Source organism: Narcine bancroftii, chromosome 3 (assembly GCF_036971445.1).
Source record: "Narcine bancroftii isolate sNarBan1 chromosome 3, sNarBan1.hap1, whole genome shotgun sequence".
In the NCBI taxonomy this organism is placed as follows: domain Eukaryota; kingdom Metazoa; phylum Chordata; class Chondrichthyes; order Torpediniformes; family Narcinidae; genus Narcine; species Narcine bancroftii.
Window position 1 is genome coordinate 140,225,795 of NC_091471.1, and position 121,896 is coordinate 140,347,690.

General features: G+C 39.7%; 1 protein-coding gene across 1 annotated transcript; it reads left to right on the top strand.

The window, feature by feature from the left end:
* The first annotated feature begins 43,575 nt into the window (after nt 1-43,575).
* LOC138756714 (uncharacterized) lies at nt 43,576-119,290 on the top strand. The gene is made up of 10 exons (XM_069923104.1): nt 43,576-43,736; nt 44,080-44,489; nt 61,799-61,869; nt 91,502-91,564; nt 95,291-95,433; nt 99,173-99,269; nt 112,859-113,011; nt 116,001-116,173; nt 117,909-118,074; nt 119,002-119,290. Exons 1-10 carry the CDS (start codon nt 43,576-43,578, stop codon nt 119,197-119,199), a joined length of 1,635 nt encoding a protein of 544 aa, XP_069779205.1. The 3' UTR covers nt 119,200-119,290.
* Nucleotides 119,291-121,896: the final 2,606 nt, after the last annotated feature.

Here is a 121,896-nt window from a genome sequence, read left to right on the forward strand (position 1 = left end):
GTAAGGTTGATTTCCTTAATTAATGCTTTTCAGGAGCAATCTAACCAACCAATGGTTATATCCCTCGATGCAGAGAAGGCCTTTAATAGAGTAGAATGGAGTTTTAATTTAAAGTTTTGGAGAAATTTAATTTTAGGCCTTTTTTTACTTGTTGGATTAAGGCTTTATATAGAAGCCCTACTGCTAGAGTTGTGACAAATGGACAGATATCTTCATCTTTTACATTAACTAAATTGACTAGCAAGGTTGCCCTTTGTCACCAGCTCTATTTGCATTGATTATTGAACCTTTGGCTCAAATGATTAGAAAAGATAGTAATATTAAAGGTGTTCAGGTGAGATCTGAAGGATTTAAAATAAATTTGTTTGCAGGTGATATTTTGATATATTTAATACAACCTTTGGAATCTTTGAGGAGTCTGCATGATAGACTAGAGCAATATGGTGAAATATCAGGTTATAAAATTAACAGGGAAAAGAGTGAGATTATGCCTTTAGTTGAAATGGACTATTCTTTGTGTAGGCATATTGTGAAATTTAAATGGACGGATCAGATTAAGTATTTAGGAATTAAGATAGTTAGCAATTATAATCATTTATATGAATTGAATTATGTACCTTTACAGTCTAAATTTAAATATGATTTGAATCAGTGGAAAGGTTTACATATAACATTAATAGGATGTGTTAAATGTATGCTATAAAGCTAATGCAGGTCAATGGGACTAGGCAAAACAAAATGGTTCAGCACAGACTAGAGGGGTCAAATGAGCTTGTTTCTGTGCTGTAATTTTCAGTGGTTCTATGGTTCCAAAGAAATACACTCATTGACTAAAATTCTTTTTACACCTTTACAAAACACATAAATAATCCTGGAGAATATTTATTCAAAAATAAGAAGGAAGTTTATATTGTTTTTCCTAATCTCTCCAGCCATTCTAAGTAATTCAATGTTAATGAAGTAGGTTGATGTACATCACTGTTGAAATGTGGCAAAACATAGTTGGGAGTTTCTGCAGTGCAAAGTTCCACAGTGTAATAAATAATCAGCCATTCTGTTTTAATTATTTTGGTTGAGGGATAAATATTCTTCTTAAATGGTAGAATTGAGCCTTCATTCACCACCCCAGCTGGCAGTTTATTCTACACTCCCACCACTCTCTGTGTGAAGAAGCTCCCCTTCATGTTCCTCATAAACTTTTCCCCTTTCATTCTTAACCCATGTCTTCTTTAAACATATTGTTTTCTCTATCCATCAGATGTTACAGTTCTGAAGGAGCATTCCCTCAAAACCACAATGAACTGTCAACCTTGATTCTTGGTTCTAACTTTGGAATGGAATTTGAATCCATAATTAATTTAGAGCATTGTCACTGAGCCAACACTGTCACATTAGATATGATGGATATTCCTAATCTCAATTTATTTTTCTAGCTGATTGAGCACTAATCTAGCCCAAGTCTAGGATTTCTGCAATTATGTAGATAGGCAGAATCATTATCCACCATTTATCAGTTTATTGTTCTAATAACACACAAGGTATCTGGGAACCTTTATTTTGGGAGTACCAGTACATTAACCATAATAGAAAGCCTTCTCATTCCAGTTCACTATCATCCAAGACATAGCATCTTATAAATAGAATCATACAACAGCCCTTGATGCCATCATATTTTCTGCCAGAAGCAATCAGGTTAACATTGGGTTCTGCTAACAAAAGAGAGTCACTTATCAATTTGTGCTGCAAGGCATAGCTGTCCTAATACAGGGAGGATGGTGGGGGAGAAAAATTTCAAATTGATCATTCAATTTGCTGTGTTTTAATTGTCAGTTTACCAAGAACCTGGAGCCACTCAGCGAAGACTGATTTGTGTTTCTATTTGCACAGCGGAAATTATCTGTTACTCAAGGCAGCAAAACCAAGGAACAGATTGGAAGCATCATATGTTGTGGAGGGTCAAGTGAACGAGTTGTCCAGAAACTTAATGAGAGAATGAAAGGAAAGCTTCAGTGAGCATTGATTTAGGATTGAGTGGGTCAACTGAAGAAAATCAAATTAAATATGAATCAGAAAAGATTCAAACCAGAAGTATTAAAAGGTTAATGTTGTCAGAGAGTTACTGAAACAGAGTTCCAACAAAAACAAAGTTGTCTACTAACTGAGCATGTGTGGAGCTTGGATTTTTTTATTATTATTCAATAGTAATTTATAATGGGAGTATTATTCCATTCAATCTGATGATAAATGAATAGTGAGAGTACTACTTTTTTCAATTACCAATTGAATTTAAGCACAAAATATCTTACGACACACATTTGAAATATTATGGCCATGTGACATAATTCTGGAACATTTGTTTGGATACTATATGTTTGATGTAAAACTTTAACTAACCAAATGTTCTGCTCTCTTAAATTGCTGGTAAGTGATAAATTGTATTTTAAAACTTGGTTTATATCCTTCATGAAGACCAATAAATCAATATTGTAAACATATTAGTCAGTGAACATTTTTGTTCCCATCAAATAGCCCCCCACCCCAGAGTACACCCTGTCAGAATTGGACAAATCACACACACTGCAGAGATGAGGTAGTATTCACGTTTCTATTTGCCATATGGTTCTTTGCCTTCATTTCATTCAAAATTTATGTTTTTATTTTGACTTACAATTGCTCTCAATATAAGTAATGTTAACTCCAATTTCTAACTTATTTCCTCTTTTTTATTTCACTTTATTAACATGACTAACAAAGCTAACATTACATTGGTTTGGGGCTGAATAATGTTTGTGATAAGCAAATTTAGATGTCTCACATTATTATTAAGCATTCTTGATGAAGTGCATATTATTAAATGGCTTTATTAAATGGCTTTATTAAATGGATTAAATTCTCTCTAGTTTACAACAATCAAAAATGTTTAGGCTTAATAGGGTAAAGCGGCAAGGTTGCCCATCAAATCCTTTGCTTTTTTATATAGTACTGGAACCATTAGCTGTTGCTCTTTGACAATGTAGAGAATTTAAAGGTATAACTAGATGTAGAATTGAACATAAAGTATCTCTTTATTCCTTTTTCCTTTTTATTTCAAAATCTGAAGTTTCTATACCAAATATGTTAACTTTGTTTGACCAATTTAGCCAGTTTTAGATATTTACAAGTTAGGCATTTTGTTCAGTCAAAGCTTTCTGATTTTCATGGTGGTTTAATATCATACATGTATAATGATTTCTTGGATTTAAGATCAGCCTCAAAGGCTGGGATTAAGAATAATTGGGTATGAGATTTGAATATAACATTTTCAGATAGAGATTGGTACTCTACTCTCAGCTTGATTAATGATTCTTCATTTTGTGCAAGACATTGCTTATTACAATTCAAGGTGGTACACACAACTTGTATGTCCAAACTTAAATTATCACTTTTTTATGCAGATATTGATCCACTATGTGAGAAGCATAACATCTTTGAAGCTTCACTGATCCATATTTTTGGGAGTGGGAGTGTCCTTAGAGAGATTATAGAAAGATATTTTCCAAACTTTATCAAAGATTTTTAAGATTAATTGTCCATTAATTGCTTTGTTTGGTTTTTCATGTGAGATAGATATACTTCTGTCTGCATCTCAGGTGAATGCTTTAGCCTTTACCACGCTGATAGCCAGACAAGCAATTTTATTGAAATGGAAAGATAACTCTTCACCTAACCATACACAGTGGTTAGATGATATAATGTTCTATTTAAGCTTGGATAAACATTAAAGATAGAAAATTTCAATTTATAAAGATGTGGGGCCGATTCATAGAATACTATCATGACTGGAAGAATTAAGAACTTTGAATGTTCTGGAGGTTCTCTGTCTGATTCCTAGAGGTTAGTATCAGATCCACAATTTCCCTTTTTTTATTTACATTGTAACCTTGATTAGAGGGAGGGGGTAGATTAGATTTAGTTTTTATTGTTTTTTTTTCTTTGTTTTCATTTTATTAATTTTTATTTGCCTTAACTTGGAAAATATGGATTTAACATGGTTATTATAGATTAATTTAATTACTTGTTTCTTATGTGAATCAATTTTTTTGTACATATATATGAGATGACTTGTTATGTGTTTTCCCAAATTTTGTATGTAAATTTATAACTCAATAAAATTATTTTTTTAAAAAGAGATCTTCAGGAGGCAGTAATCACAATATGACTGAGTTCATTTTGAAATTTGATAAGGAGAGACTAAAGTCTGATGTGTTACTCCACTGAAATATCAGTGGAGTAAAGGAAATTACAGTTGCATGAGAGAGGAACTGGACAAAGTCGAATGGAAAAACACACTAATGGGGAAGACAACAGATCAGCAAAGGTTGGAGTTTCTTTGAGAAATGAGGAAAGTGCAGGACAGGTACATAACAAAAGTAAAAAAAATTGTGAGAGGAAAAATGAGACAATTGTGGCTGATGGGAGAAGTAGTAATAAGTGGGAAGATAGAGGACTGGGAAACTTTCAAAAACTTGGAAAAGACCACTAAGAACATTATTATGAAGAAAAAGATAAATTATGAAAGGAGGTTAGCAAGTAATAGCAAAGAGGATACTATGAGGTTTTTCAAATATATAAAGATTAAAAGAGTGACCAAAGTAGACATAGGATCAATAAAAAATGATGCTGGAGAAATTGTACTGGGAGATAATGAGAAGGGAGAGGAACAGTATTAATATTTTGGATCAGTCTTCACTGTGGAAGATATTAGTAGCATATGATCTCTCATGGATCTCTCAGAAGAGAAGTGAGTGAAGTCAAGATCACAAGAGAGAAGATACTTGGTCTAAGGTTAGATAAGTCTTCTAGACCAGATGGAATGCACCCTCAGGTTCTAAAGGAGGTGGCTGTGGAGATTGTGCAGGCATTGGTAATGATCTTCCAGAAATCAATGGAGTCTGCCATGGTTTCAGTGGACTGAAGGATTGCAAATGTTACTCCACTGTTTAAGAAGGGAGCGAGGCAACAGAAAGGTTAGGAAGCTCTTGGAGTCAAGATGGAGGTGTATGAAAAGATAGGCCTAAGTCAGCATGGTTTCCTTAAAGGAAAATCCTACCTGATAAACCTATTGCAATTTTTTTTAAGAGATCACAAGTAGGATGGACAGGGGAGTTGCAATGGATGTTGAGTATTTGGACTTTCAAAAGGCATTCAACAAGATGCATCACACAAGGCTACTAAACAAATTGAGAGCTCATAGAATTATGTGAAGGATAGTAGCATGGGTAGAGCAATTGGTTGATTGGCAGGAAACAGAGAGTAGGAATAAAAAGATCCAATTTTGGTTGGCTACTAGAGACCAGTAGTGTTCCGCAGGGGTCAGTGTTAGGGCTGCTTCTTCTTGCATTATGTATAAATGATTTGGATTATGGAATAGATAATTTGTGACTAAATTTTTAGAGGATTCCAAAATTGGTGGTAGGGGAGGTGGTGCTGAGGAGACTGAAAGGCTGCAGAGAGAACAGGCAAAGAGGTGGTAGGTGAAATATAATATTGGAAATAGGCACACTATTATTTAAATGGGGAGAACATTAAAAATTCTGAGCTTTAAAGGTACTTGGAAGTTTTCATGCAGAATACTCTAAAGGTTGACCTCCAGGCTGAATCTATTGTGAAGAAGGCAAATGTTGGCATTCATTTCGGGACAAATAGCATAAGAAAACAAGGATGTAATTTTGACATTCTATAAGGCACAGGGGAGACCTCACTTGGAGGACAATGTATAGTTTTTGGTGCTTTATTTGAGAAAAGACACATTGGAGAGGGTTCAGAGAACATTTAGCAGAATGATATCAGGAATGAAAGGATTTGAGGAACATTTATTGGCTCTTGGTCTGTGTAGTTAGAGTACAGAAAGATGAGGAGTGATCTCATAAAGGCATTTTGAATGCTGAAAGGCCAGATGGAGTAAATGAAGTGAGATTGTTTCCATGCTAGGGGAGTCTAGGACAAGAAGTCACAACTTCATGATAAAAGGGTGTCAATTTGAAAAAGAAATGCAGAAAAAACTTTAGTCAGAGGGTTATGAGTCTGTGGAATGTGTGGCCACAGTTGGCTGTGGAAACAAGGTCATTGGGTGTATTTAAGGCAGATTAACAAGTATTTGATTAATCTGGGCACCAAGGATTATGGGGAGAAGGCCATGGAGGAGGGCGGAGTAGGAAGATGGATCAGCTCATGATTAAAATGGCTCATATATAACTATAAAAGATGGAAATATAATAAAAAAAATTTGCTTAAAATATTAAAGAAATGTGTCATCTTTAATGTTATACTTTTTGGAAATCAAGTCATCTTTTACTCACTTAGATATTCACAGTAACAGAAATTTTGACCAGGGGTACTCAAACTTTTGCATACCACTTCCTTGTGGGTTTTTTTTGTGAAGGAGCTTAGCAAGTAATATCAAAGAGGATACTCAAAGTTTTTTTAAATACATAAAGAGTAAAAGAGTGACCAAAGTAGACATAGCAACAATGGAAAATAATATTGGAGAAATTTTAATGGGAGACAAGGAGATGACAGAGGAACTGATTTGAATATTTTGCATCAGTCTTCACTGTGGAAGACAAGAGTAGCATATCAGACTCTCATGACTCTCTCAGAAGAGAAGTGAGTACAGTCAAGATCACAAGAGAGAACCTACTTGGGAAGAAAAATGGTCTAATGGTAGATAAATCTCCCAGACTGGATGAAATGCATATTCAGGTTTGAAGGAGGCACCGGTAGAGATTGTGGAGGCACTGGTACTGATCACCCAGGAATCAAGGAATTCTGGCATGGACTGGAGGATCGCAAAAGTCATTCTGCTGTTTAAAAAAGGAGTGAGACAGCAGAAAAAAAGTTGTAGACCTATTAGCCTGACAACAGTGGTTGAGAAGATGTTGGTGTCGATTATCAAATATGAGGTTACAGAATACCTGAAGGTGTTCAAAAAAATAGGCCCATCTGCATGGTTTATTTAAAGGAAAATCAGGCTTGACAAACCTATTTTTTTTGTGATCACAAGTAGGATATACAGGAGAGATGCAGTGGATGTTGTGTATATGGACTTTCAAAAGGCCTTCGATAAGGTGCCACACACAAGGCTCTAAACAAGATGAGAGCCCATGGAATTACAAAGATACTAGCATGGGTAGAGCATTGGTTGATTGGCAGGAAACAGAGTAGGAATAAAAGGATCCTATACAGGATGGCTACTGGTTACAAGAGTCTGCAAGGGTCAGTGTTGGGGCCGCTTGTTTTTACATTGTACATAAATGATTTGGATTATGGAGTAGATGGCTTAGTGGCTAAATTTGCAGATGATAGGGAGATGATGCTGAGGATACTGAAAGGCTGCAGTCGGACTTGGATAGATTAGGAGAAAGAGGTGGCAGATGAAATACGATATTGGAAAGTGTACAGTCATGCACTTTGGTAGAATAAATAGACAGACGCACTATTATTTTGATTGGGAGAAAATTCAAAATTCAGAGGTGCAAAGGGACATGGTAGTCCTCATGCAGGATACTCTAAAGGTTAACATCCAGGTTGAGTCGGTGGTGAAGAAGGCGAATGCAATGTTGGCATTCATTTCTTGAAGAATAGCATTTAAGAGCAGGGATGTAACATTGAGATTCTAAGGCACTGGTGAAACCTCACTGAGAGTACTGTGTGTAAAGTTTTGGGCACTTCATTTGAGAAAAGATGTGCTGGGGTTGGAAAAGGTTCAGAGAAGATTTACTAGAATTATACCAGGAATGAAAGAGTTAGATATGAGGAGCAATTGTCAGATCTTGGACTGTACTCATTGGAATACAGAAGGATTTTGAATGCTGAAAGGCCTGGACAGAGTAGACGTGGGAAGGACATTTCCCATAGTAGGGGATTCTAGGACATGAGGGCATAACTTCAGGATAAAAGTGCATCAATTTAAAACAGATACAGAAAAATTTCTTTAGTTGGAGACACGAGTCTGTGGAACGTGTTGCCACAGGTGGGTGTAAAAGTGGGGTCAATAGCTCTATTTAAGACAGAGATTGCCACGTCTACTCTGTCCAGGTCTTTCAACATTCAAAATGCTTCTATAATGATTAGTCAAGGCATCAAGGGTTATGGGGAGAAAGCTGGGGAATGGAGCTGAGTGGGAGGATGGATCAGCTCATGATTAGAATGGCAGAGCAACTCGATCAGCCATTGGGCCTACTTCTGCTCCTATATCTTGTGAAAAATCAAGAGTCAGAATTTTTCTGTTTCTGTCAGCAATATTCCCCTTCAACCAGAGCATTCCACACAAAAAAATATAATAATGTTATTATTATTGAGCCATTGCATTAATTTTTGACGACTTCTTTCAAGAATCTAAGATTATCAGTGTATATAGATACTGCAATTATGTTAATATTCTGGTTTTTCAACAGTCTAAAGTGAATAGCTCTGAGGATTATATACTGAGCCAGTCATAAGACAGCTTTTATGGAAGTTGTAGCTCCTCCTTATTTCTAAAATCAAACTCTTGAAAGGTCTGTAATTTAATTTTATAAAGGAACTATTCATAAACAGAATCACCAGGCCCCTGTTGCAAAACAGGCATGGTATCACAGGCTCTCAAGCAAAACTGGAAAGAATAGGAAATAACAGTGCATCCTCACTTCGAGCATAAGGCTAGTGAAACTGTGGCACACCTTCTTCAATCTCAGGCGCACCCATACTCATGGTCACTGCCACAGGCATCAGATTGGCCTTCCAGAACTGGACCTAAATGACTACCAGCCAATGGCTCTGCATCCACCATCATGAAGTGCTTCGACGGGTTCACCATAGCTCATATTTACTCCCTCATGTATGTACCACTGCAATGTATCCACAGCAGATACTATCTACCTGGCCCTGCACTCAGCCTTGAAACATCTGGTCAAAAAGGGCACTCTGCCTTTAAAAAAATTATACCCAACAAGCTCATCCCCAGACTCCATGACCTTGGCCTTAGCACCCTCTGTCCCTCAGACTGCAATCAGTGAGGATCAATGAGAATATCTCCTCCATGATCATCCTCAACTCTGGGGAGGGTAGACACAAGGTTGTGTACACAGCCTTTTACTATACTCCCTGCATACAGGGATTGAGTAGGTGAACATTGTTGAATTCCAATTATAAATTTGTGGATGATACAGGTACACTATCCTTTATCCAGACATCTAAAATCCAGAAAGCTCCAAAATCTGGCAAGTGGGGAGAGAGATGGCAGCGCGATTCGGGCAAGCAAGGGGGAGAGACCAGCAGTGCGAGTCAGGCAGGTGAGAGACCGGCACTGTGAGTTGGGCTGACAAGAGAATGGCAGCGTGAGTCAGGCGGGTGAGGGGGAGAGACCGGCAGCACGAGTCAGGCAGGCAAGGGGAGAGACTAGCAGTGCAAGTCAGGCTGGTGAGAGACTGGCAGCGCGAGTCAGGCTGGTGAGGGGAGAGACCGGCAGTGAGAGTCGGGTGGGCGAGGGTTGGAGGGAGACCGGGAGTGCGAGTCGGGTGGGCGAGGGTGGGGAGACCGGCAGCAGGAATTGGGCAGGCAAGTGGGGGGGAGACAGCAGCGCGACTAGAAGGGGGTGGGAGTGGATACGGCAGCACAAATCTGGTGGGCTTAAATCTGGCTTTCTGAAATCCGGAAAAATTCAAAATACGGAACACACTGCCTCCCAAGGGTTCCGGATAAAGGATTGTGTATCTGTACCATCGAAGGCAGAATCTCTATCAACCACGAGTCAGTGTATGGAAGGGAATGGTGGCTTGGAGCCAGGTCAACTACCACTCTCTAAATGTTAGCAGGACAAAGGAGCTCTATATTTCTGAAAAAGGGGAAGATCTCACTCTCTAGTCTGCATCAATGGTGCTAATGTGGAGATAGAAGTCAAGCTTTCTCTATGTAAACACCTCCAGTGACTTCACCTGGTCCACCCACATCAACCTAATGGCCAAGATAATTCACCAGTACCTCTACCTTTACAGAAGCTTGAGCAAATTTGCACATCACCTGTGTCCCTTAACAATTTCTACATGTGTGCCATTGAATGCATCGTATCAGGATACATCACTGCATGGTTTTGGAACTGCTCCAACCAAGACCACAGAAAGTGATGAGTTGTGAACACAGATCAGACCATCACATAAACTTTTCTCCCCTCTATTGACTCCATCTGCACTTCCTGCTGTCTTAGAAAAGCATGATTATCCAACTGCACGAAAACCAACAAGGTCGGGTCAGATACAGCAATGAGCTCTCTGAACCCTTCTCCATTAACAATGGCGTGAAGCAAGGCTGTGTTCTCGCACCAACCCTCTTTTCAATCTTCTTCAGCATGATGCTGAACCAAGCCATGAAAGACCCCAACAATGAAGACGCTGTTTACATCCGGTACCGCACGGATGGCAGTCTCTTCAATCTGAGGCGCCTGCAAGCTCACACCAAGACACAAGAGAAACTTGTCCGTGAACTACTCTTTGCAGATGATGCCGCTTTAGTTGCCCATTCAGAGCCAGCTCTTCAGCGCTTGACGTCCTGCTTTGCGGAAACTGCCAAAATGTTTGGCCTGGAAGTCAGCCTGAAGAAAACTGAGGTCCTCCATCAGCCAGCTCCCCACCATGACTACCAGCCCCCCCACATCTCCATCGGGCACACAAAACTCAAAACGGTCAACCAGTTTACCTATCTCGGCTGCACCATTTCATCAGATGCAAGGATCGACAATGAGATAGACAACAGACTCGCCAAGGCAAATAGCGCCTTTGGAAGACTACACAAAAGAGTCTGGAAAAACAACCAACTGAAAAACCTCACAAAGATAAGCGTATACAGAGCCGTTGTCATACCCACACTCCTGTTCGGCTCCGAATCATGGGTCCTCTACCGGCACCACCTACGGCTCCTAGAACGCTTCCACCAGCGTTGTCTCCGCTCCATCCTCAACATCCATTGGAGCGCTCACACCCCTAACGTCGAGGTACTCGAGATGGCAGAGGTCGACAGCATCGAGTCCACGCTGCTGAAGATCCAGCTGCGCTGGATGGGTCACGTCTCCAGAATGGAGGACCATCGCCTTCCCAAGATCGTATTATATGGCGAGCTCTCCACTGGCCACCGTGACAGAGGTGCACCAAAGAAAAGGTACAAGGACTGCCTAAAGAAATCTCTTGGTGCCTGCCACATTGACCACCGCCAGTGGGCTGATAACGCCTCAAACCGTGCATCTTGGCGCCTCACAGTTTGGCGGGCAGCAGCCTCCTTTGAAGAAGACCGCAGAGCCCACCTCACTGACAAAAGGCAAAGGAGGAAAAACCCAACACCCAACCCCAACCAACCAATTTTCCCTTGCAACCGCTGCAATCGTGTCTGCCTGTCCCGCATCGGACTGGTCAGCCACAAACGAGCCTGCAGCTGACGTGGACTTTTTACCCCCTCCATAAATCTTCGTCCGCGAAGCCAAGCCAAAGAGAAAAGCAGCCAACATGTTAAAAGACTCATTCCACCCCAAACACACCATCTCAAAGGGAAGTGAGATCACATACCACCAGATTTAAAGACTATTTCTTTTCTGCTATTATCAGACTCTTGAATGAACTACACAAAAGTCAAATTTCATTTTCTTTGCTCTATATCAATATATTTCTCTACTTTGTCTTATTTTCTGTTCTAAGTATGAGATGACTAGCTGGACTGCTCACAAACCAAACCACATCTTAGTGCACATGACAATAATTGTAAGTTTGAAAACTATAGCATTCATATGCATGAGAAGGTAAGTAATGAATAGAGAATGAATGACTAAGTTATGTTCTGTTTCTTTTAGTTTTTGATTATGATATTTTGATAATTGACCATCTTTACTGCTGTTTAGTACATGATTGTCTTCCACAATGCTTACTGAAAACTTGCAAAGTCCAATGGGGACAATTTCTAAATGAATATTATTTTCTGGTTTGAAGCATTTCTGACTCTATGATATGAGTAAAATCAAAAAAGTGATGCCTCAGGAAATCCTCATCGACCACTTGCTGGTTTAGCATTACTGTGACATGCAGGCAAGGTTAGACTTGATGGCTATAAGAACACATACTACTTTGACAAATCTTTCGGAAGTATATAATTAACAATTAAATACTAAATATACTGATTTTCCAACAGATGTGACTTGCTTGGTTCAATAAAAGTCCTCCCATAAGAAGGAAGATTCATATGCTTAGCCAGCATCATCAATCACCAGGTTATTGTTGCTATAAATCTCCAGAATTTTGAAAGTGCTTATTTTTGAAAGTACACAGCCCTTGGCTATTTTTTTTTCCTGCTGATAATTTTATAACTGAAAGGACATGGGTGCCAAATCTTGTGTTTCAAAGAGAATTTGTTTTGAAGAAAGCTGTTTATGGCAAAGGTTAATTTAAGGAGGTTTCGATAAGCTTTCTGTCTCGATTTTATTAGTTCGCTTTTATTTACATTATCAAGGCACCATTGAAGATTATAAGGATAAATACAATCAACAAAGATTGAAATCCTTGTAGTTCTTGAACTGCTGAGACGTTGAAACTGTCAAGCTAAGGAAGCCATCCAATCAGAGGTGAATAAATTAATAATAGGTGATTTCTGGTTGGGCATTCTGAAGCAACGTGCCAGGAAAAAAAGGTCTATAGGCAATTTTACAAACCCTTTCTCAAGAGATTATCGGGAAATAATAGGGCTTAGTCATTACTAGTCTATGGAAGTTAGTGGACAATTTTTTCCATATTTTTAATGCATTGCTCAGAATTTCCAGGAAAGCACACAACCTGTTTTCCCTACTTATCAATTTCACTATTCAATTGGCAAGATATTCTTTTCTTTCTAGTCACTTCCCCCTGGTCAACTGTAGATGGGGTACATGGGTCCAGCCATTTTAACCATTTGTGGATTTTGTTTTGCCAAAAAATGAAAACAATATATATTTTGTTTCTTTCTAGCACTTCACTGACAAATTTCCTGGTCCATTCTCACATAGATGTAAACCATGGGACTAAAATATTTCAAGGTTCTTCCAGGATATAAGCATGGCCAGCACTCCATCAGCACTGTACTGGAAAGTCAGCATGGATTTTTAAGCTGATCTCCGAAGTGGAAAGATTGAGAAACAACATAGTAATGAGGAAAATTTAAAGAGAACAAGGAGGATAATGCAACAATCATATGGAGCTACAACTATCTCCTTGAGATGGATGAGATGCGCCAGTCATCTCATTTTGACTTGCTGGTAAGTACTGTTTCCATTCTGCCTGGTCAAGGTCTGGTGAGATGCAACATCATCACATGGGTGAACCAGAACAAGCTTCAACGTTAGCTAAAAAAAATTGAGAGCCAGCAAAACCACATCCCTAGCTCTGCAAAATCCATTAATACCAATTCAACAATTTTGGAAAACATAAAATTACTTACAAAAATTGAAAAATAATACTAAGCCACAAGAAAAGCTTAAAACATATTTAACAATTAAAGATATTAAATCTATCCTTAATCAATTTTTAAAATATGAATAATTTTATATTTACAATTCTCCTTGTCCTTTGCTGTCCAATCAGCAATCAGGTAGGAATTTTAAAACAAGGACTGGCAAGGCAGATGCCTCTTCCACTAGATATTCCACACTGGAGCTGTCCTTCAGTCATGATGGGCTCTGAAAAAGTACTTCCACCAATTGCCTCCAATAACTAATTTGACATCATATCACTGGAGATGGCCACTGTAGAAGGGGTGCAGGAAATGTGATTATCAGTGTGCTGCATCTTACCCAATCAATTTATTTACCGGTAGACAGGTACTCTTTAGATTATGAATGAAGAATCATCATTTCAATAACTCAAGAACTGAGGATTGGACAAGGATGACTCTTTTGAGTGACACTTGAGGAGGACATGACTGTCTAGTTAAGATCTTCTCCACTGCTTAAAGCATGTGCGTTTGCAAAGCTGCACATGGCCACATTTTTCAACAGTGATGCAAATAACACAGACAGCAAATTATATAAAGGGTTTCATTGGTGTACAACTGATTGAACCCTTCAGATAAAGTTATATTCTTCTTTGGCTTGGCTTCGCGGACGAAGATTTATGGAGGGGTAATGTCCACGTCAGCTGCAGGCTCGTTTGTGGCTGACAAGTCCGATGCGGGACAGGCAGCCACGGTTGCAGCGGTTGCAAGGGAAAATTGGTTGGTTGGGGTTGGGTGTTGGGTTTTTCCTCCTTTGTCTTTTGTCAGTGAGGTGGGCTCTGCGGTCTTCTTCAAAGGAGGTTGCTGCCCGCCGAACTGTGAGGCGCCAAGATGCACAGTTTAAGGTGATATCATCCCACTGGCGGTGGTCAATGTGGCAGGCACCAAGAGATTTCTTTAGGCAGTCCTTGTACCTCTTCTTTGGTGCACCTCTGTCTCAGTGGCCAGTGGAGAGTTCGCCATATAACACGATCTTGGGAAGGCGATGGTCCTCCATTCTGGAGACGTGACCCACCCAGCGCAGTTTGATCTTCAGCAGCGTGGATTCGATGCTGTCGGCCTCTGCCATCTCGAGTACTTCGATGTTGGAGATGAAGTCGCTCCAATGAATGTTGAGGATGGAGCGGAGACAATGCTGGTGGAAGCGTTCTAGGAGCCGTACGTGATGCCGGTAGAGGACCCATGATTCGGAGCCGAACAGGAGTGTGGGTATGACAACGGCTCTGTATACGCTAATCTTTGTGAGGTTTTTCAGTTGGTTGATTTTCCAGACTCTTTTGTGTAGTCTTCCAAAGACGCTATTTGCCTTGGCGAGTCTGTTGTCTATCTCGTTGTCGATCCTTGCATCCGATGAAATGGTGCAGCCGAGATATGTAAATTGGTTGACCGTTTTTAGTTTTGTGTGCCCAATGGAGATGTGGGGGGGCTGGTAGTCATGGTGGGGAGCTGGCTGATGGAGGACCTCCGTTTTCTTCAGGCTGACTTCCAGGCCAAACATTTTGGCAGTTTCCGCAAAACAGGACATCAAGCGCTGAAGAGCTGGCTCTGAATGGGCAACTAAAGCGGCATCGTCTGCAAAGAGTAGTTCACGGACAAGTTGCTCTTGTGTCTTGGTGTGAGCTTGCAGGCGCCTCAGATTGAAGAGACTGCCATCCGTGCGGTACCGAATGTAAACAGCGTCTTCATTGTTGAGGTCTTTCATGTCTTGTTTCAGCATCATGTTGAAGAAGATTGAAAAGAGGGTTAGTGCAAGAACGCAGCCTTGCTTCACGCCATTGTTAATGGAGAAGGGTTCAGAGAGCTCATTGCTGTATCTGACCCGACCTTGTTGGTTTTCGTGCAGTTGGATAACCATGTTGAGGAACTTTGGGGGGCATCCGAGGCGCTCTAGTATTTGCCAAAGCCCTTTCCTATTCACGGTGTTGAAGGCTTTGGTGAGGTCAACAAAGGTGATGTAGAGTCCTTTGTTTTGTTCTCTGCACTTTTCTTGGAGCTGTCTGAGGGCAAAGACCATGTCAGTAGTTCCTCTGTTTGCGTGAAAGCCGCACTGTGAATCTGGGAGAACATTTCTGGCGACACTAGGTATTATTCTATTTAGGAGAATCCTAGCGAAGATTTTGTTTGCAATGGAGAGCAGCGTGATTCCCCTGTAGTTTGAGCAGTCTGATTTCTCGCCTTTGTTTTTGTACAGGGTGATGATGATGGCATCACGAAGGTCCTGAGGCAGCTTTCCTTGGTCCCAGCAGAGCTTGAAAAATTTGTGCAGTTTGGCATGCAGAGCATAATGCATAAACCAACGCACTATGTCACAGAATGGTGTCCATCGATATATACACTTTCAAACCATTTTTTTACATCACGTTTGTCTTCCTGCAATTAAAGAAAATGATTCCTTTGAAACCCTATTACAGAGGACAATATTCTGAAAAACAGGACTTAAATGTATACTACAATAGAGTTGATGTCAATATACGTTCTAAAGGTAATATCACTCTCAATTTGAAAAAAACATTCTGATAGGTTACGCTATTATTATTTTATTTTTTTATATAGTAATGTTGTAAGATGGTTATAATATATATTTGCTCTATTATGCTGCTACAAAACAATGAATTTCATGACTTGTTCATGACAATAAATCCTGATAGCATGGTAGAATGGTCACAAAAATGGGGTATGCTGTTTCATCCTTCCAAATGCGAAACTATGTCTATCACTAGGAAGAGAAACCAGGCAAAACATCATACAAAATCCTGGGTGTCACCCTTGAGGAAACCAAACAGACCAAATACCTTGGCATCAAAATCCAGAACAACCTGCATTGGAATGATCAGATGCATCATACAAAGGTGAACACAGCTGGAGTCCTAAATTTTCTGAGACACAACTTCCATCATTGTTCAACCTCTGTCGAGGGGAAGTTGTACCTCACCCTCATCAGTAGTTCCATGGGACCCATACATAAACAAAAGCACTACTACCATCAAACGAGTCCAGAGCCAGGCAGCCTGATTTATAACTAATACATAAGGAAGAGAAGTGAGTGTTACAAAGCTCTAGGATTCATTAAAGTGGTGCTCTCTCCAAGACAATTGAGAAGCACACTGCCTGACCTGTTTTTATAAAATGCTAAACTGCAAGCTCAATATAGACAAACAATTCTACACCAAACACAAGTCTTCTAGAAGCAGATGAGGGCATGCAACCCAATTTGTAGTGCCATCTTCCAAGACAGATGTATACAGCAATTCATTCTCCCCCCGCACAATTAAAGCATGGAATAATCTTCACCCTACCACACTCACACATCCAGACCCAATTAAATTTAAGACAGTTCTTCTTCAAAAATCTCCTCCTTAAGCACACCCTCCCCCACCTCCAGTTTAAATTCCATTCTAAATAGGAAGGAAACTAAGACAAGTGTGACTGTACCTGTAAAAATGCAGTGGACGCACATGGGTGGAAAACAGTTTTATTGGTCAACAAAAGATACTACACCAAAAGGAAACTAAGGAGAAAGAGTACTTCAAGAAGCAAAGTTTTGGGAAGATCTAAACCAGGTATTAAATAAAATCACAAAAAGCAACATACCAAAAAATCCAGAGATCTTTCTTCTAAGTAATATAAGAAGTAAAGAACTTGGACTCGATTTGGATGGAGCACAAAAAAGATTTATTATGATAGCCTTAGCTGTTGCAAAAAAATGTATTATGTCAACCTGGAAATTAGAAGATAGCCTGAGAATACAGCAATGGTACATAGAAATGAATAAATGTATTCCATTGGAAAAAATAACATATAATTTAAGAAATAACATCACAGTATTCAAACAAATTTGGGAACTGTACATGGAACATAACAGAGAAGTCCTACCGCGGACCTCCACCGCCTAAAATGACAGAAGGAGAAGAAGACGAAGTGAACTGACCCAGTTGTGTAAAAGTAGAAGACACAAATTTCTTGTTTATTTTCATTGTGTGATGACATCGTTTAATGGGTTTAATGTATCATATAGGTTGAACGTTGAGTGGGTGGGGAGGAGGGGGTGAAGGAGGGAGGGAAGGGAGGGGGGAAAAAGGGGAGAAAATGACTGTGTATATTCAAGAGGGAAATGTTTGTGTGTATTTTGGTTAGTATGGTTCATAGTGTGAAAAAATTTTTAAAAATTTTTAAAAAGAAGCAAGACGTATTCCCAAAAATTAACAATCCAATATATAAATAAATTAAATACTTGTTTACATTATTTTTAAATTATTTCATTTTTACTTACATATTCAGCATAATACTATACACAAACAACATATAGAGGCTACATAAGCTACCCAAAATAATGCAGTTAAAGATAAGCATCTAAAATTGAAGGTTTATCTCTAATTGTTATGTTGCTTAGTCCCAAGGAATTCAGACTGAATACCTTCTATAATACCACAAAATTGGTGTAAAATTTTCATTCTCCTGTATCCTTATACGTGTATATGAAATCATTGCATAAAAGTTTACATCTCAGTACTTTGCAGGTCATTGCAAACATACAAACTTTTGCATTTGGCAGAAGATCAAATGGGAGATCATCAGTGCTGTGAAATGTTACATCTTGATGCTTTGTCCTTGAATATGACCCCAGGTAACTCTTCTACTTTCTCTTGCTGTAGGCTTTATCTATTTTTACATAATTCCAATAGTTGACTATTAAAACTCGGCAAATGATGGAAATCTGAAATAAAACAGCAAATGCTTGAAATATTCAATCAGCTGTGCAACGAGAAATGGAGTTAACATTTCAGGAGTAAGACTATGTTGCTTGTAAAGAAGGAAAGACACAGAAAAGAGAGAAAGAAGAGTTCCACAACTCTGAGAAGAGACAATGAGTTAGAATAGGAAAATATGATTGAAGTTGAAATAGAGATATGAAGTAAAGCATGTTGTTTTATACCTTTATTAGAAAGGGAAGTGGAAGGGTATTTGCCTTTTAACTGTTGAAAAATTGGCAAAGATAAGAAAAGTGCCAACAGACCAACAGCACAAGAAATGAGAAAATAATTGCCTGTTAACAGACAAGCTAAATGAATGTCACTGAGGAGAGAGAATTGTTAGAATAGTTTCTAACATGTTCAGTCAGAATCCTTATTCAGATCTTCAATTACACTGAATAAAAACTCATATGGTTTGATTCTGTTAACAGGAACCTCACAGTTCGACTGAAATTACACGTTTAAACAATCAGATGCTGAGTGACATGATGAATATAGAAAATATTCTATTAAGGAAACAATCACATTTCAGGCTCCATCTGTTGACTAATTACACAGACTCTCACATGCTTTTCATTCCATGGCATTAACTTCAATGAGGATTTTTTTTATAATTAAACCAACATGAGAGACATCTAAATTCAATGTCTTGTCTATTATTTTAAAAGTCTGAGTAAATATAATTGAGAACAAAGTATAACTAGCTAAGAAGTGTTATGATGCAAATCTCAACCTAACCAGAGAATTCTAAAACAAATCAATAAGGCAATTCCATTGTTCCTGTGGAAAATCCCACATAAATATATGCTCCCTGAATGGATGAAATTACATATGTTTTCAATCAAAAGTTTAATTTTAAGAATGAAAGGTGATAAATCATCTTCCTAGTCTTAACCATGTCCATGCAGTGACCCATCATGTTTTACATACATTCAAAAAAAATCTTAATTCTCATGTCTCCATGCTAAAAATAAATGAAGTTCTATTCTTGTCCCGTAATAGCAATCAATCTCACTATTCTCCTACTAAAAATTCTGCCTTGTTGATTTTCTCTTTTGGCAGCTTCATTTACATGTGTTTGTAATGACATACCAATGGGGGAACAGTATTGATGTGCAATTCCATTATATATGAATCAAGGTGCCAAACTGTTATGAGAGCATCCTATTTTAACTAAATGATATGTTTTTAAATACACAATAGCTCAAAATCTTCTTTTGATTCTAAACAGCAGCATCAGCGATAAAAATACACTTATGTCAAGTAGAACATAGTTTGGATGCTGAACAAGGTTTATACTGCAAATAATTGATTCCATCTTTAAAAGAATACCTCCTTGGATGTTTTACACCTACCTATAAATGTGGCCTCTTTAAGTAAGATTGTTCATTTTGCATCATTTAGAAACAGCTTTATGTTATGAGCCTATGCTCATTATTACAAAATAAAAGCTGCCCACATATTGAAGCCATGAAGACAAAATTTCATTGCAGTTCATATGAGCTGAGTTAGTGTCCTAGTATATAATCTTATCCACCCTTAATTACTTTTAAAGGTAAATGTTAACTGATTTTTTTAATATTAATATTAACAACCTGGCATTTAATCAACAACTTCAATACAACTGTTATTTAAATAGATAAATATCAATTGCTTTTATATCACATCCCTCCATTCAATTCCATTTGAAATAAATTAATTAATTAAATGGAAATTTACATGTAATATTTTAACAGACTGAATAATATTATATGATAGCCTAGAAATCTAGATGCATTACATTTAGTAGCCCTGCATCAATTTTTTATAGATTGAAACATTATTGTGACCACTTTGGGTCATTTTGACCAGGCATTTCCAGCTATAAATCAGGTTGCAAGCACAACTTAATTCCTTGCCTCCTTTACAGCTCCTGTTCACTATTTAGATCATTGTAGGGGAAATAAGGTATCCAGACCTATTTCAAACATCTTGAATCATAAAAACCTAAACATAATGTAGGTAAGTAGCTGCAATTTCTAACATTGGCAGTGGATAATGGTCAATTTACTAAAATCTTTAGGATATGAACTTGTACATCGTGACACAGTTCTCATAGATATTTCTGTAATTGAACTGATCCATGCAGAGGTGTTGTTACCTCATTACAATACCCTGTATCACACTTTGTGTTTTCTTCAGGTTAAAGTCATAAACACTTAAAAGGTGTGCATTTTGCATTGGATCTACTGTTTTCATCAACCCTGATTCAGTACTCTCCAGATTTAATAATAAATCTGCATTAAATGCTCATTTGTTACTGGCTTATGGACATTTAATGCATACACTGTCACTCTCATTAATGCTACATCATAGAGCATTGATTCATAAAGAACTCTTGGTCTAAATTCAATGTCTTGTCTATTATTTTAAAGGTCTGAATAAATATAATTGAGAACAAAGTATAACCAGCTAGGAAGTGTTATGATGCAAATCTTTAATAAAAGGGCATCAACTTGGGTTATGCAGGGTGCACTTCTCTGGCAGGAACCCTCCCATCATCACTGCTGCACATCACTCTGCCTTAAATCTGATGCCAAAAATCCCTGCCCTCCATTTACACTCACACCTTGAAGGTCTGTGTTCTAGAACCAGCCATACGTCCAACCAAGTTGTTCTAGATTAGTTACAACACTGGCACTGATCTGACAATGTACAAAATGTTCACGAAGACAGACAAATCCATTCTTGTAATTACAGCCCAATAATCTGTTCTCAAATATCAGTAAAATAGTGGAACAGATTATCATCACCAACCAGCTCACAAATGCTAATTAGAATTTTACCAGAACTACACAACTCTATACCTCATTACAGCCTTGGCCAAACATAGACTAAAGGACTAATTCAAGAGCTGTTATGAGTGTGACTGGTGGACTTAACATAAAGAAAGATGGCTATGATTGTCAGAGGTCAACCATCCCAACCCCAGGACTTAACTGCATGTGTTCCACAGGGCAGTTCAAATTTCCACAAATCTTCAGCTATTCACTAATGGTCATCCTATGTCAGAAGTGGAGATGTTCACTGAATCAGAATCAGGATTTACTGTCATGAACAAGTCATGGAATTCAGTGTTTTACAGCAGCGTCAAAGTGTATTATAACCATCTTATGACATTACAATAAAAAATAAAATAATAATAATAGAGCACAAAAAGTAAGGCAGTGTCCTTGGCTCATTGATTGTTCATGAATCTGATGGCAGCAGGAAAGAAGCCGTCCTTGTGCCGCTAAATGCCATTCTTTAGACTCCTGTGCCTTTTCCCCAATGGTAGCAGAATAAGAGAGCATGGCCTGGGTGGTGGGGGTCTTTGAGGATAGAGGCTGCTGTTTTAAGACACTGCCTCATGAAGATGTCCTCAATGGAGTGAAATCTGGTGCCTGGGATGTTGCAGGCTGAGTTAACAACTCTCTGGTGTTTAGTTTTGTCCTGAGAGTTGGCACCTCCGTACCAGGCAGTGATGCAATCAGCCAGAATGCTCTCCACGGTACACCCAAAGAAGTTTATAAGAGTCTTCGGTGACATACTGAACCACCTCAGACACCTCACAAAGTATAGCCACTGTCGAGCCTTCTTTGTGATTGCATTAATGTGGAGGCTTCAGGACAGATCCTCAGAGATGTTGACACTTAGCAATTTGAAGTTCTTGATGAGAACTGGGTCATGTATCCTTGACTTCCTCCTGAAATTCACAATCATCTCCTTGGTTTTGCTGACATTGAGTGCAAGGTGTTGTCGTTACACCATTCAATGAGCTGATCTATTTCCCTCCTATACGCTTCATCATTGCCATTTGTGATTCTGCCGACAACTGTGGTTCCATTAGCAAACTTGAAGATAGCATTGGAATTCTGCCTGGCCACAGAGTCATGGGTGTATAACAAGTAGAGCAAGTATGCATCTTTGGGGTGTGCCTGAAGAAAACCCTTCTGGAACCAACTCATAAGCTTTCAATCTTCTTCTTTCTTTCTTTGGCTTGGCTTCACGGACAAAGATTTATGGAGGGGTATGTCCACGTCTGCTGCAGGCTCGTTGGTGACTGACAAGTCCGATGCGGGACAGGCAGGCACAGTTGCAGCGGTTGCAAGGGAAAATTGGTGGGTTGGGGTTGGGTGTTGGGTTTTTCCTCCTTTGTCTTTTGTCAGTGAGGTGGGCTCTGCGGTCTTCTTCAAAGGAGGTTGCTGCCCGCCGAACTGTGAGGCGCCAAGATGCACGGTTGGAGGCGATATCAGCCCACTGGCGGTGGTCAATGTGGCAGGCACCAAGAGATTTCTTTAAGCAGTCCTTGTACCTCTTCTTTGGTGCACCTCTGTCTCGGTGGCCAGTGGAGAGCTCACCATAGAACACGATCTTAGGATTTCAATACTGCTTGTTTAACAGTATCATAATTTGCCACTTGCTGTGCAGTCAAGCTAGAGTATGCAATTTGTGCTTTACCCTTCAATACACTTTGGAGCATTAAAGACCATTTTTCTTTTGGCCACTTTGAGCTCTCAGTAACCTTTTCAAAAAGCTGAAAATATTTCCTCTGTTTTTCAGCTTCCTCTGCCTAATATTTATTCTGTTTCTCAGCCTCTTCTCTTTTCTTTTCAGCTTCTTCTCTTTGCCTTTCAGCCTGGTCTGCCTCATATTGTTGTCTCTGCAACTCAAAATTATGTTTCTCTCTTTCCTCTTGCACAATCAATTTTTTCAATTCCAATTGCAACTTACCAGATCTATCCTCTGGAAAATCTTCTAAGTCCTTCTGAACAAATTTACCCTCACCTATATAATATTCCACTATAATCCTATGAATTTGTGTTTTTCTCTCCAATGTTTAACTTCAATCAGTTTTAATGACTTAGAATAACCATCAGTTCCTCTTTTCTCATGTTCTGCAGGTGATGGTTGGAACAAAAATGTATCAACATCCATTGCTGCTGTTTTTCCAGGCACCAGCTTGCAAAAATAACTTGCAAAAATTCCAGACACAATAGCTTGCAAAAAAAAAAACCCAATTAACTAATAAATCAATGTTCAAATCCTAAACAATGATCCCCCCTAAAATGTTACGGAGTCCAGAGGACCCCAAAAACCCGCAGCAAGAGATATGCACTATAACAGAGGGTTACTTAAACAAAAGTAGCTTTTACTTATAATTGAACAAGAAAACAGAATTAAACTTTAACGTATTACTTAACCTACCTAACCTACTTAATCCCCCCTCTAATACTAAGCGCAGGTGTGTATAATGTATATTTAAAATTAGAAAAGTTATTTGGATCACAGTCCAATCTCACTGGTTGCAGGCAATTCTTGTACTGTGCACAGAAGTTAGCATTAACAAAGTTCATCAGGCTTTGGTGCTTAACAGGCAAATGGTTACCACTCAGGAGGGTTCTTGCTGGTTTTCAGAGAGAGATTCCTTTACCAGGACATCCGCAACTGATTCCTTCTCAATCAGTCTTGCTGATGAAACTTGCCCCCTTCAGGGTTCTCCAGATGATCCTCTTTCTTTCAGGTCACCTTTCAGATTGCCAGTCTTCTCCTTTGACCAGGCAGCCTTCCAAAGTTTGCCGGCTTGTCCCTCTGGAACTGATTTCTGTGACTCCTTCTCTCTCTGTTCCACACCCTCCCTCTCTGAGAGCAAAACTGTTCTGTGGGCTTGCCTGCAAAGATCACATGTTCTCCCAGCCAAGCTGCTGAATGTTGCTACTTTATTGTTCTTCTGCAAAAAACATTCTGCAAAATTCTGTGATTTAAAATGCGTGTGTGCAAGCTACTCTAACAATTCCTCCCAAACCACCTCTAGCTACTCTGTCACAATCTGCTATGGAGCGCTTGTGATGATAGGCAAATTGCAGTGGGTCCCAATCTTTGTATTGGTACATGTTAATTCTGGCCATGACCAACCTCTCAAAGCATTTCATCACAGTAGAAGTTAGTGCTCCTGGGCAGTGGTCATTGAGGCACCCCATGCAACTCTTCTTGGGTACCGGGATGATTGATGCCCTTTTGAAGCTGGTGGGAACCTCTGACTGCCACAATGAGAGGTTAAAAATGTCTGTGAATACTCTGGCTAGTTGCTTGGCGCAGAATTTCAGTACCCTGTCAGGTATGCCATCAGAGCCTGTTGCCTCTTGAATTATGTTCTGACGTCACCCTCAGAGACAGATATCACAGGGTCCTCAGCCTTTTCATGGATTCTAGTAGGTACTGTTTGGTTCTTCTAAAACCGGGCATAGAAGGTGTTCAGCTCATTGGGTAGTGAAGCATCACAGCCATCTGTAGTGTTCACTATAGCTGTAATGGACTGCGCTCCCTGCGATAGCTGGCGTGCATCTGTCTCTGTTTCTAGTTTTCTCTGTAAATGCCACTTTGCTTCATGCCAGGACATTGTAAAGATTTCTATCCCTGGCTTTAAACACCCTTGTTCTCGCCCTCAGCAAAATGCAGATTCTCTGATTCATCCAGGTCTTCTGGTTGGGGAATACCCGGTATTTGCGCTTGGGCACACACTCATCCATGCAGGCCTTGATAAAGTCGGTGTCATGTTGTATATTCAACAAAGTCTATGGATGAGTTCTTGAATATGTTCCAGTCCACTGATTCAAAGCACTCCTGCAGACTGCCATCTTCACCAACAGTGCTGCGGTCTTCAGTCTCTGTATGCTGGGAGTAGAAGTACAGCCAGTTAATCAGACTTGCTGAAGTGCAGTCATGGTATGGCTTGGTATGCATTTTTCATGGCAGTGTGGCTGTGGTCAAGTGTATTGGGGTGACATGTTGATTATAGTTTGTCAGAGACTTCTTCAGGTTGGCCTAATTTAAGTCTCCCACAATGATCAGGAAGGCATGAGGATGTGCTGTCTCATGGCTGTTTACCACAGTGCTCAGTCCCTCCAGTGCCAGCCTGACGTTAGCCTGGGGCGGAATGTACACTAAGACCAGGATGATGATGGTGAACTCCCTTGGCAGGTAGAATGGGCGACACTTGATCACCAGATGTTATGGATAATCTAATGTGCCTCTGTCCATTTCTTCCTCAATCATATGGTTTGTTCTTCACCAAATATACTATAGAGGGTGCTAGATCCTTACAAGTAGAAATCGTATACATGGTCATATTTTAACTTCAATGAATAGAAACTGTATAAATTCTACCACCACTGCTGAGAGTTCAGTTGATAAATGAAATTGAACTGCATTTACCAGTTTGATTCCATAATTGATCCTTACCCAATGCTAATATACCCATTCTTTGGAAGTTTACATGGTGATATGGTCAATCCTACAGACTTCAAAATTGAGGTATTCTGCAGAAAATCAAACTTGACTACTTTTATTGTGTCTTTCTTTCAAACAGCTGCCTCTGGAACTTTCAACAACAAACTGTTATAACACAGAGTGGAATGTTACGTGGAGTAATAGAGAGAATCAGTAGAAAAATAGGCTTTTCAGCCCTTTGAGTCTACAAAAATCGACCAGCAACCAATTTGCGCTAGTCCTCCATTAATCCTGCTTTTATTCTACTCACATTCCCATCAACTCTTCCCCAGTTTCTAGCATTTGTTCACACATGAGGGACAATTTATAGTTACCAATTAAACTATCAATCTTTATGCATTTGCAATGTGGGAGGAAACCACAGGGAGAATGTGCAAACTCCCCACAGACAAAACCCAAGGGCAGAATTGAACCTAAACGTAGTATCTCATTGGCGAAGACGTCACCGCAACTCGGGAGACCAAAATCCTGGTGGGGAGGTTTAATATAGCTATTAGGGAGTGTTTAAACTAATTTGGCAGGTATATGTGAATCTGGGCTGTAAAAGGGGTATCAGCAGTAAAGTGAAATGAATGTTCAGCAAGGATGACAGGCAGGCAATGAGACAAAATAATAGCTGGAGAGATGACAAAGACATGGTACATTCAAAAATTGGTCTTAAGGTATTATACTTCAATGCACACAGCTGCAGATTGGAGGGTACGATGTTGTGGCCATTACTGAGTCGTAGCTAAAGGAGGATGTCATTGAGAGCTGAACATCCAAGGATGCACAGTGTATTGCAAGAATAGGCAGGTAGGTAGAGGGGGTGGTGTGGCTCCGCTCATAAGCAACATTATTGCATGATCGTTGGAACAATTAATTGGAAAGAAGGGACATAGGATCAGAAGTGGTACAGTCCTTATGGGTTGAGTTAAGGAATGGGAAAGGTTAAAGAACAGAAATGGCAGTTATATACAAGCCACCAAACAGCACCTGGGAGGCGGATTTCAAAATACATCTGGAAATAGATAAAGCATATCAGATGGACAGCATTGTGATAACATGAAAGTAGATTGGGAAAGTCAGATTGGTACGGGATCTCAAGAGAGAGAGAGTTTATAGATGCCTACAGGATGGCTTTTTGGAGCAGCTTTTTGATGAGCTCACCAGGGGATCCACTGTTCTGGATTGGGTGCTGTGTATTAAATCAGAGGTGATTAGAGATCTTAAGGTAAAGGAACCCTTAGGAGGCAGTGATCATAATATGATTGAGTTCACTTTGAAATTTGAAAAGGAGTCTGATGTGTCAGTATTTCAGTGGAGTAGAGGAAACTACAGTCGCACGAGAGAGGAACTGGCCAAAGTTGATTGGTAAAAAACACTAATGGGGAAGACAGCAGATAAGCACTGGCTGGGGTTTCTGGGAGAAATGAGGAGAGCGCAGGACAGGAACATACCAAAAAGAAAGGAATTGTGAATGGAAAACTGAGACAATTGTGGCTGTCGAGGGAAGTTAAAGCCAAAGTAGGGATTGTGCAGGTATTGGTAATGATCTTCCAGGAATCAAGGGATTTTGGCATGGTTCTGGTGGAGTGGAGGATTACCAATGTCACTCCACTATTTAAGAAGGGAGCGAGGCAGCAGAAAGGAAATTATAGACCTACATGTGCCTAACCTTTTATCTGGAATTACAAAAACTGGCACTTTTTCGGTAGATGACATCTATTCATCAAAAATGGAGTTCAGCACCAAACATGACCCAATGCGACCCTTGCTCGACTCCCATGTATCCCGTTGCATTCTGCTACTTTATAAGCACCTCCGAATCGCTATATACTGACGTCCATCCAGCGTCATGGCACTTTCAGTCAGCCAGGTGGTGGTTCAATGGCTGTCATCACTACTGATAATCCTCCACACAGCTGAAACTGCTGGGGTGGAGATGGCATCACAACTCAGGTGGGCGGACGTAAAGGGACGGAAATCAAAATGATTCTGAAATCTGGAAGATTCCGAACAACGGCAAGTGTCTGGTCCTGACGATCTTGGATAAAAGGTTAGGCACCTGTATTAGCCTGACACCAATGGTTGGGAAACTCTAGGAGTCGATTTTCAAGGATGAGGTTACTGAATACATGGATGTGTATGAAAAGATAGGCCCAAGTCAGCATAGTTTCTTTTTTTCAATATTTTATTTTTAATTTTCCATAGATTCATACAATCTTTAAACTTTTATTCACATCAAATATATTAAATATCTGCAAAATTCCCCCCCCACACAAATAAAAAAATATTACTTCACATACTGTCAAAGCTCTCAGTTTTCATAATTCTTTTTACAGCAATATCACATTTCACATACATCAAAGGGTCAAATTTATTATTGGACCCCTACATGATCAAATTACGGATACCATATCTTAATGAATGTGTTATATTTATTCTTTAAATTGTAGGTAATTTTCTCCATGAGTGTTCAACTTCATTACTCCAAGGCCCGTCGAGCAATAAGAAGGGAGAAGTTGGATTTCCAGGTGATTGCTATACACTACTTAGCCACAGCCAAAGTTACTTTAACAAAGCGAATTTGAAATTTAGTCAGCTTGTAGCTCACGTCCATAAGATTTCCCAGAAGGTACTGCTCTGGGTCACATGGGAAAGGCACACCTGTTACTCTTGTTAGCAATATCATGCCTGAATGGTCTTACCTTTACACACAACCAGGTAGAATGTGAAAAGGTTCCAATTTCAATGGAACATCTGAAGCACATTTTGGATATTTCATATTTTGATTTATGCAGTTTTTGTGGCGAGATATCATTGATATAAAAAACTGTATTGAGTCAGTTCATGTCTCGCTTCTGCCCGGACCGGGGCCTCCACCTGCCTCACTCTACCGAGGCCGGGGCCGCCACCTCCTCCTCGCTTTTGCCCGGATCGGGGACGCCGCCGCCTACCCTCTGCCCGGACCGGGGCCAGGGCCACCACTGCTTTTCCCTCATTGATGTCATACTAGCCAAACATCAATCAGACCAACACTACTCTGGTATTATAACACCCAGGTCTGACTCCCACCTCTCTCTCAATCTTTGTAGGCCCAGCTTAGTACTTTAGTCTTTGAGAACAAAATACATCCTAGTTATAAATTTGGGTATATTTCCCAGCCTAAGCATCCCTTCCATCTCATTACTTGAAGGCAGGGCCATTGTGGGTCCCCATCTTTCTCGCAAGAAGGAACTTAATTGAAGAAAGTAGTGAAAGGTTCCATTTGATCAGTCATATTTCTTAGTTGTTCAAAGGACATAAGTAGCTCTTCCTCGTAACAACCTTCTGTATGCCTAATTCCTTTTTCAAACCAAATTTTTAGAATTTTATTAACCAAATTCATGGGCAATAATTCATCCTGTCACAGTGCTATTTTTGGTGACTTTTTTTCCAATACATTCATTAATCTCATGCCAAAGTTTAATCATATGTATCCATTTTTTGTTATTAATTTGACATTCCATTTGTAAATAAATCTTTTGCTGCCTCCCTATTTGGATCCATGAGGGAGAGCTCTCCTCTTCAAAAAAATGATGAAAGGAAAGTCAGCATAGTTTCTTAAAGGAAAATCTTAACTGATAAACCTATTGTAATTTTTTTAAGAGATCTCAAGTAGGATAGAGAGGGGAGATGCTGTGTATTGGGACTTCCAAAAGGCCTTCGACAAGGTGCTACACATAAGACTGCTAAACAAGATAAGAGCCCATAGATTTACAGGAAGGATACTAGCATGGGTAGAGCATTGGCTGATTGGCAAGAAACAGAGAGTAGGAATAACAGGATCCTATTTTAGTTGGCCTCCAGTTACCAGTGGTATTCCACAGGGATCAGTGGTAGGGCCAATACTTCTTCCGTTGTATATAAATGAATCCCTTAATTATGGAATATATGGCTTTGTGGCTAAATCAAAATAGGTGGTAGGGCAGGTAAGGCTGAGAATATGAAAAATTGCAGAGAGAATTGGATAGATTAGGAGAATGGGCAAAGTGGTGGCAGATAAGTACAATGTATTGTCATATACTTTGGTAGAAGAAATGGACAGACACACTATTACTTAGATGGGGAGAAATTCAAAATTCTGACATGCAAAGGGATCTGGGAGTCCTCGTGCAGGATGCCCTAAGGTTAACTTCCAGGCTGAGTCGGTGGTGAAGAAAGCATTCATAGCTAGACGAGCATATAACAGCATGGATGTAATGTTGAGACTCTATAAAGCACTAGTGAGACTTCACTATGTGTGGTTTTGGTTGTCTTATTTGAGAAAATATGTACTGGCAATGGAGAGAGTTCAGAGAAGATTTCCTCAAAAGATACCAGGAAAGAAAGGGTTAGCATATGAGGAACTATTTTCGGCTCATAGGCGCATTTCAAATGCTGAAAGGCCTGGACAGAGTAAATGTGGCAAGGATGTTTCCCATAGTAGAGGAGTCAAGGACAAGAGGGCATAACTTCAGGATAAAATGGCATCAATTTAAAACAGAGACATGGAAATTTTTCTTTAATCAGAGGGTTGTGAGTCTGAGGAACTTGTTGTCACAGGCAGTAGTGAAATTGAGGTTGTTGGATGTAATTAAGGCAGAAATTGACAGGTATTTGCTCAGTCAAGGGTTATAGAGAGAAAGCCTGGAATGGGGCTGAGTGGGAGGATGGGTCAGCTCATGATTAGAATAGTGGAGTAGACTCAGTGGGCTAAAGGGCTTACTTTTCCTCCTACATCTTATGATCTCCCTAGCTTTCCACTCAGCCCTGAAGCACCTGAAGAAGAACATAACCATATAACCATATAACCATTTACGGAGCGGAAACAGGGCATGTTGGCCTTTCGAGTCCGCACCGGTTCACTGATTTTGTGCGCCCTCTTCAGGCATTGGTCCCGGTAGATCTTCATTCAATAATGATGGATGAATTCAATGCAGGTGGAATCAGTCGTAGAAATGTTTGTGAAACATGCAGTTCAATACTTCATAGCTACTCTTCAAAAATTGAATATTCTGGTCCTTCCCCCATTTCACCTGCCACCTGGCCCCCCAACCCTGACATACCTCTAGAAGTCTGCATCCTCTTACACCTATCATTCATTTTAAGAATCTATGCCACAATCCTATTTAATGCCTTAAACACCATAATTCTAAGAGAGTAGCTGCAAGAGAACAAACTCTCTCATCTTACATCATCAGCCACCTCAAAACATATCACAATCCCTAACCAGCCCCCAACATACACACATCTACACACAGACACATATACTGTAGGTACAGTAATGATATTAAAGTGATCTTTAACCATCTGCAGGATTTTTAGTGATTGAGTTAGAACTGCTAATGGGGGATAATTATTTGTGTAAGGAAATAATTGCTCATCTTATTAGCTTTTCTGGGCTTTCACAATGAAGTGGCTATATGAGAAGGGGTCATGAAAAATAGAGAAATCTCCCAGAAGGAACAAGTGATGAAGAAGAACTCTAACAAGGAAGGCACATCCAGTAAGAGTGATGAAGGAGCAGGATTTTTATATGTCCACCTATCTGAGAAGCAACAAGTTTTCTTAAAAAAATCTTTATTTAAAACTTTTAAAAATAATATGAAAACATTACATAAAAAAAATTACAATAAACAAATCAACAAACAACCTTCCCTCCCTCTCCCTCAGCTAGCCCCCGCAAGGGGAGCCAAAAAAAACATATTTAAAATAATGCAAATTTAAAAATAATACATTTTAAGATATTTCTAAACCCATATATTTCAAATAAGGTGTCCACATTTTAACAAAAAAAAATTATCCTGTAAATTATATGTTATATTTTCCATATAAATACAAGATCACAATTTATTATGCCAACGAACTATATTAATCTCTACATTATCTTTCCAAGTAATTGCTACACATTTCCCTGCCACTGATAATGCTAAATGAACAAAAGCTATCTGAAACTTATCCAACCCCAAACCAGTCAAAGAAACCATATAACCCAACAAAAAAAATCTCTGGGTCTAATTGTAATTTAATTTTAAATAATTTCTCCAAAATTACCCTAATTTTTTCCAAAAATAACTGTACCTTATTACAAGACCAAACTACATGAAGAAAAATTCCAGTATTCAACCCACATCTAAAGTACAAATCTGAATTACTAAATCCATATTTTTTCAATTTCTCAGGAGTCAAATATAACTGATGCAAAAAATTATAATTAACCATATCATACCTTACATTGGTCAATTTAGTTACTCCTTCATGACACATAACCTCCCAATCCACCTGAGGTATGTCATAAGTTAAATCACTTTCCCATTTATTTCTAGATTTCTCCAAATTCAGTTTATCCATGCTCTCTTGTAACAACCTATACTTATCTGAGATAAAGCCCCTTCTTGGTATAGAGGAAATCAAAGACTCAAACTTCTCGTTGACTCAGCTAATCTCCTATCAAATTATCCCTTATCAAAGCTCTAAGCTGATAATACACAAACAAAGAATTTACTGGTATTCCAAATTTCTCCCTCAATTGATTAAAAGAAAGGAACTGTCCCTCTTCAAAACAATCCTGAATCACTTTCACACCCTCAGAATGCCATACCTTTAAACACCTATTAAACATTGAAAAAGAAATAAGCTGATTTTGATATAACAGAGTTTGATTTGATAATTTACTCTTCGTACCTATAACAGCATTTCTATTAATCCATATCTTTAATAAATGCTTTAATACTGGCATATCATATCCCTGCAATAAATGCAAATACCATTTATATATAAACTGATGAACATCAGGTTCAAAAATACAAGCCAGTTCCACCTTAGCCCAACTAGGAGGCTGATTAGTATCCATCATTCTACTAACAAACTTTAACTGTGCAGCCTCATAATAATTTTGAAAATGAGGCAGCTAAAATCCTCCTAACGCATACTTCCACGTTAACTTCTATAAAGCTACTCGAGCTAATTTTCCCTTCCATTAAAATTTCCTCACCGCCCTATTCAAATCTTGAAAAAAGATTGACTGAAATAAATACTGAATACGGGGGAAAATATTCATTTTAAAACAATTTACTCAACCTATTAATGTTAATGAAAGATCCTTCCATTTAATCAAATCCATTTTAATCTTTTTTGAAAAGATACATAATTTAATTTATATAAAGATTGATAATTCGCATTCACAATTACTCCTAAATATTTAATTTTGTCAGACCATCTTAATTTTATAATGTGTTTACATGTTTCATACTTCCCTTCCAAAACTGGCAATATTTCACTCTTATCCCAATTCACCTTGTACCCAGATAGCACCCCAAATTGAACTAAACATTCTTGTAAATATTTCAAAGATTGTTCTGGATAAGTCAAATAAATCAATACATCATCAGCAAATAAATTACTCTTATATTCGTCATTTGCAATTCTTATCTATTTTATATTATCATTCTGTCGAATTGCCTGAGCTAATGGTTCAATGACCAATGCAAACAGGCTGGTGACAATGGACAACCTTGACATGTTGATTCCATTAATTTAAATGGCAAAGAAGTTTGGCCATTCGCCACCATCCTAGCAATCGGATTTTTATATAATGCTTTAACTCAACCAGTAAAAAGAGGGCCGAAGTTTAACTTCTCCAACACCTTAAATAAAAAATTCCACTCAAACAGATCAAATATTTTTTCCGCATCAAGCACAACCACCATTGGTTGGTTGGGATGTTGTCTCGATGCATTATTAACGTTATCAATCTAAGAATATTATCAGACGCGCATCTATTCTTAATGAAACCTGCTTAATCCATATGCACTAACTGAGGTAAATGTTTAGCAAGTCTATTTGCCAATACCTTAGCTATTATTTTATAATCCACATTTAATAAAGAAATTGGTTGATACGAGACTACATTCAATGGATCTCTATCTTTCTTTGGAATCACAGTAATTATCACACTTGAACAAGATTCTGGTAATGACTGTTCATCTGTAATTTGCTGAAGCACATCCATAAATATAGAAGACAAATCCTCATAAAACACCTTATAAAATTCTACTGAAAATCCATCATCACCTGGCGACTTTCCATTTGGCATCTCCTGTATAGCTTCTTTAATCTCAAAATCTGTAAACAGAGCTTCTAGTTCCTTTACTTCTTCTTTCCCTAAAACCAGTAAATGCAACTTATATAAAAAGGATTCAATGGAACCAACATCCTGATTTCCCTCAGATGTATATAATTTCTGGTAAAATGAATAAAATTGGTCATTAATTTCCTGAGGTTGCTAAGTAACTATTGAATTATTAAAAGCATTAATAGTTCTCGACACCTGTTCCATTTTTAATTGCCAAGCTAATACCTTATGAACCCTCTCATCTAACTCATAATAACATTGTTTAAATCTTTGAATTAAACGCTCATACTGATATGTTTGTAAAGTATTATAATGTAATTTCAACTTAGCTAATACTGCTTTCTTATCTTCTGTAACCTTCTTCTGAAATTCTTTTTCCAACTCAGTAATTAGCTTCTCCAAAGCTAGACTTTCCACCAAATACTACTTTTTTAATTTTGTAGAAGAACTAATAATTTGATCATGTAAATATGCTTTCAAAGCGTCCCACAAAATAAAATTACTACATACTAAATTAGTATTTTCAGCAAAAAACAAAGCAATCTGTTACTTAACAAAAGTAATAAACTCCGGCTTCTTCAATAACATTACATTAAATCACCACCGATATAAGTTGATTGCATAACCTCTGAACCAACAGAAGATATAAACAGCATAGAATTATCAGATGTAACCCTACTCTTATATTCAGCCTGCACAACTCTAGCTTGTAAATGTGCCGAAATCAAAAACAAATTTATTCTAGCAAATGAATCATACCTGGATGAATAAAAAGAAAAGTCCTTTTCTGTTGGATTTATTCTCCTCCAAATTTCAAACAAGTTAAAATCATTCATTAAAGATCCCATTTGTACCACCATCTTTGATTTCCTTATACTTTTTGGAGATTTATCCAATAATGGATCCAAAACACAATTTAAATCCCCTCCAATTAAAATATTTTGATTAGCCTGATTTAATGTTAGAAAAGCCTCAGACATAAATTGATCATCATCCACATTAACCATAAAACCATATAACAGTTTATGGCATGGAAACAGGCCATCTCAACCCTATAAGTCCACGCTGGTTCATTCAAACAACTTCACTAGCTCCCCCCACTTATTCTCTGCCCATAACCCTCTAACCCCCTCTTATCCATTTATATATCCAGCCTCATCTTAAATGAAAGAATTGACTCTACCTCAACTATTTCCTCTGGAAGATTATTCCATTCAGCCACCACTCTCTAATGTTTCTCCTAAAATTTTTCCACCTTACCCTTAACTTGTGTCCTCTTGTTTCAACCTCCCCTGCTCTCAGGGGAAAGACTCTACTTGCATCTAGTCTATCTATTCCCTTCATAATTTTAAACACCTCTATTAAATCCCCTCTCAACCATCTAAGTTCCAAAAAATAAAGTCCTAATCTCTTCAAGCTTTCTCTGTACTCTAGATATTTTAAGCCAGGCAACATCCTTGTAAATCTTCTCTGCACCCTCTCCAACTTATCTATATCCTTCCTATAATTTCGAGACCAGAAATGAACACAATACTCCAAACCTAGCCTCACCAGCGCCTTAAACAGTTGCAGCACCACTTTCCAGCTCCTATACTCTATACTATGATTTATGAAGGATAACAACAAATGTCTTCTTAACCACCCTGTCAACATGGGAATCCACCTTCAAGGAATGCTGCACCAAACTCCAAGATCTCTTTGTTCTTGTGCATTCCCCAATGACCTCCCCTTTACAACATATGTCCTATTTTGATTATTTTTACTGAAATGAAGCACCTCACACTTCTCTACATTAAATTCCATCTGCCAGCTTTCAGCCCAACTCTCCAGACAAACCAAATCCCTCTGTAATCCCTGAAAATCTTCCTCGCTATCCACCACTTCGCCTATTTTCATATCGTCTGCGTATTTACTTACCTAGTTAACCAACCCATCATCCAAATCATTAATATAAATTATGAACAACAGGGGACGTAGCACTGATCCTTGAGGTACTCCACTCATCACAGGCTTCCATCCTGACAAACAGTTGTCCACCATAACCCTCTGCTGTCTCTCCTCCAGCCACCTTTGGACCCATCTTACTATTAATCCCTAGTGACTGAACCTTCCTTATTAACCTTTCATGTAGAAACTTATCAAAAACTTTGCTAAAATCCAGATAGACTACATCAACTGCCCTACCTTTATCCACCTTCCTTGTCACTTCTTCAAAAAACTGGATCAATAATGCTTCAGTAAGGCAATGAGCTGGACTCGCCCACACTCCTTGCCATTTCACAACTGGCAATCTACACAGGATCTTGCTCTGCCAATACATCACCCTTTATCTGCACCAATGACGTCATCTGAGCTTACTGGAGTAGAGCTGTCACACTGTGGGACTGGCATCTTTTTCTGCCCTACCTCCAGACTCACACCTTGCATCCACAGAATGTAAAGTGGCAGTATGTGAGACTGCAGCTCTCACCTTCAGATCAAGCTAATCTCACACTCAATTTCCATCTGCTTTCTCAGTAGAAAATGCTAGCCATGTTAAAGAAAGAGGAGAATAGGCAGGCTCCTGCAACTAGGAAACTTGAGCAGATGATGGAACAAGCATAACGTGGAAGATTTGATGAGTCAATATGTACATTTTCCATCATTTTCCAATGAAGATGTTAGTTTGTGTCTATAGACACTATGGTGGCTTCCCCAATAATGGCCAGCCCTCTCTCACCAAAAGTGCTGGAGAAACTCAACAGGTCACACAGCAGTCACAGGAAGTAAAAGGCAATCGACCTTTCAGCCTGAGCCCTTCGACATTCCTCACAATGGGCTCAGGCCTGAAACATCAATTATCTACTTTCGATGGATGCTAGATAACTTGCTGAGTTACTCCATCATTTTTGTGTACTGTTCTAGATCCCAACATCTGCAGATTTTCTTGTTTACTCTCTTATCAAAGCCACTGAATGAAAGGCTTATCCCTTCTACAAGTCTGTTATCACTTGCACCAACAATATCACAGTTTTCATGCGAGGAGTGAAAAGTATATTTGTAGAATTTTCACTTGATTAAATTCAATGCCATCATCAAACAAATCTTCTCCCTCTGAATATTGAAGGAGAAGAGAAGAATCGTTTGCTCCTCAAGATCCAAGATTCAATTTATTATCATGTAATAAAAAGTGCAAATTACACAAAATCTGTTTCTGTCTGCCATAAGGCAGACAAATTCGTCATCAGCAGAAACTGCCTGAAGTATCTCTAACAGTCAAAGAATAAGAAGCAAAGGAGTGTCACCTCAGGGTCACTATGTGTCCATGGATTCACCTTCAGTGCTCCCACAGCCTCTGCAGCCACACAGACTGCAGCCCAAGCTGCAGGTCCGAACCTCCGACAAGATGAGGAACTTTTCAGCACCCTCAGCACCTTCTCACATCCCAGTTCCGATACCTGGCACCCCTGCAACCAGTCGAACCAGTCTCCAGCTGTCTGCAGCCTGGTGTGCATCCTTTGCCTCGCCTCGAGTCACCAAAAGCCTACTGCCTATGTTCTTCAGCATCAGAGCCCCTCACTGGTCTGCCACTGTGGATCATCTCCTCTGCTTGTCCTTCTCAAAAGGGGTGGTCTTCTCATTTTTTTTTGTGCGCTGCATCAGTCTTCTATTTCCCAGGAGTCTGTAACCCCTTGTGGCTGTTGCTGATCATAGATGTTGCCACCTTGGGTGCACACCCCACAGTTGCAATATTTTTACAGGCTGTTTAAAGCCTGTACGGAGCCGTTGGTAGTCAGACTGGGTGGTTGGACTCCCCTGAAGCACTATGACAGTTTTTATGCTACTTTCCCCCTGCACTGTCAAACCTTTTGCTGCACATAATGAGGTGTATGCATTTGAGAAGGAAACATGATTTGATGAATGCTTCCCTTCAGTCACCAGCATAGCAATGAGTTCCAGCCACCTTGTTTTATTTTTCATTTTCTCACTCACATCGACCTCTCTGTCCTTGACTGCCTAAATTGCTATAACGTTTTTTGTATATTTCACAGAGCAATAACACATCTTTTAATTTAGCATTTCACTGCTTCCAGATTGAGTGTTACATCTAACAACTTTAGATCATAACACTGCTCCCTTTTTTGGGACATCGAGTGATGTCATTAATATTTACAGATCTTTCAAAGTCACCTTTTGCCTCTTTACCCATTCTTTTTATGCCACTTTTCCCCTATACTGCCAAACCTTTTACAACTTAATTATGCCTATCATCTTTTGTTTCTCCCTTCTCTTTCATTTCCCTTCCTTCTCTTTACTTCCATCTTTGCAATTCCTTATAAATTATTATATAGTAAACCTCTCCCAGCTCAGATTTAAATTCAGACTTAAAGTATCACTTCCATTTTTGCCACATGATCTGCAAATTTCTGTAACTCTCGATAAAACATGCATATTTCTGTTCTTAAGTCTAAAGAAAATTATATAGATTTATATGATAATAGCTTACAAACTGGCCCTCCTTCCAATTGTTCCTATTTATATTTTACTCAAGCAATTGTCCTAATTTAATATGCTTGCTCTTTTTATATATCCTTTAATTCGTGTTTCCATCAACCATTATCAAACAGTTTCTGAAACATTGAACATTGTTGATGCTTTCATTGCTGATTCCAACTATCCATTCCAACATCTCCTGCACTCCATTCCAATATTTTTAAATGTTTATATTGTTCCAAATGCTGTACCACACTAACTGGAAAGTATTTCTGTTTACTCCGTTCATTCCTTTACAATTTTAAAATGCCATGAACAAGAAAAATCTAAATCTCTAATAAGCAATAAGCCATACAGCTCCTCAAGTCTTCTCTATCAGGAAAGTTACTAGGAAGATTGATGCAAGAAATGCTGTGGATGTTGTCTGTATGGTCTTTAGTAAGGCTTTTGACAAGGTCCCACATGGGAGGATAGTCAGGAAGGTTCATAAGCTCAGATTTGATGGTAAGGAAGTAAACAGGATATGGTAAACCACTGTTATGCTATGATTGGCTGCTGCCGGCTGGACACGCCTCCCAAGCCCGATCCTACCCAATGCCCTTTGCATGTTCCCAATTTTTCTCTGCCTTGATCAGTCAATGAGGTTGACGGCTGTTCCAGTCTATAGTAAATAAAAGCTGATCGGTTTCACAACTTTAGTCTTTTGTGATTATTGATGATGTATCACTGGATTTGACATTAGCTATATTGGAGAAGCCAGAGACTGGAGGCCTGTGACTAGTGGTGTTTGCCTCAGGGATCTGTGCTGGAACCATTGTTGTTTCTCATTTATATCTATGATCTGGATGATAATGTGGTAAATTAGATCAGCAAGTTTGAAAATGACACAAAGATTGGAGGCATTGTGGTCAGAAAGGAAGGCTTTTAAAGCTTGCAGAAGAAAAGATACATAACTTCCTGAAGGTGGCATCACGAATTAATAGGGTTGTAAAGAGATCTTTTGGTAAATTGGACTTCGTAAATCAAAGTATTGAGTATAGGAGTTGAAATCTGATGGTAAAGTTGTATAATACATTGTTGAGGCCAAATTTGAAGTATTGTGTGCAGTTTTGGTCACCTAACTACAGGAAAGATACCAATAAGAATGAAAGAATGCAGAGATCATTTCCTAGGATGCTGCTGGGACTTCAGGAACTGTGTTACAGGGGAAGATTAAACAGGTTAAGGCTTTATTACCTGGAGGGTAGAAGAATAAGGGGAGTATTGATAGAGGTAAACAAAATTATGAGGGGTTTAGACAGTAAATGCCACTTGGCTTTTTCCACTGAGGTGAGGTGAGATACAAACCAGAGGACATGGGTTAAGGGTGAAATGGAAAAGGTTTAGGGGAACTTCTTCAGATAGAGTGTAGTAGGAGTGTAGAATAAGCTGCCAGCTGAAGTGGTGAATATGGGCTCAATTCTAACATTTAAGAAAAATTTGGACAGGTACTTGGTTGGGAGGGTTATGCAGGGTTATGGACAGGGTATAGGTCAGTTGGATTAGGTAGAATAATAGTTTGGCATAGACTAGAAGGGGCAAAGGGCCTGTTTTCTGTGCTGAAATGTTTTATGGTTTTACCATTCAATTAGAATATGATTAATCTTATATCACATCCTTCCTATAATGAGATGACCAGAATATTCTAAGTGTGGTCTTACCAGAGATTTGTAGAGTTGCAACATGACCTATCCCTGAATTCAATCCCCCTATAAATGAAGCCCAGCTTCCCATAAGCCTTCTTAACCATCCTATCAGCGACCCTGAGGGATGTATGGATTTAAACCACAAAGTCTCTCTGTTCATCCACACTCTTAAGTAACTGACCATTAACCCTGTACTCAGTTTTTCTGGTTAGTCCTTCCAAACTGCATCATCTCACACTTAGCCAGATTGAACTCCATCTGCCACTTTTCTGCCCAACTCTGTATCCTGTCTATATCCTCTTGTAACCTTCGACAACCTTCAGCTCCATCCACAACTCCTCCAACCTTTGTGTCATCCACAAACTTACTAATCCATCTTTCTGCCTCTTAATCCAACTCATTTATAAAAATTGCAAAGAGCAGGGGTCCCAGAACAGATCCTTGTGGCACTCCTCTTGTCACCAACCAGACAGAATACTTTCCTTCCACTACTACTCCCTGCATTCTTTCTGCAAGCTATTTTTTTCCTGCAAGCCAAACCACATATGCAAGGTTCCACTGATCCCATGTCTCCTGACTTTCTGGATGAGTCTTTCATGGGGGACTTTGTCAAATGCCTTGCTAAAATCCATATAGACCACATCTACTGCCCTACCCTAATCAATTTCTTTTGTTGCCTCCTCAAAAAAAAACTCAATTAGGCTTGTGAGGCACAACTTTCCCTTCACAAAGCCATGCTGGCTATCCTTGAGTAGACTGTACTTCCCAAATGTTATCCTTAAGAATCCTCTCCATTAGTTTGCACACCACTGATATAAGACTCACTGGTCTATAATTCCCAGGATTCTCTCTTTTACCTTTTTTAAACAAGGGGACTGCATTCTCCAGTCCTCCAGCATCTTCTCTGTAGCCAAAGAAGATTCAAAGATCATAGCTACTGCCTCAGCTATCTCTTCTCTCACTTCACACAGCAGCCTGAGGTATATCGCATCCGGCCCCGGGGACTTATCAATCTTAATGTTTTCAAGAAGATCCAAAACTTCTGCTTCCTTTAATCTCCACATTGTCTTTTCTATTTTGACCTCACCCTGTTCAAGGTCCTTCTCTCTTGTGATTACTGAAGCAAACCTCTTCCACCTCCAGACACATTTTGCCTCCTTTATCCTTTAGTGGCCCCACCTTCATTCTCGTCATCCTCCTGTTCTTAACATACACATAGAACATCTTGGGGTTCTCCTTAATTCTACATGCCAAGACCTTCTCATACCCCGCTTTGAGCTCTCCTAAGTTCCTTCTTAAGTTCCTTCCTGGCTACTATGTATTTCTCATGTTTCCTTGTTCCTATATCTAACACATACTTCTTTCTCTTGACTAGTTGCCTTACTTGTTTCATCAGCCGTGGTTCCCCTTTCCTATCATATTTTCCATGTACCAGTGAGACAAACCTAACCTGAACCCAGCACAAGTGGTCCTACACTTCCTCCATGTTACTTCTTTGCTTTTACCCTGTTCTTGCCTCATCCTTTCATAATTAGTCCTTCCCCAGTTAACCACTATCCCAGTTTGACTATTTATATCCTTTTCCATGGCTATGTTGAAGCTAACGGAGTTGTGGTCCCTCTCATCAAAATGCTCCCCCACTGAGAGGTCCCCCACCTAACCAGGTTAATTCCCCAGAACCAGATTTGGTAAGGCCTCTCCTCTAGTCAGCCAGTCCACATACCGTGTCAAGCATCCTTCTTGAACATGCTTGACAAATTAACCCCCATTGAACCCTTTTGCAGTCAGTAGGTGCCAATCAATATTAGGGAAGTTGAAATTATCCATAACTACAACCCTGTATTTCCTGCACCATTCCAAAATCTACCTACTTATCTGCTCCTTGCTGACCCAAGGGCTATTTGGGAGCCTATAGATTACTCCCAGCACAGTGATAGCTCCCTTCCCATTTCTGACTTCCATCCACACCAACTCAGTGAATACTCCCTCTGCAGCATCCTCCTTTTCTATATCCCTGACCAGTAGTGCTACTCACACCCTGCCTTTCTACCTCCCATCCTATTCCTTTTAAAATACCTAAATCCTGGTAGCCGCATCACCAATCCTGCCCTTCCTCCATCCAAGACTCTGTAATGCTCTAAATTCATCCCCTTTATTCCTAATACTCCTAGCATTGAAATAGACACATTTCAACCCCTCTAACTGGCTACATTTATGTTTTGTCCCCTTACCTGTCCTTCCTCACCAACTCAGAACATATACGATCTACCCTAATCTCTGCACTTACATTCTGATTCCCACTCTCCTGCCAAACTAGTTTAAACCCTCCCCAATAGCTCTAGCAAACCTGCCCGCCAGTATATTAGTCCCTTTCCAGTTCAGGTGTGGTCTGTCCTTTTTGTATAGGTCAATCCTTCCCCTGAAGAGATCCCAATGATCCAGAAATCTGAACTCCTGCCTCCTGCATCACCTCTTCAGCCACACATTCATCTGCTACAAATTCCTGTTCCTACCCTTTCTGGTGATAGGCAATCAAATGTTTTGTCTTACTTAGTTTACTGAGCTGACAAAGAATTGTTGGAGGAACTCAACAGGTTAAGCAGCATCCATGGATGGAAATGATCAGTCAACAAATCATCAAAGGGTATGGGCCCTTTATCAAAATATCTATCAAACTGGATAATATATGTGCAGAAAATCTTGTTAATTTGAATGGCTTGATAAAGGATCCAAACCAGAAAAATTTAAAAATAGAGCATTACAGCATAGTACAGACCTTTCAGCACATGATGTTGTGTCGACCTATGTCAACCTCCTCTCCACAACAATCCAATCCTGCCCCACCTCACACCCTTATCTTCCTTACTGCGCCACCACAAACCTTTCAGAACTAACCCCAGAACCAGCTCCAGTCACATTTTACCTTTCCCTCAAGTCATGCTGTACTGGCTTTATGATTCTTCTGTTATATGTCAGTGTCCACCAATCAATCTAAATTCATCCCCTCTATTCCTAATACTCCTAGCATTGAAATAGACACATTTCAACCCCTCTAACTGGCTACATTTATGTTTTGTCCCCCTTACCTGTCCTTCCCCACCAACTCAGAACACATACGATCATGCTTTTGTCCTTCTACCCAAATCTCTGCCCTTACATTCTAAATGGACTTCAGAATCAGACAATAAGCAGGCTAAATGAACGTTATCTCCTGTCAGCACTGGGTATAATGATATTAATTATATACACACACGCACAGAGAGAGAGAGATTTAGACAATATATGCAAAAAAATGTCCTTATGACTTCAAATTTCTTTTGTTGATGAAACCAAGTATCATTCTATAAAAAAAAATTCAGGCTGAAGAGTTGGGACCAATCCACTGCCGTTTGTGGAGTTGCCAGTCACCGGGAGAGGGCGGTTCTGGTGACCCTTCCCTGCTCCCACTAGTGAGATGAAAAGGTGCAATATTCCACTTCAGAACTCTCCAGGAGTCATGTTAACACGGTCAGCACATTGTTTTCATGGATCTAAATCAGGATTCCGGGGATGCAATGGTTTCGGGCCGCTTGCACCTACTTCTGAAGGGGACTGCCCCAGTGGGAACATTGGTCAGGCACATGGAGGTGGGCAGTGACGGCAAATGGAGGCGGGGTCGGCCTGAGTCGTCAGGAGGTGCACACCTAGGCCAAGTTCAGTACCCGACATGGGGATAGCTCCTCGTCCTTCCTCTCCCTCCGGCCTCGGAGCTCAGCATCAAGAGTCGCGAAGAACACGGAGCGACGGCAAAGCACAACTTGCAGACGGTGCTCAAAACCTGGAACCTGGACACAGCTGGCAACACACTGCTCCTACTCTGGTAACGGGGTGAGTCCACCTGCTCATTGCGTTGCTTTCAAATAAAGCTTGTTCCCTTTTCCTCATTTACACTTTTCCTTCTTCAGTTCGGTTTTTTAATTTATCTTAATTATTGTTCTCGCCTGCAAGGGCTTCCAGACCACGACCTTCATGAAAGTATAATGTGATCATAGCGAGGTGCACTCGAGTTTGGAGAAAAGTCGCGTATGCAGAAAGTTTATTAATAAATAAACCAGGTCAATCTGCAGTTTCAATGACTTAAATGCCTGGAGTTAAAACTATTTTCCTTCTATTATAAAAGTTGCATTTATTAACATTAAAATTATTGAAGACATTTTTGTTTTATTTATAGAAATTTGACAGAACTGCAGAAATTAGTTGAGTTAGAAGAAATGCAAGTTCGAAGTGAGTACGACGAGAAAGGGCACACTCTTGTCCACTGGGCCGCTCTCACAAGATCCATATCTCTCTTAGAGAGTTATTTGGTAGACTTGGGGCTTCCTGTGAATCTCCCCAGCCGCTCTGAACCGGTGCAGCGACCTATTCATTGGGCAGCGGTCAAAGGACACGTCACTATCATAGACCTATTGCTACAAGCTGGCGTTTCGCTGGATGAGAGGGATCAGAGAGGATGCACCCCGCTGATATTAGCTTCGCAGTACGGACACATTGCCCTCTGTTGCTACCTGATAGGGAAGGGAGCCAGTCTCCAAGCCTGTGACCGCCAAGGAGACAATGCATTACACTGGGCGGCATCTCAAGGTGAGGTATAACAGTTTTTGTCTGCGATACACACGGCTATAGTATGTGGTTTTTCCTTGTGTAAACCTCTCCTTGTACTCTGGGAAAATATGGTTACCAATCCTAGTGAAGTTTGATTAATAGTTAAATTGATTTATTAATAATTTTCAAGACAGCCTTAAGAGGAATGTTATGTCAATCGGGGAGCATTACAATTAATCATCAGAAGGACTGAATTACATTTTTTACTCATGGATAATCAATAGACAGTCATTTATCTTGGTATGTTCTTTTATCTGCATGTAAATGTCGATGTGTTCCTTTATAGTTCTTAATTTAAAAGTATGACCTGGATTTGATGAGATGTGAATGTATTGTTTGAGATGTTTGTTCCACATTGAGTGGCTTATAAAGGATAGCCAACATGTTTATGCCTCAATTATGCACTTTTTAATAACTTAATAACATGTAATTGGGGGCAAGGAGCATTTTATTCACAGTTGCATGGACTGGATTCATAGTCAGACAGTGAGGCAACAGCCCCTTTGGCCCAATTTGCCCACGCCAATGAAAATATTCCACCCACACTAGTCTCCCTTACCTACATAGAGAGGCCCATATCTCTCTAAACCCATCCTATCCATGTATCCATTCAATTTTTTTCTTAAGCATCCCAGTAGTACCTGCCCCAACCACCCCTGGCAGCCCATTCCACCACTCACCAACCTTTGTGGGTTTTATTTTAAAAGTCTTGGGTTCCTATTAGATCACTTGCCCCCACCTCACCTTTACCTTAAACTTATGGCTTCTCATTGTTGATTTTCCCCTATTCTGAGCAAAAGACTCTCTTCATTTATCCAATCTATTCCTCTCATGAAATTGTATTACCTCTGAAATCACACCTTATCCTCCTGCACTCCAAGGAAGAAAACCTTGCCTGCTCAGCTTCTCCCTATCGCTCAGGCCCCCCCTGAGTCCTGGCAACATCTTCAGAAATCTTCTCACCAGCTTGACAATATCTTTCCTATAGCACAGTGACCAAAGAGTTGATTTTTGGGTTGTAATTTTTTTTTAACAAACTTTCAGAGCTGACTTGCCAGGTCATGGGTGGAATGTCAGACAAATGGGAAAACAAGTGGTTTTCCTTCTGCACATAAAATGGAATAATGAAAATTAAGGGCAGAAAGTATATCTGGTGAAAGAAGAAATAAAAACCATATGATTTTTTTTTTAAAAAACAGAGCAAGATTGATGGAATGGGGGATTTTCTCTTTGGAGTGACTAAGGAGACTCAATAGAAATACATAATATTATGAGAGTCATCAATAGGGTTATCAGCCAGTCCAGTAGCCAGTACCAGAGCACACCTGTTTAAGGTGAGTGGAGGAAAGTTTAGGGGTGATGTCACAGATAAGTTTTTTTTTTAACACAGTCCTGGGTGCCAGAAATGCATTGGTGGTGGAGGCAGGTTCAAAAGGAACATGTAAAAGACTCTTGGATAGGTGCATGAATGTAAGAAAAAATTGAGGGTTATGTTAGGGAAGGATTGAATTGCTGTGGAGTAGGTTTATATAAGTCAGCACAACGTTGTTGGCTGAAAAACATATTCCATTCTGTAATGTTCTGTGTTCACTTCTACTTGAAACCTCAAGATCCAAAGCCATGCTAGGGTTCAGTCTTAAATTTGTTTACAAATTATTTCCTGCTGCTTCCTCTCAGAGCAGGGCGACATCATTAGACAACTTGTATGGACATTATAGTTGCCAGGACTGGAATACTGTAGACCTCTGCAATCAATGCTTATATATAAACTGAGAAACCTATATGTACCATAAGACTATCAGTCCACATTGAAAAGTGGCAGCTCACCTGGAAATTTAATAACAATATTAAAGTGATTGATCAGAGTCAACACAAATTAATTAAAGAGAAAATATTTCTGACAGATCTATTGGAATTCCTTTGAGATGTATCTAGTAGAGTAGAAGAGGGGAACTAATGAACATGGTGTGTTTGGATTTCAATAGGCTTTTGACAAGAACCATATAAGAGGTTGGTTATAGAGCACATGGAATTGGGGTAATGTTCAAACATGGCTTATTTAATAGATAGAAAGCAGAGTGGTAATTAACTTTTTCTTGGGTTGGCAGGCTGTGACTAGTGCAGTACTGCAGAGATCTGCTATTGGGCCCCAACTGTTCACAATCTATATATCATCAATTTGGTTGAGAGAACCAAATGTAATATTTTTAAGTTTGCTGATGACATAAAACCAAGTTTAAATCCAAGAGGTGATGAGCATATAAAGAAGCTTGTTGGTGAGTGGGCAACTACAGAGCTCAAGTGGAATGCAAAACAAAATTGAAATTGTCCACTTGTGTAGAAAAAAGCAATGATGCTGAGTATGTTTTAACATCTCACCTTTTAATATTCCAAGAGATTGGGCATCCTTGTTCACTGGTTACTAAAAGTTAACATCTGAGTCCTTCAGCCAGTAAGAAGGCCAAATGGTATGTTGGACTTCCTTGTGTAAGGATTTCAGTACAAGAGTAAAACGTCATTACTACCATCATGTGGTGAAACACAAACACTGTGGATGCTGGAATCTTGAGCAAACCCTCAGATGCTGGAAGAATTCAATAGCTAATAGGCAGTGTCCTTGGGTAGAAATGGTCAGTCAACATTTTGGGACAAGGCCTTTATCAAACCTGAATTTAGAAGTGGGTGATATTACGTATATGAAGGGGGATTGAAACTGGGGAGATGCAAAGTGATTATATGGTATTGGAAAGAAGATGGTGAGGTAGAGAAATAGGGAGAGGGAAAGACTGGGGCAGGGGTGGGGGGAAAGGAATTGGAGGAAAATTAAGAATAGCAGTAGCTAAAGAAGAGGTAAAAGCAGTGGATCAGATAGAGGTTGGGGGTTATTGGAAATTAGAAACATCGATATTCATGCTGTTTGGTTTAAGAATGTCCTTAAATTTATGTTTGACCTCACATTAACAATAGATTAGGCCAAGGACATCCATAGCAGTGTGGGAACAGTGAAAGGACTTAAAATGGTTGGCTGTGGGAAGGTTAAGCTTAGACCCACAACTGTAAGAGTTTGGCAAAGCAGTCACCCAATTGGTGTTTGATCTATCTCACTTATATTTAAAGGAGACCACAATGAATGCAATAGATTAGGTTGGATGATGTGCAAATAAAGTTCTGCCTCATCTGGTAGATCTATTTGTGGTCCTGGCTGGAAGTGAAGGGGAGATGTAGGGACAAGTTTTGTCCTTTCTGCAGTTAAAATGCAAAGTGTCTGAAGAGGCAGTGGGGAGAGATGAGTGGTCCAGAGAGACTTGGAGAGACAGATCCTTGTGACGGGAAGAGGAATAGGAAGAGGCAGTGGGATAAGAAATGAAGAAAATACAGCATAGATTTTTAGAAGCATGAGAATTTACAAAATTGTATTATATAAAATTCTTAGAGGGCTCAAAAGAGCAAGTGTAGGGAAGATGTTTTTCACCAGGCCTTAAAATTAAATCACTCTTAAAATTAGGTATGAATCCATTCAAAAGAAGAGAAAGAAATATACTTGGCATTGTCTAAGATAAAGGTATGTGGAGGCTCTAATTATTGATTCCATTCAAAGCTGAGATTGATTTCTGAATATTAAATTACTCTAGGGATATGGCAGGAAAATTTTGCTTGAGATATTGATCTTGCTGATTGGCAGACCAAACTCTAGAAGTTAAAATGCCATCTCCAGCTTCTATTATTTATGTTGGATGATAAAAGTCAAACAAAATTTACAAAAACAAGTGTTTCTATTTTCTTGAGGTTTAGTAAAATGTATTGAATGTTTCAGAAGTGTTCTTGTTTGATTGGTAAGCATCTTATTATTTTGTAACCATATAACCATATACAGCACAGAACAGGCCAGTTTGGCCCGACTTGTCCATGCCAGAACAAATCCCCACACTCCTAGTCCCACTGACCAGCACCTGGTCCATACCCCTTGTGATAGTACAGATCTATCACCAATGTATATAGTGTATATAGTTACAGTATCTAGACTGTGCTTACAGCGATTGGCTGAGAGCTTAGCCACACCTACTGTTTGGGCCTTAAAGGGTTGTGTCCCTAGCTAGGTCGGATCATTCCGGACTGGTCGGCCACCTGTGAAGAGCTCCTGTCTTTTGCTAATAAAAGCCTTGGTTTGGATCAACAAGTCTTTGATTCTTTCGACAAGCTCTACACCCCTCCAATCCTCTCCCCTCCAGTCTTCCCTCAAATGTAAATAACGTCCTTGCTTTAACCACTTCTGCCGTAAGCTTATTCCACATCCCAACCACCTTTTGCGTGAAGAAATTTCCCCTCGTGTTCCCCTTATAATTTTCCCCCTGCATTCTCAAACCATGGCCTCTGGTTTGAATATCCCCCACTCTTTCTTGAAAAAGCCTATCCACGTTGACTCTCTCTGTCCCTTTTAAAATCTTGAACACCTCCATCAAATCCCCCCTCAATCTTCTATGCTCCAGATCTGCTCAACCTTTCTCTGTAACTCAAACCCTGACATCCTGTCAACATTCTCGTGAACCTTCTCTGCACTCTCTCTATTTTGTTTGTATCCTTCCTATAATTCTGTGACCCAAAACTGAACACGGTATTCCAAACTTTGGCCTCACCAATGCTTTGTACAATTTCATCATGACATCCCAACTCTTGAATTCAATACTCCGATTTATGAAGGCCAACATTCCAAATGCCTTCTTCACCACTCTATCTACCTGAGTATCAACTTTGAGGGTATTATTTACCATAACTCCTAAATCCCTTTGTGGCTCTGCACTCCTCAATTGTCTACCATTCAATGTATATGACCTATTTAGATTTGCCTTTCCAAAATGCAACACTTCACACTTATCCGTATTAAATTCCATCAGCCATTTCTCAGCCCACTCCTCTAGCTTTCCTATATCTCTTTTTAAGCTACGGTAATCTTCCTCACTGCCCACAATACCACCAATCTTTGTATCATCTGCAAACTTACTTATCCAATTCTCCACCCCTACATCCAGATCGTTAATATATATAAACAAATAATAGTGGACCCAGGACCGATCCCTGAGCAACTCCACTAGTCACCGGCCTCCAATTTTAATTTGGCCTCTGCTGTAAATATTTCAGATCAAAACATTTTGTGCACGTGAATTACTTAGTTATCACCCAGACCACAGTTCTGGAGCAGGGTTTGGGAAGAAAATTAGTTAAGTGACTATGTTTGGTAAATAGTATGTTAGTCTGAACCTTTTTGCACTCATACTATTTAATTATCATAGACTGTAATCCTGGAGCAAGACTTGGGGAAGGGAATTATTTCAGTGACTGTCTTTTGAAATTGTCTTTTTATTAAAAAAAACTTGACCTTGTAAATAAGATTGTCATGTAGAACATATCAAATGTTGGCCTGATCCAATTTTGCATCATATACAAATATCCAGTAGACAGCCAGTCTGAGGTTGGAAGTTGCAAAATGGGGAGGTTACTTCAGAGTTTATGCATACGTTTAATGGGACAACTGATCTATATAGTATGGTGTCTATCATTCAGTAATTGGAAAGATTATGGCAATTCACTCTCACATTAAATGATAGTGAAACTTTTTTGGGCAGAGAAAAGTAAATTTCCAGTATTTGCACATAAATTATAATAGAAAATGTTGGAAACACTCCAGATCAAACAACATTTGACAGACAGCAAACAGAAAATAGGAATAAGTAGGTCTTTTCAAAGATGTTGAGCAATATCTAGTAGGGTATGACAAGGATCATTTCTTGGGGCCTCAGCAGTTCATGGAATGTATGGTTTGGATGTGGAAACAAAATTTCAAATGTCAAAGATTCCCAATGACAACAAACTGGTCCGGTCTGAATTGTGAAGAGAGTGCAGAAACTTCAAGATAACTTGGACTGAGTGAGTAGGCAGAAACGGCGGATATCCTATAATGTGGAGAAGTGAGACGATAGCACTTGAACAGAGTGGTGATGCATTAAGTAAATTGTGTTCGATTGGAGAATGTGGATGTGTTTGGTGTTCTTCTACACTTTTCACTGAAGGAAGCATGAAATAAAAAACAAATGACATGTTGACCTTGCAAGAATTTTTGAGTACAGGAGCAAAGCTATCTTGCCACAACTTTGCACAACCTTGGTGAGATCATCCTTAGAGTGTTGTGCAGTTTAACCTGTTGACCTAGGAAAGGATATATTTGCCATAGAAAGAGTGCATCAAGATTCACCAGGCAGATTCCTGGTATTGGCTGCCACGTGAAGAAATTAGGTCAACCAGGTTTGTATTCAGAGGTAAAACACAGAATTCTGTTGACACTGTGGTTAAGTGAAAAAAACACACAATTGCTGGAGAAACTCAGCAGGTCAAACAGTGCCTTTATTTAAGTGGGAAAAAAAACACACAAATGCTAGAATTTAAGTAAAATAACCTTGATGAAGGGCTCAAGCCCAAAATGCTGCACTTGTTGCCTTATCCAAGTCTTCACCCTATTTCAATACTATTGAAGCCATATAATCTTAGTTTATTAGTAACCTTGTAATCATAAATATTGAATGTAATAATTTTTTTTTAATTGAGGTATTACACTTCAGCCCAGATCAGTTGTTTTATAAATTCAAAGCTCATGAATAATCATGTCCAACCTGAAAATAATATGATAGTGAATGAAGCTGAAAATATTTGACCGTGCTTTTATGTTCCAAGGCATTGATATTTAACAGTGCTATTTATTTCCCTGTTTTCTCAAACAATGCACGAGATCCACATGTTCATGTTTAAGATGATGTGAATTGGTTTCCAGTAACTTTCTCCCTCAGTCGTTCGTTATTTGTACTTGCATAGCAAGTTATTTAATAACCAGAATTTGCATCCGATCAAGAAAAAGTATGTTACTGAAATGATGTGATGTGATGCAAAATGAGTCATCTGAGGACCTACACTTCTTGGAATGTTCCTTCCAACAATATAAAATTAATTCAAAATAAATTAAAGTGACATAGGTTATACATTGCCCAACTTTTCCTGTGCACTACCTTTTCCTTTATTACTGTAATCTACTGCACATTAGTGCAATTTTTAGTTCCATATCTATTTCATGCGCATTAAAATAACTCATAATGCGATCCATAAGAATCACTATGGCCATCAAAATGTGCCTACAGTTTTTTCCTCTTCTAAAGCATTTGAGACCCAAAGAAAGAACTGCTGCACTTGTAGCATCCTGTGACTGGGCCCTAACATTATAATATGGGATGAAAGAAAAGAAATGCTTATCACATTTATCTGAAATTTTAATGAAGGTATGATCCGATGTCAAGTATAAATATATCTTGGATGAAGAAAAAATATTGAGTGGAACTCCAACAAAGCCACCTAGTATTAAACAGGAAGAGACATAATAACAATGATTATTTTATAACCTTTAAGCAGCCTGCCTTAGAAACAAGACAGATTACAGACAGGACACTGCCGATAGTGGAATCCGAAGCTGAAGAAAATCTGCTGGGGGAACTCAACGGGACAAGCAGTGGGAGATTAGAATGGTCGACATTTCAAGCTGAACCTCATTATTGAGACTATCTCAATAAAATCTCGAAACTTCACCCATTCTTCTTCTCCCATTGATGCCACCTGATCTGCTCAGTTCTTCCATGAGATTTTGTTTAGCTTTGGTAGCAATACTGCCTGGCTTCCTGTGTACTGAGTATTTTTAGGAAAGCTCAAGCCTACAAAGTACAGTACAGGATCTTGTCCAGTATATTTAACTACTTTTACTAGTCTGCATTTACCAGAAACATAACTTCCTGTGCTGGCCTCAAATCATCAATTTGGACACCTGATACCTCCAAATATAATTTGCAGATGTGTCTGCTGCCTCTGAGGCTTAATCGAATATATTATGGCCTTGACATCATAGCTTACAAAGAAATATGTACAGTTATTTCTTTGGGATTTGTGAAGGGACACCAGTTCCGGATGCAATTTCATCTGATTAATTTGACCTTTGCTGTGGTTTGCACCCTCTCCACATGAATCTGAACATATTGGAGAATACTTAAATTGCTGCAGAAATTGCCACCTGGCACCCAGTAACAGTAACATGGTACAGGGACTTTCAAGAAATGTTTGCAAGTGAACCTGGTAATAGATGAGAACAAATTTCTTCCTTATTTTCAGAAAGCTATGTAGGATTGGGGTCACACATCATGCTGACTTTATGATAGATCACTATTCCTTCATCTTTGCTGGGTAAGAATCCTTCAATATTCTCCCATCTCAATATGATAGAAACTCAGCTGGTCTGGTCACATAAATTACGGAGCTGCAAAAACAATTCCGAGATGGTGTATCCTGCAATAAGTGGCTGCTCTCTTGTCACCCTAAGGCCTTCCATTATCTACCATTCTGGAATGTGATGAAATGCAGACTGTTCCTGGGTTATGTAAGAGTTCCATTTCCTGAGAAAGCCAATTTCTCTGTCAGAAAAGGCTCTTTTCCATAGTAACTTATTTTGCATTGCTCTACATATAGTTGCAATATTTCTTTGATTTCATACATTGAATAGAACAGTACAGCACAATACATGCCTTTCAGCCCACAATATTGTGCTGACCTATGTAAACCCTACATAGAACCTTTTTTCTTGCATCCATGTGCTTTTGAATGTCCCTTTTGTACCAGCGTTCACCACCACTCCGACAATGCATTCCAGGCACCCACCTTGCTATGGGGGACATAAATTTGCCTCTGACATCTCCCTTAAACATTCCTTGACACACCTTAAACAGAGGTCATCTGGTATTTGTTATTGTCACTGTGGGGGAAAAAGGCAGTCACCCTACCTGAACCCCTTGTAATCTTAATTACAAATTATGATACCTCTTGTACTTCATTACTCCAAAACAAAAATCCCTAGCTCTGTCAACCTTGCTTCATGTGTTCTCCAATCCAGGTAATATTCTGGTAAATCTCTTTTGCCACTCTCCAAAGTATCTGTATTCTTCCTCTAATGAGGTGACTAGAATAATCACCGTAACATTACCCATGGTTAAACTACAGAATATACATTTAATCTAGTCATTAATGACTACAGTAAAACCTCATTAGAACACGGTAGTTGGGGTCCAAGATTTCATACCGCGTTACAGCCAAGTCGCGGAACAGATGCATAAATGTCAGAGTGCCCCACACCCCATTGCATTCTAACGAGGTTTCAGTGTATAATTAAATATTCTTGTTAGTTGCTTGAAAATTGCTTTAAAATATATGAGAGAGTTTATGTAAAGTCTGATTTCTGTAAGTCATATTATTTGTAACCTAGGAAGCCCTGTACTCCACTATCCTGGATGAGTTCAGCAGAATAACTTTCAAGAAGGTCCACACCATACAGAAAAATGTACCTACTTGATTTGTATCTCATCATGCATCTGAAACCTTCATTTCCCCACCATCAGTACATTGTATCTGCAGTGTATACCATCTGCAAAATGCATTTCAATTACTTGCCCACACTCCTTCCAAACCTGCAGTCTCTACTGGCAATAAAAGCAAAGACTGTATCCATATCGGACCACCACAATTTTCAGTTTCCTCTCCAAGTCATCCATTATCAAACATATCCCCAAACTCTCTACCTCATCGTACCATGGGAGTATTTTAATCAGTGATTCAGGAAATGGATCTCTCCCAACACTAGGACAGTGAACAGTGGGCAATAAATGTAAAGCTTACCTGCAGTAACCAGATCTCAAAAATTAATCAAAATAAATTAATTTAAAAACTGACTAAAAGAGCTTCTATGGATGCATAAAAGGAAAAGACCAGGAAGGACAAATGTGGAACATCCCTTACAAGCAGAGACCAGAGAATTTCAAATGACAATAGCTTATCCATCGCAGTCAACTTTTGTTGGGAATACAATATTTAGGAAAATATTGAAATCGATGAGGGGGACGTGCTGGATGATGGCACCATCATTTACATAAGTTTTTACAGGACAGCACAGTTGACATAGCGATTAGTGCAACACCTTTGCAGTGCCAGCAATCAGAATTTGTGTTCTAATCCTGCGCTGTCTGAAAGGAGTTTGTACTGTGAAAGAATAAGTTTAACGAATATGCTTAACAAAGGGTTAATGAATTAGGTGAGAAAATACAGTAGCTGCCTTGTAACATGGTGGGAATGTAATTGCCTTCTAACATGCCTTTCCCTTTGCTGTTTTCTTTCTTTCTTTCTTTGGCTTGGCTTCGCGGACGAAGATTTATGGAGGGGTAATGTCCACGTAAGCTGCAGGCTCGTTTGTGGCTGACAAGTCCGATGTGGGACAGGCAGACACGGTTGCAGCGGTTGCAAGGGAAAATTGGTTGGTTGGGTGTTGGGTGTTGGGTTTTTCCTCCTTTGTCTTTTGTCAGTGAGGTGGGCTCTGTGGTCTTCTTCAAAGGAGGTTGCCTCCTGCCGAACTGTGAGGTGCCAAGATGCACGGTTTGAGGCGATATCAGCCCACTGGTGGTGGTCAATGGGGCAGACACCAAGAGATTTCTTTAGGCAGTCCTTGTACCTCTTTGGTGCACCTCTGTCTCGGTGGCCAGTGGAGAGCTCACCATAGAACATGATCGTGGGAAGGCGATGGTCCTCCATTCTGGAGACATGACCTTGACATTTCCCAGAGGTCTGTAGACCCCACAGGGAACATTTTGTGTAAAAACAAGAATCAGCAGCTGTGTGAAACTTGTAGGGTCTCTCGCAGACCCTTGCCCAAAGGTGTAAAGTGGCATGAAAGCACTGTATGCTTTGAGTCTCAGTGTAGAGAGCGAGTTGCTGAACTTTCTTTGTAGCCCTGACTCCCACTAGTGTTCTTAAAGAAACTGTGGTACACTTGATTGGTTCTGCTGTTCATTTTGTTACAGCATGGGTTGACTTTCACAGTATGTTCTCCTTGTGTCTGCATGGATTTTCCCTGGGGGACTCTGGTTTCTTCCCACTGTTCGAAAGGTACTGGGGGTGTAGGTTAATTCAGTGTGAATGGGTGGCACAGACTTGTGGGATGAAATGGCTGCTACCGTGCAATATGTCTAATTTTTTTAAGAATTCTAAATGTGGATTAGTAGCATTTTAATGCAGAACAAGTGGAAACTAGAAGTACTGTGTAAGAGGGTGTTAAAAATTGGACTAACTTATAAAAAAGCAAGAGATGCCAAATGCTGTAATCTGAAGCAAAATCCTGCTGGAGGAGCTCATCAGGTCAGGCCACACTAAGGATCCAGGGATGTTGATCAATGTTTTAGGTCAAGACCCTGCATCAGTTTATCTTTTGCTGTAATAAAGCCAGGTCAGGCTAAGCTGGAGATGACTGAGTGGAAACCCAGTTAACTGTCATCGATGAATAATGGATGGCTTTGATAACTCTTGTCACATTTTCTTGAGAATCTGATGGAGTTAGCTAACAAAAAGAACAAGGACACCCAGAGGTCTAAAAAGAAGAATCCATTGGTGTAACTTGCCTTCAAACTCCGTTCAAGGAAATAAAACACAAATAACTAATAATGGCATACATGGCAACATCTATAATTAGACAGACTTGAAGTCCTCAAGGTCACAAGCTTAGATAAAGTAATAGCTTCAATTCATCTGCTGGGTTTATTGACTCAGAGGCCCAGAGAATTTCCAAACATGGCAATTCTGAGGAAAAGTTTACAATTGGGAGATGTTGGAAATACAGGACAGACAGTATTTGTAAAGTTAACATTTCAGGTTGATGATCGTTCATCAGCTCAAAGTTGCAATTTCACTCCTCCATAAAATGTAGGCAAGTGAGATTAGCCCACATTGCCAATTTGGTCAGCATGATCTAGTTTTGGCTGAAAGGTAAAAAAGAAAGTATTTTTTTCCTTCCACAATCAAGAGCAAGGTTGTCTTCAAATCTTAATAATTTTTTCAATACTTTTTTTTTGCCAACACTTATTTAATATTTTCTGCATCTTTTTGTTCCAATGCCACCCATGTTCATCTTAGATTCTGATCCTGTCTGTCAGTGAATCAGTTACTGCCTTCAGCTCTTTCATAGAAATCCAGCTTCCTCCTTGTGCTCCAAAAACTAAACACTTCCCAGCTCTTTCCACCCATATGTGCTCATTTTTCTCTGACCCAGTCTGTTTTTAAAAACTCTTTATTTCAGTTTGAAATTCTGATAAACAGTTTTGATTTAAAATGTGAAATTTGTTTCACCCGCCTCAAGTGCTGACTAATGTGTAAAAATTATTTATATTTCCCTTGGTTTCAGATTTCCCAAAATTATGATATTTTGATTGAAGATTGTGAGTATTTTTCAATTTTTGTTCTGTTTTCTTGTGCACTATAGTACAGAAATATTCATGGAATCTTTCCTCTTCCAAATTAAATAATTGAAATATAATAGGTGCCAGTAAAGGGCACCTTGACTGCAATGCGCCGTTGTCTTACAGGGAATGCTTGCTCAGACATTGATACCATCCCTACATGTCCTCAGTGCTTGCACAAAATGAGCAACTGTGTGAAAGTTGTTACATTGAATACCCTGCATTTGGTGTAAAATGGTCTTCACACCTAACTACCACCAAGTGTACAGACTTAATGTAATAATAATGTGACCCAAACTAATAGTTCCCTGAGGTAAATGTTAGCAGTAAAATTTTACTTGGGGTGTTTTTGGTTAATTTTTTTATTAATATTCCAATCTCTGTAAACACATTCATAACATGTAGCCTTGTATGTAGAAATTTAATTGGATTTTTCTGTTGACTATAATAGAGAATTGTAAAGTAAAAAACACCATCAACAAATATAAAAATGACTATTTTCTGCATCATGTATATTGAATCTTCCATGTACCTACTCTGCATGTGCTGAGCACCAAGTGGTGCCGCCAGTCTCATTTGATTACTCTGTTACCTCCTATCATGTTGGTCTGCACACCTGAATAAACAGAAGCATTGAGGGCTGTAAAATCAGAGCTCAACAGATGAATGCTGGCTCGCTCATGACAGACACCATTATTGTCACCTTTGTTGTATTGTTGGGGTCAGCTGAGCTCTGATTCATTTGAGGGGTTCTATTTTTTTTGAGGAATTTTTTTGGAAGATCCTCTTCCAAACTGCTACATGTGCTCCCATGTCCACATCCGCATTCTTTCAATCACCTTAACCCATATAATTAAATTCAGTGGTACTTGCAGTGGAGTATCATCCATTTAGTAGTTCCTACCACTTTGTCACATAATGAAGCTTAATTCATGTGGTCCCATGCATACAACTTTCAAAGCTACACAGAATTAATATGTGCAACCTTGCACAAGTCAATAAACTGTTCCAGTATCAAGTATGAAGTCTTGGTCTGCCTGTGGTGATGTACATCATTCTGCAAAAGCCCCCAAAGTAACTAATGCAGGCTTGCCCCACAGCATCAGATTTGTATATTTTTCCCAAGAAAGTTAATATCTGAACCTTGGTGTCTTATCAAGAAGATGTCTTTGTGCCAGAGATAATCAACCTCCTTATCCTCTCAGCTTTCTATGCACATTGACCGTTGGCAGTCCCATCTTTGTCCAGATTCACATTCATGCCAAGAATCAGTCCTTGGTTCCTGTTTTTTTTTCTCCCATATGCACCAACATTCAAAAGCATGATCTTAAACACAAGCTATCTTTAATTCACCTCAACTCTTTTTGACCATCTCCAATATTTCTAAATTCCCATTGTTCTTGTGTAATCTCCATTTTTCCCATTGTCACAGACCTTGTGTCGATCTGTTTCCTAGCCATTTATTCCAGCCCTCTGAGACAATTGAATTAAACCAAACCAGAACTGTTTATAACTTTGACGTCATATTTGACATGAGGATATGCTGCTGACCATGGATTTGCACCACAGCCAGTATCACACAATTTTCCCATTGCCTCAGCTCATCTGCAGCTGGATATTTTATCCTTGCAATTATTACTCACAGACTTGATGATTCTAGGGCTTTTCTCATTTATTCTATTAAATAATACTATCTAAAACTCTAGAATTTTACTTAATCAAAATATGGCTCTATTGTTTGATTTTTGGAAGTAAGCAATGTTCTAACTTTAAAATTCCCTTATTTTCAAATCTTTCTATAATTACAGCCTTTCTATTTTTCTAAACAACTTCAGCCTCACTTCTCCCTGAGATATCTTCATTATTCCAATTCTGGTGTATTGATTCTTCTTTTTCTTCTTTGGCTTGGCTTCGCGGACGAAGATTTATGGAGGGGGTAAAAGTCCACGTCAGCTGCAGGCTCGTTTGTGGCTGACAAGTCCGATGCGGGACAGGCAGACACGGTTGCAGTGGTTGCAGGGGAAAATTAGTTGGTTGGGGTTGGGTGTTGGGTTTTTCCTCCTTTGTCTTTTGTCAGTGAGGTGGGCAAACATAACTATACTGCAATTAGTGGCAATGCTTCAATTGCCAAAGCCAAAAGCTTTAAAACATATTTCATTCTTCCTTTATGATGTTAATCAAAATCAATCATTTGACATTGCTTTTGGCTGTTTGTCAAAAGATTTATTTTTGTACCTCAGAAATAATTTTCATTTTGTAACACACCTGTATGTGCTGTGAGACTTGCTGCTCATTTACCTACTGGATTATGTTGATTATCTTAAATCTATCTCTTGCCTTCTGACTATCTATTCTCCACCTCTTAAATCTTTTCAAGCCAATGTTTCAGTCTTTAGGAACAAAGATAGGCTGATATTTAATTGTACCAGTTCCGAAGAAGAACATGGTAACTTTCCTAAATGACATTGGACCAGTGGCTCTCTGAATCTGGTGTTAAAGCATATCAGCTCCTGTCTGAGCGGCAACATGGATCCATTCCACTTTGCCTACTGCAGCAACAGGTCGGCGGCCGATGCCATCTCACTAACTCTTCACAAAACCCTGGAACACCTGAACAGCAAAGATACATACATTAAGAGGCTCTTTATTGACTACAGTTCAATAGTCAATACCATCATCCCCTTAAAACTAATCAGCAAGCTCCAAGACCTGGCCTCAATGACCAATTGTGCAATAGGATCCTGCACTTTCTCGCCTTCAAATCACAATCAGCGTGGATTGGTGAGAACATCTCCTCCACAATCTTCATCTCCACCAGAGCACCCACAGGGATGCATTCTTAGCTCCCTGCTCCACATACTTTACACCTACAACTGTGAGGCTCAGTACAACTACAACACCATGATGATAACACCTTATTGTGGATGTTAGGAGGGGAAAACCAGAGGTATACAATCCAGTGATCATTGGGGGATTAATCAGGGGTGGAGAGAGTGAGCAAATTTAAATTCCTGGAGATCATCTTGGAGAGCCTGACCTGGACCCATCATATTAATGCCATCGTGAAGAAAGTATGTAAGCAGCTCTACTTCGTCAGGAGTTTGTGGCGGTTCAGTATGACATCAGAGACCTTAGCAAGTCTCTACAGTTGTGGGCTGGAAAGTGTGCTGCCTAGCTGCATCATGGCCTGGTACAGGAGTGATAATAGCTCTGAGTGGAAAGCCCTTTAGAGGTAGTGAATACAGCCCAATACATCGCAGGCAAAACACTTCCCACCATTGATAAAATTAACATGGAGTGCTGCCATAGGAGAGCAGCAGCACTCCTCAAGGATCCACACCACCCAGGTTATTCTCTATTTTTGTAACTGCCATCAAGAAAGAGGTCTAGGTGCCATAAGGCTCATACCACCAGCTTCAGGAACAGTTGCAATCCCTCTAGCAATAGACTCAATCAGAGATTCATTTAAGGATTCTTACTTTGCACATTATTATTGAATATTTATTTTCTGAATTGCACAGTAAGTCTGTTTGCACTTTGTTTACATTTCTCTTATGTATATCTTTTTTTTCTTCTTGAGTACAGTTCTTTGCACTACCTAGAAGTAGAAATTTTGCCTGGCATGCATGAGAAAAAAATCTTGGGGTTGTATATAATGTCATGAATGTACTCTGACAATAAATCTAAACTTTGAAAATAATTAATTGGCTTTTTAATTCACATTCCATACTGTGACAGAGTATATAGATATGTTTTTGGGGAGATAAATTGTGAAAGGTTTGTTAGAGTAGGTTACACACAAACATTTTAAAGCAGATTTTATTTGAAATACTGGAGCTCTGCTAATGCTAGACATATCGGGGCCTCACAGCTTTTGAAAGAGCTTTGAAGAGTGCTCAAGAGACTTCACTAATGGATTATTGTTTACAAAAGGTAACAGATGAAAGAGCTTGATGGATCCACATATTGTCTGGAGGAGAGCTTGCTGTTGTAAGAGGGTCATGTGGTTTTGCAAGCAGAGTGAGTAAAGCAGGCTTTTCATTCTGTCTCAGAGAGTGAGAGAGAGACACACACAGAGATGACTTGTTCAGTGTTGCAGACAGCAGCTGGGACTGGAACAGGACAAGCTGGCAAGTTGTTGGACAGCCCGTATGGACTGGTCGAAGCTCTTGTGGTTCATGCAAGAGGAGAGGACTGGCTGTCTAATGTTTCACATGGAATAAGTGAAACAAAAAGGAACTCTGTGGTGACCTGAAAGAAAGAGGTTATCATCGGGAGAACTCTGAAGGGGCAAGTTTCATCAGCAAGACACTGGAGTGGCTGATTAAAAAGGAATCAGTTGCGGATTTCATCGTACAACAAATCTCTATCTGAAAACCAACAAGAACGTTCCTGAGCGGTAACAGTTTACCTTTTGAGCACCAAAGCCTGGTGAACTTAATAAATGTTAAATTCTTTGCACAATATAAGAAATGTCTGCAACCAGTGAACTTGGAGGAATGAGAAGTGAGATTGGACTGTGAACCAAAGAACTGTTCTGAACTGACACATACATTACATACACATGTGCTTAGAATTAGAAGGGGGTTAAGTAAGTCAATAGAGTTAAGTTAAAGTGTGATTCTATTTTCATGTTTAACGATAATTAAAAGCAACTTTTGTTTAAGAAACCTTTTGTCTTGGTGAATATCTATTGCTGAGTTTTGGGGTCCTTTGGGCTCGTAACAGTACTATGGTGATTGCTAATGTAAAAACAAATATTTTACCATCTTAATGCTTCAAAGCACAGTGCAAGAATTGATATGGTTCCAGACAAAATCAATATCCAGTCATGCATTCTGAAATGAAACATCAGATGGAAATATGCAATAATAAATTGCTTGAAACATTTTTAACTTTTCTTCATTGACCCCTTTTGTTTTCTTCTTTGCTTAGGACACAGTGAGTTAACTCGCCTACTGGTATATTCTGGCTTTAATCCCAGGCAACAGGATGACTTTAATCAGGTAAGAACTGGTTAATCTTCCACGACCTTCCCTCCCCTAAATTTACTCCTTTCCTCTTCTGAAATTGCCTGGAAGCTGCAGAAATCCAAATTAATTTTACCCATCTCTGTCCCACAGTGTTCATGCCAATTCCAACATTTAAAGAATAGTCTTATCAATTAAAAAGGATAGCTACATATCATGGTTCTGTACTTAATAATTCTTTAGGATAGGGTTTCTCAACCAGGGGTGCGAGATAACATTTCAATTTTTTAAAATAAATCCATACTCCTTCAATTTGGATAATATGTCAGATGATGAAGAGCTGAAGGAAGATCTTATTGAACTGTGCACAAATCGTGTTCTTGAAATGCAGTTTGAAAGCAAAAGTTTGGAACAATACTTGTGTTCGGCAATAGACGTGTTTTCAAGACTTTGTGAAAAAGCACTAACTGTGCTCAACCCATTGGCGACGACAAACTTATGTGAGTCTGGATGTAGTTTCCTTTTGTCAATCAAGACAAAATCTAGAAATCGCTTGGGTGCACAGGCAGACATGCTGATTGCCATCAGCAACAAAGTGCCACGTTTTGAAAAACTCAAGCAATAAACAGGAACAAAAGAGTCATTAAATTTAAATTGGCTTATGAATATTTGAACATTAATTCTTTAATTTTTTTAAAGAAATTTCATGCATGGATGAAAATTTATTTTTTTTGTAGGGTTTATGCAACTTTTAATTTGTTGTAATATTTTTTCTTTTCCATATGTTTCATTTTTGTTTCTATATTATTAAAAATTGATTATACAAATTTGTTTTGGTCACCTTCACCTTTATTCTTAAATAAATTATTACTTTAAGGGGTGCGAGAACATACTAAAAATTTTTAGGGGTGCGGGGCATTAAAAAAGGTTGGGAACCACTGCTTTAGGAGGAAGACAGTTTTTAGCAGAAACTTGAATGCTTGAGTAATAAAATAAACACTGGATACTTATGAAAGATCATCTGAAATGTAAACAATTTTTTTCTTTCTACAGACTCTGCTTGAGCTACTGAATATTAGCACCATATTCATTTCAGGTTTAAAGCAATGCAGAATCTTGATTTTTAACACAAATAAACAATTCCTGGCATAGTAAAAATTCACATGTCTAGTGTAGGGGTAGGTGACTGTAAAATAGAGCTAAGAGTTTTGTCAACTAAATCTTAACATATTCAATGCAAAATATTACTGCTAACTAATTTTATTGAATTTATAGATTAATTTTGAGCATTAACACTATTCCTTTGAGTCAAAAGGTGGTGGGTTCAAGTGCCACTCCAAAGACATTATTACATCATTTAGGCAAACATTTCAGTGTAATGGTGCAGAAGTGATAGAATACTGGCATCAATTTTTCAATGCAGAAATCCTATTAGTTGACCTCCAAGAATGAAGTTTAGATATAATATGGCATCCTATGCATATGCCTCCATTGATATTGGAAGTTGTGGCCATCATGATACTGCGAAAGGAACTGGTATACCTGATCATGTTGATAATAAGGATATAATGAAGGCTGCTTTGCATGGCAATCAATGTACAAAGCTGATTTAATGCCATTAACCTTCAACAATGCAGCTAACACCAAGTACCAATTGGCATTCATCATCTAACATTTTGTAGCAGGAAGAACAACCCTGATCCATGTGGTTTAAATCACTTACAATGTGGTTGTTTCTGATTTACAAGATAATGCTTGATTTAGAATGCCATTTTTTTTTAAATTTCTGGACTTTTGGGCAGTTTGTGAGGTCTATAGAATTCAATAGCAACAGATTGTGTGACTTCACATTAAGCAGGGTCAATGTCCTCTATAATGTTTGGAACAACGACACTTTTGTTCCCTTATTTGCTCCTGTGCTCCACAGTTTTAAATTTGTAATCAACAATTCACGTGTTTAAAGTGCACATTCCAGGTTTTATTTCAAGATTGTGTGTATACTTTTTGGTTTGACCCTGTAGAAATTACAGTACTTTTTATACATAGTTCCCCCATTTCAGGACACCATAAAGTTAGACATTTGGCTTCACAGATGTTTGTGATTACTCGAGTATGTTTAATTATGGGGGGGTGTGGCCATACGAAGGACCTAGACAGATGTGTTTTGGTTGAGCTCTTTGTGAATAGATGGTAAAAACTTGAAAATAAAGATTTTCTTCATCAAAAATAGATAAAGATAGCACAAAGAAGCCAAGGCAACCAAGAACAAAGACTGAAGAAGCACCTATTCAACCAGGAAGTTTGGGTGAAAGTCCAAAAGGGAGTAGTGCAAAAATGGCAATAAATCTGGCAGAACTAGCTAAAAATGGGGAGTCAGGTATCTGATTCATAAGTGTTGAAACGATGATGAGAGATATGATGAATAAAGTGGCCAAAATAAGAGGTCATTGAAGACCTAATGGAAGGAATGGGCCAAGCAGAGGTTGAATTCACAAAAACGCATGAAAAACTTGAGGCTTGGAAAAAAAAAGCCAAAGAAAATTGTTTGGATAAACGAGTAATGCTTGACAAAATTTATCATATGGAAAATGACTGAGTTTTGCAATTACTGAATTATCAGACTGGAGGAAGAGACCTGGTGAAATATTTTCAAAACTTGATCCCACAAGTGTTGGGAGAAGACAAATTTGGAGAAAAACTGCATATTGAGAAAGTTCACCGAACACTTGGACCAAGAAGAACGGGCAACCAGAGATCAAAGTCAATTATGGTGAGACTTTTAAGTTATCGAGAATGGGAGATAATTCTGGTTGCAGCATACGATTACTCTAAACAGAATAATGGCCTGCCCGAGGTTGATCATGAAAAGGTAGTATTTTTTTCATGACTTTAGCCTGACCTTAAACAAAAAAGTATTTGAAGATGTGAAAAGACAATTGCGTGCTTAAAAACTTGAAATATTCAATGATATACCCCATGATTTTGAGGGTCAAAGTAGCAGAAGGGAACTGGAGATTTTTCAAGACCAAGAACAAGGTGGAAAATTTTCTGCGAAGTTTGTTTTAAAAAAAACTGATTTGGGTTGCCAAGGGAAAGATTGTGAAAAATATTTATAATGGAACTTAGTAAAAGTTTTTTTTTTAATTTTTGCTAAATCGTCTTGTATTTATTGTTTAAAAGTATGTATAGAAATGTTCAAGGAAAACTCAGTAAAAGGAAAAAAAAAGTCTGGGAAAAGTGGTAGAAGGGGGAGAGTGGTGCCTGAAAAGGAATTACAAAAAAAAATGGTGTGAAAGGGAGGGGTTCTTCTTCCTCAAGAGATTTCATGGGCAGTTTTCATGGATTATCAGAGCTCTACATGTATATCATCATCGAGGCAGGGACATTGTGTGTGTTTTTCTTAAACGGGAAGGATCTCTTTACTATTTAAAGAGTCAGAGATTTTATTATTAAAAATATTGTTTTAAAGAAGAATATGAATAGAACATTGAAATTTATTAGTTTTAATGTTAATGGAGATAATTGAAAACAGATCTTGGTATACCTTAAAAAAAATTTAAAGGCAGATATAGTATTTTTACAAGAGACGCATCTTACCAAATTGGAACATGCAAAATTAAAAAGATGGATGGGGCAAGTAATATCATCTTCATTTGGATCAAAACCAAGAGGTATAGCAATTTTAAATAATAAAAATATACCATTAATAATAAAAGAGACTTTAACTGATCAAGCTGAAAGATTTGTAATGACACACTGCAAAATTATGGACATTTATGAACATTTACATCCCAAACTATAATGATGAAGTCTTTATGAAGGATGTCTTTTTAAAAACTGCAGGGGGACGATAAGATATATTGATTAGAGGAGATTTCAATTTTTGTTTAGATCCAATATTGGACAAACAACAAGGAAAAAATCTTCAAAAATGACACTATATTTTATGAAAGATTTAAATTTAATTGATATACGGAGGCAGCTTAACCCCTGAGAAAGAGACTATTTGTTCTTCTCAGTGATACATGATTCACATACAAGGATTGACCTATTTCTAATGTCTGCTCAGTTATAGAGTGGTAAAGACAGAGTATTGTGTAATAATTTTATCAGACTGCTTGCTGTTAACATTAACTATTACAATCATGGAAAAGCAAGAAAGTATGCATAGATAGCATATTAATGCTACTTCACTAAAGAAGGATTTTTTGTGAATTTATTAAAAGACAGATAGAAATATTTTGTGAAAACAATCTCCCTTCTACTGACAAAGTAGTTTTCTAATAAGGGATACACTTAAACCTTGAGGGGACAAATTATTTATTTTACTAAAAATCTTGAGAATATGCAAGGGAATTGGGTTTGGAGAAGGATATAACAAAATTGGAAAAGGAATATATTGGGAACACAAGAAAAATATAGAATATTGAAGAATAAAAAGTGACAATATAATACACTACAGACATATAGAATGGAAAAAAAATAATATTTAAAACTAAACAGAAATATTATGAACTAGGAGAAAACACGCAGGTAAAAGCAGAGGAGTCGTCCAGAATGATAAATGCAATAGAAACAGAAGCTGATACTATAACATGCAATCAAAAATAAATAAATAATATGTTTTGATTATACTTTATGAATCTATATATAAATCAGAATTAGTAGGAGATGAAAATGAAATGGAAGAATTTTTAACAAAGATTGAACTTCCTATATTAGAAAAGAGAAAATTATGACTAAGATGCACCTTTTACAAGGGAAGAAATAGAGAAAACTTTAGGTATCTTTGGCTTGGCTTCGCGGATGAAGATTTATGGAGGGGGTAAAAAGTCCACGTCAGCTGCAGGCTCGTTTGTGGCTGACAAGTCCGATGCGGGACAGGCAGACACGATTGCAGCGGTTGCAAGGGAAAATTGGTTGGTTGGGGTTGGGTGTTGGGTTTTTCCTCCTTTTGTCAGTGAGGTGGGCTCTGCGGTCTTCTTCAAAGGAGGTTGCTGCCCGCCAAACTGTGAGGCGCCAAGATGCACGGTTTGAGGCGTTATCAGCCCACTGGCGGTGGTCAATGTGGCAGGCACCAAGAGATTTCTTTAGGCAGTCCTTGTACCTTTTCTTTGGTGCACCTCTGTCACGGTGGCCAGTGGAGAGCTCGCCATATAATACGATCTTGGGAAGGCGATGGTCCTCCATTCTGGAGACGTGACCCATCCAGCGCAGCTGGATCTTCAGCAGCGTGGACTCGATGCTGTCGACCTCTGCCATCTCAAGTACTTCGACGTTAGGGGTGTAAGCGCTCCAATGGATGTTGAGGATGGAGCGGAGACAACGCTGGTGGAAGCGTTCTAGGAGCCGTAGGTGGTGCTGGTAGAGGACCCATGATTCGGAGCCGAACAGGAGTGTGGGTATGACAACGGCTCTGTATACGCTTATCTTTGTGAGGTTTTTCAGTTGGTTGTTTTTCCAGACTCTTTTGTGTAGTCTTCCAAAGGCGCTATTTGCCTTGGCGAGTCTGTTGTCTATCTCATTGTCGATCCTTGCATCTGATGAAATGGTGCAGCCGAGATAGGTAAACTGGTTGACCGTTTTGAGTTTTGTGTGCCCGATGGAGATGTGGGGGGGCTGGTAGTCATGGTGGGGAGCTGGCTGATGGAGGACCTCAGTTTTCTTCAGGCTGACTTCCAGGCCAAACATTTTGGCAGTTTCCGCAAAGCAGGACGTCAAGCGCTGAAGAGCTGGCTCTGAATGGGCAACTAAAGCAGCATCATCCGCAAAGAGTAGTTCACGGACAAGTTTCTCTTGTGTCTTGGTGTGAGCTTGCAGGCGCCTCAGATTGAAGAGACTGCCATCCGTGCGGTACCGGATGTAAACAGCGTCTTCATTGTTGGGGTCTTTCATGGCTTGGTTCAGCATCATGCTGAAGAAGATTGAAAAGAGGGTTGGTGCGAGAACACAGCCTTGCTTCACGCCATTGTTAATGGAGAAGGGTTCAGAGAGCTCATTGCTGTATCTGACCCGACCTTGTTGGTTTTCGTGCAGTTGGATAATCATGTTGAGGAACTTTGGGGGACATCCGATGCGCTCTAGTATTTGCCAAAGCCCTTTCCTGCTCACGGTGTCGAAGGCTTTGGTGAGGTCAACAAAGGTGATGTAGAGTCCTTTGTTTTGTTCTCTGCACTTTTCTTGGAGCTGTCTGAGGGCAAAGACCATGTCAGTGGTTCCTCTGTTTGCGCGAAAGCCGCACTGTGATTCTGGGAGAATATTCTCGGCGACACTAGGTATTATTCTATTTAGTAGAATCCTAGCGAAGATTTTGCCTGCAATGGAGAGCAACGTGATTCCCCTGTAGTTTGAGCAGTCTGATTTCTCGCCTTTGTTTTTGTACAGGGTGATGATGGTGGCATCACGAAGATCCTGAGGCAGTTTACCTTGGTCCCAACAAAGCTTGAAAAACTCATGCAGTTTGGCATGCAGAGTTTTGCCGCCAGCCTCCCAGACTTCTGGGGGGATTCCATCCATACCTGCTGCTTTGCCACTTTTCAGTTGTTCGATTGCCTTATATGTCTCATCCAGGGTGGGAACCTCATCCAGCTCTAGCCTTAGGGGCTGTTGAGGGAGCTGGAGCAGGGCGGAATCTTGGACTGAGCGGTTGGCACTGAAAAGAGATTGGAAGTGTTCTGACCATCGGTTGAGGATGGAGATCTTGTCGCTGAGGAGGACTTTGCCGTCTGAGCTGCGCAGCGGGCTTTGGACTTGGGGTGAGGGGCCGTACACAGCCTTTAGAGCCTCGTAGAAACCCCTGAAGTCGCCAATGTCCGCGCTGAGCTGTGTTCGTTTGGCGAGGCTAGTCCACCACTCATTTTGGATCTAGTCACTAGGGGAAATGGATACCCTCCTGAGTTCCTCAGGCAATTTAGTGACTTGTTGATGACTCTGTTGATGGATGTGAAACCCTCCCAGAAACTTTTTCAACTGCTGTTATTACAGTGCTACCAAAGAAAGGTAGAGACCCATTAAAAACCTCATCATGCAGACCAATATCACTTCTGAATGCAGACTATAAAAATCTAGCAAAGGCATTAGCTAATAGATTGGGTGAGTATTTACTAAAATTAATATATACACATCAGGTAGAATTTGTTAAAGGAAGACATTCATCAAATAGTCTAAGTAGATCATTCAATATATTACATATAGCAAAATCAAGGTTGAATCCAAACATAACTTTCTTTTGATGCAGAAAAGGCATTTGACCAACTAGAATGATCTTTCTTATATGAAACGTTACAAAAATTTGGTGTAGGTAGAAATTTCATAAATTGGATAAAAACTATCATAAGCTGCAAGCTAAAATTATAACTAATAACCAAATTGTCATCTATTTTACCCTTAAGTAGATTGAGTAGACAGGGGTATCCCCATTACGAGCATTATTCATACTAGCTATTGAACCTTTGCAGAGATTGTAAGAAGAGTTCCAGATATTAAAAGCTTACATTGGACAGGAAAAACATGGAATTAGTTTATTTTCTGATGATGTGTCTAATCCAGCTGAATCACTGAGAAGATTACAAATATTGGCAAAATATGGATGGATATCAGAATATAAAATAAATATGGATAAAAGTGAGATAATGCCATTGCAGAATTTTGATTATGAAAGATACCATAAAGGCAGTAGATTTAAATGGAGGAAGTATGGAATTAAATATTTAGGAATAATGATAGATAATAATTTACAGAATTTGTATAAGCTCAATTATATTCCTCTACTATAAAAAAAATAGAAAATGATCTACAGAAATGGAAAGCTCTGCTGATTACATTAATAGGAAGGGTAAATTGTATAAACATGAAGGTAATGCCAAGACTATAGTATCTTTTTCAATTGTTGCCTATTGCACTAACTAAAAATTTCTTTAAATCATTACATAATTGTATAAGACTATTCCTATGGAATAACCAAGTACCAAGAATTGCACTGGAAATTTTAATGTGGGTCTATAAACTGGGAGTGTTTAGACTTGTGGATTTTAAGAAGAATTATCTGTCAGCACAAGTAAGATTTTTATTGCCTTTGAAGAAAATGGTCCCACTTTGTGGATTCAAATGGGATTGAATTTAATAAAAGAGGAGATAATGAAGGACTTTATTTATAAGTGGAATATAAGTTAATAACAAAAAAATGGATAATCCTTTATTAATACACGATTCGAATATGGCAAGTAAATTAATGGGGGGGGGGAATGGAAGACACCATTATGTAAAAATGTACTACTGTCAATGAATCTGGGTAACAAAATGTTGAATTCATGGTATTACAAAGGAATAAGATATGTTGATGATTTTCATATGGAAGAATCTCTTGTGTAATTTGAACAATTGAGAAATAAGTATTGAGTAGCTAATGGGACATTCTTTTGCTTACTTCAGTTAAGATTGTTCTTAAGAGAAAGATGGAGACCAAACCTGGCCCCACCTGAAGTTAGTGAGGTGGTACAAACAATTTGGCTGGCAAATACACCTAAAGGTATATCTAGGATGTACTTTGCTCTCCAAAATGAAAGTGCAAAGCCAGGTTTACAGAGATCGAGAAAGATGGAAGTCAGAATTAGGAGTTGCAATAATGGAAAAATGTGAGTCTGATTGGTATTTAGATACCATGACATCAATTATAAATGCAAGATAGAGATTAGTATGTAGCGTGAGTACTACACAGTGTGGAGTAAGAATCACACACACACACACACACACACACACACACACACACACACACACACACACACACACACACACACACACACACACACACACACACCTGAGTCAAAAATTGATTTATTGCTCTGCCAGCTGTGTTTATATTCACTCTCTCCCTCTGACGACAGGAGTGATGTCTTTACAGCACTGGCCTCTGACTGGCTGGTATCCCTGCCGTTGCCCGCTGTTTCCCAACATGCAAGAGGTCATGCGGGACAATGGCTGTTGGTCCCTGTGGGACCCTCTCAATCACCACGTTCGCCGGCCATTTTGTGAACTGTGTTGTGACTTGGTTCACGGGCTGCTCCACGTCTCCCCCCCACCACCCCTCCCCCCAGAACCAGCAATCAGAGTGTCCATTTACGCTCTGGGCGGCTGACCTCTGTGTCGTGGGGGCTGAGTCTTAACTGGCTGGCTAATGATAACGTGGACCAGTTTCAGGTGGTTGAGGGTGAAGGTTTCCTCTTTACTGGCAATGCCCAATACACCCGTCGACTCATTATGCCTGACAACTCTGCACAGCCCCTCATATGGCAATTGAAAGGATGCCTGGTACGCTCCCCTCCACACAAATACATTGACAGGTGTGCAAGTCCCTGGGGATGAAAGATTTGGGCTCACCCAGTCTTTCCCTCAACTGTTTCTCTGTGACCGTGGGGGCTTCTGATCCTTGGTAGTGGGCACAAGGATCCTGTCCAGTGTGGTAGCCTCATTGAGGCTTTGATAATTACCACACGGCCACCACCCTTCTGCTGCCTTCAGGACTATGTGCAGGGAGGAGGCCCAGGGGCTGTTTGACAGCCACACTATCCTCAACTCCTCCATTTTCTTAAATTCTCTGTGTTGAGGGCAGGATTTTCAGGGGGAAGGTGGTGCACCCTGGCAAGGAGCAGGGGGGCCCCTCTGTGAGTATGTGGTGCCTTACCCCATGCTTTGGTTCCATGGAGGAGAATTGTGGTGGCACAATTGCAGGGAACTCAGCCAGGATGTGTGTGTGTAGATGTCATCAGACAGCGTGATGGAGTCAAGGTGGGGTGCCAGTAGTTTGGCTTCCCTCTGGGGCATCGTTTGGAAAGTTCTGGTGTACACCAAACACCACCCTTTTAAGTCTACCATCAGGGAAATCTGCACCACTGCCACAACAATGAAGTCCACTTAAATCAGTGGCCAGCAAATCGTGTGTGGGTGCTGTAAATTTGTATAAAGGTGCTGTTCGCTGCCCTCAGTACTGGGCCTGGCGTGGCCTTCTGGGTGTTGTAGGGGCCATGGGGGGTGGGGGGTGGGGAAGGATACTTATTTCGGCACCAGTGTTCACGAGGAACCAGCTTCCCAACAGAGAATCCCAGATGTGGAGGAGACTGTCACATTGGCCATGGCATTTCCCAGAAACTCACAGACTGGGCAGCATCGACGGGCCCCCGCACAACATTGTGGATGTTAATAGCCATATGGCTGGGTAGGGGGTCTACTTGCCTCTCCATCTGCTATGATCTTGTTGCCGGCTAGGGTAAGGGCTTGGCGATCTGTTTCACCGAGACACTGTTTTCTTCGCTCTCCAGAGCATGTCCACTCAGGCTGCTACTCAAGAGTCAAATATCCTCAGGCAGCAACTCCAGGAAAATCTGCTCATAGAGTAGACAAGGCTTGCACCCCTCAGCGAGTGGAAGCATTTTGCTTGTGAGGGCGGATGGGGCCCTGTCCCCCAAATAGTTCATGTGCAGCAAATGGGCAGAACGCACTTTAAGAGCACCGTATTTGATTTGCTCCGAAGGCTGCCATAGGAAATTGACAACCCCTCACTGCCGTGTCCTGGTTGAGCGAGCTCACTACCTAGAAGTAGAGGGTATCGTTGGCAGCGATCTGTCGAAGGTGGAACTGGGCTTCGGCCTGTTCGAACCTCAAGTGTAGCTGTGATGGCCAGAACGTTGGCAGCTTTAGCGAGACCGTTTGGAGCTCTGGTTGGTCTGTCATCTTTGGGTCCAAATGCTGGTTGGAGCTGTCGGGGTCACCAATGTAGTGTGCGTGCTATGCGAAGAGTGAAGTACGAATGACACACACACAGTGGAGTCAAGGTCGAAGACTGATTTATTGCTCTGCCAGCTCTGTTTATATTCACTCCCTGCCTCTGATGACGGGAGTGACATAATTTGCTGGCCGGTGTTCCCACCGTTGCCCGCTGTTTTCTGTTGTGCGGGAGGTCACAGGGGATGACGGCAATTGGTCCCTGTGGGGCCCTCGCGATTGCTGTTTGCTGACCATTTTATGAGCCGGGTTGCGAATCTGTTAATGGGCTGCTACAATTGATTATAATTTTCTACAGCAATTGTACCTCTCACCACAGAAATTTTTTACATAAATAAAAATTGGAAATATCGGAGATGTGTTTTTGATGTGGAATAGAAATAAGAAAGTTTGTACATGCAATGTGGTCATGTGTGAAGGTGAGACCTTTCTGGCAGGATATTACTGAAATACTAACAATGGTAACAGGGGTGGCCTTTGTGGATGACCCAGAGCTTTATCTTTTAGGCAATTTTATTGAAATAAAGTAATAAACTAAGTTCCAAATTTCATTTGTTAAAATAGCTTTAGCTGTGCTAAAAAATGTGTTGCAATTACTTGGAAATCTTGTATCCCTATGGGAGAAAAAAATCACATATTATCTAAAAAAAACATTTGTACTTATAATAATATGGCAACCATATTTGGACAATATAGGGGCTCAAATATAAAAAGATGCTACTATTATGAAAATTTGTGACCTCCCCAATGAAGATTTTCTTTTTTAAATGCAATTGTAAGCCCTGATGGTATACTGGGAAGGGGGAAGGAGGGAAGGGTTTGTTGTGTTTTGTGAAGAAAAATAAAGTTATATGCAGATATATTTATATTTTTGAAAAAGGAAAATTTTATGTATATGGAAGAAAAATATTCCAAAAAAAAGTATGTTTAATTGCTTAATTGGTGGAGCTAGAAGTGAGCAAAGCTTTCTTTAAAGGTTTTAATCACCTTTGGAGTATGTAGTTGCTACTTTTCAACACAAGGAGCAAAGTTGTCTCAATGGAAGTCAAATAAGCATTATGAGGCTGAAAAACAAGAATAAAACGGTAACAGACTTAGGATTACCAAAATCAACTGTTTGGAACATCATTAAGATGAAAAAATGTACTGGTAAGATCACTAATCACAAAGGAACTCTTATTTCAAGTAAGATCTCCAATGCGATGACCGAAGAATTCTCATCATAATTTTTTTTTAAACTCAAAATGACTCTGACAGATCAGAAACACTCTTCGGGAGGCAAGTGTGGATGTGTCAATGACTACTGTCTGTAGAAGACTTCATGATCAGAAATACAGAGTCTACACTGCAAGATGCAAACCACTAGTTGGCCACAGAAACAGGATGGCCAGATTACAGTTTGTCAAGGAGTATTTAAAAGAGCCTGCAGAATTGTGGACAAATGAGACCAAGATTAACTTGTATTAGAGTAATGGCAAGAAAAAAGTGTGGAGGCATAAAGGAACTACCCAAGATCCAAAGCATACCACCTCATCTGTGAAATATGGTGGTGGGGGTGTTATGGCCTGAGCATGTATTGCTGCCACAGGCACTTGTGCACTTATCTTCATATATAATGTAACTGCTGATGGCAGTAGCAAAATTAATTCTGAGGTGCATCTTATCTGCTCATGTTTGAGCAAATGCCTCCAAACTCATTGAACAGCACTTCATCCTACAGCAAGACAATGATCCCAAACATACTGTTAAAGCAACAAAGCTATAAACTGGAAAATACTTGAATGGCCAAGTCAGTCACCTAATCTAAATTCAATTAAGTATGTCTCCTGTCTGCTGAAGAGAAAACAAGTCCTCAAAACAAGTAGGAGATGAAGATGGCTGCAGTAGAAACCTGACAGAACATCACCAGAGAAGGAACTCAGCACTTGGTGATGTCTATGAATCATAGACTTCAAGCAGTCATTTCATGCAAGGTATATGCAACAAAGTACTAAATATGACTACTTTAACATGCATACCATTCCTACATCCAAATATTATGGTGCCCTGAAATAAGGAGACTATGTATAAAAAGTGTTGTATTTTTTACATGGTCAAATCAAAATGTATACAAATAACCTTGAATGAAATCTGGAATGTACAGTTTAATCGTATGCATTGTTGGACTGCAACTTAAAACTGGAGCATAGGGGCAAATAAACAAAAAGATTATTGAGGGCACTGTATAATTCACTTGTTTAGAGATGTGTATGTTATGCCCATTGGAATAAAGGATGATGGGTGGGATGAAGAAAGAGCATGAAGGGCAAGGCAACTTGCTGGTAGATGAAGGAGAGGGAGAAGGTCCCAACAAGTGGTCTTCCAAGGAGCATTTCTCCTGTACACACCTCAGTGAATATCAAGGCACAGAGACTCCACTCCAAACACAAAGCTATTCCTCTCTGTGTGAGAGTCCAGGTAGGAAGCACCATTGAGCCACTCAGTTGAAGAAGATATCACAACTGCCTTGGATCTGCCTCCCAGCCAGCATCAGGTCAGCACACAGGATATCAAACCCTGACCTCCCTCGTGCTGGGTTACCCACCACAGCTCCAAACAAACTGCTGAGCTGTAGCCTCCTTACCTCAAGATTTATCCCACTTAAAATGAAAAGGAGAAAATCCCCTCCCCCAAGTCCATTCGCATAAAAAGAGGGAATAGGAAAGAGTGGAGGCTCAAACTGGCAGTACCATTTAATGTTGAAACTAAGAAGTTCTAACAGGCCACTTAAAAATGGGCAACAGCCGCATTTGGTCCGCAGGCTATAGTTTGGCCACCCCCTCCTTTAACCTATGGGCTCTAGTTCTCAAATCATCCACCTCAGGAAGAGCTGTGAGCACTCTCTTTATTCCTGGAGCACAGGAATAATCAGCCCTATACAGGCTCTTTAGCCTCAGTTGTTCTGACGTAGTAACCTATTCTTAACAACTGCTTGGAATTTCCCCAATGCCTCCCCTCCATTTTCTCAGTTTCATGTATTTATCTCAGAATCTTAAAAGATCCTATTGTACCTTCCACCATTGCCAGCAGTGCATTCCATGCATCCAACCCTTTCTGTGAAAAACTTTCCTCTTAAATCTTCCTTGTACTCACTTCCAAGCACCTTTCAAACTATGCTCTATCGTTTTAGACCTAGCCTAGAAAAAGTTTCTGGCCATCTACATGAATTGCTTCTCATGATTTTATTTATCTCATTAAGTTCAACCCTGCTCCAGGGAATAAAGATCTATCCCATCCAATATCTTCTGTATATAATTCAAACCCTCCAGCAACACCCTGTGAATCTCCCCTGCATCTCTTCCAACTTATTGTCATTCTTTATAAAGCTGGGCAATCAGAACACAAAATACTCCAAGTATGATCTTACACAGTCTGTACAATTATATCATGAGGTGCCAAATTTTGTATTGGATATGTTCCCCAATGAAGGCAAGCTTGCCAAATGCCTTCTTCATTTTTCCATAACATGGCCACTTTCAGGAAAGTATGCATCTCTTCTAGGTCTCACTTCTGCAATGCTCACCAGAGCCCTATTATTTCCAGTGAAAGTTGTACCCTGGTTTGACTAACCAAAGTACAACACAACATGCATGTCAGAGTTAAATTTCTTTTGCCACTCTTTTGGCCTACATTTCCAACTGATCAAGATCCTGTGTATTCTTAGTTATTCTTCTCATTGTCCACTTCAACTTTAGTGCCATCTGCAGATTTTCCAACCATGTTATTTGCATTGCATTACAAACCATTAACAAATAACAGTGGACGCTAATCACCTAAAGATGCTCTAAGATCAAGAACTAACTGTTCAATGACGGTGGTTCAATTCCAGAAGACAAAAGTGACTTCAGAATTATGCTTTGTTGGCAAGTGTGGGGGAAAAACCCCAGTGTCTTTACAACATTGGGAATTTCTGAAGGCGATGTATTGTTTAATTAATACATTATCAGAAACAGAACTGTGGTAGAAGAACAAGATTCTTCCTCATTGACACAGAAATGTAGTTTACCTCCCAAATATAATTAAAGGGAGAATAAAACCTTAGCTTTTACTCCTTCCTGGAATCCAGATTTAGATGACATCAGAGTAGTCACACAGCAATTGGCTGGATCTCATCAGCCCAGTGGTCTAAGAAATGGTGTTTGATTATACAGTTAGATATACTTTCTGCTTGGCTGCTCTTATTTACCGGTGCTACAACTGATATAGCATCATGGGCATCACAGTTGGGTTATCCAAAAATGGAACACCTATCTTAGAAGAACTGGGTGTCAGTGAACTTTCAAATGTAACTTAGTAGTTCAATTCCAGGCTCAGCAGTGATGTCCTTTTTGTCAGAAACCCTGTCACCATTTCTTGTCAAGGCTTGGATCTGAAAATATAGCTGAGGTATTAGGAAGCAAGAACATATCTGACACAGGAAAGAAGATGCCCCCTCATTTAATAGGATTTAGTGTTGGCCAAAGCTTTCTCTCCAAGCTGTCATTAATGATTGCCCATCTTCTGTTAGTTTCTTTGCAACTTATTCTGAGCCTCATCAATATTGTAAATAACACATATAATGCACAAAGAATTGATGAAAATAATGTTGTACAGATTAATCAAGGGCCACATCTATATTGTGACTTCTTGGGTCAAGTCCTAGAGAGCAAAAAATGCCTTTGGAAGAATTCAATATCTTGCGGAGTTCATTCAAGAACAGAAAAACCTGAAAGGAGAAATTGTTTAGAGAAAAAAAAGCAGAAATTTAAGATGCAGGATGCATAGATAAATATACTCATTTAATAAGGAAGATTTCATTTTACAATAGCAAAAGGAAAATAATATAGGATTTAAACAGACATTTTTATATCTGATTTAAATGACCTTAGGCTTTGAAGCAAACATTTTAATGATAAGATTTCTGTTTTAAAAAAAGTTTTGAAATGAGATGAACTGTAATCTACACCAGCCTATCAACCTTTTTTTAGATATGGACCCCTCTAGGACTCTGCTCAAAATCTATAGACACCTTTCCTCATGAAGCAGCCAGGCTTTGGTTTCTTCCGTACTTCTCTCCTACTGACTACAAAAAGTATTTATGTTGCGTAAGGTGAAAAGATAGCAAGGCTTTTACATACAGTAGACGTGCTGTGGCCCCCACTGGGGAAGTAGGTACCCGTTGAAAATAGCTGAACTACACCATTAGAGTTCCTCACAGATCAGTTCGCAATCAATGTTCAAAGCTTGTACATCCTCAACAATAGTAAGCTTAAGGCTGTTTTGTTTTTTTTTAATTGTCAAAGAGTCTTTATAAACTTAACAAGTTTCTTCCTCATAATCTGTGGTGAAGGATGTGACACTGTACAAATGCTTTGTAATGAAAATAAAATGGCTTAATTAACCCATCAAACATTTAATTAAACATTTGCTGAAATCTGCAACACATATTGAGTAGAAAATTATTCATGAAACAGTTTGTTATTATTGTAAAATGTTATGAAAACTGATTTATCAGTATCTTGCTTCGTGAGTTATTTGAATGCTATTAAGCTTTAAAAATTTGCTGGCTAGTGGCATATATGGTCCTGGATAGAAAAATGTGGTAATGACAGGCCCTGTCTTTCAGCTATACTAATTTAAGACCAACAAACATTATGCCCTTTGTCCCACCTTACTCTGCAGATGAATTTAGACTGCCTAGCCTGCTTGTGGTTTTTTGGTTGATCAGGCCAAGAATTGCTTTCATAATTCTATTTCCATTCACACATGCCACTGAGGAGATTGAATTACAGGCTTTGATGTATAATGATCCAGATCATGCTGGTGGCTAACTGGCAGTTCCAAGGATAATCAGGGTAATCAAGAATTCCATAGAGTTCAGATGTCAGTGCTTTGAACCTCTGCTCCAGCCTCACTGAGTTCTGGGGTGATTCTTGTCATCCCAACATTGAAGGAATGAATGCACTTTGTAACTAGCCTCTCAAACCTCAACTTTGCAGTGATTGTGTGAAGAGAAGGAGGCCAAATCAGCCATCTCAACGGGAGCCATACGGCTCCTCTGCAGGTCACAGCACATATAAGGAGGGTGGGGGAGAAAAAAAACAACTAAACGTGTCTGCTTCACAGGGAAATGGGCCCATAAACTTTGAGCAGACTCCTAAGGAGGCCATAACCAAAAAGGTTGTGAATGGCTCATCGAAGTTGCTTTTAATATTTTAATAAGAGACATTTTAAAACAGTTGAAAAAGCTTTTAACAATATGAGCAACAACTGATGGGGGTGGGGTTAGGAGTGGGTTCTGGTGGTGCTGTCCAGAGATCACAGCAGGATGAGCTACCTGCAAGTAGCTCTCCAGCTTGTGTGGTTTCCAAATTCACATGGAAAGTCATCTAGAGCATGTGGACAGAAGAATTTATTGCTGTTCTTGGTGGCCACCACTACATATACCTCCCTCTTCCACCATCGTGTCAGACATTTTGGCAACATCAAACGTCATCGAGATTGAGGCCATATTGGAAAAGCAGGGATAGAAAGCCATCTACTGGCAAAAGGTTTCTCCACCAACTCACGGGCCCCAAAGACTGAAGTTGTTGAAGGAAAGGATAGCCTTCAGTGCTGGAAGCATGCACTTGCCAAGTTGTTCACACAATTGGTGCTCAGCTATGCTATAACAAGACCTGGTTGAACAAGACTTGTTTCAGAATGTGTTGCTGGACACTGGATAATCCAAAAGTCACTTGGTTGCCTTGTCCACGTTCTTGTGTGGTGAAACACTCCCTCAAATATCCTGCAAATTGAAGGGTCAATTGTGCTGTACATATTTTTCAATTCACTGGATGGTGAAGGATGAGTCCATGTATTTGCCAGCATTACCAGATTCCCTGTGATCAGACTACTATAGACTGTACACTTGTGAGGTATCAGGCTCCCATTCAGAACCCAGAGCTTTTTATAAATCATGAGCGCATCCTCTCTCTCAATATTCAGGGCATGAGAAGAAATTTTCCATGATCAATGTCATGTATCCAAGGAGCTCTCAAGTCTCTTTCATTCTAAAATAATCATAGATCCTAATCATTTTTCAGGCCCACACACTGCTCATGCGGACAGATATTAGGAAGTAAGTGCAATTCTCTTTATATGGGACACCTGACTGATATGTTCTATAGCCACTGCAGCTGAGTGCCACAATAATCAACTGCATTGGGAGCTTTGTCTAAACTATTGTTGCCACACCAAAATAAGTATTTGCTATGTACAATGTGGTAATAATACAACCAGCACACTGGCTGCACTCCTACCAGCCAACTGCAGGGGGCAACCACTGTATCTACAGATAGGCAACCTGGAAGGCTGGCCCCACTAGCCCGTATTTGGTACTCAGTATTTGCCGGCCGATTTGGTACTCAGTCGAGCACGTTGAGCCAGGAAGGTACAGAGACCTTGTGTGTGTACGTTTAAGCTAATTAAAGCCTGTTGTACTGTCTACAAACTTTGTGTCTGAATTCTTTGCACAGCAGTGCTCACAATTTATCAGCTTAAAATTAAAGGAATATGGAGAAGTTCCTCACCATCAAGAGGCTAGATATCGACGCTCAGCATACTTTGAAATCTGGAAGCATGGGATTGAGGCGATCATCCACAAGTAGGCTGAGGTCATCAATACAAACCAGAGGAAACTCACGGTATTATGCACTAGGCTGGGCCAGCGATCCAAGACTGCACGGAGTTTGAACCAACAATGACCATCCCAGAGGACCCCAAAACCCAGAAGCAATAGAAATTCACTGTTGCTTTTAATTACCTTTAAACATGAAAACAGGATCAAACTTTAACTTAACCCCCCCCCCCTCACCCTGTAATTCTAAGACCACGTGTATGTAATGTCTGTATCAATTCAGAAAAGTTATTTGATTCACAGTCCAATCTCACTTCTTACTCCTCCAAGTTCACTGGTATCAGGCAATTCTTATATTGTGCACAGAATTTAACATTTATGAATTTCACCAGGCTTTGGTGCATGAGAGATAAATGGTTACCTCTCAGGAAGGTACTTGTCTCTTTTCATTGGACACAAACTGATTCCTTCCAATCAGCCACTTCAGTGTCTAGCCGAAGACATTTGCCCCATCAGGGTTTTTCAGATGAAAACTTCTTTCTTTCAGGTCACCACAGAGTTTATTTTTGTTTCCCTTATTTCAAGTAAAACATTATGCAGCCAGCCATCTCCTCTTGTATGGACCACAAGGGCTCTGACCAGACTGAACTAAGAACTCACAACCTGTCTTCAAAATGGGGTTTTCCACAAGCTTGACAGCTTGTCCTGTTCCAGTCCCAGCTGCTGCTGCTGAACTGTAGAATTGAATTCTCTCTCTCACTCAGAGAAAACCCTCATAGAACAGCACTCTGCACTGACACAGACCACGGAACCAAGCTTAATCTTCGAGTCCATTCATATGTTGCTTTCCAAAACAATAATCCTTTGCTCTACAGCACACATGTCAAACTCTGGCCCGCAAGATCATATTAAATATATATTAGAGTTGGCCCGCTGGCCGCCGCGCCAGTATAGCGCATGCACACTAAAGGTGAAAATGAAGACGCCGGAGGTGTGGAGGGATCTCAGAGTCCCGAATCCCGGGGATCGGAGCGCCGCACTCAGCCCGCCCGGCTCCCGGACACACAGACGCGGCTAGAGTTGGGGACCATCCTCGCTGGGTCTGTGCTTCAGCGGCGACGCCGGACCGAACGTCTCGTTGGCGATGCCTTCCCCCTCACTCCGTGCGTGGCAGACCCTGCCTCCCGCTCCTTTTGTTGGAGACGAGCCCGGCGCCGTGAGATCACAGTTTAATCCCTCTCCAACCATGGGAGGGGAGTGGGAGCAACGTGGTCTTCTCAGCCAATTCCTCCACCGCCCCGGACGCCGGAGTTTCAACGGGGGGTTCGGGTGCCTTCGTCAGGTGACCGACCTGTTGGTCCAAGACAAGGGGAGAGCGTACAAACTCCACACAGACAGCACCTGAACTCGGGTGAACGTGGAGCTGCGACCCCACATTCCACATCAGGACTGTGTGTAAGATTGGGAGCAGTGAGACGGAAGCTTATTTTGTTCCTGTGATTTGTCTTTCTTGGGGTGGGGGGGGGGGTCCTTCTCTGACCACTTGCATAACAATTAACCTAATCAGATGTGGAGTTACCACAATTCAACAGTTCTCAACCTTTTTCTTTCCACTCGCGTCCCTGTGCCATTGGTGCTCTGTGATTAGTAAGGGATTGCTTAAGGTGGTCTGTGGGTGGAAAGAAAAAGTTTGAAGACCACTGCTTTAATCATCCCTCATTGACTCGTCATGTGCACGGTTTCAGAACGCTAAAGGAAATGGGCCAATGACAATAACAATGAAAGAGTTTATCCAAAACTATTATTAAACATTTATTTTAATAAGAAAAAGTTTAACATTACATATGTTGAAAGAAGAGAAAACATGCAGATGTTGTTGAAAATTTTCAATAAATATTTAGTTCGGCCCTTGACTTAGTCCAAGTTTTTAATTTTGGCCCTCCGTGAATTTGAGTTTGACACCCCTGCTCTACAGCATGTCCAATTAATACCTACTTGTGAAGTCTTTATAGGCATTCTTCAAAGTTTTTTCAAAGGCACTCGAAGCCCAGACTGTCTGGCTTGAGCTGAGTTCTGGCATTTTAAATGAGATCTGTTTTGAAGTGTTTGTATCTGTGTGTGACCTAACTAAAATCCCCACAATTTATCTTCCAAAAACACATCTATACATAATATAAAATATAATCTGTCACACTGGCCACCAACAAACATGATGCTCAACATCAGGGTACAGCAGACGCTTACCTGGGGGCACTGCGAGAACTGGCATGCCTGTGCACGATCGAGGCATGGGTGACTGCTGGGGAAGTGGAGCGACTCCTCTGAGATATATCCGTGTGAGGGCTGCGATCAAGAATGACCCGACAGAGGTTGCTGGAGGAGAATAATGCGTCCCTCGCAAGTATTATGGAGGTGGTCCGCTCCCTGGAGGCTGTAGCACATCATGTAGAGGCTTTCAACGCTCATCTCCCCCATCCTCTGTCCTGGCCAATGCTGACAACTGCAGTCGCTGAGGGGCCCCATGTAGAAGACATGATCACCACTGCTGACGCAGTCCACCACTGTAAGTATTGTGGGGTCTGGTGTGGGTCAGACAGGCGCTCCCGGAAGAACTGCCCCGCAAGGAACTCGCATTGCTCCTGATTAGGCAAAAAGGTCCACTTTGCTAAAGTGTGCCTCTCCAAACCCGCCAGGAGAGCTGCAGTCCTCCGCCATCAACCGAGAACTCCCCTTGACCAGTTCTGCCGGGTCCCGTTTGGGGACATAAATGGAGTGTCCGTGTTCCAGCAGGAAATTAGACCAGTACAACCTAAAAGCCACCTTCCTGTACCTGGATAATGTCACCATCTGTGGCCACAACCAGCAGGACCAGGATGCCAATTTGGAGATATTCCTCTGAACGGCAGAGGCGCTAAACCTCACATATAACAGAAAGAAGTGCATGTTCAGCTCCACCTGCCTCGCCATCCTGGGATGCATCATGGAACATGGTGTCATTGGTCCCGAACCCGAACTCATGCATCCCCTGATGGAACTGCACTCCCCCACATGCTCAAGGCCCTCTGCAGGTGCCTAGGGCTCTTCTCTTAATATTCCCAGTGGGTCCCCCAGTTCTCAGATAAGGTCCGCCCACTGTCTCAAGCCACCAACTTTTCCCTTCCCACCGAGGTGCAAGCAACCTTCACCCGCATCACACAGGACATTACCAATGCCATGATGCATGCCGTGGACAAGCACACCCCATTCCAGGTGGAGTGTGATGTCTCTGAAGTTGTCCTTGCTGCCACCCTCAACCAAGGGGAAAGACCCGTAGCTTTTTTCTCCAGGACCCTCCACGGCTCAGAGCTCGGGCCCTCCACCATTGAAATGGAGGCCCAAGTGATAGTTGAAGTAGTCCGCCACTGGTGCCACTACCTAATAGGCAGGAGAGTCATCCTCCTCACAAACCAGCGTGCAGAGGCATTCATGTTCAGCACCACCCACAGAGGCAAAATCAAAAATGACAAGATCTTGAGCTGAAAAGACGAGCTGGCCACATTCAGCTACGATATCCAGTATAGGCCAGGGAAGCTCAATAACCCACCCCTGATGTGCTGTCCTGGACTTGCGCCAGTGCACAGTATGAACAATTTCAGGCACTGCATGACACCCTTTGTCACCCAGGCATCACACACCTGTACCACTTCATAAAGTCCTGGAACCTCCCCTTCACCGTCAAGAAGTCTGGACCACGACTGAGTCGTGCAGGGTCTGTGCAGAGTGCAAACCTCGCTTTTTCTGCCTAGCACAGGCCCACGTAATAAAGGCCACTCTGCCCTTTGAGCAACTCAGCATCGACTTTAAGGGACCACACCTTCCACAACTATCTATGTCCTTTCGGTGATAGATGAATACTCCAGTTTTCCCTTTGCCATTCCTTGCCCTGACACCTCCTCCGATTCCGTTATCAAGGTGCTTGCACAGATCTTCACCATGTTCAGATACCCAGCCTTCATCCACAGTAACTGGGGGTCCAGCTTCATGAATGAGGAACTGCATCAGTATCTGGCAGTGCAAGGCATTGCATCTATCACACTACTAGCTACAACCCGAGGTGCAACAGGCAGGTTGAATGTGAGAACAGTGTGAACTGGAAGGCAGGCCTCCTGGCCCTGAGGTCGAAAGGATGGTCCACCAACTATTTGCGAGGCCCTCCCTGAGGTGCTTCACACCATACAGTCACTCTTGTGCACAGCTACCAATCAGACCCCTCACGAACACCTTTTCTCCTTTCCTAGGAGCTCCATGTTGGTTCCCACACTGATCCCAGAGCCCCACTCTCTCTGCACAACCCATGTTGATCCCCATACTGATCCCACTGCCCCATGCTCTCCCCACAGCCCTTTATCAGTCACCACCCTGATCCCATTGCCCTGCTCTCTCCCAACAGCCCCATATCAATCCCCACACTGATCCCACTGCCCTGTGTCAGTTCCCACACTGATCTCACTGCCTTGCTCTCCCCCATAGTCCCATGTCGGTCTCCACACCCATCAGTCCCACACTGATCCCACTGCTCCACTCTCTCTCCACAGCCCCGTGTCGGTCCCTACACTGATCCCTATTTACAAATAAAAAGTTTTCAGGTACATTACAGTATCCCATATACTGTATATGGAATACAGTAGAGTAAAAAGTGTTAACCATTAATTCTTTGTGCATGAGTTGGCTTATTTTATTATTATCACTGGGGTGCAATGCGCCACTTCTAATCATCCAATGCACCACTTATGGCACATGCGCCATTGGTTGGCCATCCCTGCTCTAACCCATGGCATAAACATTTTTTTTCTAAACATCCACCACCACTGGGAGAGCAGAGGTTAGAAACCTTTATGTGCTTTTCCTATCTTCTGTCCAATACCTGATCATCTCTTCCCTGCTTGTTTCCCCCTTGATGTACTTAAGTAAAGGGTCTCAATCCAAAATGTGACTGACCATTTCTACCCATGAATGCCTGACCCACTGAGTTCATGCAGCACCCCACTGTATACTTCATCTTGCCTAATTTGTGCCCATGGTCAGGACTTAAAAAGACTTCCAATAAAAAGCCCAGAATAAAAGATATAAAAGAATGGTTCCATCACTTACCATAATTTCTCCATGGTTTCCTCTGAGATGGGCCATTAAATTAGTTAGAATTGATTGACATCAGCCTGGGGACTTTGCACCTGTTGTGATTATATCAACTTCAATACATTCACAACAAACAGTTCCTCCCATTAAGTATCCTTGTATATCTCAATAATTTATGATATCATCAGCTGACTCCATAGAAGTTTGGCCAGAATCAATTTCAAGAGTAAAGTGTCCGCCAATAAATGTGTAATAACTTTACTGTCAATTCTCTGTTAAAATTAATGCCTGGGTGAAGTGCAATGGACAAATGCTGATCTTGTTAATTTTAACTATGTATCAATATCTGCATGGAATCATTTAATTCCAATGGCAAAATTATAAGGCTTATTGAAAGGCTGCCCTTCATTCTCATTCTCTGCTGGCTGCAGAAAGATATGTGTTCCAAAGCTCTTAAAGGAATATAAAGCAGGATCCTTCAATTATGTAGATAATCGATCGATAGATTTGCAAACATGGAAGCTAAACTATGAATGTCAATTAATTTTCTGAGGAGAGTAACGTAATTTTAAAGTCACTCCAGTCGTACTTCAACAATTAACTATGTCCAGTAAAAGTCTAGTCCAAAGATAGGTGTCTCTACAAATGAAAAGCTAGACAATATAGCATAAATTTTCTTTCTATGAATAGAATGGGAAAGTCAACTTTCAAGTATCAGATGCTTATTTTGTAATGGAGCTCAGGTTGCTTTAACATGATGGATTGAAATCTCAATCCAAACAATCCATTAACATCCCAGGAGAAAATCTCAGAGGCTGATGCCATGGGTCAGGGTCAGTGTACTTACACCATTTTCTTCTGTAAGGAAATGCCCTCAAGCAGTAAGAGGCAATATGCCCATCAATCTGCCCCAGAGACATTGGCCCCAGAGCCACCTTCAAAGTTGAGAAACTTTGAAGTAAAGAGAGAGAAGGGTTGATGCTATAAAGAAAACGATCAGAGAAGTGCAAACCCCCAAGTCCTGCAGGAAATGTGGCAAACAACACCCCTTTGATAACCGAATCAAATGCCCTGCATTTGGTTCTGTATGTAGAGCCTGTAGTAAAGCAAACCCACTGGGCAAAGATGTGCAAGTCTGGTATGAAGAAAACAGTAATACCAGTGAAGAAAAAAGACAAGAATATCCACCACATAAAAGGAAACAACAATGAGGACTCCGACACCCAGACTGGACATAGAATCCATACACCTTCACGAGAAGTCGGGTGAGCTGAAAGAAGGAAGCAAGTTGCACACAAGGATCCAAATACAGGGGACAATCCAGAACAAGCCTATGATATTTAACCTAAAGGTGAAACTGGATACTGGATCACAAAGCAAAGACCTTCCATTCAGACTCTACCACCAGATGTTCCTAGAGAAAATAATAAAATGGTATCCAAAAGATGGTGCATTGGAAACAGCAAATGTCACATTAACGGCCTATGGTGTACCCAGGATCGAGCAGCTAGGGAGAGCTAAGATCAATGGCTTTCATGGTAGACGCAGATGGACCAGAAATTCTAGGTCTGGATTGCTGCCGGGAGTTGCAATTGATCTCTTTCAATTATGGGATCCAGATATCCAAAAGGATCAACAGAGACACTCCATTAGAGAACTGACCTCCAGTCACAAACAAGGCAGGCTCATGAGCAAATAACTGTAACGCCTTGATGAATCAGTTGGATTCTTTGGAGACTTTGAATATCACATCACCAGAGATGCAAACTGCAAACCAGTCATCCTTGCTCCAAGGAAAGTACCACTAGAGCTTAAGAAGAAGCTGGAGAAAGAACTAACGGACATGGAAGGGATACAAGTCATAGCCCAAGTGACTGAGCCGACTGACTGGGTAAATTCCATAGTGGTCAAAGAAAAACCAAATGGCCGCTTGAGAATATGTCTGGACCCTTAATCAAGCAATAAAATGCCATCACTACCCAACACTGACACTAGAAGACATCACAGTGGAACTAACAGGATCCAAAATCTTTACCTAGCTAGATGCTAAGAATGGATACTGGAATGTAAAACAAGATGAGGAATCAACATTACTAACAACTTTCACTCCTCCATTTAGTCGTTAAAAGTTCCTGTGACTACCTTTCAGCCTAAAGGTGAGCCAGGACGTGTTCCAACAGAAGATCGATGAGACCTACAGAGGATGTAAATGTGCTGTTGGCATTGCGGACGACATCCAGGTTTTTGGCAGAGATGGAAAAACTCATGACAGAACAAGAGGAGATGGAATTAAACTTAATGCAGACAAATGCATTATAAAGAGAAGGAATGGTGTAAACTGCTGATGGGGTAAAGCCAAGCCCAGAGAAGGTTGAATTACCAAGATGGAGGACCCAAAGGATAAAAAGGAACTCAGAAGTTTCCTTGAGTTGATCCATTACATGAGTTCCTTCATACCACATATGTTAGACTGCACAGCAAACATCAGAGAGTTGCTGAAGGAAGATGTGGAATTTCAATGGTCACCATCACATCAGAGAAGTTTTGATCAGCTCAAAGAAATAATATGCAGAGAAATGGAGTTGAGATACAATGATAGAAAAAAAGCCCTCATCCTACAAGTAGATGCATCTAACAGAGGCCTTGGTGCAGCATTTGTACAAGAAGGAAAACCAATAGCTTTTTCCTTAAATGCACTAAGAGTGAAGACCAGATATGCCAACATTGAGAGAGAGCTGTTGCCGGTCACATATGGATGCAAAAAGTTTCACAAGTTTCTGTATGGAAGAAAGTTTATAGCCCACTGGAACACATCCAGAGAAAGAACCTAAACAGGCACCAGCTAATTCTATGACTACAATGCTATGACTTCAACTTAAAACACTATGACTTCGACTTAAAGTAGATGCCAGGCAAAGAGGTGGTGCTTGCTGATACCTTATCATGACTTTTCCCGAATTAAGAATATGAAATGGAAGACATGGGGATCAAGATAGATCATCTCATCAGTGTGACCAGTAATAAATTAAGACAGATCAGAGAAGAAACCAGTAAGGTTGTGTTGCAAATGCATTCTCAACAAGTAATACAAGGATGGCCAGAGAGAATAAAGCAGATACAGCCTTCAATACGTTAAATCAGAGACAAAATATCATTGGAGAATAGTGTTCTGCTGGTTGGATCAAGATGAAACAATGTAGAAAGAGATTATCCAGAAAATACATGAAGGTCACATGGAAATGGAGAAATGCAAACTCAGAGCGAAATCAGCGTGTACTGGACTGGTATATACAGGTACACAATCCTTTATCCGGAAGCCTTAGGGAACAGTGTGTCCTGAATTTCGGATTTTTCCAGATTTCAGAAAGCCAAATTTAAGCCTACCCAAATTGTGCTGCCACATCCACCCCCACCCCTCCAGTTGCGCTGCCATCTCCCCCACCCCTCACCCGCCCGACTCGCACTGCCAATCTTCCCCCACACCTGCCCAACTCACGCTGCCGGTCTCCCCACCCCCCCCCCCCCTCTCCTGCCCGACTAGCACTTCCGGTCTCCCCACCTTGCCTGCCCGACTCACGCTGCCGGTCTTCTCCCCCCCCCCCCCCCTTCGCCTGCCTGATTCACGCTGCTGGTCTCTCGCCCGCCCGACTCGCACTGCCGGTCTCCCCCTCTCACCCACCTGACTAGCACTGCCGGTCTCCCTCTTGCCCACACGACTCGCACTGCCATTCTCCCCCTCTCACCCACCTGACTTGCACTACCGGTCTCCCCCTCTTGCCCCCCCCCACTCACCTGACTCGTGCTGCCAGTCTCTCAACCTCGCCCGCCCGACTAGCGCTGCCGTCTTTCTCCCCATTTTCCGGATTTTGGAGCTTTCCGGATTTTAGGTGTCCAGATAAGGGATTGTGTATCTGTACAAAGTCATTAAAAATATGGTGGCTACATATCAGATATGCCAAAAGTACAGAAACACACAACAAAAAGAGGAAATGTTTCCACAGAAGTACCTGCCAGGTCATGGCACACAGTAGGAGCAGACTTGTTCACTGAGAATCAAGAGTGGTATTTAATAGCAGCCTGTTACTACTCTAAGTTTTTATTCGTCAAAAGGGTGAAAGACCTGAGAGCGTCAACTGTCACCTCAGAAATGAGAGCGCTCCTTGCTGAACAAGGAATACCCAAGCAAGTAAATGTGACAATGGATCACAGTTCATGTCACAAGAGTTCAGAAAGCTGGCTGCAGAGTATGGGTTTGTTATCATTACATCATCCCCATACTACCCCAAAGGTCACTGAAAGACAAGTGCAACCTGTGAAACGCACACTAGTTAAGTGTCGCGAAACAAAAGAAGACCCATACTTAGCTCTTCTATCATTATGAGCAATACCTTAAAAGGCTGACATGAAGTCCCTGACAGAACTTCTAAATGGCAGGAGATATAAAACAACTCTATCAAGCAAAATACATCCTCCAGAAGACCAGGAGGAAACCAGAAGAAGACTGGCTGACACACAAGAAGGACGCCAACATTATAACAAACAGGCACAAATATTGCCATATTCAAGAGCCGATGTTAAAAACATGGACCCCAGCAAAGAAGCTGAGACACCAAGATCATACATTGTTAAGACAGACTCTCGCAATCACCTGAGGAGGAACAGAATTCACATCCGGCCAAAACAAGATGTGATGAAGCAGTAACCTTTAATACTAACAAAGCCTACAACACCAATATCAAGTGAAGTGACCACAACCACTAATGCCGAAACATCAACACAGTCATTGTCAGGTGAAGCACAACAAGAGCCATCACCTACACGTGGACCAGCATCACAGAGCTCAACGGTCGCAGCCAAATCCACCAGATGGCGAAGCAACATACTGCCGCCAGTGCAATATCGATAAGGTTGTTTAAATAAACTAGTGTACAAGTTCAGTTACTTAAGTTGCACTGGAAAGAAAGTGAAAAAGAACACTACATTTTTATTTATTTTGAGAAGGAGGAATGTTATATAGTCAGGATAATGTGAACTATATTGTAACAGCATGAGAATACACCTTCCTCACGGTAGTAACTGTAGTACACCACTGTGGGGTATATGTATATGAGTGTGTGTGCAGTTTTTTCTGAGATGGTGGAAGGCATCAGCAAGTAAAATTGTCTTCTGTTATTTGAATCTCGTATCTCTAAGTTATTTAAGAAGCCTCCCAAGTAACTCAGAGTCATAACAATGACTTCTTGTCTGGGAAAGAACCTGTTGATGTGTTCAGGCTGGAGCGGGTATAGACTGGAAAGGCTGGCTTTAATGCTGCCAACTATCCAAGTTTCACTCCTTGGAAAACAACCTGAGAAGTTAACTCAGTTGAAGATCTGATGCTGACCACTCTGGTGCTGACCATTGCATGTTGCACCAAGACTCATTAAATCTAATTTAATGGCTGGAGCATACAAGATATTTTCAATTACCTTTCATCCTAAGATGAGACAAGAAATGGCTGACTCTTTGAATCAGTTTCTTTTAGTTAAGGTAAAGGAGACATTTTCTGTATGCAAAACATTGAGAGATAGTGCAGGCTATTGATAACTTATTTTTGTAGGGTGGATGTAAAAGAGTCAAGCTAGTGAGCACACTAATATTTTAGAAGTAATATCCCACTCATGACGTCACAAATTAACACAACTTCTCTCCTCCAAGCTGGTCTGATAAAGTTTGAAGTTCTGGTTGTAACCCACTGCTAAACAGATTACATATTATATTAAGATGCCCAATTATATGGCCCACCAAAAGTCTCTGTTAATCTGTCATTGATTGTTACTTTCAATATAGTTTAACTAGATGCTAAATCTGGTGGTCTGGATTGTGAAGTTCAATATTATTTTACATTTCATAGTATTTCCTGACATGGGATGAATGTAAATAGTTTCCCAAGACAAACCTAGTTTTAGCTTTTTATACTTTATCTTTCTGAAATTCATTCTGGCAAAGGTTCTTTTCAACCAAGCATCTCTAGATTGTATTATTTCATTAAAATTCAAAGGATTGGTTTTAAAAAATATGTTGGATATGGTTTGTTTCAAGAAATGCAAATTATTTTACCTTAATCATCAGATAAATTAAACTTTTGCTTGTTTTTCCTAGACACCATTGCATTTAGCTGTTCTTAGTGGCAATCTCCTCACTGTCCAGCTGCTGTGTGAACAGGTAAATTGAAGGACTTAAAAAATTTCCACCTTGAAGCTCATTTGATCCATGGTCATTCAACAATATAGAGATGTTAAGGTCATGTGTGGTGAAAAGATGCTCAGTAACTTAACAGTATATGCCAGAAAAAGATAATAATTTCTCAGACTAGAGAATATTATGCCAAAGTAAATGCTTCAATCATACTTCTTCTTTTAATGTTGAAACTTGTGTTAGATTGCTCATTATTTATTACTGTATATTTATATATCTGCATTTGCACAGTCAGTGTATTTACAGTTTTTTCTTTCTTTGAGTACAGTTTAATACTGGGTAATTAGAAATTCTGCCTGGAAACTCAGAGTTGAATGTGATGCCATGTATGTACCCCTGACAATAAATATGAACTTTGTACTTTGAAGAATTCATGGAATCGTGAAGTCCAGGCACAGGCATGTGTGAGATTATATCATCATCCAACCAAGGGACCACAGGGATATCCATAACACCACGCTAAGACTTTCTTGTTTAATAACTGCTGGGCAAAACCCCTTCTATTATTTCCATCAAATTGGCCTCAAAACATCAGCATCAACAGAAATGTTACCTCAAAAAATATCTAAGCCTTCAAAGGCCCTGCTTGAACGTTAACCATAACCATATAACCGTTTACAGCACGGAAACAGGCCATGTCGGCCCTTCAAGTCCGTACCTGTTCACTTGAACAACTCCACTAGCTCCTCCGCAAACTCCTGAGGAAGTAGAGGCTTTCTTCATGATGCCATTGGTGTGTTGGTTCCAGGAAAGATCTTCCAAGATGAAAAAGGATTTATGACAGAATCAACTTTCCAAGCATTTAAACTTAGCTGCACCATTCATTGATGAAGGATATGCTGAAGTCTTGTTTCCTTGCCTTGGGGAAATGCTCAGGTTAAGGAATGGTTCATTTAAAACTGGTGTAAGTAATTGCTTTATTCCCTGTTGGAGAAGCTATGGTGTTACCAATCTGAAATAATTGCACTTACTCATGTATTAAGCTTGATTTTCTTCTCAGACAGTACCTCACAAACACCTATTATCTTCCAGCCAATTTGAGCCACTGAGTGTCCACAGTGTATGGACTCCAGCATAGTTCGCACCTTCAAAGATTATTGGCCTCTTTATCCAAAAGAATCAGTTACTAGTTTAATGGGAATAATCAGGAGATTCAGAAAGTAATTGACTACAATCTGACATGCTCAAGGGAAAAATAAATAGCTCCATAGTCACCCAAAGGTCATGACCTAAAGGAAAGATGGTGGTTGAAATGAGTGCAGGAATCTGAGCACTCCCAGACAGCAATAGCTCCCGGTCAAAGGCACTGTATTTAAGTTCAGGTGGCCGGAGAGCTTACGAAAAAAAGGCCAGGGGCTGCCATTGCCCCTCCATCAGTTGTTTGAGGACCCCTCCAACCACTATGCCGGAGGCGTCCACTGTGAAGTCGGTCAGCACCTCTGGCCTGGGTGAATCAAAAGGATGGCGTTGGCCAGAGCATCCTTCACCTTCTGGAATGCCTACGAGGTCTCCCTGTCCCAGGCAATGTCTTTATTTTTACCCGTCATGAGTGCAAAAAGGGGATGCATGATCCGAGCTGCTGCTGGTATGAATCAATGGTAGAAGTTAATCATACTGGTGAACTTCTGCAGCCCCTTCTTAGTGCAAGGTTTTGTGAACCACTGAACAGCCTCCACCTTCTCGGACAGTGGTTTCACCCCGTACCTGTTGATCTGATGCCACAGGAAGTCACGTATCCTGCCCCATCTGACACTTGGCAGGATTAATGGTCAGCCGAATCCCTGCAGACGGGTGAATAGTTGTGCTCTGAATGATATAAGGATATCATCCAAGTCAATGAACGCGAATGTGAGATCCTGGCCCACCACGTCCATCAGCCACTGAAAAGTCTGAGCAGCATTGCCCAAAGGGCATCTTCATGAATTTGAACAGGCCGGGGGGTGATTATGGCAGTTTTAGTTATGTCCTTGGGGTGCACTGGGATTGAATGATAACTCTTGATTAAATCGACCTTTATAAACATCTGTGGCCCTTGTAAGTTTGTGGTAAAGTTTTGGATATGAGGCATTGGTTATCTGTCCAGTGTGGTGGCATCATTGAGGTGTCGGTAATCAACACACGGCCTCCATCCTCCTGCTGCCTTCGGAATCATGTGCAGGGGGAGGCCCAGGTGCTGTCCGACTGCCACACTATCCTCAACTCCTCCATTTTCTTAAATTCCTCTTTGGCGAGGGCAAGTTTATCGGTGGGGAGGCAGCGCACCCTGGTGTGGAGTGGAGGGCCCTTCTGAGGATGTGGTGCCTTACCTCATGCTTTGGTTCCGTGGAGGAGAATTGTGGCACTACTATTGCGGAGAACTCTGCCAGGATGCACGTGTAGATGTTGTCGGACAGCGTGACAGAGTTAAGGTGGTGGGCCGGTAGTTTGGCTTCCCCCAGGGACATTGTTTGAAAAGTTCTGGCATGCACCAAATGCCGCCCTTTCAAGTCTACCAGCAGGCAGTGGGCACATAGGAAATCGGCTCCCAGGAGCGGTTGCACCACTGCCGTGACAGTAAAGGTCCACTTAAATCAGTGGCCAGCAAATTGTAGGGGGATGGTGTAGGTGCCGTAAGTTTGGATATCAGTGCTGTTCACTGCCTTCAGTGCTGGGCCTGGCTTGGCTTTCCAGGTGTCATAAGTCATGGGGGGAAGGGCACTTATTTCGCTATCGGTGTCCATGAGAAATCGCCTTCCTGACCAAATGTTGGCCAACCACTGTGGAAACACAGGGTGGGCAGCATCAATGGACTCCTGCACCTCATCATTGTTGGTAATAACAATATGTCTGGGTAGGAGGGTCCACTTGCCTTTCCATGTGCTGTGGCCTGTTGCCAGCTGGGTTTGTGGCTTGGCGATCTGTTCTACCAAAGCGCCATTTTCTTTCTTTGCTCTCCAGAGCATGTCTGTTTGGGTTGCGACTTTCTTCGAGTTGCAGAGGTCCTCATCAGCAAGCAAGGATCATAAATCCTTAGGCAACTGCTCCAGGAAAATCTGCTCAAAGAGTAGGCAAGGCTTATGCTCCTTGGCAAGTGCAAGCATCTCGCTCATGAAGGCAGATGGACCCGTCTCCCAAACTGTTCAAGTGCAGCAGACGGGTGGTATGCTTGTGCCATGAAAGTGCAAGTTAGTGGCTCTTTCAGGGCACTGTATTTGCCTTGCTCCAGAGGCTGTGTAGGAATGAACGACCCTTGCTGCCATGTCCTGGTCGAGAAGTAGGGGGTGTTGGTGGCGGCAATCTATCGAAGGTGGAACTGCAACACCCAAAACATTGGCAGCTTGAATGAGACCGAATGGAGAGCTGCTTGGTCCGTCATTTTCCGGTCCAACTTCCAGTTGGATCTGTCAGGGTCACCAATGTAGCATGCGCTCTATGTGAAGTGTGGAGTAAGAATGACTTTTTTATTGTTCTGTCAACTCTGTTTATATTCACTCCATTTGGGAAGTCGTCATGTGGGATGGCGGCCATTGGTCCCTGTGGGGCCCTCACGATCGCTGCACTTGCCGCCCATTTTGTGAGCCGGGTCGCAACTCAGTTCATGGGCTGCTATAAACTAATCAAAAAATAGATATTTTTTAAAAATTTTCAAAGTACTGTGTTTGTACTGTACCATCAATACCAATCCCTTTCACTTACTTTATTTTCATGTTGCAGAATTGTCTGGATTTAGAAACTAAGGATAAAAATGGGAACACACCTCTGAAACTTGCAAGGGATCGTCACTGTAAAGATATCATTGCATACTTAGAAAATACCATCAATCTCTCAAGAAGGCGGATTCTGAAATTTGATTGGAGGTAAAGAAATTCAGTCATTTAATTTACATTCTAATAAAATATAACACGTTATTACAGAAATGCAGGCCCAAAAATAATAGAAAGTTTTATAGTTGAGTTCTAAAGCTAAATTATAATTGCACATGGACCAATACCATCCAAGTTGTGCTTCAAGAGTGGAAAGATGTTTGTCTGCATTTTTCAATAGTTTGTGTGTATATGAAGATGGCAATATCAGTAAATGTCTTGAGAATCACTGTCAGGTTAGATGATTTTTGATCATTTACGATTTCCTGATGTAGGATATTTAGATCCATCATCTCTTGATGCAGAATGCAGGTAAACAATTTGGGGTGTGAAAATGCATGTTCATTAAATAATGGAACTTGGGGGAGTGGATGCTTAGCTTGCTTTTTAGAATCCTATGCCCAATTTTGCTGCTTTGCAGATCTCACTGCCTGCAGCAGTCATGTGTCCTTTCTATATCCCTGTATTTGTATGCTGTCAGAACTGTGGTAGATGCTGCTGTAACCTTATTAGTCAGAGTAAAGCTAGGAAAGCAGAGTCAGGCTAATGTTTTATTAAAATGAGTCAAAGATAGAAGATAAACCTAACAAGGAGTTATTGATCCAAAGGATAGTTGGAGTACAAAATGTACTGATAAATCCAAAGGTGTTTCTTATTCATCCAAATAGTTCTGAGTTACTCATTTGATAATTCTATTCTACTTACTTTAAATATTTGTAACATACTGTACTCTTTTTATCTTCTTCTCTTTGGCTTGGCTTCGCGGACGAAGATTTATGGAGGGGTAATGTCCACGTCAGCTGCAGGCTCGTTTGTGGCTGACAAGTCCGATGCAGGACAGGCAGACACAGTTGCAGCGGTTGCAGGGGAAAATTGGTTGGTTGGGGTTGGGTGTTGGGTTTTTCCTCCTTTGTCTTTTGTCAGTGAGGTCGGCTCTGCGGTCTTCTTCAAAGGAGGTTGCAGCCCGCCGAACTGTGAGGCGCCAAGATTCACGGTTTGAGGCGATATCAGCCCACTGGCGGTGGTCAATGTGGCAGGCACCAAGAGATTTCTTTTTATAATGATTTGTTTACACACAAACTTTCAGGAATGGGGGAAGGAATATCTGAAACCTGAAAATTACACTTTCAAGAAGGATCTTCAGTAAAAGTAATTGGACAATTGAGAACAAATGTTCAAATGAATCCAACTCAGATTTCAAAACTCGAAACTGATAATAGCAGCATTCAGCTATGGACAGCAGAAGTAGAGGTGAGGATGGAGGGAACAGTTAGAAGAAGTCCTCATGAAATTTGGTGAATTATATTTCAGAGACCCAGTTGTGATATTTTCATTAGTCAAATTACCAAGAGTGTACGTGGAAGGAGTGAAAAGTGAACATTGAGTTTATGAACCTTGCTTTGTAAACAAGAACAAAGCAAAAGGAATGATACTTTTTCCACATGGTTCAATGTCTGAGTGAGCACCATTCATTGACTTTTGGTTACTAGAGAAGATGGTACATCATGATTTGGTGATAACATTTTGCACTTTCTCTCACATGTGGTTTTCTTTGGAAATCCTATGTTTCTGTCAGAACTTTAGCTGGAAATCAGTGAACTTCCTTTTTTTATTCATTTATTATCTTATTTCCCATAAAACCCTTTGAGAAGTAGTACAGTCCTCCTGTGTTGTGTGGGAAGTTCCAGAATGGGGAGGGACTTTGAAGTACTGGAGTTCCAGTGGATCTGCTGGATTTCTGGATGGTAAAAATTTGCTGGTTGCAGATTGGGGAAGTGCTGTCATTCACTACAATGTACTTTGTGAAAGGTAATCATTGCAGCCACAATACCATGGTTTAGTAATGAATGCTTCAGATAATAGATGAGGTGCCAATTAAGCAACTTCTTTGTCCTGGAAGGAGTTTGCAGCAAACAGTAAACCCATGATATATTTGATTTTAAAAATACAAAGGGCCGTTTTTGTTTATAATCACACCTAAGATACTAGGCATGTTCAAAACAACATACAGTCTTAAAAATTAAGTATCAACAGTATTGTTTATCATTACTAACACTTAATTCTATCTAATGTTAACTAAGAGAACCAATCTAGTCTTGCTATCTCCTTGTTACAGAGGCTACCAATAATGCTCAATGATGGATGGCATATGGTGATTTTCAAATATGAACCCTTTGACTGCTGTAGAAACTGCTCAGTTTCTTCTTCAGCATGTAGATAATCAATTTCAAATTCATTTGCAGAATTATGCATTTTTTAAACTGTTTTGCAAACCATGGAATCTCTATTGGCAATAACTTCAAATAACCTTGTGTCATATGGAGTTATTTGTTTGTCCGTATGTTTATTATTTGCAAGAATTGTAGATCCAGGCTATAATTGCATAAATTTGACATTTAGGTGTTTTTATTTAATGGCATTATTCTTTACCTTGTCACACTAATGTAAATTTTGATCATCTATTTCAGGGAGAGGGGATTCTTGTGTATGCACTGGTTGTGCAAAAGCAATTTATAGTTTTTTGCACAACTGATGCATATTACTTTTGTTAGCTGAGAAATTGTTCTATATTTCTATTAATCCTATTTTTTTTTTAAACAAAATTCCCTTAGCATGAGCAATGGAGATGATCTTCTGTAACATTTACATGAATCTTCACTAGAGATCCTTTACTACCATGATTTGATATTGGAAAATGTGAAACCTAAATATTTTACCAAATAGCTGAAGTAATTGCTGGTAAACAATGATCTATAGTTTCTAGATCTGCCAAATTAACATTTATATTAACCCATGATATATTTGTTCTTCTATGTTTGACATCATTGTTGCTTGTTTACTTTGTGTTCAACCGAGTCATCCATTCCCTTGAACCAAACCTTCCCCCTTAACAATTGTTTAGTTTTCAAAATTTTGTAATGACCGTCACAAGAATAACCTTACTATTTATTTCCTGACACAAGCTATGACAAAGTTGAATTAATGAGTTTATCAGGAATTTTGTGCAAATTTTAGTATAATCTCACAAGAATGTGAAATTTCTGTGGCCTGTTTCAATTTTTGAAATACTGTTAAACACAGAAATAAAATAACATTGCGTTTCATTGCAACTTCACTTTCACTAAGCATCAACTACACAAATAACAAATTCAATTGTTTCACTACCAATCCTTCTCAGATAGAGAGATCAGTTCTAGCTATTGTATGTGTGTTCTTTTCATTATGACCAGCTGATGCTCTGACATATCATTCTTGAGCTAAGGTAGCAAAACAACAAATAATCAAGCAACACAACCTCCTGGAGAAACTCAGCAGGTTGAGCAGCATCAGTAAGAGAGAAAAGAATCCTTCGTCAAGACCACAATATTGATCATTCTTTTTTCTCCTACTGATGCTCAATCCACTGAGTTCTTCCAGCAGATCCTGTATCTGCCTTTAGAATTTAAAACATATAGATTCCACATTTTGATTGTATTATATGAACCATCATAATGATCTAGATTGACTCTAGCAGTAATAAGGACTGTGCTGAACAAAAAAATTAAAGATAAATTTCATCAACCTTGTTTATTCTGTGTTGGGATCATTCTTTTCAGAAATAAAATAAAGATATAAGCTTTGTTATCTTTATTTTCTAGAGTTCTTGAACTCAATCCTGCAGTCAAAATTAGCCTCAACATTCTTCCAACATTCAGTGCCAGAGATCTCATCCATATTTTCTACTTATTTACAGTGCATTAGTCTTTGGCCCACCAGGAAAATCAAAAGGACCAATTCTTTTCTTTTATGGTTGTCTGCTGTTGTGGGGTTACCCTACCTATTTAACACAGGTCAGTATATTCAGATATGCTAAAATATTCAGCAATTTGTCCAAGATATTTCAAGAAATTGTACTATGGTTATGGCAAACTGATGTAAGGGTATATTACAAATGAACTCAGAAAAAGCTGCCTATAAAATATTAACAATTAGGAATGTATATTTCTTCCATTCTGATATTGAATTTGGCTACATCTATGGCATGTAACTAATGTGCAAGCAATTTGATCAACTGATCATATTGAAACTTTACCATACACCAGGGGTGGCCAAACCGTGGCTCGCAAGCCACATGCGGCTCTTTGACCTTTAATATGCGGCTCGTGGAAAATTTGAATATTCTATAAATTTCAACCCCCCCCCCAACTCGCCCGCCTGACTCATGCTGCCTGTCTCTCGCCTGCCCAACTCACACTCCCGGTCTCTCCCCCTCATGACTCGCGCTGCCGGTCTTTCCCCCTCACATGCCCGACTCACGCTGCTGGTCTCTTGCCCACCCAACTCGTGCTGCCAGTCTCTCTCCCTCGCTCGCCTGACTCACGCTACCTGTCTCCCTCCCCCCTCACCCGCCCAACTCATGCTGCTGGTCTCTCCCCCTCGCCCACCATATTTGCGCTGCTCGTCTCTCCCCCGCCCGATTTGCGCTGCAGGTCTCTCACCCACCCAGCTCACGCTGCCGGTCTCTTGCCCACCCAGCTCGCGCTGCTGGTCTCCCTCACCCGCCTGACTCGCGCTGCCGGTCTCTCGCCTGCCCGACTCATGCTGCCGGTTTCTTGCCCGCCCAACTCATGCTGCTGGTCTCTCACCTGCCTGACTCACATCTTTAATAGCCTGATTTTGTAGCATTGTATTTTAGTCATAAAAAATATAATTATAATAAGACTAATTTTGTAAAGTGGAAATATTACTGAATTTAATATGTAACAATAAAAAACGTATGTGTGAATTTTGTTCATGTCCTGCGGCTCTCAAGCATCTGAGCTTTATCGTTTGTGGCTCTTACATTAAGCAAGTTTGGCCACTCCTGCCATAGACAGTAGAACTCGAGGTAGAAAGCAAGGATTATGGCTTAAATTTGAGCCATTTTTCTTATTGTAGAAAAGGGCATTTACATCAGTTGAAAAAGCTGAAGTATCATAAACAAATTTCTTACTATTTTAAAATGTTGCATTTAAAATTCCATTTTGAGAAATGAAATGCCGTACTTGTAAAATTAGCTTTTCAGAGCTAGAAGTAACAATGATTGAGAATCCCACTTAAAACCATTATCCCTGATAAAATCAGTTTTCATTAGTCTTTGCCAAACAATAATGCATAAAAAAACCTATTCACAGAAATGAGTGATTCTATGGTGACTATATTTGCAATAACTGTAATACACATTGTAATTGAACAGTGTCACTGACAGTATTTCCTTATTTAATTTAACATGCGCAGATACCACTCATTGCTATAGTTTCATATGATAACTAGTTCCAGTTTCACAGTCACTACAAACAAAAAAAATTCAGGCATATGTATTGCTTATAACTATGATGAATAGATAATTTCCTATTCCATTATCTCCCATATTTTAAAATGGATATATAAATAGCTGCTCTGGTGTGATCATCAATGACTATTGGTAAAAAAACAAAGTGCTGGAGAAGCTCAGCAGGTCAAACAAAGATAGCAAAGGTAAAGATACATAACCAACATTTTGGGCTTGAGCCATTCATCAAAGTATGACAAAATCCTGGCAAGCGTCCAAACAAGAGTAGAGGGTGGCAGAGGCAGGAGATGATAGGTAGAGAAAGGAGGGAGGGGACTGCAGCAATGATGGAGAGGAGGGATGGCTGGGTGGGTGAAAGAAATGGACAGATAGGAAAGGGGGAGGTGTGACGGATTATGTTATATTTTATATTGTACATAGATATGTTTTAAAAGGAGATAAATTGTGGCAGATTTTTTTTAGTGTAGGTTACACACAGATACAAACACTTCAAAACCGATCTCATTTAAAATGCCAGAGCTCTGCTCAAGCCAGACAGTCAAGGCTCTGGGTGCCTTTGCAAAAACTTTGAAGAATCCCTATAAGGACTTCACAAGTAGGTGTTAATTAGACATGCTGTGGAGTAATTGATTATTGGTTTGGAAAGCAACAGATGAATGATCTCAGAAGATTAGGTACGGAGCCACAGTCGATCTGAGTGCAGTTGGCTGTTTTAAGAGGGTCATGTGGTTTTCTCTGAGAGAGAGAGAGAATTGAGTTCTACAGTTCAGCAGCAGCAGCTGGGACTGGGACAGGATAAGCTTGTGGAAAAACCCCATTTTGCAGATGGGGTTGTGCCTGGTCAAAGTCCTTGTTCATGCAAGAGGAGAGGACTGAAATAAGGGAAGTTTCTTCAGCAAGACATTGACGTGGCTGACTAAAAGGGATCAGTTTGTGACCAAGAACAACTCTCTCTCTGAAAACCGACAAGTACTTCCCTGAGTGGTAACCATTTATCTTTCAAGCACCAAAGTGTGGTGAACTTCATAAATGTTAAATTCTGTGCACAGTATAAGAATTGCCTGCAACCAGTGAACTTGGAGGAATGAGAAGTGAGATTGGACTGTAAATTAAAGAACTTTTTTTAAACTTAAACACATATTACATACATGTGCGCTTAGAATTAGAAGGGTGTTAAGTTAGGTTGGTTAAGTTAATAGTAATAAGTTAGAGTTTTATCCTACTTTCATGTTTAAAGATCATTAAAAACAACTTTTGTTTAAGTAACCATTTTTCTTGGTAAATATCTGTTGCTGCTGGGTTTTGGGGTCCTCTGGGCTCGTAACAATTACCAAATTTTAAAAGTATTATAAGGCAGCTCAATTGAGATTTTTGTCTTCTTGATATCAAAGGGAAGAAAAAGTATCTTGGGTAGATATTGAGATGAATAATATAGGTGAAGAAAATCCAGATCGAATATTGTATAAATGGAACTATGAAATTTTTAAAGATAGAAAAGAAATACCAATTTTAAAACATATGTTTCGAATATGGAGCGGGACACATGTGGAAAGAGGTATAAGGAATTATCAGTTGGCTCAATTGACTTTAAAACAAAATCAACTTCTTCCGTTTACAATGAATAATTCTTTATTTGACAATTGGTATGAAAAAGGTATACAGAAAATACGTGATGGTTTCAGAGGTTCATTTTTTATGACATTTGATCAATTAAAGGAGAAATATGGGATATTACAAAATACAATATTTGCATATTATCAATTACGATTATATTTGAAGGAAAAAATAGGAATGAATTTGAAACTTCCAGAGTATAGTCAATTTGAATATGTTGTAACAGATATCCTTATTATTCGAAGATTTATAACTACTATGTATAATAAATTACAAGAAATAAAGGAAAAGAAAGATTTGTATAAAACTAAACTGAAGTGGGAACAGGATTTAAATATACAAATTCAAGAAGAAATATGGATGAAACTGTGTAGCGATAGTGTAACTAATACAATCAATGGTAGATATCAAATGGTTCAATATAATTTTTTACATCAAATGTATTAAACACCCTATAAGTTGAATAAATTTTTTAATTTTTCTGCTCAATGTTTTAGATGTAAAAAAGAGGTTGTTTTTTTGCATTCAGTATGGATGTGTGAAAAGGTGAAAGATTTTTGGAAAGAATTATTTATCTTAGAGAAAATATTAAAAGAGAAGTTTAAACTAGATCCAAGAATTATTTTTGTTGGGTAATATATATGATGAAGATATTAAGTTAGAATTAGATAAATATGAAAATAGATTTTTGAGTCTGGCAATAGCAAGAAAATGTGGAAATGTGGAAATTGGAAAATAATGTTAAATTAGAAGAATGGTTTAAAATATTGTCTCCCATTAGAAAAAAATTACTTATAATATGAGAGTTTATTATGATAAATTTTGTCAAATATGGGAGCCTTTATATGAGATTTATGAATATAGACTAATCCAGACCTTCTAATCCAATCGTCCCCCTCCTCCCGAAAATATGGTACTTTCATCAAGAAATATATTATGGTATTATTAATGAGGTTATAATTATTATGATGAATATGTTCTTTTCTTTTTAATCTATCTTTTTTTCTATTTTTAGGGGTTAGGGATGGTGTAAGAACTTTTCTGAACTTACACACATGTTACATACACGTCCTCTTCGAATTAGAAGGGGGTTAAGTTTGGTTAAGTTAAGTTAATTGTAATAAGTTAAAGTTAGATCCTGTTTTCATGTTTAAAGACAATTAAAAGCAACTTTTGTTAAGTACCCATTTGTCTTGGTGAATTTCTATTGCTGCTGGGTTTTGGGATCCTCTGGGCCTATAACAGAGGGGAAAGTGAAAGTGGGCAGGTTTAGTTGAAAGCAGTAAAGTCAAAATTAATGCCCTCAGGATAGAGAGTGCCCAGACTTAAAATAAGCTGTTCCTCCAATTTGCGGGTGGTCTTGGTGGGATAGTACATAAAGCCATGGACAGACATGTGAGTCTGGGACTGTGACATTTGACAGATGTGACTCACAATTGAAATGGTTGGCTTCTGGGAGGTCACTGTGGTTGCGAATGGAGAGGAGGTGCTGAGCGAATCCGAATCCACCTCCCAATCTGTGACTGGACTGCACTGCACCAGAAAAAAGCATCATGTTATGTTTTACATGATGCATTAAGAAATAAATAATAACAGGTAATGATCAAATTAGCTGCTTAATTCTGTTGCTTGAATAAAGCAGGTGGCCTGCATAAATTAAAATGTGCAACCTTTCTTTTAGATACCCATTTTGCTTCATATAAACAGCATTGTAAACTGCTATAAGGCTATTTTAATAGCTTTAGTCATGTCTTAATTTCCACTTATAATTACATAGTTAAAGACACATAATATTTGGTAATTTTTTTAATCATTCCTGAAGTGTAAAATGTGCTTATACCATTGATCTCCCTTTCAAATACTTACTACAGCTATGTTTTAATTGCTGCTAATACATACCTATGTAACCAAAAATTTGAAAAAAATGTGGATAATAAATCTAATTAGAATGTGCATTGGCCTTGAAAATAAACACTGCTCCAAAACTTTGAAAGATGAAAATTCTTGTACAAAATTCCAAAATCAATTTGTTGTATCACTTCTAATTTAACTGCTATCCGAGCAAAAGCCTTCAGATCCCTCTGATATATAGTGGATACAATTATAATGTGATGGTTTAGGTCCAAAAAAAATCAGATCGCGAAAAAAGCGGTGTCATACTAAATCAGGGTCACGAGAAGCAGTGTTTTCAAAAAAAAAACACCTGCAATACCTGTATTTGCAATCATATTTTTTATTTCTTACAATCACCATTTTATTTCTTAAAGAAGCGATCGAGTGTTCATTGTCTGAATGCAGCAGGTCGCTGGCGGCTGCGAGCAAAATCAAAATGTTTCTAAGCTAGAGGATATTTATGTGGCCCACATCCCGGGTCTCCAGCCAACATAGGCTAGCCTCAAGGTGCTCAATGGCTTCAGATTCTTTCAGGAGGCTCCTCATTTTCATCCTCCTGTGGTTCTAGTAACACTACGGACAATCTCGATATCTGTCAGATGCTCATATGTCAGGCATTCGTCATCGGTAGAGTACCACTGATGAAAATTTTCTTTGCTAATTTGAAACAGCCTCTGCGCTTCACCCACCTCTTCACCTCTGAAGCCGTAGAATTCTTGCTCATCTTCATCTTTGTTTTCCTTGGTGGATTTTCGTGATAAAAAGGCTGGACCCAGTGTTTTCCAAACACGAGAGCTGACTGCTGTCCAGCCCTTCCCACCTAAGTGGCAAACTTCTTTAACGTTCGTGCTTTTCAAATAGTATTCCAGCATTGTTGATTCATCTACAATTTTATGAATTAATTCACACCTGTAATTCTGCTTGAACACAGAGATGATCCTCTGGATCTAGGGGCAGGGTCTTAGATGCAGTGTTCTTTGGGAGGTAAGCAACTCAGAGCTTTCCATTGCGGCTTAATAGGTTGGCATCTGGTGGGTGGATGGGACAGTTGTCAAGCAAAAGAAGAGCTTTGGGTTCTAGCTTTTGCTTATGCAAATGAGCGCAAGAAGCAGGGATAAATGTTATGTAAAACCAATCCTTTGGAAAGGCAGGGATTGATCAGAGACATCCAACATCGGTTTGTGAGGGTAAAGTCGTGTTTAACAAATCTCGTTGAATTTTTTGAAGAGGTGGCCAGAAAAGTTGATGAAGGTAGAGCAGTTGATGTGGTCTAATTGGATTTTAGTAAGGCTTTCAATAAGGTTTTACATGAAAGGTTAGTGAGGAAGGTTCAGTCTCTAGGGATTAATATAGAGATAGTCAGGTGGGTTCAATGGTGGCTGGATGATAGGCATCAGAGAATCTTGGTGAACAACTGTCTGTCAGGATGGAGGCCGGTGATGAGCGGTGTGCCTCAGGGTTCAGTGTTGGGTCCTTGGTTGTTCGTCATTTATATTAATGATTTGGATGACGGGGTGGTAAATTAGGTGAGTAAATATGTGGATGATACAAAGATAGGGGGAGTTGTGGATAGTGAGGAGAGTTTTTATGGACTACAGAAAGATTTGGACTGTTTGGAAAGGTGGGCTAAAAAGGTGGCAGATGGAGTTTAATGTAGATTTTGGGAGGAATAACCAAAATAGGATGTGTGCCGTTAAGGGGAGGGCACTGAGGAATGCAGAAGAACAGAGGGATCTTGGAATAACAGTTCAGCATTCCTTGAAGGTGGATTCCCATGTAGATAGGGTGGTGAAGAAGCCTTTTGGTATGCTGGCCTTATAAATCAAGGCATAAAATATAGGAGCTGGGGGGTGATGTTGAAACTATTTACGGCATTGGTGAGGCTAAGTTTGGATTATTATGTGCATTTCTGGTCTTGAAATTAGAGGAAGGATATACATAAGGTTGAGAGAATGCAAAGAAGGTTTACGAAAATGTTGCCTGGATTGCAACATGTTGTCTGGGATCATCCTGTAGCAGAGACAGTTGTACACCTGTTCTTCAATGTAGCCAAGAGAGTTTTTAGTTCTGCCAGATATTCTCTGGCAGGGGCACTGTCGGCTGAGCAAATTTCTCCAAATACTAACACTTGAGAAATCCTGTGACAGCATTTAAACCGGTCTAGCCATCCATTGCTAGCTTTGAACTGTGAGGTTTCTCCATTGATTAGCTGGTCAAACTTCTCAGCTTGAGCTTTGAGAATAGCCCCAGAAATTGGAAGGCATTCAGAGCGTGCTTGAATGAACCACTCATACAGGGAGTCATCAAGGCTGACATATTTGGCTGTCTTCATGAGTTTTGCTTTTAGTCCCGCCTCTTCATCACTTTCCAAAGCGACACACATAACTTCTTGAGATTTCCAGCCACAAAGTGTTGATTCAGTTATGCCAAGGTCACGTGCAACATGGGTTTGACTTTTATTCTTGATTGGGTTAAGTGCATGAAGCTTATCTTTCACTGAAAAAGATTTTAATCTTCTAACAGTGCATTCCATTTTGATCTGAAAACAATTTCAATTCCAGAAAGAGGATCGCATTATATCTAGGTTCACGTTAAATCGTAGTTCCACTGTAATTTTTTTTATCCTTGCTGTCTTCAAAATTGTATTTTCTTTTGCAAATGGCAAGGTCAGGAAAGTTTAAGAATGATGTAGTCTTTAGGGAATGGTAACTAAAGATCACTTTTCATTAAACTAAAAGTGAATTTGTAGATTTGTCTGCATTTTCCTATGGAAAAAAATGTTGAGTTCATCGGGAAAGCTCTTTTCCAATTATTGAGGTGAACTGCAGCAAGTTCAGAGCCACAGTTCTAAATGCCGGCAATGTCCAACAAGTTGTATTCAAACAAACTCCAAAACAAATCTTTCACATCTTACAATCAGCAGTCAGTGATAATCAATTTCAAGATCAAATATTTTGACGTGAAACTTTTGCTTTCCCACAAGATCACTGGAAACTGCTTTCTTTTTGGAGTACGAGTCAGATCCATTTGATAATTTTGTGAAACAGCCTTGCATGAGTTTTTTGTTCCATTTTCAAACCTTGAACTGTCCTCACACAATTGTTCAAAATATTGCAGTAACAGCACTGTTCTATTCAGGTCAATGTCACATTGCCATTGCAGCCAATTGTTCATTTTAAATCACTGAATAATGATGTTCCAAAATTGTCCCATGAAGTCAGTTTCCAATTATTTAATCTTGATTGATAATGGCACACCTTCAGAATGATTACCATGCTGCTGGTTCAAATGTTTGGGCAGCTTTTTTGACGGGCTTGCTGAATTTTATTATGATGTTGATTGTAAAACTTTTGTGGAAGGGGGCAGAAGGTTTGGTGTAGCAGTTAGCATAACCCCTTTACAGCGCTAGTGATCGGGACCAGGCCTTGAATCCCACACTGTTTGTAAGGAGTTTGTACTGTTACAGGCCCAGAGGACCCCAAAACCCAGCAGCAATATAAATTCACCAAAAAAAATGGTTACTTAAACAAAAATTACTTTTAATTTTCTTTAAACATAAAAACAAGATCAAACTTTAACTTAACCAAACATAAAAACAAGATCAAACTTTAACTTGACCCCCTTCTAATTCTAAACACAAGTGTATGTAATGTGAATAAGTTCAGAAAAGTTCCTTGATTCACAGTCCAATCTCACTTCTCACTCCTCCAAATTCACCGGTATCAGGCAATTCTTATACTGTGCAAAGAATTTAACATTTATGAATTTTCACCAAGCTCTGGTGCTTAAAGGTAATCAGTTACCGCTCAGGAAGGTTCTTGTTGGTTTCAGAGAGAGATTTGTTGATCATTGGACACGTACAAACTGATTCCCTCCAATCAGCCACTTCAACGTCTTGCCGAAGAAGCTTGCATCATTATGGTTTTTCAAATGATGACCTCTTCTTCGTCACCACTGAGTTCCTCTTATTTCCCTTATTTCAGGTGTGTTTTCAACAGGCTGAACTCAGAACTCACAACCGGTCTTCAAAATCGGGTTTAAACAACCTGCCAGCTTGTTGTTGGAGCCTCTAAAAGCCACTGCAGAAACTGAATTCTCTCTCTCTCTCCAAAGAATCACATTTTTCTCTCTCTCTGCTTGCAAAACCACATGAAATCCCCAAGGCTCCAGACCTAATCTTCTGAGCCTGTTCATCTCTTGCTTTCAAAACAATAATTCATTACTCCACAGCATCAGTCCAATGAACACCTACTTGTGAAGTCTCTAAAGACATTCTTCACAGTTTTTACAAAAGCACTCGGCGCCTGGACTGTCTGGCTTGAGCAAAGCTCTGGCATTTTAAATGAGATCTGTTTTGTGAAGTGTTTTGTGTGTTAAGTGGCCTACACTAAATCCCTACCGTATAATGATATAACAGTTTATGGCATGGAAACAGGCCATCTTGGCCCTAAAATCCATGCCAGTTTACTCAAACCACTCCGTTAGCTCCCCCCACCTATTCTCCGCCCATAACCCTCTACCCCTCTCTTATCCATGTATATATCCAGCCTCCTCTTAAATGAAAGAATTGACTCTGCCTCAACTATTTCCTCCGGAAGATTATTCCATTCAGCCACCACTCTCTGAGTGAAGAAGCATTCTTTAATGTTTCTCCTAAAATGTTGCCCCCTTACCCTCAACTTGTGTCCTCTTGTTTCAACCTCCCCTACTTGCATCTACTTGCATCTAGTCTATCTATTCCCTTCATAATTTTAAACACCTCTATCAAATCCCCTCTCAACTGTCTACGTTCAAAGGAATAAAGTCCTAACCTCTTCAGTCTTTCTCTGTACTCTAGGTATTTTAAGCCAGGCAACATCCTTTTAAATCTTCTCTGCACCCTTTCCACCTTATCTATATCCTTCCTATAATTTCGAGACCAGAACTGAACACAATACTTCAAACTTGGCCTCACCAATGCCTTAAACAGTCGCAACATCACTTCCCAGCTCCTATGCTCTATGCTATGATTTATGAAGGCCAGCATACCAAATGTCTTCTTAATCACTCTGTCAACATGAGAATCCACCTTCAAGGAATGATGCACCATAACTCCAAGATCTCTTTGTACTTGTGCATTCCCCAATGTCCTCCCCTTTACTACATATGTCCTATTTCAATTATTTCTACTGAAATGAAGCACCTCACACTTCTCTACATTAAATTCCATCTGCCAGCTTTCAGCCCAACTCTCCAGACAAACCAAATCCCTCTGTAATCCCTGAAAACCTTCCTCACTATCCACCACTCCCCCTATTTTCGTATCGTCTGCGTATTTACTTACCCAGTTAACCACCCATCATCCAAATCATTAATATAAATTATGAACAACAGGGGACCTAGCACCGATCCTTGAGGTACTCCGCTCGACACAGGCTTCCATCCTGACAGACAGTTATCCACCATGACCCTTTTGAAATTGATTATTACTTTCATGTCTCTCCCCCATCCACCTCAGGACCCATCTTACTATTTCTCTATTAATCCCTAGTGACTGAAACTTCCTTACTAACCTTTCATGTGGAACCTTTTCAAACACTTTGCTAAAATCCAGATAGACTACATCAACTGCCCTACCTTCATCCACCCTTCTTGTCACTTCTTCGAAAAACTCAACAAGGTTTGTCAAACATGACTTTCCCCTTCACAAACCCATGCTGGGTGCTTCTGATCAATCCCTGCTTATCTAGATATTCATACACACCATCTCTAAGAATACCTTCCATTAAATACCTACCGCCAAAGTCAAGCGTACAGGCTTATAATTACTTGGCCGACACCTCGTGCCTTTTTTTAAACAACAGAACTACATTAGCAACCTTCCAATCCCGCGCCACCACACCCTTCTCCAGTGATCGTTGAAAAATCACTGACAGTGCCTCCTCTATTTGCTCTCTGACCTCCCTTAACGTCCTGGGGAAAATCCCATCAGGAGCAAGAGACTTATCCACTTTTACTGACCGTAGAAGCTTCAAAACCCTCTCTTTACTAATCCCTATCTTTTCCATAACTAAGCCATTTGCCTCTCTTATCTCACATAGTCCAAAGTCCTTTTCCTTCGTGAACACAGATGAGAAAAAGTCGGTTAATATATCTCCCATCTGATACAGTTCACCGCTCTCATTTTCCAGTGGTCCTATTCTATTCTTAACCCTCCTTTTACGATTCACGTATCTGTAAAAACCCTTTGGATTTACTTTTACTTTATCAGCTATTGACACCTCATACCTTTTTGCCTTTCTAATTTCCTTCAGGTTTTTTCTGCAATCTATGTAATAATCATACAGCTTATCCATTTTTTGCTCCTTAAATTTATTAAATCCCCCCCTCTTATCCTGAACCAACTTCCTTATTTTTCCAGAAAACCACAGTTCCCTTAAACTTTTGGCCTTGCCTTTCGATCTGACTGGCACGTAAAGATCCTGTACTCTCAATATCTCCTCTTTAAATATCCTCCAAATCTCCTCTACATCCTTACCAGAAAAAAGATCAACCTATATAATTTTTTGTAAATCCCTTCTCATTTCTTCAAATCTAGCCTTCCCCCACTCCAAGACCTTCAACCTCGTACCTGACCTATCCCTTTCCATATTTAAGATGAAGCTAATGGACCCATGATCAATGGATCCAAAGTTCTCACCAATGCACACTTCCATCACCTGCCCTATTCCATTCCCTAACAATAAATCTAACACTGCCTCCCCTCTGGTAGGCACTTCAACATACTGCTGTAAAAAGCAATCCTGCACACATTGTACAAAGACTAAACCATCCTGCCCTCTCATTGATTGTGTTTCCCAATCAATGTTATGAAAATTGAAATTCCCAACTATCACAACCCTATTTCTATTACACATCTCAGTTATTTCCCTGCACATTTGATCATCCAGTTCCCTATCCTCTTTTGGCGGCCTACAATATACCCCTATATTTGTAGCCTCACCTTTATTTTTTAGTTCAACCCATAGAGCCTTGCGTGATGAGTCCTCCAGTCTATCTTGCCTCAGCACTGCCGTAATATCTTCCCTGACAAGCAACACCACACATTCCCCTCGTACCCGCCAATTCTGTCACGTCTAAAGGCAAAATCCTGAAATATTTAGCTGCCAGTCACAACCTTCCTTCAACCATGTCTCATTAATTGCTATCACATCATAATGCCATGTGTCAATCCACACCATTAGTTAATCCATCTTGTTAACCACACTCCTTGCATTGAAATAAATGCATCTCAGAGATCTTCCACCTTTAACTTTCTGCCTCTCACCCTCTCTACAATTGTTACTTTGGCCACTATTTATTACCTGCCGCTGTTCTACTCCAGATTGTGTGAAAAAGCCTTTTTCAATCTATCTCTTTTAAAAACATATCTATATATAATATAAAATATAATATAATCCACCACAGTACGTTCTCCCTGTGTCTGCATGGGGTTTCCCAGGGGGCTCTAGTTTCCTCCCACCATTCAAAAACATACCAATGGAGTAGGTTATTTGGGTGTAAATTGAGCGGCACGAACTCATGGGCCAAAATAACCTGTTACTGTGCTGTATGTCTAAAATTTTTTTAATTAAATTTGCAATTCCATTTTATGTCTGATGGACTTTTGATGAGTGTTAAGATTGAAGAGTCATGAGCATTATAGAAATGTGTTTCCAGTTAAGTGAATAGAAAATATAAGCTGACTGTATATGTAGTATGTGAACAATTATTATTCATACTGTTACCCCACCCCTCACTAAATTAAAAGAAGGGAAATAGCTGACCGCCAATATTATAGGTCTAGTTAGACAAACTGTGCTTCAGAGAGTTTGGCTCTTCACCATAAAAACAAAACATGAACAGGGAAGACAAACATGGACCATGTCACATGGGTGAAATAAATCAAGTAAAACACAAAAGTCTGGAGACACTGTGGTTGATGTAAAAACACAATGCTAGAGAAACTCGGCAGGACAAAGAGTGTCCTTTATATAGCAAAGATAAAAATACATAACTGACATTTTGTGCTTATGTATCTCTATCTTTGATAAACCATCTGTGATACAGATGTTTCACCAAAAATATTATGATTAATTTGTGTCTCCTAATTTTATACCCATTTGGAATCAAATCCAAATATTTTTCCTTAACCTTATTTGAATAACATGTACTGAAACCTGTGCTAATATTATTACTTTCATGTGGATTGCAATTTGTCAATAAAATATTATTAACAAAGTTAAAGATCCAACTGAGTCTTATTAGCAAATGTGTTTATATTTAACTTACCTACAAAGAATTGGTCTTTTATAATTAAAGAAAATGTACTTCCATTCATGTTATATCTCTGTCAGTTTCCTACAATATTGTAATTAATACATATTGGAAACAATGAACTGCAGAATTTTGTAGTATTTTTAAATAAAATTGCTTCTTTATTGTTCTATCAAATGCAAAGTCTCTCAGTTATCTAAAATGAAATGTAGTATTACTAAGTTACATTATTATTAAGTTACATATATAAAAGCAAATTGATTAATCTGCCACCGATATCTGGAGTTGCTATATGTTTTATTGCAGATTGTCTCAGTCTCGTTGGACAGACTAATAGGGTTCCATATCACCTTCTTGATCTCCAATATTCTGATGTGGTATCTATTCCTAAAAGCTTCCTTGATGGATCCTGGTTTTCTTCTAAGAGGTTGTGATGAATATATTCATGCTCTCAGACAGGTATAATACCTAGCTTTACTTGTTGGACAATGAAGTTTTTCTTTTCACTGAATCTCAATACTTGCTTCCTCAATCAACGTTGAAAGCCAAATATGTTCCCATCTCTGTCAGCCAAAAGTAAGTGCCTTAAAGGATGAGAAAGATTATTTTGTTTTGAAATCTCTAATCTGCAACACAGAACAATTTTTAAAATTCCCTGACCAAAGAACTAATAATTCTGTGTGGCTTTGGAGCATGTTTAGTTATTGCATTTAGATCAGATTCAGATTTATTGTCAAGGTACATACATGACATCACATACAACCCTGAGATTCTTTTTCCTGTTGGTGAGGCAGACTTACCATTTATTGTTAATGCAAAAAAAACTGTACTCAACGTATACATGTAAATAAATGAAGGAAGTAAACAAAATGACTCACATCAGAGAGAAAAAATAATTAATAGAGTGAAAAAGTAAGAGTCCTTAAATTAGTTCCTGATTGAGTTTGTTGTTCAGAAATATGATGGTGGAGGGATAACAGTTGTTCTTGAACCTGGTGGTGTGAGCCTTGTGACACCTATACCTCTTTTCTAATGCAACAGCAATAAAACAACATGTGCTGGGTGATGTGTATCCTTGATGATTGCTGCTGCTCTTTGACAGCAGTGTTCCCTGTAGATGTTCTCGATGGTGAGGAGGATTTTGCCTATGAAGTCTTGGGCAGCTTTCACTACCTTTTGCAGGGCTTTACACTCAGGGGTATTGGTGCTCCCATACCAGACGGTTATACGGCCTATCAGCACAATTTCTTCCACACATCTGTAGAAATTTGCCAGGGTTTCCAATGTCACACCGAACCCCTGCAAACTTCTGAGGCGGTGATGTGCTTTCCTCACGATGCCATTAGTGTGTTGGGTTCTCCGAGATAGTGACTCCCAAGAATTTAAATTTGCTCACCCTCTGTGGTATATGAAAAGCCAACTAATTAAACATAGCATGGCAGAATAGGTTGGGGTAAAAGAGAAAACTATTTAAGTTACCATGAGCACTAGAATTTGTGGTTAATTGAAAGCACTTTCTAATTCACATGAAGAAGAGTAGGAGAAAGTACACCCACTTTCTGGAACTAAATTCTTACAACAGTAACATCCACTCTGTATTTCCCATACATTCAGTTACATTGAAATATTAGATAATGTTAGCTGTATCTATCAATAGATAGTTGATAATCTTGAATGCATTTAGCAATGGAAAGACTGAATGATTGATTACCTACATTTTTAAAGAATGAAATGCTTGATATATTTGATAGCTTGCATGCAATGTTGACTCTACTAAAGGCCATGAAATATAATTAAAGTCCTGCTTGAGCCTGTATTATTTTACAATAATTGACATCACATATAATTTCCAATTCAAGACTGACATGGACTATTCACTGTGAGATATGCTTCATTAAAAGTTAAATAGAGCTGCTCCTTCACTGGAAACCTGCTTCAGTGACATTTTTGTTACTTATCTATCACAACAGCTTTCCTTTAGTCCTCATCCTATGGTTGTAATCACTTATGTTTTATTTTTCGTCTGTAGCAACTTGCAGCTAATTATTTTCCATTAATCCTCCTGACATGGCATTTCATAGAAATCTTCTAAAGTACTGTAATTAATTGAATCATACTAGAAACAAAAAGCTCCATCCTGTAATATAAATGTTTCTTGTGAATACACTATTTCAAGAACCTCTCCCTCATGTTCAAGAATTTTCAGACTCATTTACCACAGGTTTATTTAAATCTCAAATATTTTACATAACGTGTCACATCACTCCACTACTTTGTTTTGCTTTGATGAAACAAGAAATAATCTGTAAGTATAACCCCAATAATCATACGTTTTTATAGTTGCTCTTTGTTAATGCTGTTGTTTGTATGAAGGTGGTACTGTCTTTCACTTTGCTCGTCAGCAGTGCCTTTGCAGTGATATTTCAGTGGTTGTGCCAAAATTGTGCCAAGCAGTGGCGTCACTAGGGTTGGGTCACCCAGTGCAGTAACTCATGGTGTCACCCTCTCCCCCACCATTGGGCCTCTTCCCATACCAGACCACACAGAATCCTTAGTAATGTTTTTTGTACTAATGTTACTTATAAATTGTAATTCCCGTATATCACTGAATGTCATGGCAATAGTAGTGAGATAAACAACTAGCAAAATTAAAATTACACCTTTAAATTACAATATCACATGAATACTAACAACAAAATTGTTTTGTAAAATCTTTCTACATTGAATTACAACATTATTAGTTACAATATGATTAGTAACTGAGCGTAAGCCATTTTTTTTTCATTTTTCTCTTTCTTTTCCTTTAATTACCACTTCATTCTCAAAAAGGGTTATTGATATAGGTTTCCAAATACTAATTACCACAATATTGTAGCTAAAACACCAGAAATTTTGACAAAAGCAGTGACTATAAAAGCACCAGCAGCAACAAAATCAACATCGCATCCTTGTACCGCATGCAGATAAAGCCACATGATTCGAAGCATCATTACCTCATAACTCCTGAACTCAATCCCCTTACTACTGAAGCCCAACATACCACTGGCCTAATTAACTATCCCATCAACCTGCATGGAAGCCTTGAGAGAGCTATGGATTTGGACCCCAAATCTGCCTCACTGTTAAGTATCCTACCGTAAACCATGTGTTCTGCCTTCAAGTTTGACTTTCCAAAATGCATCACCTCACACTAATCCAGATTGCACTCCATCTGCCACTTTTCCTCCAAACTCTGCAACCTGTCTATATCCTGTTGTAAACTATGGCAACGTTCAACTCTATCCACAACACATTCACCTTCGTATCATCTGCAAACTTACTGACCCATCCCTCTATTTTTTCATCCAGGCCATTTATAAAAATCGCAACCAGTAGGGGGTCCCTGTTTCTGTTTTCTATAAACAATTTGCTCTAATTTTGGTATAATCACAAGTATTTCTCTTATTAGGCTATTTATTTTGATGAATGGAAACAGGGAAAAAATCCTCTGAGCAGGCTTTGTCATACTTGCCGCATAGTGAAGCCTCTCCGGTCGAAGCACTGCCATGTAACTAATCGCTGTGTGGAGTACTTCGATCATTATTGTCCTTACATCTATAACGATGTAGGCTACAGAAACCGGTACAGTGACATTAATTTCAAAATTACAATGCTATAATTTATATATTTTTTTGCTATAACATAGCTTATAATATTTCATAACTCATTTTATGTTTTACTCTTGGATCTGAATACAAAGCAGACTACTATTACAAGTTTCTCTTCCTAACCTTCTTCCATTCCCTCCTCTAAACCCAGTTGCTATTTTACTTTCCCTCCCTTTCCTTTTCTATCATAATGCTCATTCAGGAACAGAAATTACATGACCAATCCAGGCAATCACTCTCTACTCCTTTGCACCGTTCCCCCCCCACCCCCCCAAAGTTAAAAGAGAAACATGATAGGCTGTAGATGCTGTGATTGTAGTGAAAACACTGAAATGCTGGAGGAACCCATCTGGACAATTCAGCATCTATAAGAGACAAATATATATTGCCGACGTTTCGGGCCTGGGCCCTTCTTCAAGGAAAAATCAAAAAAGTGTCAGAATTTAAACAATGGGGGAGAAATCCAGACCATCAAGGTGTAAATTGGATGTGATAAGGGACTAGATGGAATATATCATGTCTCTGCAAAATGAGACAGGGAATGGAAAGACAACGGAGAAGCAAGGGGGTGAGGGTGGTTTTAATGAAAGCCATAAAAGTCAATATTAATGCCATCTGGTTGGAGGGTGCCCAGTCAGAAGATGAGGTGTTGTTCCTCAATTTACAGATGGTCTCAGTCTGGCAGTACATGAGAACATGGATAGAAATATCAGCAAGGGAATGGGATGAAGAATTGAAATGGGTAGCCACTGGGAGATCGACACTATTGTGGTGGACAGAGCCGATGTGCTCAACAAAGAAGTCTCCCAGTCTGTGTCTAATCTGTCCGATGTAGAGGAGACCACAGTGGGATGCAGTTGATGAACCCTGCAGATTTACAGGTGAAATGTGTGGGGTCCCGAATGGTGGTAAGGGAGGAAGTGCGGATCAAATGGAGCATCTCCTGCAGTCACAGGGGTAGGTCCCAAGGGGAAAACAATTTACACATCCCTCTTGATGTTTAGTAATAAGATTACTTTTTCAATTTTTTAATAGTATATGGAGGGACTGAGTGAGATTCATGAAGAACTAGGGCTCTCAGGCAGTAGTGGGGAGCTCAGGCTCTACAATCGTAAGGTGACATCACCCTGAGATACTCCAGGAACAATGTTCTGAGTCAGTGGTGATTGGGTCCCAATAAACAGGAACATCTTTGTGGTATTTCTATTCCACCTAATAGAAAGCAGTTCCTAGCTTCTCTAATTTAATAAGTTTTCCTTGATGATAGCTCAGTCCAATCCCACCATGGTGTCAATTTTGGAATTTACATCTAATTCCAGTTTGCACCAGTGCTTTCATGAACTTTGGAGTCAAATGGTCCAAGAAGTAATTTAAGATCAGGATATTGGTGAGTAGGTACTGCTTGATTACATTGTCTTGATGGGAAGACAATCAAGGAATTACCTTGATGGCAACTGACAGAATTGGATTTGTCCTGCCTCTTGTAGACATAATTTTTCCACTACTTTGGGAAGATGTCAGTATTGTATCTGCATTAGAAAAGGATAACTAGAGGTTCTAGAGGTCAAGATATCAGCTCTATAATTGGATCCAGAAGTTTGAGAGAAAAAATACCTCTGTGGCCTGTGAGCAATAAGATCCAGACATGAAAAAAATTATAACTTTCATTTTTTAAATATTCTTCACAAACTTTGTGTTTACTTTCACAGGAATTATTTTTTGGGTTTCCTTGCAACAATGTGCCTTAATAGTCTGATGGGTGTCTACTTTGCTTGGAACTGGTTTAATGAGATGGGTCGCAGCATTTTCATTGGAATCGGCTTCATATTCCTGTCTGTTATTGCAGTCACATCAGCAATAATGACTTGCATATATGTATGTAATATTCTCATCTTTCACATTACAATTTTTCTGTCACTAGTGCTTTTCCCTTTAACTGTTTCCTTATTTAAAATGATATTATAGCAGAGTGTCATCTTCTTGAAAGAGTTTCCAGGGAGATCAACAACAGATTATGCTCTATATCTAATAATTATATGAACTGCAGTCTATACAAGTTTAATTATTTTGGGGCTTTTGTTTTATGCTGACTTTGTTGCCATCTAGTGTTTTCTTTCAGCTTAACGGTCTCAAATTCAATGGCAAACTGGATTTCTAAGAGGTATAATCTGTTCTTTAGGTTTATCTCCAATTCACTTCTTACATTCATGACCTCGTTCAATGATGTATGCCTCAAGGCTAGTTTTAAATAGTGTCTGCTATATAATATGATGGGTTTAAAATGCTATTTCTACTTTAACCATTTAGAAAGAGTTACTTAGCCCTAGATTTTTTTATCTGTCATCAATAATGCACTAAATAAAAGCTGCATTTTATTGTGTTCTAAGTTTCAATTACATTGATCTGAATGATCTCGTGTGGTTAGAGGTTGCTAACCTCCCCAGGTTACAAATGCTGGACTCATGAGGTCTTTGTACATAAGAATGAATGTTTTAGAGACCAGTGGGATGGATGGGAATGGAGTTGAGCCATCTTCTGCTGGGTGAGAACTGGACAATTCCACATGCCTCCTTTATCCACTGCTTGCCAAGTAACAACTATCAGGTGCTTGGTTGAACCAAACAGAACTGAAAGCTAAGCAGACACACTCACTGGGTCACTGAGGTCAGATCTTCCTGCATTACAGCAGTTCCTATGAACAGGTCAAGTTATGAACAGTTCTCATTTCAGAACAAAACTTTAGTATGTTTTTTTTGCATATTAAATACTGTTGATGAATTATTTACTTGTCATTATTTACAGTTCTATATGGCTGCACTTAACTTAACAATAAATGAACATGTGAATCAGAAAAAATACAGTTACCTTTATGACAAGAATGGACAATTTCGTAACTCATTTGACAGAGGCATCAGACTGAACCTAATGGAGTTCTTTCACCTAATTGAGCCAAAGAGGGAGAATGAATTCATTACACTGGAGGGATTACACATCATCTGAACAACATAAAAGCCATGAATAAATCTGCATCTTTCTCCCCTCAAAATGATACAAATATCTTCCTTATAAATCCTTATATTTTGAAAAAGAATGTGATGTACTATCATCAAAATGCCCAGCCTTATTGTGTATCAAAAATAGACTACTTACTTTTTAACATGATTAAACAAATGAAGGGTGCAAATATAGTTTAATGATACAGTACAGATACATATTTTCATTATAATGTTGATTTTTGGGCCAAGATGAATTTGCTGCTGTATTTGGGAATCAAGCAAAAAACAGAAACACTAAACAAAATATTGAAAATTCATGAGATTTATTGCAAGTTACTCTTGCAAACAATTATTCATATATAATATTGCCAACCAGGTTTGATGCATAGAAATATCCATATTATTAGTATTACTTTTTCACTGCACTCCTAATGAAAGTACTACAGTATGTTATTCATCGCATGTGTCATATGGCTCAGTTGCTCACAGAGAAAATAAAATTTGCAAAACATTCTTGTGAAGTTTTGCATTTAAAATCTATGCACATTTCCAATATCCAGATGTAGAAGTAAAGGGCTGAGAATATCCACAACAAACTTTTGAGTAATTTGATCTATAAAGACAGGTTAATAAAATTCTATTCACTCAGTTGAATGAATTTTTTTTTTCCTGGGATTGGTTTGCTATCTGCAAAATGTGTTTTATTGAGAATGTTTATATTAATAGAAATTGTGTTTCCATTTTCAAATCCGCAAGAAAAATTGAGTGTTTAAGGATGCACATAGAATAACTTTTAACAGTTTCTAGATTATAGGCTGTATATTAGGATAAGCTTTAATATTGTGGGGTTTTCATATCAAAACATGTTAATAATTTATTTTGCAAAAGCATTACTATCTTAATTTATTGCCAAATTAGTAAAGTCACATTTCTATCTTTTGGAGCTATAATAATCCTGATCAGATCAAATGTCTATTCTTGAAAATTGCTGATTTTTGATTAATCACTGTTGAACTGTTTTCAAATTGTAAATCAAAAATTCAAACTTGAATTTGTTTATAAAGATTCCTGTTGTCTATAAATTTGTCATTCATTTTCATCTATGTAATCTATTGATGGAAATGAGTTAACCTTGTCAGTTGCACATATTACTTCCTCCAAGTTGAAGTAAACCAAATGAAAACAAAAAAATTTGCACTGGCTTTAGTTATCATCATCGAGTCGTTTTAAATATAGTTTTCATTCCTGAGCATGTAATCGAGATTCCACTCAGCACAATCCCACAATAATTTCCAAATTGATGACAAAATCTTTGGAAATTTATTTTTCCATGACAAGCTATCTAAACTTTAGCCTTAAAGACGAGATCATGTAATACTGCATTAAAACTTTATATGAGTTGTGTCTTGGTGTTTGTTATATGCATAATAGAATAGACACTATCCAATAAATGCCTTTATAATTATTTTGTTCAGTTTCACTTTTTTGATCAACCTTTCTAATTTATAGAAATGGCATTTAAGCAGATTTTAGGACATATGCTTGGTAATTGAAGATTTCTAAAGCTTATACTCATTACTGTATATTTTGCCTTATAAGTTTACCTAAAGATAAGACGAATCCTCATTTTCAGCCCGATTTTCATGGTTTTATCATATATCGGGTGTATAAGACGACTTCACCCCCCCCCCCCAATTTTCTGCAAGGAATGAGCCGGAGACTAGTGTCCAGGCCTTCCAGTAACAACACCCCAATCACCAAGTAACAAATCTGTAAATTAAGCAAGCAAGTAACAATAAACAGTAAAAAGAAACTTTGCTTCTGGCCAGGAAGATGCCAAACAGTGCTGGGTCCAAGTCTTTAGCATTGGCTGCAGCCGGAATTGACGACGGTGACTCCATTCTCAACATCGGATGCAGTGCCGTCCTCATTGAAGAAGTCACCTTGCTGCCCAAATATGCTTGGTGCAGGAACCACAGCTACCTGTCAGTTCCTGGGCAGGACCGGGGACCTAGGGCTCTCGGGCAGTAGTGGGGAGCTCAGGCTCTACAGTTGTAAAATATCTGGATGGATTATTACAGCGGTGGGAAGTGACGGGGAGCAGCGGAGCCAGCAGTGGGGAGGTGCTTTAGGTTATCTTATACATTGAATCCATGTTGAGCAGTTTTTTTTTAATTTAATTTAAGATCTCATTTTTGTATCTGGTGTTTAAGATGATCCCTGATTTTTTTAGTTCTTTTTGAGGGTTTCAAGGGTCACCTTACATGCTGAAATATATGGTACATTGATGTGATAGTACAGATCTATCACCAATGTACATAGTGTATATAGTTACTGTATCTAGACTGTGCTTACAGCGATTGGCTGAGAGCTAAGCCACTCCTATTGTCTGGGCCTTAAAGGGTTGTGTCCCTAGCCAGGTCGGATCATTCCGGACTGGTCGGCCACCTGTGAAGAGCTCCGGTCTTTTGCTAATAAAAGCCTTGGTTTGGATCAACAAGTCTTTGGTTCTTTCGACGAGCTCTACAATTTTATTAGCAAAAAGAATTTTTTTGAAAGGGATGGAGCGTTTAACTCGGCCAGAAAAACTTGATATCGACCCACAGTCAGCTACAGCCTTCAAAGCCTTTAACTTCTGGCTGCTGAACTTTGAAAACTTCCTGAGATTCATTCAGGTAGAGGAGGATAACCAGCGTCTAAC

Bases quoted from the DNA above. Each gene is read 5' to 3' on its own strand.
- LOC138756714 (XM_069923104.1), top strand. From the start codon at position 43,576: ATGGGGATAGCTCCTCGTCCTTCCTCTCCCTCCGGCCTCGGAGCTCAG. The intron at 43,737-44,079 runs GTGAGTCCACCT...TTTTATTTATAG, and splicing joins GCTCCTACTCTGGTAACGGG to AAATTTGACAGAACTGCAGA. The intron at 116,174-117,908 runs GTACAGTGACAT...TTACTTTCACAG, and splicing joins GATGTAGGCTACAGAAACCG to GAATTATTTTTTGGGTTTCC.